The following is a 144,179-nucleotide window of genomic DNA, read 5'->3' on the forward strand; positions in this document are numbered from 1 at the left end:
GAAAATCTCCTGCGCTTTATTTGACTTTCTCGCTTACATTTCTCGGTTGTACTTTTATTTCTACATCCAATTGCCTCTGAACAGAGATACGAAACAAAAATTCTACTAATTAGAGAACCGTCCACAACAAAGTACTGTGCAAGTTTTAAAATATATTTATACCTAATCTATTACCCTCTCAGACTGAAGTTCCCATTATACTTATCAATATCGTCAATATAATATTCACTGGAAAAAAAAAAACACTTTGGATCTAGAGTCCAGACTCTTGAAAACATTGACAAGAAAAAGGACTCTTGATTAAATCAGATTTAAGCTTAAATCGAAAGGAAATCAGCTCAAATTAAGAGGCTTGGTTCTTGATTAAAGCTTAAATCTGATTGAATCAAGATTATTTTTTCTTGTCGATGTTTTTAAGAGTCTGGACTCTAGATCAAATGTGTTTTTTTTTCAGTGATTGAACAGTTTTTCTCAAAATTTTCATGCCCTTTGAAGTCATCCTATGATCCGTAGATAGCCATCAAAATTTAACTGCTCACCGCACTTTCTGAATATAAAGTCTTGTATTTTTCTTTGTACATTTCTTCCCCTCGTGCATACGTCATAACCGCGCGGACATGCTGCTTTGAAAGTACTGGGCTCCGTGAGTCAGGCTCAGCCAAGGAAATAAAAAAAGAGAGAAAGAGAAGAGAAAAAATCGACAAGGAGACACCGGCGGACGCGGATGGAGACGCGCGTTAAAATTATAATGAAAAACTCGGAGCGAGTAATCTTATTTGTTGACGGATCGTTTCCCGGGAAAATGTCTTTACGAATACTTCATTTATTTCGCAAGCGGGACTGCGGGATGGCCACCACCGCCGCGCCACTCGCTCACGTTGTTTGCTTTCGCTTCGCACAGATGAATGGAAACTGGGAAGAGAGAAACTTGGACCCGCCGAGGAACCCTTATATTTTGACGCGTTCATACAGAGGAAGTTGATCTATGATGGCGTATCGTCACATTCCGGCCACAAAGTATCACAAGCGTCATGCGGCGTTTCAAAATTTCCGCCGCCATTTTATTTTTTACAGAGTAATTTTTGGTTGAAACTGTTTGAAAATTTCACCGAATTTTACCGGCAGCACACAGATTATTCAGTGAAATTTTCAGAAGGTTTCGTTGAACAATATCTCTGTTAAAGAACAAAATGGCGGCGAAAATGTTGAAACGTCGTATGGCCCTTGTGATACTAAGGTCTGAGTGTGACTATATTTCAGTATGAGCTTATCTGCTCGAACTGCCTTATGTAACTCGTGTTGAACGCATTTTTTGGGAAATCCCTATCAAAACTACTAGCAAAAGTTCACGAAACTTTGCGCGAAAGTTAAGTTTCGTAAACCTATCTCCGCGTGGACAAGGCCTTCCATTCACAAGAAATGAACGAAAAAATTATGAAAGAACAAACATAAATGTGGTTCAATTATTTTAACTTCCGCTACCGCGCCGCGCAGACCGCACCGTGTTGGATGCAATGCGTGAAGTATTCACGCAGTCTTGTAGGCGCTATGCGTTTCACGCTGACCGCACTGGGTTTGGCGCAATGCGTGAAGTATTCATGCATTCTTGTAGGCGCTATCCGTTTCACGCTGACCGCAATGACCGCACTGTGTTTGATTCAATGCGTGAAGTATCCGTGCAGTCTTGTAGGCGCTAATATGTGTTACATGCCGATCGCCGCGCCGAGGGGGCTTCTCCTTTTCATCTCATGTCCTCGTTATCATTTCTCTCTAAGTCGCGCCGTTCTAGGCCAAATTGCGTGTTTGGTTTCTCTCGTAACTCGACTTATTGAGGGTGCTGTCTCTTGTATCACTAATAGACGACAAAATTAGAAATTACTATCCTCTCAGGAAATGAGAGATTTTGTGGCCTTTTCTTGTTTGTAATTTTGTTTTTATAAATCCGATTTTTTTTATACCTACACTTTAAGAAATTGCAAATTTTTGCCGCTCCTTAGATTTGCCGCCATGGGCCGCGGCCCATGTGGCCACCCCTTTAATCCGGCCCTGCAACATTCTAAGTGGCAACAATCTAAGTGGTGACTCACGGCCAAACACTGGAAAAAAACACACACTGGATCTAGAGTCCAGACTCTTGAAAACATTGACAAGAAAAAATACTCTTGATTCGATCGGATTTTTGTTTGAATCAAAACGAAATCCGCTTAAATTAAGAGGCTTTGTTCTTGATTTAAGCTAGATTCTGATTGAATCAAGAGTACTTTTCCTTGTCGATGTTTTTATAAGTCTGGACTCTAGATCCAATGTGTGTTTTTTTTTTTTTTTTTTTTTTTTTTTTTTTTTTTTTTTTTTTTCCAGTGAAGACTTGAGAAATTGGTCCAGCAATCCTAACCTCATTAATTTACAATTACTCGCCCTCATTAGGCAAACTTTATTTGATTTTTTGCTCAACATTCTAAGTGGCAAAATTTCTCCACAAGGCAAAAATTTAGGAATTAAATGAGGAGCTGAAGAGCCTGGTTGAAAATTTAGAGTAAGGATATGCAGAGCAACATCGGAATAATGCACTCGCTGAGCCTCAGCCTCTGGAGCGCACCCTTATCTTGTGACGTTTCCGTAAATACGTTCCTGATTCGTCCTCTAATCTCCCAAGCATAATCTCTCGTCCTTAGATTTATTCCTATTCTGAGCTCCCAATCCCCATACACGCTATTCCTCCCTCGCATTGATATAAAATATTCGATTGGTATCCATACTTTTATTTTCTGTATCACTGACTGAGTTTTGTCTACTTACAAAGCTTTCATTTTAATAATAATTTTCAGTGATTGATTTAAGGGACATGCAATTCAACAAAGTTCAACGAGAAGGGATCACTTTCGGAATGAGAGGATACGTGAAATTATGGGCATCGAAAACGACATAGTGCATGACATTTTCACAAAACAGCTTGTCTTGTATGGTCATATGCAACAGATGCCAGATGATAGGTTGCCTAAGAAGGTTCTGGATTGGGTCTCCCCGGCCGAAAGCGTAGAGGATGCCGTGCCAAATCGTGGATTGCGAGAATAAGGCAGGAAATGAGCAGATGCGATCTGCCGGAGGAGCTCTGGCAGGATCGCTATCAGAGGCGGCTGGGTGTCGCAGAGCGCACAGAAGCGCTGTAAGAGCGACTTGTACGCAGTAGTAGTCAAACAAATTCAATGCGACGTTCCTCGAATCTTTTGCACAGAGACAACACCATCTTTTCAACTTCATGATCCCCAAATAACATTACAAGGTATAGGAATCTAAGAGATAGCATTCCACAATGACTTAAACTCGAACTGAGCCTCGAGAGTCTGTCCATTGCCTAAAATACTCCTAGCGTTAATTCACTTTCAGAGGACATAAGAGTACTTAAGCCCCTCGAATTCGCTCGTCCAAATACGAAGCGGGGGTGAGATTCTGAAACAAAATTTTCCTCTCCACACGTACGGCGAGGCCATTTGACAGGCGTGATTTCAAGAGACGGCCTGAGACGAGAGGGACATCCAGAAAGAGGACGAATGAAAAAATAACGAGGGCATACAAAAATGCCCGTTTCTCGCGGAGCTTTTGTCGGAGTCCTTTGAACTGTCAATGAATGTCCCCTGGGCACCGGTACAAAGGGATTTTTGTAGGCATCTCGCGTAACAGAGTGAACTTTCCTCCAAGACGCGGCTCAGTTTACATGAGACTTTGAAGAAATGACTCAGTTTTTCACAAAAGGTTTCGCGTCCGCATCAAATTGCCGATTAATCATGGCGGGCGATAATTTCTAGTGAAGCTACCGGGCTCATTAAAGTTTGACGTGAGAGAATCTTTCGGTTCACATTATATTTAAAAAAAAAAAAAAAAAATTCATACATATAAATATGTGAAAGGATATATTCGGAGACAGTATATTTTAGATATCCCCCAAATAAGCTATGTAATCGGGTGAAGTCAAAGTTAAATTCACTAAATTTCGATGAATATTTATGAATGAGCTAATTGTTGAGCAAAAATACGCATTGATGAATGATGGGGTCCTTTGAACTAGGCCGTTATTAAGCTGATCTTTGCGAATTTGGTAAGGATTACTGAACAAATTGCACTGAACAATTTTTATTTTTTTTTTTTTTTTTTTTTTTTTTTTTTTTTTGTGTGTAAAAGTTTAAGAGCTAAATTCCGAAAGTGAAAAAGTTGCTGTCTTTTAGTCTTCACGTCGCCCGAGTTACTCTTTGTTTCTTTTATCTTCTGTTGTGAAATGATTTAGGCAAATTCTCGGAAAATTTTGTGAGAAACCGTTGTTTGGCTTTAAAGATAAAATAAATAAACTAAAGCGGAACATAAGCGACGGTGTGCAATGTTGCAATCGGAGGGTTCGAGGGGAAATGTGGGTTTGTGGCGCGTATTTCATCAATATTTGACTCCGATCATGGAAGGCGCTCTTGATACAACTAATTCACCACGGGGGCTGTCCATATTGCCGCTATAGCTAAATTGAAGGTGTTCTGTACTGCGATGATGACTCGATCGCACTGACTTTGTAGACGTATCGCTGATAGCGGCACAAAACTAGGACATAGCTTCGACTAACTCCACCTGCTTCCTGTTTCTATTATAGTTTAATGAGACATATGAGTCATAATTGCAAAATTTTGGACCATTCGTGATGTTTTTTTCTTTATTTTTTTCTTTTCTTTCTTTATTTATTCCGAAAATTAAATCTAATAAGGGAACCGACGGTTAAATGTTAAATCCCGTAGTTTTCGCGACATTAAGATTAAATTCTCCCAAATTCTCCACTTTTAACAAGCAGTAATGAAGCGAGCAACTGAACTCTGAGCGAGCAACTGAGTAGGTATGTGGTATCACGCGAAATTGAAGGAAAATCATACGTTTTCGCCAAACTCACGTAACTGATATGCAAGAGTTTTATGCGCGCATCTATGCAGAAGTCGCTTATTTTCCGCGATATTTATGTGGAAATTTCGTGATCTTTTATTTTCTTAACTAGGCAAGAATTTCCAAGTGCGTGCTAAAAGCATGGAAAAGGAAATGTTTCGGTATGTGTGTCCCCTTGGTAATTTTGAAACTCTGTTCACTCTGTGCCTTGCTGATGACCAGGTGGTGGTTGCTCGAGATCAAGATGACGCTGAAGGCATGATGCTTAAGTTAGTGACGGAGTATCGAAAGTGGGATTTGGATGAGATGAAGGAGTGCCAACTCTCTGGTGACTTGTAGGAGGACCGAGTTTTGTGGCGGTTAGGCGTCACAGAGCGCCAGAGAGCGCTGTGAAAGCGACTCTTATAAATATGTAGGCAGGAAATTCGCGTGTATAACGCGACATTGAGGTGAATAACCCGCAGGTATAATGATCTTAGGAATTCGCTGGTAAAATGGCGTATTTGCCGCGATATTGCGATAATTATCGCGTAATTTCTAATTTTTCTTACAAAATCCATGGAAAAATTGCGAGTTTACCGTGACGCAGAGTTGGAAAGCCCGCCATTGCTGATGATTGAACCAAAACCGCTGTTTAAAACCTCTATTTTTCGTGATATTGAGATAAAATTCGCGCAATTTCTTGCTTTCAACACGCAGAAATGAAGCGAGCAACTATTCGAACCCCGCAGTAGGTATGTGGTATCACGCGAAATTGAAGGAAATTCATACGTTTTCGCCCATCTCAAGTATCAGATGTTAATGAGTGTTGTACACGCATCAGTAGTAGTCGCCTATTTTCCGCGATACTTACATAAAAAAATTGTGATCTTTTATTTTCTTAAGTAAACAGGAAATTTGCATGCACAATATTGAGGTGAACAGCGAGCAATTATAATGATCTTAGGAATACGCTAGAAACATGACGTATTTGCCGCGATATCGTGGTCATTATCGAGTAATTTCTAATTTTTTCCACAAGACCCCTGGAAAAATGAGATTCCTTTGCTTTTTCAGCATAACCAAGGGTGGCATACTCATTGAAAACCTCGATGATAAAACCACTCGACTCATGTTTTGTGTGGCAGTTGACGCGCTATAGGCATTGATTAGGATTTTCACTAAGCACCAGCACAGCTTGCATGAGGTTGCAACCGAACTCAACTCAACCACCTCACTCATCCACATGAACAAGGGTTCAACTCAGTTGCCAAAAGCATGGATCACGCCTCGCCTCCGTGGAAGAACTAATTTATAAATGCCTAATTTGGAGGCTGATCGGCAACACACGTGATGGGATTAGAGTGTGTTTGTCGGACGTGTAACATTGTAACGCACACGGACGATTACACTCACACTTACTCACCGGGTCACCGTCGTTTTCACGTTTCGCCCTAAATGTTGTTGTCAAATTTCCAAGAATCTTTCGATTTCCATATTATTTATCTTTTCGGGTGATTGGATCTTGTGGATGGGTAAAAATCTATGGAATCCTGAAAACGCTAATACTCTGCGCCTCGTTTCGTTGTTTCTCAGACGATTGCAAAATTGACTGAATAAATTCAAAAAAATTAATTAAAAATAATATCAGGAGTATGATTGTGCAATTTGCGTCCAAATTTTCTCTGATTTGTGTGTGTAGTCGAGTAAAAATCAACCCAGGTGAAATTTACTATCAGGAACTTAAAAATATCCAACAATTTTCTAGTAAATATACAATAGGCTTGTTCCGTTGTAATATTGCATTTTTCAAAAGTAGAGAATGCACTTAGCTCAAAGGAATTTCCCTGGACTTCATTGAGCAATATTAAAAGCCACGAAAAAAGAGTTCAAAGTTGCATATTTCGGGCTCTTATAAATACGTGCATCACCGAGGGAGCCAAAATGCCACCCGAAATTTTCCCTCTGTTTGTGTGAGTACTTTTCAGACCGCGTGACCTCTCCCCCAAGTAGCAGTGATCGAGAAAAATAGCTATTTTATCGGTTGATTATCGCGATTATATCGGTGGAAATTTATCGCGATGTTATCGAATAATAAATTGCGATTTATGGCGATTAAATCGCTGTGCATCGCAATTTTTTGTTCGATAAAATCGCGATCAATTTTCGTCGATAAATCTACATTAAATCGCCATATATCGCGATTTTTGTTTCGATAATATCGCGATAAATTGCCGGGCGATAAAATCGCGATTTTATTGCAACAAAATCGAGGATAATCGCAATCCTAGCAATTTCATCGCCGATAAAATCGCAATATATCGCGATTTTTCTGTTGAAAAATGCTACTTGGGTCCGTCACGATTCAAAATTTCAGAAGCTGAAAGAAATGAATGGCTGCATGGACCGTGGATCGTGGCAGAGCGAATGATCGCTCGAAAATGTGTGTGCGACCGGAGGGATTTTTTCGGATGTCATCTTTGCCTCCTCGACGACGCGCTTTTACAGATGTGATCAAAATATGGAAATTCGAACCTTTTTATCCGTGGTGTAATATCCTTCAAAGAAGCTGGAGACGTTTAATGTGAACTGAGTATACTTTATCTACTTTTTCAACGTGGAAGAAAAAAAATCCTTCATGAAGTTCATTGGTGAGTGGAAGTTTTGTAAGGTTGAGATGTATATGATTACGTTCTCTCGTCCAAAAAGCAACGATTTTACCGCAGATATATATAATTTGTCAAAGGACACGGGAGAGACGTTACACTGTCCAAGGGAAAACGCAACCAAAGGAACCGAAAATTCGATGATTGATATCAACCAAACTCCTGGTTCCTTTTGTGTAACCGAACCTCAAGAACTAGCCGAATTGACAGAGAAGTCCCACGGCAGAAAACGAAAGCTTGGTGTAAAAACCTAATATTTTTTATTGATTTTGATTGCCAACGGTTCGCTTAACGAGACTGACATATTTGTTTATTTGGTTGTTTACACTGAAAAAAAAAATTCAGTGTATTTACTAAGAAAAGGGTAAAATATGATTCAGGGTTCTATTTGATCCCAGTTTTTTCTTGGTAAAATTACCATTCATGGAACACGTAATTTTACCGAGAAATCTCGGTAAAATAATTGATCTTTCTCGGTAATTTTACTGGACCTTGGTGAGAACGCCAATATTTTTTATTGACTGGTAGAATCACCGAAATAAAATGTCAAAGTTACCGAGAATTGATTACCAATAAAAGTGGTATTCTTACCTGAAAAAAAAAACAGTAAAAATACCGGTTTTTAGGTAACTTACCAGTCTGTCTTGGTAAAGTTACCAATAATTGGTAAAAAAAATTGAGATGGTAAAGGTACCAACGGACCTTGGTAAAAACGCCGAGAATTTTTTTTTTCAGTGGCAGAAAACGAAAGCTTGGTGTAAAAACCGAATATTTTTTATTGATTTTGATTGCCAACGGTTCGCTTCACGAGACAAATATATTTGTTTATTCGGTTGTTTATTGCCCCAAAGCAGCCTCCTTTGAGCGCAAAGCGCCGCCGAAGGTTGCGCCGTATAGTAACAAGGGGGGCCCTGTAATATTCTTTATCTTCTTAAACGGTAGACCACGGCAACATGGAGTCTACGTGATGTATTGCGTGGCTTAACGAAGTACAGAGTTCCGCTTTGTGTTAAAGCCATCCGACAAAACAAGAAGAGAAAATAAAAAAAAAAAAAAAATCAACCCGAAAAAAGCGGAGAAAAATAAAAATGCGCGCGCAGTAGTCCTGACGGCGGAGACAAAAAAGTGGATGAAAGGCTTATTTTGTCATGTTACCCTGCGGTCTCCACGTCCTGTTTACCGACCCCCGAAATGATGTCCGCCTCAAATCCTCCGCTGTTACGTTTGTCTCTCACGGCGATGAGACTGTGAATAAAAATCTTGGCTGTAAAGTCGCAGTCGTCTCAATCCTTTTGATTTTGCCACGAGCAGTGAAGATCCGTACAAACTGGCAACGCTGCTTTTCAGGGCCGGATTAAGGGGGTGGCCACATGGGTCGCGGCCAATGGCGGCAAATTTTACAATTTTTTTAAATGTAGGTATAAAAAAATATCAGATTTAGAAAAAAAAGTACAAACGAGAAAAGGCGACCAAAACTCTCATTTCCTGAGAGTGTAGTAATTTTTAATTTTGTCGTCTTTCAGTGATACAAAAGACAGCACCTTTAATTAGGTAGTCGAGTTAAGAGAGAAACCAAGCACGCAATTTGGCCTGGAACGGCGCGGCGCAGAGAGCAATGATGACGTGGACTTGAGATGAAAAGGAGAACCCATCGGCGCGGCGATCAGCATGTAACACATATCAGCGCCTACAAAACTGCACGAATACTTCACGCATTGCATCAAACACAGTGCGGTCATTGCGGTCAGCGTGAAACGGATAGCGCCTACAAGAATGCATGAATACTTCACACATTGCGCCAAGTTGCGCACATCATTAAACCACATTTATGTTTGTTCTTTCACAATTTTGTTGTTCATTTCTTATGAAAGAAAGGCCTTGTCCACACAGAGATAGGTTTACGAAACTTAACTTTTGCTAGTAGTGTTGACAGGGCATTCCCGAAACAGGTGTTCAACACGAGTAGACGCGTCTTATGCACCCCTCCCCCGCTAGCACGTTCACTTGATAGTTTTTATTGATGTTTCATTACGAATGAGAAGGAGGCGGCAAAATACAGGCGGCCCATTGGCGGCAAGTAGGTATAAATCCGGCCCTGCTGCTTTTCCTCCCTTTTTATCATAATATCGATTCTCTGTAAGACAGGCCTCACCGGGAATCGATTGTTTTATACAGGGTGTCCCAAGGTTATTGCGCCACACTTCGGAGATCAATTTTTTGAGTCAAGATTGAGATTGCCATATGCCATATTTTCGGATCGCAGAAAATGCCAAGGTAACGTTTAGTGTGCGATTTAATTCACGTAGACCATTGTGTTTTCATGAGCGGGGGATTGAAATCATGTGACAAGAAACATTGGATATCTTGTTCAGGAGTTAGTTCCAGTAATTTCCGTTGCGCAAATCGTGTTCTACATGAAATTTTGGTTACGAAACATGTATCAGAATGCTTAACTTCGTTCTTTGTCTAGTCGTCTATTGATCTCGCACCAGATAAAAAAAAAAATCATTAATCCGGCACCAAAAAAGAGACACATATCGATTCGCAGGCTACAAAAACAACGTATGGAAAATATCTGAGGGTGCTCTACAGAATACGCTCATCAAAGTAGGACTGAAGAGTTATAATCGGATCATTGACGATAAGTTTAATTGATTCAGAGAAAGACAAAGCCTGGGTCCCTCTTGTTCCGACTTTGTCCCTCCAAATGGATGTATGTCTGCCAAATGGAACTATGCGCATCAAGAAATGAACCATGAGACCCATAAGGATGCATGCATAACAGGGCTCACGTCATAATGTGCATAGTTCCGTTTGGCAGAAATACGTCCGAATGAATTGGAGCTGATCCTTTGAACTGCTGTAAGAATTAGCATTCCGCACAATGACACACACACTGATACATGTAGGATAAAAAATAACGTAAAATCCTTTCACCTCGTAGAGCGCATCTTTGACATTCTGTACAGCAGCATCCCTCTCTTCTAGCGGATAATTAAAGCTTCTGGATCCACTCCAGGTTTTATGCTTGTCCTGCATAATTAATTCAGTCACTTTTAAAGGATGTCGATTTTCTTCTCTCGTCGAAACTTTCCGACCTTTAATCGTGACGTAAATTGATGCTGCGCGGATTTTAATAAACTTTTGTCAAACTTCTCGGTGAGGATTCAGGAATCAATTCCTTCGGAAGAAAGTCCTACAAAACCGCAGAAGAGTATAACTTCAAAACTTATGGTTTCTACGTCTCTTTCATTGTTCAGCGATCCATGAGGAAACAATGAAGGATGAGGAAAGTTAGGTGAAGAAGAGGAAAAGTCAAGAAATGATCCAGGCTCTTTGTGAGGGGCTATCAGCTTGCGACCTACTTACAGAAAATTTTGATCATCTCCGCGGTAAAAGACGACACTGAGATACTGATAATTTCCTTTGGGAATCTCTGGATGGACCCTTCCCATCAACGTAAAATTTTCGAATTCTAAAATTTTTGATTAAATAGATATTTTCAATCAGATATTTTTCTCGGAAAAACGAAAATTTGATTATATATGTTTTATATATTTCGCAGGCAATTAGCAATCGCCGGTAATTTACAAGCCAGTCGTGAATAAATATAGAGAATCTTATAATTTAAAAATAAAAGAGCGAGATTAGAGTGCTGATTATGTTGCCTCTAATGCGAATAAAACTTTTCCATCCTTAAAAACATGACAGAAATATACACACTCAGAGATGCGTGTAGGGAACTCCGTGACATTAGTTGGGTGGAGAAGATCGAACAGGCAACTAAACTAACATCGTGACGAGGCGTAGAGTATCACAAAAAATGAAGGCGCTTCAAGCCGAGCTCATACTTTTGAAGACCATAACCCTTAAAAATTGCATTATGTCTATGCGCATTATTGCGATTTATTGAAACAACGTGTGAACCACTTGCAAATTGCTGGCGATTGCTAATTGCCTACAACATACATATCAATGGTGTAAGTCGGCAATCACATAACTCGTTTGCGGTGTCTGAAAATCTCTGCCTCTATGTTGTGTCTATGTTTCTTCGCATAAGTACTCTGTAAATCGGGTTATACTAAACGACACCTAACGTCCATTTATGAGGGAATGAGAAAAGCGAAAATGCCCTCAATTTTGAACGTGCAACACGCACAACCGTGGAATACCGATAGTTTCATCAAGGCGCTTCTACCAACTCGGTTTAGTATCTCCAGGTCAAGATATAATCATCGATTACAATCTGCCATTCTAAAAAATACTTTAGCGTCAGAAAGTTATTGTAAGAGAAAAGCAGTAAAAAAGTTTAACGACCAGTTCTAGACAGATCTCTAAAATATTGAAGCGATGAATTTATTCTTCTCATTATTGTGTGGTCTATGATTTTAAAAGGGTCGATTATTGTACATTCTGCTGGCTTTCTCGTGATTTCATTTCTGACGCTTAAGTCTTTATAATAATGATGACCGATTCAATAATTGACCTTAGACATTTTGTCCTCCTGTATCTAACTGGTAATGCTCTCCTTATATGTATTGGTCCTCCGTTATGAGAGTGCTACGATTGACGAGCCCCGTACATATCGGAAGAGGTGAGAAAAGCGAAAACGCCTTCAACTTTAAACAAGCAACACGCACATCCGTGGAATACGAGTAGTTGCGTCAAGGCGCTACAGTCAACTCAGTCTAGTTTTTATAAAGCGGCGGCGCCTCAAATTTTTTAGCATGGAACAAACACGTCGAAGATACTGAAAATATAAGCAAAATTTAAAGATTCTAGACGTGTATTAAAGGCTTTTGAGAAAAACTTATATATAAATAGGTTGTAACATTAACTTGCACAGAAAACTGGGGTATTAGACAGTTCGACGATATTTGTTACTTGATTTTTATTCAGGCGTATAATAAATAAGTAATTTGGAACAGCATACGGGCGGAACTAGAAATTTCTGGGGGGAGGGGGGGGGGGGGTCATCAGGAAGACATCTCATCGCAAGTGGCTCGGAGAGAACATACAGAAACACCGCACAATGGATCGAGTCAATTAGAGAGGTCGGACATGAAATTTTTGACAAAAACTGCAAATTTTTGTGTTTATTTCGTCACATTTAACATTTCAATGGGTTCTAAGAGAAGAAAATTTCACAAGGAATTCAATGAAACCACTTTTAGAACCACAAACTTTTGTATAAACGGAGTTACAAGCGTTTAAAGTTTCCAAATCTTGTCCGACCTCTTATATTGACTCGATCCACTGTGTGCGCCTGAATAAAAGCCTGGAGGACTCGCATAACTCCAAAGGATTCAGGATCGGGGACCTCCCTAGCAATATGATGGAATTAAACGTCTCAATAGCATTGAAAATTGATTGAAATACAATTACAAAGATGGCAGACTCGAGCCATTTAAAGAAGACATTCTTATTCCGCGAAATCCGCAGAGACAGGAGACCCTCCACTGCGGTATCTTATCAATAATGGTGGAAGTTTTTACTTTTAGGACTTCAGCATTCAACTGCTGACCTACCTACTTGGTCGATGGTTAACAACGTTTTGAGAGGTTTTTTTTCTTTCTGTTGTTTAATGGCTTTGTGACTAAGCACCTGCAGCCAACTTTAGACTAGTGAGAGTTTTGTTTTGCAGAGGAACCGAATTTTGGGGAAACTTGTCGCTCATGCATGACGTCACCCGAAGCTTATCATTCACATTCTAGGTGGGTCAAGAGCCGAAAAAGGGTGATGACTGTTGCCTCCTTATAATGGAGATGTTGCATGTGTGAGGAATTTGCGATTTGACTATTGATTCTTACGTAAAAGTTCGCGAGAAACACGATGGTCTCACTGAATTCCCTGAAATTAACTCCCAAGCTCAAAAAACGCTCTCAAAGTTGAGGCTATAATGGAGGAGATATCCCACGCTATCCTGAGAGTCCACCTCTACATCAAGACAAACTCTCCATGCAAAGATAGGGAGCAAATACATTGGCAGGGTTGCCGCGTTTTCAGTTTTGGAGCCCCCAAATAAAGTGGCAGCCCTGTCAATGTATTTGCTCCCTATCTTTGCATGGAGAGTTTGTCTTGATGTAGAGGTACGGACTCTCAGGATAGCGTGAGATATCCCCTCCATTACGCCCTCAACTTTGAGAGCTTTTTTTGAGCTTGGGAGTTAAGTTCAGGGAGAACCAGTGGCACTATCATGTTTCTCGCGAACTTTTACATAAGAATCAATAGCCAAATCGCAAATTCCTCACACATGCAACATCTCCATTGTTCATGAGGAAGTGTTGAATGCCAAAACTAAACGTTTCCACCTGTCGTCAAGAGGCCAGTGGCGGGTCTATGTCTCTGGAAATCCGTAACGTTTCCATGGAGGTTATGTAGATATCTAGGAGGGAGGGGCGTTTCTCGAGGAGCTTAGAGCAATCCTCCGAGCTTTGAAATTTATGGATCCTCGGGCCACCCCTAGCAGCGGCAACATCGTCCGGAGAATCGCAATCAAACTGAAAACGATTCCATCGGAATTAGTTCTTAATGAAAACGGAGCCTTCGCCGGAGGAGTTGCAGCGGCCCCGCCGACAAATCACCCCCTGGTTCCGGGATCCGCCGTTGCCCGCGCGGCAGCGCCAGCGTCGCGCTCGCAACGCCGCGGGCCCGGCACGAGCTGGATAAATCTCCCGTAGCACATGCTATAAACACGTAGCACATTTTTCAGATATTTTATTGCGCCCGTTTATGGGAGTTTTATAACGTTTAAAACAATTTTATTGCGCTCACTCGTCATTTTGGGAGCGGAGCCCAATTGGAAGTGGATCCCTCCGAGAGGGCCGCCAGGAAGAGGGGCATTAGACGTAACAATTTTTAAGTAATTACTCCGATCTCTCATCTTTTAAGCCCTGGATGAGCGCCGATCGTAAAGGTTCCGGGAACCACTAGTGGACTCAGGACGGCTGAAGGAACCCCCGCTTCAAGGACGTCCAGGGATCCAGCCTTTATTATTGATTCATTCGAAATGACGTCATTCTCCCGAGACATAACTGGACTACATTCTGCAATGAGGAACTACTATTTCTGCCTCGGTTTAGAAATAACATTTATGCCTCTAGTTTCCCATTTGCAGATAGGTGCTTTTATGGATTAGCCAGAGATAATTGTCCTTATTGCAACGTAAACGGAGAAAAAAACCTCGTGTTTGGGACCCGAAGTTTAGGTCATATGGATCTCTGAAGTTTTCAGATTGAGCATCTGAACACTTTAATAGATCTAGCTGTCGAGGTTCGGATCACACATCTGAAACTTCAATTCTTACATCTGAAGTACTTCAGATGTGAGAACCGAAGTTTTTCGGATGTGAGAACCGAAGTTTTTCGGATGTGAAAACCGAATTACTTCAGATATAAGAACTGAAGTTTCAGATGTATGGTCCAAACCTCAGCAGCTGGACTTAAAGTGTTCGGATGTTCAATCCGAAAACTTCAGAGATCCATATGACCTAAACCTCGGGTCCCACTAGGGTGGCCCAATTATACACAGCAAAATTTATTTTGCGAATTTTTTTGATCTTACCCCTTAGAACTGTTCCATTTGATCAAAAAACACTCTCTGCCAAGTTTCAGCCAAATCGGATAATATTAACCCGTGCCGACAGAGCCATCTTTTTTATATGGGATTTTACATTAAAAAAACACTTTTTTCCAGAAAAATCAATTTTTCGAAAAATGTGTAATTTCTAGAAAAAATCTGAGGTCATATTCGGCTTCAGCAGGAAAAATTGAGTGGGAAAACATGTATTGGACACTTCAAAAAAAAAATTTTACCCCTCGTTATATCGGCGAAACAACTGAAACATCTAGAAAACGCTAAAACAGGATAAAATGACGGTGATAATATCCCAAATAATTACGTACGTCTGCATCCGAAAACGAAACTCAACATATGGTGGGTGTTTCATGTGTACTTTTTTACGCTGAGTCCAAAGATGCTATCCATTTTTCAGTATTCCGTCAGGATTTTCCGGAAAATTGATTTTCTTGTATAAAAGGAGGGTTTTTCCGGGGAAAAATCAATTTTCAGGAAATAAACCTCAACATGTGACGGGTGTTTTATATGTGTTTTTCAATGCTGAGCTCGAAAATGACGTCAAAGTTGCTCCATCACATCGGGATTTTCCGGAAAATCGATTTTCTTGTATAAAAAGAGGGTTCACCGGGGAAAACTCAATTTTCAGGAAATGCACGATCGACTTGTGACGGATGTTTTTAACGTGTTTTTCAATGCTGAGCTCGAAAATGGCGTCAAAGTTGCTCCATCACATCGGGATTTTCCGGAAAACTCAATTTTCAGGAAATGAACGATCGACTTGTGATACATGTTGTTGATGTGTTTTTTAACACCCTGTTTCTACGAGAAAATCGATTTTCCGGATAATCCTGATGTAATGGAGCAACTTTGACGTCATTTTCTGCTGAAGCCGAATATGACCTCAGATTTTTTCTAGAAATTACACATTTTTCGAAAAATTGATTTTTCTGGAAAAAAGTGTTTTTAATGTAAAATCCCATATAAAAAAGATGGCTCTGTCGGCACGGGTTAATATTATCCGATTTGGCTGAAACTTGGCAGAGAGTGTTTTTTGATCAAATGGAACAGTTCTAAGGGGTAAGATCAAAAAAATTCGCAAAATAAATTTTGCTGTGTATAATTGGGCCACCTAGTGGGACCGAGGTTTAGGTCATATGGATCTCTGAAGTTTTCGGATTGAACATCCGAACACTTTAAGTCCAGCTGCTGAGGTTTGGACCATACATCTGAAACTTCAGTTCTTATATCTGAAGTAATTCGGTTTTCGACCGAAAGACCGAAAAAATTCCGACATTGTCAAATTTGGGCCACCCTAGGGTCCCACGCACGAAGTTTAATCTCTGTGTGGACTTCACCTCAGTTACCTATTTTACCGTGCTAAAAAGAACACTGTATGAGCCTTCAGACGTTGCTCAATTTCCTTCGATAAAAACCAAATTTATGCTGGAAAAATTGTAATTATTTTTTTCCAAAATTTTTAGACAACTTTGTACGCAATTTAATCTAAAACATCTGAAAATTTCAAGGGGAAATATGCTTAAATTGCGTCAAAAATGCATGTTTTACCAAGAGAAATTTAGCAACTCTCGAACGTTCAGACGGCGTTCTTCCGGAGCACGGCAGTATTAAGGTGGCTCTGCAGATTTTAGTCGACCGTTTTGGCAATGCTTCAACGTTTGGACTAAACTAAATCAAAGGGGACCAAATCATCTAAGTCGCAGTTTGTCTCGGGATTAAAATAAATTAATTAATTTTAGTAAGTTCATAGCTGAAAGATTTAGTTAAAATACTGTAGTCAAATTAAAGTTAGAACATATCATTAATATAAACTTCGAAGGATTCAGACTTTCAGCGATTCTACCTTTTTCTATTTCACTCGAGAGGTTGCCAGATTGTGCGATAAATGTGAATATTTTACACGGATTTGAATTGAGAAAAGTGCTAAAAAAGCAACTTATCTGGCAACAATAGAGTCCGGGAGGGACGAGAGACTGCCTTCCTGGGAAAACCCATGATTTAGCCGGAAATGTCATTAAAACAACTGATTCCGTTTGAAGCATCAATTGTATACTAGGGGAAACCTATTGTAAAATAATAATTGTAAATGGATACAGGTGCTACAGAAGGGAAAAAGGAAAGGGAAAGGAAATGAAATGAGTATATGATTATACTAATATGTAATCAGAGAGAATAAAACAAAAACATCTGAGAAATGTATATGCGATGAAAGTATGAAAAAACACGAGTGGGCTAATTGCGATTCGGAACTTAAACTTTACTATCGTTGAGCAGTTTTTAGACCCTTACGCCACCGATAATCTTCTTAAGCGGTAAGATGAACTTTTGCTACTTTAGCAAGTCAAATCGCGGAAGGAGATCCATGGATTGGCCTTTTTCCGCCACCCGATGGGATGACGTCCCAGCATTGCGTTTTTGGAAGAAATGATCGATCCCCATCTCGCTTCATCTCCACACATAATTCTGTGCAAATGATGGCACGCACGGCAACAAGGTTCTGTGGCAAAATCATGTTTGTCTCCAGACATCTCCAAAATGTATACATCTTAGTGATTAAATGTACAATCACTGAGAAAAATGGCTCGCGGAGGAGCCGACTGCCGAATGTCACTCGCGTAGCGAGTGATCGGGGGTCCAGGGGGCGCAGCCGGCCCTTGGCTGGCCGTGACGGACGCGCAAAGCGCGGTCCAGAGCGGGCTAGCTACAAATCTAATCTCTGAAGCTGTTAAAGAGGTAATGGTATGGATATATAAGCATTATGTCAGTGCGGAGGAATAAACTATGTGATTCAATTTATTCTCATTTGGTTTGGAGTATTAGGATAAGTTGCGTTTCATTATTCACTGTTCCATCCATTAAGATATGACAGCAAATGTCTACGGCGACACCACCACTTAAAGAGACGCAGATTTATATGTATTTTACGTGTTTTTCAAGGAGGAGGGTTCGGAGGTGAGGCTTAGCAACCTGCTTCCGGTGAAACACTCAATCTGCTCAAAGGAAATGTAAAATTCCTCGGTAACAGACTTTACTTACATATATTTTGGCGAAGGAAAATGTGGGCTAAGTACAGATCGTAGCGGTTTGATATATATGAAGCTTAAAAAACTTAATTTTAAAAAGAAAGACCCTCAAGTTATTTCTTTAAATCTGTCATGTTTAGAACTCACTATGGTCGGATATGAACACAGCTTTACGTACTTCTTCGATTCTAAAGAGAACCTTAACTACTTGATACTCATTTTTTAAAGTTCAGTTCATTACATCACTCGAAACTCTATTTCATAGAACATTATCATTTCTTAATCAAATGAGTCAAGAATATTTTTTGCAGTCAAGTAACTCACGGACGTTCCATTCTCGAATAGATAGGTAACTATTGTAGCACGCAGGATGTTTCGTTGCCTGCGTGGTGAAATTAAGGCGCAGGAGGAAAATATGTGCACGCGTAGCCGAGTCTCCATAGGTAAAATCTTAAGTCGAGTCTGCTAAAGAAACGTTACCAGGAAACGTTAGGTTTTTATTTAGATGGGTGTTTAAAAACATCCCAAACAAAATACTAAAACTTTCAGATTAAAATTGTTAAAGGATTTAAAATGATCCTCTGAGTTCACCACAAGCAATTCGTGTACAATTACCTTTTTATTGTTAAATTCATTCAATCACAAAACTATAATATTTTAACAATGAATCACAGCAAACTGTAAAAACTTCATCGGCTGTTCAAATCCTTTGTATGAATCACAGTTACGCTTATACCGTTGTTTGAGAAACTTATATCAGTAATCATGAATATCTGGTAGAGACTTCATAGAGGTTTTTGACAAAATCCAAACTTCAGTCCCTCTAGACCTATGAAACAACTTCCGAGCATGACTGAAATTCAATCCTCTTTATTCTCAAAAGCAAAAAACTGCTCATGATCCATGCTGCCATTGAGACATCTGATGGAAGAAGATTTTCCATACATTTTTTGGAATTCAAAAATTGAGGTACTGTGACTTTAACAAAATTCGTTTCAAAGCAACCTTTACAAAAGCAGTTGACAGAAAAACTAAATCTCCAGCCGCACGCCAAATGTTAATGAGCCAGAAGACTCAATACAGTTTTTTACACTTAAACTCGTTCTTTTCAAAATCAGTGAAATGCTGTTCACCTCTTCCATTCCCTAGGGGCAGCATCACAACGATAACGCTCAGTTTTAAAATATAACGATAAATATTACAGCTACGCAACACATAAAAACCGTTAACATTTCCGTTCTTATTGATGCTCCACTTCTCCAGTCATTGCGCAGTAAACTCAAAAGCCCCCATAACCACCTAGACGCCCGAGACCACCGAAAGGAGACCTGTTACCACCGGGACCTCCCAACCCACCAAAGCCTCTCAAACCACCGAGACCTCCCAATCCACCTCCTGGCGACCCGAAGATCGACTTGGTATTACCGCCCGATCCACCTCCATAGGGCGAGCCACCACCCGAAAGAAGACTAGCTCTGAGAGGCCCTAACGCTTCCGTCGGATCACCTTCTTTAATATCACTAGCAGCATGCTCTTTGCCCATATTCTTGAGGACCGACATCAGGAGAGGGTGCGAGTTGGAGGCGACCGTAGCTTTACCGCCCGGGATGTCGAAGGTCGTGTATTTGAGCGGGCCCCCGAGACCAAGGCCACCCCCGGGCATCGGGGAGGAGGGAGGTGTCTTGGAGCAAGCCCCGCCGTAAGGTGACTTCCAGGACGGTTTTGCCGGTGCGGATCCACCGCCAAAGTTCAAAGGGGGGAGTTTCTCGTTGCCGCCGAAGACCATGGATGGAGAGGGTTTGTTCCAGGCGTAGGGTTTTGGTTTCTCGATGGTGACGTCAGCCTGGCCGGGTTGGCTCACGGTGGCCGACCCGGTTCCCACGTTGCCGGCAGTGAGGGTGTTGAAAGGTTGGGCTTTCTCGGAGTCCTGCGAGGAGCCGGGTCCCCGGAACGTGCCGAAGGAGAGCTGGGGTTGATCTGCAGGTGCCTGCATCGAGTTGGAGTCGGTGAGCAGGTTCCGCAGGCTTGGAGACAAGTATGGTAGACCGCACGACGCTGTGCAAGCCTAAGAAAAAATTGATAATGGTCCTGCAAGCTGATTGTTTAAATTGATAGACAAAGAAGACATAGGGAGTATGGAGCGAGCCTATTGGTTGAAACGGGTAGTTCTTATAGACTAAGGGGGAAAATGATGGACTAACCGCAAGGTCTCTTGTGGTTTGCCGTTAGTTATAGTCTATTACTTACCTCCTTTGTCCATTGCAACCGCCCGCTTCCACCAATAATGCGGTATTGAGGGAAAACGCCGTATGAACATTCGAGAAATGCCAAATTTCCCCGGATAAAACACGTATTTCTGAGGAAAGTTATGTATACTTTGCTTTGAAATTTTCGGAGATTTTAGATTAAATTGCGAATAAAAAAATCTGAAAAATTTGAAGGAAAACAGTTACGGTTTTTTCCAGTAAATTCGTTTTTTGTTAAAGGAAATATGGTAACTTCTGAAGGTTCATACGGCGTTCTTCATTAGCACGGCAGAAAAGGATCCCTCCATATCAGTTTTGTCTTCTTTACCCACTGCTTTGTCTATCAATTCCAACAATCGGTCCGCAGGTTATTAGCTAAACTATGGTTTTTTCACTTCGTCGGATGTCATTATTACTCGTTGACTTAATTTTTTGTTATAGTCCGATCCTTTGTTCATATTATTTTATCCTGTGATTACACGATAGCCATTTCGAGTGTTCAATCTTCGTGTGTAAAATTTCGCAGTATGGTCAAACTATCAACGTGTGTCAATATCTGAGCCTCACGCAGGACATGAACTGAAATGGAGTTCTTGCATATATGGTAGGGACTTGCAATTCAAGTACTTTTTCTTTGGTAAAATGTCGCGAGAAACACAATGAAGCCACTGGTTTTCTCTGACATCGACTCCCCGATCAAAATAAGCTCTCAAAAAGCAGGCGGTAAGAGACCCACGCTACGGCGCTAAGTTGAAAGTCCGTCTCTATATCTAGTCGAACTCCACGTCCACTAAAAGAGAGCAAATACATTAGCGCGGTTGCCGTGGTGCCAACTTTGGATTCATCAACAAAGTGAATGTATGTAACAAGTTCGTGTATTTTCTCCCTATTATATGTGGAATGTGCGTGGAGAGTTTGACTAGATGTAGAGGTAGACTCTCAACATAGCGTGAGATACCCCCTTTATTACAGCTTGAACTTCAGAGTTTTTTCAATGCTTGGGAGTTGTTTTCAGAGAAAAACAGTGGCACCATCGTATTCTTGAAAAAATTGTACATATGAGGAAGTACTCAAAACGCAAATCCTGACACATGCGAGAACTTTTGCCGCTACAAGAAACGTAATATTTGCAAATAAATAATGTGTGTTAAGTAAGCAAGTCAATGAAGAGACAGAGCAAAATGTAGGAGGAAAAACCAATGCCATAAGGTTAACCTCGCACTAAGGAAAAATACTTCAGCTCAATGAAATATCAAAGATTTTGGTACAAGTAAGTGAAGCTATGAGCCATTGAAACCGAACTTGGTTTGGATACTCTAAGTGTTGCGTTATGAAAGATCAGGGGCGGATTAACGGGGTGGGCCGCGGCCCATGGCGGCAAATTTAGGGGGCGGCAAATTTTGCAATTTTTTTAAATGTAGCTATAAAGAAAAATCGGATTCAGAAAAAAAATTACAAACGAGAAAAGGTGACAAAATCTCTCATTTCCTGAGAGTAAATCTCTAATTTTGTCGTCTTTCTGTGATACAATAGACAGCACCTTTAATTAGTCGAGTTAAGACTAAGAGAGAAACCGAACACGGAATTTGGCCTGGAACGGCGCGGCGCAGAGAGCAATGATGAGAGAACTTGAAATGAAAAGGAGAAACCCTCGGCGCGGCGCGGCGGCGGTCGGCATGTAACACATATTAGCGCCTACAAGACTGCATGAATACTTCACGCATTGCGTCAAAGACAGTGCGGTCGCTGCGGTCAGCAGCGGGCGGCGTGAAACGCATAGCGCCTACAAGACTGCATGAATACTTCACGCATTGCGTCAAAGACAGTGCGTGCAGCAGCGGTCGCGTGAAACGCATAGCGCATACAAGACTGTAGGAATACTTCACGCATTGCGCCAAACACAGTGCGGTCAGCGCGGCGCGGCGGCGGAAGTTAAAATTATTAAACCACATTTATGTTTGTTCTTTCATAATATTTTCGTTCATTTCATATAAATGGAACGCCTTGTCCACACAGAGATAGGTTTACGGAACTTAACTTTTGCGCCAAGTTCCGTGAAATTTTGCTAGTAATGTTGACAGGGCTTTCGCAAAAAATGTGTCCAACACGAGTAAAGGCGTCTTATGCACCCCTCGCCCTCCGGCACGTTCACTTGATGGTTTTTATTGATGTTTCAAAACGAATGAGAAGGGGGCGGCAAAATACAGGCGGCCCATGGGCGGCAAGTAAGTAAATCCGGCCCTGTGAAAGATACGTGCTTTGGTACGGTGTTTGGTGTTTTGGCTAACAAAAACTTTAGTTACCTGAACCGAAGTTCGATTTTTATGACCAATTTTCAGTCACTCGGCTGACTAATAGATGTAATTACGCTATGAAATGACCCCGGAAAAACATATAAGTATATAGACGACAGGGTTCGTCACGAAGTTTAGTTAGGTTCTGAAGTCGGGGGGGGGGGGGGGGGGGAGGGGGCAACGCTATGAATCATGGCTGTAAGTACTTCGACTGAAAACTTCGATGTTCCGGATGAGCCGAAGTTTTTCTCTCTATCTGAAGTTACCCTTACTGATAACTTACCAGGAAAACCTGGACCACAGCAAGTTCAAGCACACTGAATTTCATTTTAGGAAAACTGACTGCCACGAACACCGATGATCAAAATATCGTTGCCTTATTACGTGTATGGGTAGACAAACTTCTTTATATACCCGGAGATTTCCTGATGACTGATTTCCTATGATTGAACGAGGGTACTCTATTTTCTTGTAATTTGCCAGTTGCGTGAGAGGGTTTTTCAACGCAAGAATGACCTTAAAACCATTCAAGGTGGCCAGATTTTCCTCAAAAAAATCTCTAGAGTTTCTCTGTGATTCATGCGGGGTGCTTCAAGGGATACAGGGTGATTCGAGGATTAAGATTTTAGGATTCGCTCTTTAAGTTGAGAGAAAAAAAAATTCTACGAACTTCGAAACCAAGCTCAGCCTTGAAGATACAATGCCGTTTAGTATTGTGGTAACGTTGGTAGATGAATGTAAATATAAAATCGATAACCAGGATTTTTTTTAAAAAAAAAATGTATAGTACCAATTTTTATTCAAAAAATAAAAAATCTCATTTTTGACGGATTTTGGGAGACATTCATACCACAGAAATTAATCCTGGCCCCTTGCCGTTCGCTAGTTCTCTAGAACCCCTTAGATTGATGGGAGATTATGTCTACTAACAATCGAGAAAAATATTAAACCTTTGAATGCGGAAAACATGTGATAAGATCACCACAGTTACCATTCTCACTACGTTTTTACTTGACTTCCATTGAGTTTCTATTTTTTTACTTAGAAACAACACTTATTCTCCCATTTATGTTTCGTATAGAATTAATTAATATCATAAATAAATTCATTCTAACTGGTTAGTTGGTTAATTAATTACGATGATCAGCAAGTGGGCTACTCTTTATATAATAATATGTATAATGATGGTTAGTATCAAAACGTTAAGGTGCAGTGGGCTCTCGATAATTCGAACTGATAATTCGAAAACCTCGTTAATTCGAAGGAAAGTCTGTTTCCCTTGAAAATCTCTCGATAATTCGAAGAAAATCAATGTATTTTTCTCCCCTCGTTATTTCGAAATTTTTAAGCTGGCGCGGACCTCTATAATTCGAAATTACGACGAAAATTCACTCTGTAATTGGAAGTTCAGCCTATGAAACCTCTTCTCTCCACCGGTTAACACCCTGTACCTGGCTTAACCGCGAGGCCCGGGTGACATGAGTTATCCGGAGAATGGAGTATGACGTCATGCATCGTGAAAGGCTGCACGGTAGAATGGCGGATGACAGTGACTGCGACGTGAGTGCAGGTGACTCGGAGCCGTGAATAAAGCTCGGCAGCCGCGTCGACGCGATTTCAGCTCTGAAAAAAATGCAACAAGCAGCTATTCACCGCCCGCCATCGTTTACTCTCGTAAGTGGAACGCGCCCAGATGCAACGTTTAAGTCTCTCATCGTACATCACGGAGAGATATGCCGGAATCACACGCTGAATTTGGCGGCTGAATATGGAAGTCAACAGTCATCGCTCAACAGCTAAAATCTCGCAAATTCGAGTTATTTTCATCCAGATGTGTAGCAAATCTATTCGAATAGTTCAAGTGGCCTGATTACACGATCAAATTCCGTCAAATTCCGATCAAAATGATGACCAAGATGGCGGTCGAGAGTTATCTAGATTGATGAGTAAAATTAATTAAAACAGCGTGTTGATTGAAATAAGCATGAAATAAGCACGGTTGTGTGGAAATCAGATGAAGGATGAGCCCCACAGCTCCATCATCTACCATCAAATGTTTGCAGGCCGCAGAAATTTGATGGCAGATGGTGCGCACCAGCCACATTTGATCGGAAATTGATGGGAATTTGAGCGTGTAACCAGCACAAAACGAATCCGACATTTTCCGATGGTCGCTGAGAATCGTTGCTGAATTTTGTGCGACAGCGCAAAATTCAGGTATCGGGCCGATGACTTCCACATTCAAGCCACATTCAGCGAGTGATTGCGGCAATAGAGAAAAACGCATAAGAGGAAGAGAGGGAGGAGAGAGAGAGAGAGATAAAAACGTATTAATTGTTGAGCCTCGCGTGTGACTGAGCGTCGCGTCGGTAATGAAGCGTGCATGATCGATTATCGATATTTCCCTATTTGAAGCTATGGAAAAGAATCGATTATTGAGGTGTTCGTCGCAAACACCCTGTTCATCGATCCTTATCCGTAGGTTTAAATGACAGATAAATCGATTTATCACAAAGCACGCCACGCCACTGCTGAGCGTCTTTTTCCGACTCTGAAAATGCAGCGCGCATATTATTGGATGAGTCGTCTCCTTCCGGCCAAAGTATCACAAGCGCCGTGCGAAGTTTTAAAATTTCCGCCGCCATTTCATCTTTTTACAGAGAAATCGTTCAACGAAGCTGTCTGAAAATTTCACTACATTTTCTTAGTGCTGCAGATAAAATTCAGTGAAATTTTCAAACAGATTCAACCAACGACACCTCTGGAAAAAATGAAATGGCAGCGGAAATTTTGAAACGTCGCGTCGCAAGGCGCTTGTGATACTTTGGCCGGAAGGTGACGATTTGACCGTCCAAGGTAGAGGAGACCTCTGTGCACTACGGAGTATTTGTCAGGTGAGCAGTGGTTAAAGTATCTCGAAATGGTCCAGTTACACGATCAAATTGAGCCATCAAATTGAAGCTCTGATTGGTGGAAAAAGACCTGAGGTGAGGATGCGACCAATGAGAGGCCCAATTTGATGGCTCAATTTGATCGTGTAACTGGACCATAAACCACTCAGGAGGAGAGGGGGGGTCGGAGCTTGGTTTTGGGGGTGTTACAAGGAGATAGGGGTGTTACTACCAGTCTTACTAAAGCCTCTCACTTTAAACAAATTAATATTATTTTTGTAAATGTACAATTAAATGTTATGTACGAGAACACAGTAATTATCGGTATATAAAATGGATCAGAGTTTGTTTAGAACTCATTTCAGAGGTTGGAATTTAAAATTTCCTATCAAGTCTGGAACTCTATAGCCATCTTCTCTGTTTACATTGGGCTTGGAGGGCTCCGTAAAAGCTTAGAACTTTGCGGTCACATTTGTTGACGTAAGGCGCACGGCACACGAAACTTACTCCTCTTGAAAGTCATGTGACTTCCTGAGGCCTGAAATCGGTCTGAATACGACAAGTATCCTTCCCGGTCAATTGCTAGCTTATCGAGTAAGGCGTTCAGTAAGCTTTCCAAAAAAAGGAAGTTGAAACTAGAAAGGTGTATGATCGAGCAGTCACGAAATTCCGATAACTTGAGACTTGGTTGTCAAGCATGAATGACCTGAGCTCGAAGTTTAGTGCGAGACAATAAAAGCAGCAAGTTATTATCGAAGTGTTTTCCGGTTTTTTCCTCAATAATTTTCATGAATCAATGAAGACCGGAGGGGAAAAAAGTCTCAGCGGTTTACTTTTCTTTTGAAGTTTCTAGTTTCTTAACTGCAATACTTTCATTCTGCTGCAGTGAATGGCATCACCAATCTCTTCGGTAAAATAGGTGACTTTTTCTTTAAATGTTACGTTATTTGAGTTGGCGGCGTCTGCATTGGCGCTGCGTCATTTTAAAGGGCAACTTCATGGACCCGACTTGCTCAATGCAACGAAAAAGTTGAAATTAAGTTCAATTTGACTGAAAATGTTTAATTTTTTCAGAACGTGACGTCAAATGGACCGCGTCCAGCAGATAAGAACCAAGCCACATCAACTATTGCCAACTTTACTTGGGTAATTTAAATGTTTACATGACAAGGGTTGTGCGAATTTGTGTGCAGATTTTCATGAATTTTCTGCGTAGTGCGAAACAAATTCCTCAAAATGTTTTAAGGAATCCGCACCAAAGTTCTCTTGTAAAAAATTAAATTGCCCAGTTTCTGGCAATAGCAGATGTGGTTTGGTTCCTTCTTGCTAATAGCAGTCCATTTGAATAGCGTTGCCGAGACCAGGGGATAAGCTGTCGTGCTAAGGAAGAACGCCATACGAACATTCGAAAGTTGCCAAATTTCCATTGTTAAAATGTTTATTTATGAGGAAAGTTATGAATATATTACCTTGAAATTTTCAGGAACTTTAGGTGAAATGCATGGGTGTAAGTGTTGCATTTTATGTCTTTAGCCCGCCATCGTCCTTTTCAATCGGAGGGACTACATTTGCATTACATTTTGCAATAAGAAACCACTATCTCTGGCTCTTTCATAAATACACATATCTTCATAAGGAAACCAATGGAATGTATTTTGTTTCTAAACTGGGTCAGAAATAGTGGTTCTTTATTGCAAAGTTAGTAAACTATTCACCTAGAGTTTTCGTGCAATTTAATTATTAGCGTGAAAACGTGCAATTGTGACCGGATCTGTAAAAAAGGACCTCATCCTCAGGGAGAAAATTTCCAAAACTTTGAACACTGCCCGAAGAACAATCTCGGGAAGCGCCTGCAAAACTGCAGGAATACTTCAAGCATTACGCTGTCCCCCCGTGCTCCCGGCGGAACCTTTTATCTGGTCTCGTTCTCGGCTCTTGGCTCGCGCAATTCTCTATTAGAGAATTTGCAGGTGTCTGAAATTTGATGAATTTTATGTTTAAGTGGAAACCACTGAGTGAACTGAACACGAAGATATACCCTTGGTTCATGAGTTGAATAATTATCGGAGAAGATATGATAAAATGATCTAAATAGGCGGTGCATTTTCTCACTTTTAAATCTATTTTTACACTATTTCCCAAATCATAAAAAAATCATAAAAAATACCTTGAAATCAGCTCTTTAAGCACTTTCAGATGAGTCAATGACAAATTTGCATGCAAATTCTCCATTGCGAACACAATTATCTGAAAAATTGAAAGAGAAATATTCATTAGTTTACCGGGCAATTCGCACTGGAAAAGAAAACACATTGGATCTAGAGTCCAGACTGTTGAAAACATTGACAAGAAAAAATACTCTTGATTCATACGGATTTTTGCTTGAATCAAAACGAAATCCGCTTAAATTAAGAGGCTTGGTTCTTGATTTAAGCTAGATTCTGATTGAATCAAGAGTACTTTTTCTTGTCGATGTTTTTAAGAGTCTGGACTCTAGGTCCAATGTGTTTTTTTCCCGATGCGTGTGTTTTCAAAAAAAGTTTGGCAACACCTGAAGGTTCATACGGCGTTCTTCCTTAGCACGGCAGTAAGGGTGTCAATAATGCGCAAATTCTACGTTACATAACTGAGAGACGGCACCCAACCCCAAGCCACCTCACTGTGCGACGTGACCTGCTTCGGGTGAAACCCGCGCTTACAAATCCCAAATCGAAGAACGGCGGCATACGCATAGGCCGGCTACTTTCTGACTGTCATTAGCATGATCGTGTTCGGTGTTAATTAGTGGTATCGGGAACGCTACTGCCTCGAAATCGTCAACCACAGTGCCCGACCGACGACCGACTGCCATCCCCGTGCCGACGTGTGTTTGTGTGCGCCAACTGCGAACCCGGACCTAGGGCATGAGCCACCCTCAAACGGATGTAGCCTAACCCGCCTCTTTTCCTTCGCGGGATAGCTGGACCCTCGTCCCCCATGCTTCCGCCAATTTTGTGGATTTCCAAGGGATTTCTTCACAGGAAATGTAGTGTGCCGTGTCGATGGGAATTTCGGATGTGTTACATTTCGCGCCACGTGGAGGAAAGTGCGTTCTGGCGTCGGAGTAAGAAAGAGGGTACCGGTTGCCCGTCGAGTCGCAGGTGTGTCTAGGAGATGTCACAAAAGCTCGGCTTTTTTTCGAGATAGCAAAAGGATAAACGGTGCCGCTCCAATGCGAATATTTTCAGGTATGCCTTTCATTTCCTATGTTTTACTGTTCCCGTCGAGATGAGGACTATTTGCACGAGGATTTTCGCACGATGTTAAAAATTCTGGAGTGAAATTCTGTGCCGGAGTCTGTATACTGCCAAGGTAAGGAAAAACGCCGTATGAACCTTCAGGCGTTGCCATTCCTTTCATACGACGCGAATTTTCTGGTAAACTTATAAATATTTTCTTCCTAATTTTTCAGATAATTTTTCTTACAATTTCACCTAAAGATTCTGAAAATTTAAAGGAAAAATATTGATAACTTTTCTCAAAAATAAACATTTTATCGAAGTAAATTTGGCAACTCTTGAACATACATACGGCGTTCTTCCTTAGCATGGCAGTATAGCGCACAAAAACACCGAGTGATAAGAATGCGGAGCGAAACCTTTTCTCCTTACGGAATGACTTACAAAATGTCGCCGGAGAGGAATCTACTCCTTTTACGCAGTTATGGTGCTATTTCACTTCACATTCATATCCCTTGGGGTTTTGGAGTTCTACATAGACTCTAGCGCTGAATTTCACTCCTCGAATTTGAAACTGAACGGTGTAGGCATTATATTGTCATCCGAAATTAATGTTATACTGCGAATAATTAAAAAGCAAAACTGCAATAGTTTGTGAACTGTGGAAGTTAGACTTGTGTCGAATTATAGATGAGTCGATGGAGGGAAAGAAGCACGGTAGGCGTATCATGATTGCCTCTCAAAAATACAGGTGATTCCGAGGAAAACGTATATGGATTGTTGCATATTAAATTGTTCAGGAAAATTCCACCTGATAACCTGTATGATATGTAGTTAAAAGTATTTGAACGATGGAAAATCAAAAAAGTGTGTTCGATAACGACGTGACGGCTGCTTTGATATATGCCAGAGTTTCTAACTTCCTCGGTTTGTCTCCTGTATCAGCAGAGTATTCTGTAGAAATTTCAAAAATACAATTGACTTGTTTCCGTTCGAAAAAGTAAGGTAGAAGCAGAGTTTTTGGAAGAACGGGGTGGAGATAAGTGGTCTCGCACTTTCGCCATCGATACGATGGTCGTTGAAACTAATGGAAAATTCTAATTTCGAAGCTCTGTGACTTCACTCACGAAAGTATACTACGAAGTACGAAGTACTCTTATTTGCTGTGAGCGATTTTTTGCGAATTCAATCGGAAAAAAAGACAATGTTGGATGAACTTGTTAAGCTCACTGTTCAACACGTAGCTCAACAGTCAACAGGAGGTAAGAGGGTGCTATGGGGTGAGAGAAAGTTTAATCCCCGAAAGCAATTGCCGCGAGTCACTACAGAGTCTCTATTTGTTCCTGACTTCCTAGCTCCAAAAGCACCAGGAAAACTATGAGTATGAGAGTCAGGTTGCAGCTTGATTGATCTTTCTCGCGATTATCATTCATTATAATTTTTTTTCTTAAAATTAGTTTCTAAAAGAAGTTAGCCCCAATTCATGCTTGCCCTGATATTAAAAAATGGCCCCGCGGTCAAAGAACTCTCCCCTCTCATTTTCAATTCAAACCGCGTTCTGTCCTTCCAGGTCCTGTGCCTCCCCAACCCCCGTCGTTTCATTAATTTATTTTTTAATTAAAACAATTCATAATTTTGGGCGACTTGATCCGCTTGATCTACATCGGAAAAAAATGTTGCCAATTATTCCGGAAAACGAGAATCGTTTTAATCGGGTTCGTCGAGAAATCCAAATATTTGCTGTAAATTGGCAAATGTTATTGGACATCTGTTGGTCTTAATTCCAACCTAGGCTGATCCTGCAATATGAAATTTGATTGTATCACACTCAGCGCAGAGAAAAATATGCCTCAGTAAGCGTGGAAACCAGCATTGCCGCTCGCAGAGGAAAATTGTGAGACTTTAGGAGATTTCCAATTTTCCAATACGATCTTCGTGAGAGACTAATAGCTCTCGTAAAATTATAAAATTACGCTCATATTTTCTGTTTTGAAGAGGAGGTTGCTCGAATGGATAAAACAGTAAAAAAAAAAATTAAATTTTTTGTTTTTACTGTTTTATCCAACTGAGGAAGGCTGAGTTTTCAGCCGAAACGTTTTGGTTATATTCGTGAAAATTAGCCTTGTCACCCGTTGTGTAAATTGTTTTTTTATTGTCTACTTTATTACTGTGTGGGCTGTCTTTCTCGCTAATTATTTCTGTGAAAAAAAGCAAAAATAACAAAAGAACAAAAAAATACCTAACCATAAGGGATGTAGTTTTATCGAACACGAATGTTTCAACCAAGTGTGATTGAACCCTGTCAGTCCGCATCTTTCCCGACGGGACCTCTTAACAAAACCAAGCCAGGGTGAACATGCTTTTCCGCCCTGCGCATTTCAAACATTTATAGTTTTCCCTCGTTAAACTGCTCGTTGCTCCTCCACTCAGCCGCGAGTCCCGAGGTTGCCAGATCTCAGCGCCGGAGAAATTCTACAACTCTAAGCTAAACCACCGCATAAACATCCGGAAGTTATCAAATTTTCCGTGATAAATCCCAAATTTCCTGAAGAACTTACGCATTTTTTTCTTTGAATTTAGAAGAGGGTTTTACTCTAAATTAAAGGGAATATTCCTAAAGACGTCAAGATAAAATGCCTGTGATTGAGCTGGATAAAGATTACTTTCATTAGACAAATTTGGCAACGTTTGGATGCTCATAAGGCGTTTTTCCTTAGCGAGACGGAATTCCGGCTGGAAATATCCGGGAATCGGTCGAGCGTTGCGGACTCGTGACAACGCCGATAGGCCCTAAAACCGGGAGAAAAGTTGACAAAACGGACCTGGAGGCGAACATGAGCTTCTGTTTGTTTTAATGAGATGCTCAAGAGGCGAGTGGTTGACGTAGGGCCCTCGAAAGGACAGAGAGAGACCGCGAAGAAGGAGTGGAAGATTCTGCCGGGAAGTTGCCGCTATGGCGTTGTCAAGTTTTTTCTATACACTGGAAAAAAAATCTCGGTGTATTTACTAAGAAAACGGTAAAATTACCAAGAATTCAGGGTTCTATTTGATCCCCGTTTTTTCTTGGTAAAATTACCATTTATGGAATTGGTAATTTTATCGAGAAATCTCGGTGAAATTATTGAACTTTCTCGGTAATTTTACTGGACCTTGGTAAAAACGCCAATATTTTTTATCGACTGTGGTAGAATTACCGAGATAAAATGGCAAAGTTACCGGGAATTGATAATCAATAAAAGTGGTATTTTTACCTGAAAACAACAGTAAAAATACCGGTTTTTAGGTAAGCTTACCAGTCTGTCCTGGTAAAATTACCAATAATTGGTAAAAAATAGTGGGATGGTAAAGGTACCGACGGTTCTTGGTAAAAACGCCAAGAATTTTTTTTCAGTGACGAGATCTGAAACTGGACCTCCGTAGAGTATCCTACAAGAAATCGTCACCTTCCAGCCAAAGTATCACAAGCGCCATGCGACGAATCAAAATTTCCGTTGTTATTTTATTATTTCACAGAGAAATTGTTCAACGAAGCTGACCGAAAATTTTACTGATTTTTTTTTTGAGCTGCCGATAAAATCCAGTAAAATTTTCTAATAGATTCAACCAACAAAACCTCTGAAAAAAATGAAATGGTGGCGGAAATTTTGAGACGTCGCATGGCGCTTGTGATACTTTGGCCAGAAGGTGACGATTTGACCGTCCAAGGTAGAGGAGACCTCTGTGCGCTTCGGAGTATTCGTCAGGTGAGGGCTGGTTCAAGTACCTCGTAAACCACTCAGAAGGAGAGGAGGGGCCAAAGCTTGGTTTTGAGGGTATTACAAAGAGGTAGGGGTGTTACTACCGGTCTCTGAAGCCTCTCACTTTCAAAAATGTAATATTACTTTTACATAAGAATAATTTTTTTAAATTTTCGGACAGCTTCGTTGCACAATTTCTGTGAAAAATTAAAATGGCGGCGGAAATTTTTAAACGTCGCATGGCGCTTGTGATACTTTGGCCGGAAGGTGACGAAATGTGGGTGCTCGCGTCCCCAAAAATGGACCATGTGCACGTCCAGATCCTTCAAAATCGAAGTGTATTTACATCGGCAATGCTGTCATTGTCATACTGCTTTTCCTTGAAATTTTGTTGCATTTTTAAGGTTGCATTGATTCTCTTATCATTTTGGTGCTCTCACATTCGAATTACCAAAATTTCAAGGATGTTGTATACAGGGTGATCAAGAAATCTTGTACCTCCCTGATAATATTCTTACCCCTTTTCAAAATTTTCTCTTTACATTCTTGGGGGCTCCTAGGGGTATTTTCCTCTGCCTCGGGGGACCTCTCAAAATTCCCCTATCTTAATTTGTTCAAAAGTTACTGACGAGATGCCATGGTGCTGGTGGAGTAGGATGTTTAGATCACCTTATATTGGTAGGTTTTCGACAGGTCTCTTATACGGCGACCCCAGAAGGCCCAAAATGGATAGTCAATTTTTGATTGGTTGATCGCCTCTCCGCGTACGACGGAATGCGAATACCCGCTTCAATTCTATGTCATTTTAGAATTTAGTGGCAAGGGACAAGCTTCGATGAGTCAAATTTTAGAGATAACCATCTAATTATGCGTCACAAAGATTAGAGATTTCAAGAAAATTACCTATAGCTCAGAAATTATCGGATGGCGAATCGACAATCAAAGAAAATACACTTTAGGACCACCTCAAATGTGAAAAAGACACTGTTGCCGCTGAGGATATTGTTAAGCTTAACAATAAAGAGACCGAGTCACATTAAGATCAAACCGAAGAAAAAATTTGTTGAAGTTCTATCCCTGGAAGAAACTCAACGCTGGAGATAACGGCTGTTTTGACGTCCACATTTTTTCCCCTCAATTTTCAATTGAACGTATTTAAGTCAGAAGGACAGTGTTCTGCCTTACCCCTGCAATTTTAGGAGCCACCTTGATCGGAAAGCCCAATTTTTAGGAGGCATCTACTATTTTTTAGGAGCCAAATTATCGCTCTCGGGTTGCGCTGCGAAGGGTGCGTTTAGAGAGCGCTCCTTCGCTACCGCTACTTCCCGATTGCGAGTTCAATCTGTCAAATTTTTTAGGCGCCAAGATGACCCAGCCCCCCAATTTTTAGGCGCATGGCGCCGGGGGAAGGCAGAACATTGCATAGGAAACTATCTCTATGGAGATAAAGCGTACATGCATGACAAGGCCCATGTCACAGTGCAGAAGCAGATGGTTCCTCAATACGTCAAATTTTGGCGAAAGCCAGTGCACGGCTAGTCAAGCTCAAAACTAGTCCTAACTCATGTTTTTTCCAGAGCGTGGCTTGGTTCATTTTCAAAAAATTCAGTTCATTTGGACCGCGTCAAACAGAAAGAAACCAAATCACATCAGCTATTGCCGAATTTAACTGGGCAATTCAATTTTTTACATGAAAAAGGTTTTGGGTTTTTTTTTTGAAAATTTCAATGAATTTGTTGCATATTACGAAGCAAGTTCCTCAAAAGGTTCACGTTCTTTCGTAAAGAGTTGAATTGCCCAGTTAAATTTGGAAATGGCAAATGAGGCTTGAATCCTTTCTGGTAAACGCGGTCCATTTTTTCAAAACTTAATTTCTCCATTTGCCAGATACTTTAGTTGCTCGGCAGTGGTTGAAGTCTCATAGCTCATCGACAAGTTTCACATCGGCAACGGCGTAGAGTAGAGAAAGGGGTAGAGAGAGACAAAGTGCAAACCTAGAACAAGGAAACAGTTGCAGTGAATACAACACGAAGATATTGCGGATGCTCCAGACCGTAAAAATCCTCCACTCCAAATCCATTTCTTTTACAGCTCACGGTCCATGTGCGTTTGTCTCATTTATCTCCCCAGCCTTGCGGAGGCGGCGGTTTCATACAGCTGTGAAAATATCATTGCGCGTCTTGCGGGAGCTGAGGGGAGGGGGGGGAAGGGAAGGCGGCAGTCGGGTGGTTTTTATCAGAGTCACCGTCAAGTATCACTCAAATTCTCCACCCGTTAAGCTTCTCGAAATATCCGGTGGAAAAAAGACAGCCATTGAGCAAGAGCCAAGCAGAAAAGTCTTACTAAATCTCTGATAAGCAGCGATAATTTCCTACAGCACACCCTTGCTGAGTGCCGCATGAAATCCATGGATCGCCAAGGAAAAGGAAGGTGGGAAAACTTCGAACTTCGGATTTAGTGGAGGTGTGCATCAAAAATAGAGTGGACACCATTCGGTGAAGAGGTGCCGCTACATTTAGAGAAATTCAATTCAAGATTAAAATTTCAAAATATTTAGAGGTCATTGCCGTGGACTTTAGCCTCCGTTTTGAAAAATACGCAACTTGCGTTCCTCCGAGTAAAATAGTTATATCACTGGAAAAGGGATCAGTTCAAGCAGGTAAAATTTGCAGTGTAGCTATTTTTGTTAAGCTACGTTGAAAAATAGGATGCGGAGATTCAGCCGTGCCTTTGTATTTGTAACAGGATCTTGAAAAATAAGTTTTGAGCTGTCTAATTTAATTTGTGCTAACAGAGGGTGTATTCTTTTGAGGCAAATTTGTACTGTTTACGTGACGGATTATAATTGCTAAGAACTACGATTTTAAGCTAAAAACTTTAAATTGCCATAACTTTTGTTCGGTGCATTTTTAAGAGGTTTTCTTCAAATGATAGGAGAGTAATCGTATATACTGTATAGCTTATATTGTAGCTCAAACATATGTTTGACAGGGTGTCCACTTAAACTGGCTGGCAAAAAATCAGTTCCTTCTGTACCTGGACAATCAGCAAGTCGATTCAGGTAAAGCGCCTTCAATTTAGAGAGTATGCAATCCGCAAATGCGCCGGCTCTTTGTGCTCGCCACCAGCACCCCGAGCCCTGAGCCTGAGGGCTAATCCAGCCCTGTACGAAACCATAGGAACCGGATTTATTTACCTTAACTCAAATATTGCTCATGGTGCACAGTGGTCTTGAAACAAGAAAAATGCGAAAAAAAATGTACCCAAAAATGGTTTGTAGGGGGATAGTATATGGTGCGTGTGGACTTAAAATCGCGGAAAATCAAAATCTTGGCTGATCCTAATTTCGAGATACTGCAATTTGAAATGTTCATAGTCAATGCAACTTTTCTACTGATTTTGATCAGATTTTACTTATTTGTCCCTGGAATCTGTGTTGATAGGTTCACGTTTTCACTCTTCGTTCGGTTCATTTCGATCGAATACATAACCTTTCGTTACATGCAGACTTCCCATCATACTTTCGCCTTCTATTATGTCTGCAGCAATTGTTGTTACGAATATGTTGTGCGTGCTGATTATAGCACATTACATACTCTACTCTCTGAAGGCGATTTTTGTGCATAAGTAGCGCGATCTATCAGAGAACGAACGAAGTAGGAATTAATCGATTAATTCCTACTTCGTTCCTTCTCCGACAGACTGCGCTACTTGTGCACAAAAAACGCCTTCAGAGAGTCAAGTATGTAATGAGCTGAGATCAGCACGCACAACATATTCGTAACAACAATTGCTGCGGACGCAGCTGAAGGCGAATTGAAAACAACCTCGAAACGACAAATTTGTAGGAGAACTTTTTAGGACTAACAATTTGTAACGCGGAATATCTTATTTTGCATTTAAACTAAGCTCATGTTTTAGTTTACACAATAATAAAACAAACTTGAGGAGCCATATGCGTGGCAAGCTTAACACGAAGCTTAGCACGTTTTCAACGAAAGTCACTCATCCTTCGGACATGAGGCTAAACTAAAGTGAATGAATAAACTATTTTAACCTCAGAGCCCCTTAAATTGCATCCATCCAGTTGAAGGCGAACTTGCTTCCTCACTCTCGTTTTCCGATATTCAGACGCTAGCGCGAGGGTGCACCGAAAAAAAAGGATGCTGACTTGACATTCTGGATGTCAAAAAGTGTGTGACAGCTCACAAGACGCTGAGTTACCCGCCACAGCAGTTACCATAGCAATGTCAAGATGTAAAGTTAACTGCTGTGGCGGTTGACTCAGCGTATTGTGAGTTGTCGCACACTTGTTAACATCCACAGGCCCGGACTTAAGGCGTGTGCAGGGCGTGCGGCGCACACGGGCGGCAGCCTTTGGGGGGCGCCACGAAAGAAGAAGAGAGGGAAAAAAGGGGGGAAGAAAAAGGAAAAAAGGGAAGAAAGGACAAGGGGAAAAAAGGAAAAGGTAAATTTTCAGGACAAAAACTGCACCTGGTCCATAGACGGTCAGGCGCCCCTTGACCCTTTTGCGGCTGTACAGAAATACAAGAGTAGGCATGTAGTAAGCGGGCGCCATAAATCCATCGAACAGGAGCCGACATAGCATTTTAGGCCACGTCCGCCATCTTGGATTTGAGAATTTTTAAACATAGTAAAAATTCGAGTTTCCGGTCGAAAAATACCCTCAGACACCGAGTTTCAAAAAAATCTATCGAACAGGAGCCGACATAGCATTTTAGGCCACGTCCGCCATCTTGGATTTGATAATTTTCAAAAATCGACTAAAAATTCGAGTTTCCCGTCGAAAAATTCCTAATGACACCAAATTTCAGAAAAATCCATCGAACAGGGGCCGAGATAGCATTTTAAGCCATTTCGGATTTTCGAATTTTGAATTTTTTGAATTTTGACAAATTTTGATTTAAAACGCGGGATCCCCAAAATCGAAGCTCAGATTCGGATTCCTCGTAAAAAATCGATGCGATTTCATGTATCATACCCTGACACCGAATTTCAAGAGAATCCATCAAACAGGAGCCGAGATGGCATTTTAAGCCACTTCAGTCATTTCGGATTTTTGAAGTTGAAAATTTTTACTTAAAACGCGTGATACCCAAAATCGATGTTCGGATTCGGATTCCTCGTAAAAAATCAATGCGATTTCATGTATCATACCCTGACACCGAGTTTCAGGAAAATCCATCGAACAGGAGCCGAGATGGCATTTTAAGCCACGTCAGTCATTTCAGATTTTCGAATTCGGAAAATTTGACTTAAAACGCGTGATACCCAAAATCGAAGTTCAGATTCGGATTCCTCGTTAAAAATTGATACAATTTCATGTATCATACCCGAGCATAGCGTGAAGGAAAGAGACGTAACGTAGACATACTGATTCGAGCATATGAATCCAACGTGGCAACATGGGTAGTGCTCAGTGGGTCAGCGGAGGAGGAAGAATAAGAATTTATCGTGAGAAATTCCTCGGGACGAAACCGCCGACTAAGCGCCGGCGCCTCCCCGTTCGGTTCACTCGGGCGACCCGCGTGGCGCGGCGGCGTAGTTCAAACGAATAGTACGACAGAATCTATACACGTCGTTAAACCTTTTTCCTTCACGCTACTCTTACATATGATACATGAAATCTCATCAATTTTTCACGAGGAATCCGAATCTGAGCTGAGATTTTGGATATTACGCGTTTTAATCTATTTAAAATCGTAGGAGAAATTACAGAATTGTCCTTGTAAATTGATCACAAATTAGTGTTTTTTTACGTCATTAAACCTCTTTCCTTCACGCTATTCTAAAATTTGATGCATAGGATCTCATCAATTTTTCACGAGGAATCCGAATCTGAGCTTAGATTTTCGATATTACGCGTTATAATCTATTTAAAATCGTAGGAGAAATTACAGAATTGTCCTTGAAAATTAATCACACATTAGTGATTTTTTACCCCGTTTTTCTTCTACGTTCACGTAATGAAATTAGATCAACAGTTAACTCATCGACTAGTCTAGCCTAACCCCCCAGAATCGGTCTAAAGGGCGAACGATTTTATCAGATAAGATGTGTGGTCCTAGTTTCCGGGCAATTGCGGTTTGATGGAAGCTGCGATGAGGAGAAACGGAAGATATGCGAAACTCGGGCGGATATTAAGTGAGAAACCAGGTAGGGGAAAGGCTTTCTTCCCGAAAAGTTAATGCTCGGGCCAACTTACATGGTCACTGGAGCATTGTATAGCAGGTTGTGGGAAACTATTTTTTTGCAGCAACAACCAATTGGATCGCATTTTGCAAAAAGGAACTAAGAGCATTTCAATGTTGCTGGGATTGTGCAACTTAGGTACATTCTTTGCAAAAAGTAAACATTCCGACGGTAATTTTCGTCTTGAATTCATAGTTTATTGGGAGTAGAGGTGAAACTAGTTTAGGTGATCGTTTATGTTTGCAAGGTTAGCGACATTGGAATGCTCTTAACATCCAATATGTTAATTCAGCATCCTTTTTTTTCGGTGTGGTGCTAAATTCTAACTTTTTCACCTCATCTCAATGTCAGTATCAAAATGTCTTTCTGTGGGGAGAATCGAATCCTGAACCGAAAATCAATTCATCGGAAAAATGTCAATTATTTTGACCGACTGTAAGGTATATGAGTTGAGTACCTACAATAAAATTTACAAAGCTCGCCAGATATTTTCTTCCGTATTATGAACTTTTCGCTATGGTAAATCATCCACGATATCCATCACGAAAGTCATACTCCAAGGTTGGCAAAAATTAGACGTATTTCTGCCGAATGAAACCATATGCATTAGGACATGAGCCCTCCCATAATAATATACAGGGTGTGTCACGAAAAACGAGCCACCTTGAATATCCGCCGAACGCGTCGGAATTTCGAAAAACGGTGAAAGACGTGTTCGTTTATATCGAGGGGGACACCTTTTGGCGTATTCGACATTTTCCCAAACCGCGGGAGGGGCGCGGGGCGGGGGGTGCCCCACCCGTAAGTCGAACTTTTCAAACGGCACCTCTACTTTTTTATTTCAGAAATCAATTCTACGCAAAAAAACAAGCCACCCTGTCCAAACCGAATGTAAATCGGACAATTTTTCAGTGATTGACAGAGTTTGAAACATTTTTTTCATGCTCTTTTCAAAAATTTCCCACGCCCAATGGAATTGCTGTATCAAACCAAACTCTCCGCCAAAAGAATTCTTAAACATTGCACTTTCGATAAAAAAATAAAAAAAATCTGCTGCACTCGAAATCTGGAGCACGCGGAGCCCTTCTTTGCGACATTAAAATTCGTTATACCGAACATTTCCGAGGGGCGCTCATCGGGAGGGAGTAGTAAGTTTTAGACAAGAATTATTAATCTTTTTTCTGAAGCAAAAGAAACCGTGTCCATGAAGAAGCAGATAAGTAGAAAAACAAACTGGAATTAGCTTTCTTTGTAGTGGGGGGGGTGCGGGGTCAATGACTTGAGCCGGACCTTGATACTTCAGAGAACGCTAATTTTCCGCGGTGCGTTGATTTTCTACTTAACTGCTTCTTCATGGACATGGTTTCTTATGCTTCAGAAAAAAGATTAATAATTCTTGTCTAAAACTTACTACTCCCTCCCGATGAGCGCCCCTCGGAAATGTTCGGTATAACGAATTTTAATGTCGCAAAGAAGGGCTCCACGTGCTCCAGATTTCGAGTGCAGCAGATTTTTTTTATTTTTTTATCGAAAGTGCAATGTTTAAGAATTCTTTTGGCGGAGAGTTTGGTTTGATACAGCAATTCCATTGGGCGTGGGAAATTTTTGAAAAGAGCATGAAAAAAATGTTTCAAACTCTGTCAATCACTGAAAAATTGTCCGATTTACATTCGGTTTGGACAGGGTGGCTTGTTTTTTTGCGTAGAATTGATTTCTGAAATAAAAAAGTAGAGGTGCCATTTGAAAAGTTCGACTTACGGGTGGGGCACCCCCCGCCCCGCGCCCCTCCCGCGGTTTGGGAAAGTGTCGCATACGCCAAAAGGTGTCCCCCTCGATATAAACGAACACGTATTTCACCGTTTTTCGAAATTCCGACGCGTTCGGCAGATATTCAAGGTGGCTCGTTTTTCGTGAGACACCCTGTATGCAAAGCAGGGCTCACATCATAATGCGCATAGTTCCGTTTGGTAGAAATACATTGAATTGTCCTATTTATGATGCCATGTTAAGGATCTCCTTGAACCTCCCATAATGACAATGTGAACCTCCTAAAGGAAGAAGCTGTTTAAGGTGAGTTGTCAAGCTCTCTGACGTGGTCAAACTATCATGCAATCTATCGTATCGATTCCGTCAAAAATCCCGGCAGATTTTGCATTTTTAGCCCCAAAAAGACGATAACCCCTACGCATGAGCCTATAGAATCGTTTTAAGCCAAAAAAATTTCAAAAATCAGAGAAATGTAAGTAGAATCCTGTTTGGAAAAAAATCACGCGTTCTATGTACAGTTTTCGATTTAGATATCGAATGCGAGGTTTTTTTTTTCAAACATGATTCTGCTTTCTTGCTCTAAATTTTTCCAATTTTTTGGTTTAAAACAATTCTTTAGGCTTATGCCTAGGGGCTATCGTCATTTTTTTGGCTCAAAATTCAAGATCTGCCAAGATTTTTGACCTAATCGATGCGATATTTCGCATGCCAGTTCGATCACGTCAGAAAACTTGACGAATCATCTTGAGGAACGGCTATGAATACTGCCGTGCTATGGAAGAACGCCGAATGAACATTTGAGAGTTGCCGAATTTCCATCAATAAAATGGTCATCCTTAGGAATGTTAAAAATATTTTCCCTTGAATTTTTAGGACTTTTCGGTGGAATTGCGAGTAAAATTATCTGCAAAATTGGAAGAAAAATATTCACAAGTTTACTGGGAAATTCGTGTTTTATCAAAGGAAATTTGGCAACGCCTGGAGGTTCATACGGCGTTCTTCCTTAGCACGGCAGAATACGATCCTCGCCACGGCCATCCCGTTGAGCAGCTGAGTTTGCGCACTGGGATGACGTCACACTAATGGAGTCGATGGATCAATGCTAAGACGACCGGTTAAGAAAAATATGCCCATCGTCTACGGCGGCGCTCTCCCCGGGCTGAGCCGTCAGGATGCCCCAGAGAATTAGTTTGCGAGGAGCAAATTGTCACCGGCTGTAGCCGACGACGCTGAATCCCGACGGTGCTTAAGGAGCCTCCATGAGGTCATAATTCATTGTCGGGAATCAATTCGGGCGTCTTCGGTCGTCTCCGGCGTCTAATGAGCTTGTGCCACTCCGGCCCGGGCGCCCGGGCGGGGTGGAGGAGGCTAAGGCCGTTGATAAATTCCCGCTCTCATTGCCGAGTTTCCGCTCAAATCCATGAAAATTTGAATGCTTTCGTAAGAAAATAAGCCGCCGTCTTACCGAGGGCAGCACTGTCGTGCCAAGGAAAAACGTCATATGAACCTTCAGGCGTTGCCAAATTTCCTTTGATAAAACACGAATTTCCCAGCAAACTTGTGAATATTTTTCTTCCAATTTTTCAGATAATTTTATTCGCAATCCCACCGAAAAGTCCTTTAAATTTTTAGGGAAAATATTCATAACTTTCCTAAAGAATGACCATTTTATTGATGGAAATTTGGCAACTCTCGATTGTTCATACGGCGTTCTTCCGTAGCACGGCAGAGCAGTGCAATAAACGTGTTTTAGAGATCTCTAGGGGGTGCGCCTGATCGCTACGCTGTCCAACCCTCAATGGACACTTCGCGCCCTTTAATAAGGGGTCGTTCAAGTAGTACGTAACGCTTTTTTCCGATTTTCTTGCACCCCCCTCCCCCGTGTAACGCAGCCCTGCACTTCCCTTCCTTGATTACGTAACGCTGGTCTGACCATCCTCCCCCCTTGTAAACCTCCCCTTCCCCTAAGTGCGCTACATAATACTTAAACTACCCCTAAGGTCCGTTTCACAGGCTCCCGTGAGTGAACCTGCATAGAGCGGGACCATCCAGGGACTAAGGACTATTCTTTGTCAGTAGCCGCAAAAATCATGAAAATTGGCCCAGTAAGATGGTAGAATAATCTGAGACAAAAATGAAAATTTAGGGCTTCAGAGAGCCTGAGGTAATGATGAACAAACGTTCGTAAATTATTAATTATTCGTTAATTATTGACACGGATTTTGACCTTTAGGGAACATGTTCTCATTGCATTCATCTAAAAAATTTGGTAAATGTGGCAATTTAAAGCCTTTTTGAGAAAAGGAAGAAGAAACAGAGGATAAGGAAATGTTGCCTTTACTCAAATGTCTCGTCAAAACTGGCAGGTTTTATCCAGTGATAAAGTCATCATTGGGAAGTGGATTACAGTGTTACGTTTAGAGGGGGGAAAGTTTGAAAATGGAAGTTGAGTTTTCGGAGAGGTGCTTGGTAAGTTATTTTGATTAACTAATAACGATATGACTCCAGAAAAGTTAAAGTCATTTCCATGTGAAATACTTCGAATTATGTCTAAAATTCTATTACATTTAGTCGTTGGATTAAAACGCGGGAGGAATAATTTGTTTAAGGTCGTCAACTTTCCAACAATTAGGTAACGATAAAGTTTTCAATGATTGGCTTTGGATTAACGAACCAAATCTTCAGAACTTTTAAGCGACACGATCAAGCCCCTCAATTTTTATTTATTTCTTTTTTTATAAATACATCAAAGTTTAAGGAGTTCATGCCCTTTAATTTTGTACTCTTTCATCGCCCACCTGAATCTAGAAAGTAGGTAAGTATTATCATAATACGAATAAATAAGTAAATATCAAAAATTTTCATTCTCGGACATTCTCCTCTCCTGCTAGTGCCGATATTCAGCGAATAAAATTTAAACTAAGGAAAATTTACAAACTAATGCTCTCCAGAAATGACTTTCGTTTAAATCAAGAATAAATCTTCTTTTTAATATGGGCAAGGGATTATATTTGAAACAACCGGAATTTTATTGCTGTAAGGAATGATCCTTGTTTTCGTAGTTTTACCGTTGACGTAAAATTTGGAGGTTTTTTAAACCGTATTTACTCTGTAATTGCCGATTGTAAACGATCAATAGGTAAGAAGAACTCCATGTATTAGAAAGAAAACCAATTTGCAATGGAAAGAAAAAATGTAACTAATTTCACTCTCATACAACATCACGGAAAAAATTAAATTGCTGATTTAACAATTAAATTGCTAAAAAAAAGTGATTGCAATGTTTCAATGTAGATTTTACAACAAAAATATGCTACTTTAACCACCCCCGTGGTTAAATTAGCTTACAATAGTAGTTAAAGTAGCATTTTTTGTTGTGAAATCTACGTTGAAATATTGCAGTCACTTTTTTTAGCAACTTAATTGTTAAATCAGAAATTTAATTTTTTCCGTCCACAATACGTTGATGAAGGAGAAATATTCTTACCAAGGAATCGCCGTTTATTGCAATCTGAGCTCTTCGGAAGAGTTGATTGTAAAACAAACCGTGGAATATCCGATCGATACGGGAAAATTCGGCAGCCTTGTATTGAGGAATAAATTACTTGGCGTCATCTACACCCAAGGGATCTACTCCGCGCGAAATGAGCTAACATTTACTCGTTATCTAACCCCCAAATTGGAACTTTTCTCAAGGAATGGAGTGACGCGGCGGACCAATCCTTGCCCACATCTTCCGATCTGTTTTCCTCGATTTTGTGTGCTTTGTCCTCTGTATCGTGCTTCTTGTCCTAACTTTGTCCCATCGAGACATTAATGCGCTAGCATGTGCTTTTAGTCGGATAAACTTATGGAAGTAGCCATTGACACTAGTTTTTATGGACAAATATTTAGATCAAGTTTAGCGGAGAGTACCCAAGTTTTTTTTTAAAAAAAGAAATAAAAAGAAAGAAAAAAAGCAGACTCTCCTCTTAAATTACTTTGGAAAACTCCATGAGCATCACCATGAAGTTGGTCCATTATGCCGTGCCAAGGAAGAACGCCGCAGGGCCAGGTTTACTTACTTGCCACCCATGGGCCGCCTGTATTTTGCCGCCCCCTTCTCAGTCGTTTTGAAACATCAATAAAACCCATCAAGTGAACGTGCCGGAGGGGGAGGGATGCATAAGACGCGTTTACTCGTGTTAGTGTTAGACACATTTTTTTGCGAAAGCCCTGTCAACACTACGAGCGAAAGTTCACGAAACTTGGCGCGAGAGTTAAGTTCCTTAAACCCATCTCTGTGTGGACAAGGCCTTCCATTCATATGAAATGGACGAAAAAATTATGAAAGAACAAACATAAATGTAGTTTAATAATTTTAACTTCCGCCGCCGCGCCGCGCTGACCGCACTATTTGACGCAATGCGTGAAGTATTCATGCAGTCTTGTAGGCGCTATGCGTTTCACGCCGCCCGCTGCTGACCGTAGCGACCGCACTGTCTTCGACGCAATGCGTGAAGTATCCATGCAGTCTTGTAGGCGCTAATACATATAGACAAGCACACCCTATTTTTCTCAAAAAGTAAGGTTCACCCTTTTAGACTCAATTTACTTTGGGTGGATTCGCCGAGTACTTAGTGGTTCACATACTTGTAAACGATTCCTTTCCCTCATGGAGAAACTTTTAAAAAAAGAAAAGAAATGAATGACGAGACAATCGGCCAATTCAAAGAACACTGCAAAATTCTCACGAGGAAAAAGTGACGAGAGGCTCAGAAAAAATGGGATGAAAAATTCCAACGCACGAGTTCGTATCTGCGTTACAGATGCGTTATTGTGTTAGAGCTGAAACAATTATAGACCGGAATTTGATTTGTCCGGTGGATAAGATTCGAAGGATGATTGAAACGCATCAAGTCTAGGCTGCAGCCGGATTATTAAATTGAGTCCGTTGATCGAACTGAAGTTGTCGGATTGATGTGCAAAGCGTCCAGATACTATCGCAGGTTTGATTCTTGAAACTTTTATCGCACCCTCGTCATTGGACTGTGATCGATGGAGATACTTTCATCTGATTTATCTATTGATCATGATTAATCTATGAACTTTTGAATAAGGCTCAAGAATAAAAAGAGGCAACTGAGATGGGCACACTACAGCAAAACTCTTCTAGATCTGAAAAGATAACCGTACCTAAATTTTGGACGAATAAAAATTAAAATAAATCTTTACTTAAAGATGCCAAGAGGAAGCTTTCCAGTGAAATAATTTTTAGGAGCTGGCACATTACAAAACTTCATCAAAATATGACTAAACACTTTATACAAGGCCGTCTACTTATCAAAATATCGTTAATGAATCTCAATTCAATTTTCATTCAGGATTTCGAGAAAATATACCGACAACTGATAATTTTTGACGAAAACTTGTTTGATCAAATTTTGTTGAAGTTCACAAAATCTTTCCTGAGAAAATTACGTTACATCCATCTCATTTCCATCTGACACTCGAAGTCTCTGTCAAATTTTACCACGGATTCTTAAAATTAAAAATCTTCACCTATTTCCGCAAAAATTGTGTAATTAGGGATTTTTCAAGGGAACGGGTTTTTTACGAGCAAACATTTGTCGAAAAGAGTCTAGAGATCGAGACTTTCAGGGTAATTTAAGATATTTATAGTTTTGCCATTCTCTATCTATGAATTCGCTAAATTCGTGGTATCCTAGACGAGGTTACGTACCTCCATTCCAATATTGCAAAATTGACACATAAAATGCAATTTTTTACAAAAATATTATAGTGCAGCTTCTGTTTAAACTTTTGCTCATTTTTGTGTGATCAGAGGAAAAATCGGTGCAACTTCCAGTTAAAGATTTTCAATAGTATCCTAGTAAAAATACAATTAGCGGAAGATAATTCTGAGATGTGGAAAAATGGTAACGGTCTCTCGTCTAAGAAATTACGATAATTAACCAGAAATCGTAGGCAGATGCAGGCACTTCGAACGAAGGGGGGGGGGGGTCTAAAGCAGGATGCGGGGGGCTTCCGCTAAAGAAATTTCGAAATTTTAAAGCATTAAATTTGGAGTTTGAGTCAATTTCGACATGAAAAATTACCAACATAACCGCCCTCCCTTCTTCTTTCCTTCATTCCTTCCATCTTACTTTCTTCCCTTTTTCTTTTTCCTTTTTTCGAATAAACGTGGGGGGCGTGCCCTTCATGCCCCCCTGGATCCGCCTATGCCAGAACTAATGGTTCCTCATTGATAAATTAAGTCCAAATGTCATATTCATGAGAGTGTGTTACCCTTTAGAAAGTAAAATAAATGGATTTTTTAACGTGCCGCGGCTGTTCTGCGCCGAAAAAGTCATTACTTGGCCCGTTACCCGTGCGTCCGATTGCCCCATTGAAGCGACAATTTGTTCCGCGAGCAAAAAAACGCACAAGAAATAAATTACCCCTAAAAATGGACCTAAAAAAGGGCCGTATGGCAACTGGCCGCCGGGATCCGGAATACGTGTGAGTGGCTACTCGTCAAGTTCCCAACATATTTACGCCGAGGGTTTTTTCCTCTCTTTCTTTTTTTTCCCCCGCTCGCGAAATTTGAGTCGCAGTGCAGCTTTCTCGCTTTTTTGTCGCGAGCGCGAGGATTTATGTCCTAACCTGCGCTCTGTGAAATATTATTTATCTTTCCAGCGAGGGAGAGCCGTACACTCTTTTTCAATTTCCCCGTTTTCTGCGCCGCGGCGATACCTGTTTCAATACGCACCGCTGCCGTCTCGCGGGATTCCCACGGAAATCCGCTATTCAAATCCATGCAAATTATGTTCGAACCGGCAACAGCAGGGCGAAAATCCTGGAGATTGCACGTCCCAGGGACGAAGGGATTTTCCGTACATATTCCAGCCAGAAGGTTTTTCTTCACTGCCAACCTGCGAGCGACTAAGCTGTGGTCCACGCGATGATTTCATTGCGGAATGATTGAGAAGGAGTGCGGGCGTTTCCGCGGACGAAAAGTTAAAAAAGTTGTGTCGTCTGCGGCAGGGGAGGGTTGTGTAAATAAGATGCGGAAATTAGTTTTCACTCCTGGCAGTCCAGATGGAAAACAGTGTGTTTTATGAAAGCCCGGGTGGTATTCAGCCGTGTTAACGAAAAACGCCGTATGAGACTTCAGGCGTTGCCAAATTTCTTTGATAACACGAGAATATCCTGGTAAACTTATGAAAATTTTCCTCCCAATTTTTCAGGTAATTTTGTTCGCAATTTCACCTAAGACATCTGAAGATTATGAAGAAAAATACACATAAATTTCGTCAAAAATCGAAGGAAAAAAGGAAGGATTTAATCGAAGGAAATTTGGCAACTCTCGAATGTTCATATGGCGTTCTTCCTTAGCACGGCAGTATTGGAGCCCGATTCGTGATTTCAGAGGAAAAATAACACAAAAGTTTGGTTAATATCAGGAGTAGAACACAAAGTACCTCCAAGTTTTAGGTTGCTACACGAGTTCCTACTGTTTTCCATTGGTTTGTGTGGTAAGTTCAACGCGAACTGTATCGTAGTCAACAAAAAAATTGGCTTCATTTCTGATGTACGCCAGAAGTAACGCAGTATCACAAATATTTTCCTCTGAGTGTGAATGCAAGTCTATACTGGAATGAGAAACAACTTAATCAGCCAAAATACACATAATAAAAGAACAACTTAATTTGGGGAAAAGGCTGCAAATAAAGAAAAAGGAATAAACAAAACCCGGAACGTTTCAAAATAATAACAATTTCATTATCAACCGGAAAATAAATTAAAAACAAGAACGAGCCGTCGCTCCGCTGTAATGGGCCTGTTGCAAACTTTTGCTAGAGCAAAAATAAGAGTTGTTTCTTGTAGATAATGCCTCAAAAATCACGATGAGCGCATCGGCAAAGTCTGAAATGCACTCATAACTTCACAATCTGCGTAAGAAATTTGCGTTTTTTTAAGCTTCCCGCTTCAAAAACGATACTACGGCGTAGGTGAACATTTTGTTAGAGGAGTCGCTCCATCGTCGGCGATATTCATCATGGCCGACGCTTGCACGCAGTTCCGCGCGTAATTCAAGGAGAGTTCAAGGTCAATCCATTCGGGCGTGGAAAATATGAACGTTAACACACCGATTGTTATCTGGTCTAATCCAGTTCAGGTGTTATCTCGTCCCATCAAACGTGTTTTGGCGGATTGGCGTCGGCTATGATGATTATTGCCGACGATGGAACGACTCCTCTTACAAAATGTTCACCTGTGCCGTAGTATCGTTTTTGAAGCGGGAAGCTCAAAAAACCGCAAATTTCTTACGCAGATTGTGAAGTTATGAGTGCATTTCAGAGTTTGCCGATGCGCTCATCGTGATTTTTGAGGCATTATCTATAAGAAACAACTCTTAGTTTTGCTCTAGCAAAAGTTTGCAACAGGCCCATTGCGAGACCGAGACTGATTACCAGGTAAACAGACTCGGCACAGTGCAGCAAAATCAAAGCACACAAGACAAAGATTACAAAAAAGGATGGAAATTTAATCACCAGCTCCCTCTGGGAGGAAAAACTGGTGATAAGATATATAGATAGATAGATAGATGGTGATAGACTGGTAATTTTGCAATTCTAGAAATCCTGCCATTCAATTTTCTCTGGAAGAGGAAATTGATGGCAAAATTAATTTTCTGGATCTGTCGGTCCATCGTGAGGGTAATTTAGCTGTTTGCCAATGGTACCAGAAGCCAACTTCATCAGGGCGTTATTTAAATTACCTTTCTGTGCAGCCTGAAATTTACAAGAAAAATGTTGTCACCAATTTAGCGCAGCGAATTGTGCGTCTTACCGACCATCAGTTTCTCTCAGAAACTATAAAGATAGGGAGATCCCCCCCCCCATTGTAGGGGGGGGGGGGGGAACTATAAGATTGTTGCTCGAAAATTGTTTACAGACTCGGCACAGTGCAGCAAAATCAAAGCACACAAGACAAAGATTACAAAAAAGGATGGAAATTTAATCACCAGTCTTGTTGATCGGGAATTCTCAAAAGTGTTGAGGGAAAAAGGAAGTGGAAAACACCAAAATTATGGTTGTAAAAAGGGTCAAATAAAATTTGACAAACTGATTTCTTTGCCATATGTGCCCCTTTTGTCGGAAAGCTTAGCAAATGTTTTAAAAAAGTATGGATTTTCTGTTGTGCATACCAAATATAACGATCTCGGTTTTTTAATGTCCAATTTGAAATCAAAAATAACTAATGACTTGGTGGCTGGCGTCGTTTACTACGTACAGTGTCAGGATTGTGAAGTCGGGTACGTAGGACAGACATCCCAGGTACTAAAAAAGAGGCTTTCTCAACATCGATATGGGAAAGGGGAGAAGACTGCCTTGCAGCACCACCAAGATGCAGAGGTGCATCGCTTTGACTTCGGGGGGGCTAAAATTTTAGCCTCCGAAAAGCGTTATTTTCCGCGTCTTCTCCTCGAAATGATGAATATCTTGAAGCGCAGGAACAAACTTTGTAATTACCGCGCTGATGTTGATGGTCTCTGTGCCTCTTATCACCAGTTTTTCCTCCCAGAGGGAGCTGGTGATTAAATTTCCATCCTTTTTTGTAATCTTTGTCTTGTGTGCTTTGATTTTGCTGCACTGTGCCGAGTCTGTTTACCTGGTAATCAGTCTCGGTCTCGCAATTACAGCTGAGCGACGGCTCGTTTTTGTTTTTAATTTATTTTCTGGTTGATAATGAAATTGTTATTATTTTGAAACGTTCCGGGTTTTGTTTATTCCTTTTTCTTTATTTGCAGCCTTTTCCCCAAATTAAGTTGTTCTTCTATACTGGGAATCATTCAGGTGATACCTCAGCACTCCTAATGTGTAATCGATAATTTCTGGATTTTAAAACATGCTTTCAAAAATGCATACTACAGTTGGGCCGCGTTAAGCAGAAAAGGACCAAGCGCGCGAAATTTGAACAATCAGGCTTCTGTTATCGTGAAACCACCCATAAACAAAGTTATTAGCGTTTAAAGTTTCTTCTTGTCCGACCTCTCCTATTGACTCGGTCCACTGTGTCTCGTTTAGCCACGAACTACGTAATCCGACTTATCATTAGACAAATGGACGTATTTCTGCCAAACGGAACTACGTGCATTAAGACATGAGCCCTGAAATCCATTAGAATATATGCATAACAGGGCTCACGTCACAATGCACATAGTTCCATTTGGCAGAAATACGTCCAAATGAAGGTATGCTAGTGATTCTCCGAAAGCGCCAGACGTGTCTTTATCCTGAGCAGACTCCGGCGCGGCGCCCGATGCAGGGGATGCCGGGTAATTTTAAATTACCGAAAGTTCGGTGCTCTCCGGAAGTTGCATATCAGAGATCTGCTACGCGGAATTCTCCCCGCGAGCTCCTTCGCTGAGATGCCATTGACGTCATTATCGGAACATTAGAAACATCTCGCAATGAGGATGACTCCCATCGAAGGAGATTATAGCTTCCATCCAAACTCTGTTATTCCGTCTAATTTGATTGCTTAGACTTCAACAGGTATTCGAGCTTCGACTCGGAGTGCAATTTACACCCCGGGGAAAGGATCACCGGGAGTGAGAGGTGACTCCTGCGGTGCTCAGGAAAAACACCGTATGAGCCTTCAGATATTGCCATATTACCTCCAATATAAATCAAATTCACCGGGAAAATTGTGAATATTTTTTTTTGTCACAATTTTCAGACAATTTGTTCGCAATTTAATCCAACATATCTGAAAATTTAAAGGAAAAATATTCACAACTTCCTCAAAACTGAGCGTTTTATCGAAGGAAGTTTGGCAACTCTCGAATGTTCATACGGCGTTCTTCCTTAGCACGGCAGACTTCCTGACTGCTTTTACGGTCGACTGATATCAAGGAGTACGCTACGCTGCTTTCAGCAGAGGTTAACTCAAGTCTGACAGACGCTGATCGTAGGATTTCTAGCATAGAGTACCCATACATACGTATACTGCCGTGCTGAGGAAGAACGCCGTATGAACATTCGAGAGCTGCCAGAATTTCCTTCGCGATAAAACGTTTATTTTTGAGGAAAGTTATGAATATTTTTCCTTGAAATTTTCAGGAACTTTAAATAGTCTCACCTCCGCATGAGATGGAAACGACCATCGGGTAGTCATACGCAACGTGGTCGCTGAGAACCTTTACTTTCGCATTACTGATGCGGATGCAAGGTAATACTATATGAATGAATTTCCGATGCTTAAACAGGTGATTACTACCGTGGATTTAACAACTAATCTTCCGACACAATCACCGCTCATTAAGAGGTTGATGTAAAGATTGGTTGCAAAACCTCTGGCGTGGCGCCACATTTCATATGGAGATCACGTACATTGCCATTATCTACCGTTCGATAGATTGGTACCTTTTTTGACTAAGGTCGCAAAGTGAATCGAGTCAATTCGAGAGATCGGACATGAAATTTCTGACTACAACTGCAAATTTTGATGTTTATTTCGTCACATTTTAAATTTCAAGGGGTGCGTTGTAGGAAAAGTTCACTAGGAAACCAATGGAACCACTTTTAGAACCTTAAAATTGTGTATACACGGAGTTTTAAGCGTTTTAAGTTCCCAAATTTTGTCCGACCTCTCGTATTGACTCAATCTACTGTGCGTCGTCTAGAAAATAGTCAATTTTATCCATCCTGAGCGGAATATCCAGACAAATATGACGTCTGCTTTTCTTTTCTTTTTTTCCGCTCCTTCTTATTTGAATTGTTCAAGCAAAGATTATAACTACAGGGTAATCCAGGGTTAAACGGCCAGGCTGTAGGAGCCGAAACACCCCACAAACCCCCTCTTCAATTTTTATTTTTTTTTTTCATATCATTTAGGAATCTAGGGCAAAAAAGTACAGGGGAGTACAAATTTTCATGAAATTTGGTTCACAACCTTTGCTAAAATTTAGGGAAAACGATTTACTTTCCAAAATGGGGGGGGGGGGCGGACCGTAACTCCGACTGGGGGCACTTTTGGAAAAAAAAAAAACTTTATACACCAAAAAAGGCTTATTCTAACCTATAGAACATGCTTCTGGCCGTTTAACCCTGGATCACCCTGTATAGTTTGAGGACTTCAGTTTCTACTCCCCCTCTGGCCTAGATCGTCTCGCATGTCATTTCCGATAATTTTAACGTTTCCCGGCAATCTCACGGACTTTTCCCGCAAACACTCGGTGAAAAGTCAATGATTCGAATCTTCGATCAAAAATAAATTCAATCAAAAATCCTCGGTCATCAGCATCAACTGTTTCTCCATGGTTTGATCTATGTCCGGTAACTTTTTCCATATTATGGTATATTTGTAAACTCTTATTCAAGTTTTTTCACGACTACATTGGTTGAGTGACCGATGTATGATTACTGTATACGTCCTGGTGCAAACCAGCTGTAAATCTTTCGGGTAGACTTCTCGGCACAGCTCAAATCAAAAATTCAACTAACACGACCGTTCCTACTTCGCACCAATACGCTAACCATTGCCTGCACTAGAAAATGACGTTCCATATTCGTCTGCATATGAACGAATTAGCGAATCTCCCTACACACAGTAGTCTCGGGTGCTTTTATCATAGTTTTTTACCGGGAGATGTCAAATTTCCTTTGATAAAACACGACTTCCCTGTAGACTTACTTATATTTTTCATCCAATTTTTCAGATAATTTTGTTCACAATTTCACCCAAAGTTTCTAAAAATTTCAGGGAAGAATATTCACAAATTTCCTCAAAAAATGAACATTTCAGTAAAGGAAATTTTGCAACTACCGAATGTTCATACAGCGTTTTTCCTCAGCACGGCAGTGTAATACTCAAATGCCCCTTTGTGATTTTGGTGCCTCCTCGATAGGTGGTCCTAAAAAAGGTTCGATCCATTGAACACCAAACGGGTTTGATAAGTCGAATCTGTAGGCAAAAGTGTCCATTGGTGTTGATGATTGATGAGACAGAACCGGGCAGAGCTTCCCGGGGAGCTTCGGAACTTTGAATAAAATTCGCTCATAGTCCCGCGCGCACGCGGCAACATGGCAACTCGGTTTCGCACGCGCATAATCGCCACGAACTCATGAGCCGTGGATTGCGACACCCGCGGGATTTCCGCGGCTCACCAATTTTTCGCGCTCGCCCGGATCGAGAACCGAGCGGCTCCAGAAAGCTCCCCGCGAAACGGGATTAGATCGGGAGCCACGGAAAGTTTGCCTCGAGATTCCCAACTTCCGCCATTTCTCAGACGACTGATCTGATTTCGATCCGTCCGCTCGCAGCCCTCAGTCTCTATGAAACGACCATTGTAATCAAATTTGATCCGTCTCGTCTTACATTTCACCCCAAACCGCACCCCTTCCCCGCCCCCATCCCCCACCCCCGACAACCGATGATACTTTATGAGGACCCTGTCAGGGACGTGCGGTGCGGTTCGTCGATGATCTGGATTCAGTCTCGCAGCAGTGGCGTGGCGATATATCAATGGATCTGCCATTTAAACCTATGGAAAAGAATCGATACCCAGGGCGTTTGCAACAAACACCTTGATAATCGATTCTTTACCATAGCTTCAAATGGGGAAATATCGATAATCGACCATTCACTCCTCGCCACTGTCTCGCAAGAAGTAAACGATTAATGAAAAGTCACATGATTGTCAAACATTGGCGGATCCAGCGAATTGGCAACATTGTCTCTTTTCCATTTCAACCTACGGAAATGTATCGATTCTTGGAGGAACCAGGTGCTCCTGCAAGAATCGATTATTTAGCATAGGTTTAAATGGGGGAAATCCGGTGTTGCCAAATTGCTAAATCCGCCTCTGCTGTCAAAAGCAGTGGCGCACAGGATCGAATCGATCAGAAGGGTTCGACATGAATTTTTTTACGAAAACTGCTAATTTTGATGACAATTCCGTCTTTTGGTAAATTTTAAGGGATGGTTGTAGTAGAAAACTTCACGAGGAAACCGATAGAACCACTTTTAAAATCTCAAAGTTTTGTATAGATAGGTTTATAAGCTTTTAAAGTTTCCAAATTTTGTCTCTCCCATCGACTCGATCCACTGTGTGGCGTGGCGAGCTTTGCGATATATGGATTGACCTGTCATTAAAACCTATGGAAAAGGATCGATAAACAGGGTGTTCGTAACGAACACCTTAATAATCGATTCTTTACGACAGCTTCAAATGGGGAATATCGATACTCGATCTTCACGCCTCACCACTGGTGATAAGCTGACGATTAGCAAAATTTTGCGCAAGAATGGGGTGAACTGAATGGAAAATTGTGTATTTTCTTGTGTGCAAATTGAGCTTTGGGTGTTCGACTTCAATCGAACTATTCCGTTTGTTGGACCAAACTTTCGGTTCGTGTCATGGCACGTTCGGAACGTGTAATCAAACATTCAGTTTTGCCAAACTTACGGTATTAAACATCAGAGGTTTGATTCCTTCATTCCTTTCAGAACCCAACTTTATTTTGCACATCTGCTCTAACAGTACGTTAGCAGCTGAATGTTTCGCCCCTGAGGGTAACCGCAATTCGATCGTGCTGTAGGTTGCCTCAATAACGATTAAATTCACACGCCATTTAATTTGTTTCAGGATATTGCTACGCAGCAATAGTCATCGCAAGTTTTCTAATCGGCGAAGTTCTTGGCGATAAAGAAGCAGTTCAGCTCAAGTAAGTAACCCACCTAAACGTGTTCAACGTCTTGTGACTTTAAATAGGACCTCGTGCAAAAGCTCTCGAGATTGGAAAACGGGTTGGATTAGAAATAGTAAGTAAATTCCTATGGCACCTATAATTGAACCGATTATTTTCCAGATCGCGTAAGCGCCAAAATTACGAATGCGAGAAATGCGACATGCGATAAATCGGATCGATTGGTTTCGTTTATCTCAGATACTTACCATTTTTCTTGTATTTTGAGATCGCAATTCTGTTGTCAGGAGACTGAACAATTCACTTACCAGTTTTGACTAGGAAATTCAACGTAATGTAAGCGTGGTTTTTTTAGAGAGAAAATATCGTATTCGTGTGCAGTTTCGATATCAGTATCGAATGCTATATTTTTCCTCTAAAAAAACTACGCCTTTAATACGTTGAATTTCTTTGTCAAAATTGGTAAGTGAATATTTCAGTTTCCTGGCAACAGAATTGCGCGATCTCAAAATTTTAGAAAAATGGCAAGTAGCTGAAAAAATGGAACTAATAAATACAATATAACATGTCGTTCTGACACAAAATTTGGCGTCCATCGAATGACCTTAAACATACTGAGAGCACTGAAAAAAAATAATATGTTGTTTTATCACCTGGGATGTCAAAAATGTGTCTGGTGATCCCAATATGCTGCCTTTACTGCCCCCACAATTAATTTTACATCCTGTGAATGCAATTTCAACTGCATGGGCAATCAAGGCAGCATCTTAGGATTACCAGACACATTTTTGACATCCTAGGTGCTAAAACAGCATACCATTTTTTTCAGTGAGCGAGTCCGCAGCGTCGCAAAGCGTGATACATACGCGTTTCTGCGCTTTCGCCGTATAAATAGACGATCCGAGGAAAGCTCTCGGGGATTCTCATCGTCATCGGAAAGTCATCGCGATGGATCTGAATTCAATTATAAAATCCGATGCAACAAAAGGAAAGAACGTGCCACAGACTCACTGTCTGAATATCGGCGCGAACGAGCAGAAAGGAAATCGATAAAGGGTCATCACTACAATAACTTTCTCCCATTGCGTAAGGCATTCCTACCCCACGGACCGGCACCGAGGGGTAATTAAGGATTGCGCATCCATCACAGCGTTGTTGTCTCGGCGGTCAAGTTCTAGCCACGCGCGATGAGATGCAAAATCGATAATTCGGCCGCAGGTCGCAACGTTGTCGATGAAACTGCAAGCGAGCTACGAGAAGCATTATGCGGATGCACCAAGTTGCCATTTCTCCCAACTCAGGTTGTCAGATCTTCTTGTAAATTTCGTTTTTTTTGGTCGATTCTCGCAAAAATTGACATGAGAAAATGCAATTTCAGGAGTGAAGTGTCATGAGGGATTTGAGTATTTGGATAACCTTTGAAAACATGCGTATCTTGAACGAACGATTTGGTTTAGGAAAAAGGTAAAATCAAATAACTTTTAAATGATTTGGTTTAGGAAAAGTGCAACATCAAATAACTTGTAACCCCTGTAATAAAACGTTTACTGTTTTTTTTTTTTTTTTTTTTTTTTTTTTTTTTTTTTTTTTTTTTTTTTTTAATTCGATCGTTATATATTAAAATTTTAACCATTGTGCCCCTGCCTGTTTCTGAATTTCTCTAAACCGAGCGTAGAGACCTTACACTGGAAAAAAAATCACATTGGATCTAGAGTCCGGACTCTTAAAAACATCGACAAGAAAAAATACTCTTGATTCAATCGGATTTTTGCTTAAATCAAAAACCAAGCCTCTTAATTTGAGCGGATTTCCTTTTAATTTAAGCAAAAATCTGATTGAATCAAGAGAATTTTTCCTTGTCAAAGCTTTCAAGAGTCTGGACTCCAGATCCAATGTGTTTTTTTTTCCAGGGTGTGAGAAAAGGCAACACTCTCTGGACTCCCCGGACTTTTTGTCGCTCCTCTGACGTAAGGGTGAGTCTCAATTTTCTTATGAGCCCCAGAGAGCATGGCGTTATACGGAGCACAGGGGTCACGTAGAAATCGAGATAGGCCCTTACGTCACAGGAGCGACGTTTTGTCTTGCGTGAGCGTGTAGTGAAAACAGTGTCCTTAGGAGCTGTAGGATAGGCAACTAAACCAACTCCGTGATAAAACGTAATGTACCAAAAAAAAATGAAGGCACTCCGATTCGAGATCAAGGTTTTAAGGTCATTTCCAACCAAACCTTTTCCATGCCGTTGCGAAACATTGCAATTTGTTGAAACAATACGAAAGCCACCTGCTAACTTAAAACAATTGCTAAGTGCTTGCGAAATTCATACATCTCTATCACCTTCTCTCCACTACCTCTATTAAGGGAAGAAAGGAGAGGGATGTTAGCGGGACCACGCTCGAGGGTTTTAGAATTAATCGTAAAAGCCTAAATATTGGTACTTTTATTAATGAATTACTTAATTAAATCATTGAGTCATGTCAACAAATCATAATACTGAATTAACATTACAATATAAGTCCTTTTGTTACATATAAAAATTGAGCTACAAAAAAGAGGGGAAACCCGGATTATTTCGAATCGGCTCTTTACAAACTCTCCTACTTGCTCAAAAATTCTAAAAATGGAATCGTGCTGAATGGAGCGTCCTCGTTTTGTCAAATAGGCCAACAATCTTCTTACACCTCCAAATAGTTACATGATTATAAGCTCGTTTAAACTAAATGGATCACAGCACGTTTTTTCACGCATTATTTTGTTGGTGAAAAAATTCGTTTGTATGCCGTAATTGCTACTGAAGCTGCAACCAGCCAGCAACTCTTGAGCAGGGTGGCATGAAACGTAAGGAAGAAATGAAGGATTGGAATTTTCAGTAGGTAAAACATTTCATGAAATTTTACGAGGCTGTGAAATATTGCATATTTTTCAGGAGCTAAAGGATGCAACCTGCACTCAAACATACAAAAATCGAAAGGAACCAGTATATTTCAATATCTTTCATAAATTTCCGGAATTTTATGAAATATTCCACGTGAAATTTCAAGATTTTATTTTTCATGAAATTATGTCATCCTGCTCTTGAGTTCAACTCTTTGCAAAAATAAAATCTTGTTCCCTTCCATCACGTCAACCTCGCACGAACTTGCAAACGAAAATTCCAAATGAAAAAAAAAAATAATACTATACGTATTCTTTCCTAAATTCAACACAAATAAGCGGCTACCTATGTTTTCCTCGAGCCTCATTGGCTCGGGTTTTTATTCAATTTTCCATTTGCGCAATTCGCTCCTCAATGTTCTCCGGTAACAATGTTTGCGCAATGTAAACGATTTAGCGTTTGAATTGCTCAAAGCCCGAAGGGTGACTAGGGTTAATGATTTTACTTTCCTCTCGCAAATGAAATCTAATCTCGACTTGATACCTTGTCGAATATCATAGCGGTACTTGCATACTTGCCAGATTCAACTAGAATATCCTTACATTCATCGCAGGATGGAGAACTGTCGCGGTGCCAAAATACTAAATATAAACGCCCTTTTTTTCTAATTTCACAAAAATCGTTGTACTGAGGGAAGTCATTTTTTAAGCCATTGCTTGTACCCTAAAAAAGGTATTAAGTCGAAAAATGTGTACCTTTGATTTGCAACATTACGAATACCTCACTTTTCTGAGAAAATATACTGACCAACGAACAGTTTCCCTCGAATTTTTTGTGAAGATTCTTCACTTTTTTTTAAAAAAAAATTCACGAAAAATCAAGGAGATACTTTGATTATTGTTCTGATGGTAGTAATAAAGGAAATGACTGGAGATCATAAAAATGGAGATAAATATGCATTTCTCACTTTCGCCATCAATATTCTCAGAATTGTTACAGTTGTCATAGAATTACCTCGATTTATGCTTGTCGGCTGATACTTGACATTTTTGTTTCAAATGTTGACCATTTTCTGTGAGGATTCTTCACTTTTAAAAAAATTAATAAGAAATCAAGGCGATACGATTTTGAATTTTCCTTTTAATAAGTGAAGAATAATTGGGGATTATAGAATAAAGATAGGTACGCATTTTTTTTATTCAGCATCAATATTTTTCGACATCTTGAAAGAATTTCCTGACAGTATGATTTTTTGTTGTATCTGCCACTTTTGTTTCAAAAAACATTCAAGCGAGTCAGAATCGTTGCCTATAATATTGCAAAACAATGTCATGGCAACGGTGTTAGATAATATTGGAGCCATGGGACGGTGTTTCTGGAGTAATTTTATGGCACCCTCCCTCAACGAGAACCTTCCTCAAATGAGAAGGAGGGGGACGGAACAAGTTAAGGTGAAGGAAGGAAGGTACACATTTAAATTATCGAGGAGGTTCGACAAATGATTAGAATAGAAGATTCAACAGTTTTTCATTAGCCGGGAGAGGAATACCGGAGATGGCGTTTAAATGAAAGAATTTTAAGAGGACGCTCTGGATTGAATGCCTATTATTCCATGGTGCCGAAGAAAGCAGCAACGTCCATATTTTCAAAATCTAGTAGTTTTCTTTTTGTGTTTTTTTTTAACATCAGATTCCGATTCTGCAAAAAGAAAAAGATCTCACTCTACGTAAAATACATGAGCTATTGAAGGACAATGAATATGCGTCATTGATTGACGTCATTTCGACACATCAATAGTAAATCAATATCACCCCGCAAGAGTTGCACTCACTGCTGGCTCTTGCAAAACGGGCTAATCTTATAATTGTTTTCTTTTCTCGGCAATCTTAACTTAACAATTACGCAGAAGATTGCACATGCGGATATCTTGGATTACGTAAAATGAATCAGTCCCTTTTAAATTCGGACGTGAAATTATTCGGTTTTTTTACCATTTGATTGAATTAATCACAATATTTTGATGATTGTTGACAATTTTACGCAAAACGGAGCATAGTATACGATAAGATTTATTGTTTGGGCAGCAGCGAGTTTTTTCTCCAAAAACTTGCATTTGAACTTACTGCTCCTTTTCGTAACTCGACACAGTTAGGTTTTAACGTATCTATGGTTACTGTGGGTTTCGGTAAGGACAGCCAAATGGATTTCGTTTTTCATAAAAAATCAACCGAAACCTTGGGTTAAGCCCAGACTAACTGCGAGCTAATTGTTAAAACTGATAGACAAAGCTGTAGACAAAGAGGACAAAAGGGATTTGGAGGAATCTAATTGTGGAGGGAGCGGGTGGTTGCAATGGACATAGGGAGTAGGTAGTAAACTAACTAACGGCAACCTAAGGGAGACCCTATAAATAGTTAGTCCATCATTAACCCCCATTTTAACCAATAGGATCGCTGCATACTCCCTATGTCTTCTTTGTCTAGAGCTTTGTTTATCAATTTTAACAACCAGCGCGCATGGGATAAAGAGAGTGTCCTGCTGAACTAACATACTTTCGTATCTCACGATTTTTTACGACGTCGCAGTTTTCAACCCGAAGATTAAGTCAATGTGTCCCAAATAAAATCTAATCAAAAACTACGTGCCGTTTAGGATAGGGACTTTGTGCATTCAATGTCTTTGCTTTGTGCTCTATTTCCCATATTAAAACAACACATAAGTCCCTTTACCTTACTGTGCAGTGCTGCTCACTGTCAATTTTAAAAAAGACGGACGGACACACATTTTTTCAAGTATGGTTATTTTGACTCCTGGGACCTTAAAACGTCTAGAAATAATGAGGTTTCAACTTTTTTCCCCCCTTGGAAGATGGCAATACATTCTCTACCCTAGGGTAGCGAGAAAGTAAAAATGAGTTGAAATCAAGTTTTTTTTTAAAAGAGCATTTGACTACAATGTTAATGGCGATCGTCAAAAGGCTGAAATTTGCACCGGAGGAGTCCTTTTGAATTCCACTTTGATCTTTATCGGAGTCAGATGGTCCGCAAATCCCATCACGATATCATTCGGTGCGTCCATTACCCAAAGGATTTCCAATTATACCTCCGTTTTAGCTGTATCAAATTTATCGGTTTCATACACGTCTCTCATCAACTGCCGGACTCCCTGTGGCGACTTAGTCACAATTTTCATAAAAATCATGACCGGATCCGTTAAAAGAGATGATAACTTGCAAAAACAAATTGAAATTTTAGGCATTGGTAACACTGCACGGGCAAAAGCACGATCATTTTTTCACGACAGAGGTATAATGTTTTGATTTTCGAGTGCGTTTGAATTCTTCCTATGAGAAAAATGTGATTAAAGTCCACGTGGAGCCCATTTCCGCACGGTTTCCCGTTTGCAATGAAATATCAGTACTTTTCCCGTAAAATATATTTCCAAGTGCGCAAAAGGCTTTCAATCTGGCAGCTATTCATTTCCGAACACTGGCGTGCTCTCAGAGAATATAAAGCTTCAAACGCTCCCCCGATTTTCATCGCACAACCGCCGGACGCGACGCAACCTTCATGGTGACCCCTTCATCCGTCTATGATGCAACTATTCGTGCTTGAAAGGTATCTGTGTGGCATGCAAAAGATTGAAGGCGCTCCGACTATCTCATGTCAGAATACGAACGATACGAACGATAGAACGATACATTCGATGCGTTTTAGATAACGATTTGTTCTCCTTCATAAAAATTAATAGAAGCAGATAGTCGAATTAGGACGCAATCAAGATACGAGGATCGAGGATTTCACCACCAAAAAGCTGCTCTAAAACTTTAGAGCAATAGAACTATATTCTGCAAAAAGGAACTATTCCTTACGGGCACATTTTCGAAACAACATACGTGCTATTTGTTTACCAATGAACATAGGTACTTTAATGTTTGGACCAGAAATATTGTTCCTCGTTGTAGAATGTAGTCCGATTTAGCTCGTCAATTTTTTTTTTTTTTTTTTTTTTTTTTTTTTTTTTTTTTTTTTTTTTTTTTTAAAGCACGTTATCAACAAGTTTTAGAAGAAGCTTCAGGATTATTTTCAAAAATTCAACAGGAACCTCACAATAATCATGAAATATCAGTAAATTAATATTTCAAAGACGTAAAGTTCCGGGTACTGGAGTCGTAGCCTCGATTGTTCCGGGTGCTACGCCCGGAATTTGCAGCCTCTGAGCCCGGAACCCGGACGGTATGTCTATATAATAACGCGTAAGTACGGTTTCCGAGACCGGAGTTTTTTTTTTTTCAGTGTGGAGTTGTTGGCTAGAACTCCTTTCAAAATGAATCCTTGGATATTTCTCTCTTTCTCATTTGTTTGTTTGTTCGTCTGTTGCAGCGTGTGCACGAACTGCGCGCCCAAATGTCTGACGGACATCCGGCCTGGCTCCGAGACGATCCCTTTCCCCGGCAACGGAACAGACCCAGGGAACGCAACGATCGACTCGAGCCGAACGGTCGCGACGAACACGACGAACTGGTTCAACGGGACCGACAGCGGCTCCTTCAGCTCGCGCCGCTTCATGCGCCTGAGCAGCTACATGGACATGACCAACATTCGGCGGACCTTCAAACGGATGCGGAGCATCTACCTTATCTACCAGCCGGAGCTCCGCATGTTCTGGTGCCTCTTCACGTTCTTCCCCTTGGTGACGGCCTTCTCCGGTCGGACCGCCGACGCCGGGCCCAACACCGACCGCAGCGACATGACCGACATGACCGGCATGCCTGAGACGACCTACCCGCCCGAAGTGACGTACGACCTGCTCGACCCGGACTGGCAGCCGGCGCCCACCTTCGGCCAGTTCGTCAGCGCGCCCACCAATCCAGGCCCGGACTTCAACGGATCCAACTGGTTCCTCGCCCAAGACGCCAACTTGTCCGGCCTCCAGACCGGTCTCTTTCGTCGCCAGCAGCGTGGGCTCCGCCGAAGTCGCCGGTCCCCTGGGCCCGGCAGGCCTCATCGCCGGTCCTCTGTGCCCGGCAGGCCTCATCGCCGCCAGAAGCGGACTGTGGACCAGATCCAGAAGCTCTTCCAGAGGGTCATGCGGCGACACCTCTTCCGGCTGGTCAGCGCGTACCTGTCCCTGCTCGGTTTCGAGATCCCGGCGGATAAGCTGGAGACACGGACCCTGGTGGCGCTATCTATGTTCATGGGTCTCTTCCAGGGCTTCGTGTCCGGTTTCCGGAAGCTCCTTTTCGCCACGCCGCTGACGTGTTTCGCGTCGTATGGCGTTGTCAAGTTTATCACCTGGGTTGATAATTTCAGTTTCTAGGTAGCGTTATCTCGGTGAACCACTTGGAGGAAACTGTGCAATACGGAGAAGTCTTCACTCTGATTGAATTAAAATTTTGAGAGAAAACGCCGTATGAGTATTTTAATGTTGCCAAATTTACCTGGATAAAATATTGTTGTTGTTGTTGTTTTTTTTTTAAAAAAAAAAAGTTAGAGGTGTTTTTCATGAATATTTTCAGAAGTACAACTTGAAAATGCTAACAAAATTTTGTGAAAATTTTGAAAAAAAAAATACTTGAATTTTCAAGATTTTTAATTTAGGGGAGAAAATTTGTCGAGGTCCGGATGTTCATACCGGGTTGTTTCTTGGAGGCCTTTTCCACACGAGCCCAGTTTGGACGAATTAGTTCCGCGAATTGTGGGTTCCAGGAACAAGTTATAGGTGAATTACATGTTCTTCGAACAATTTTGCCTGAAAGTACTTGAACCGTGCTCGCGTGGACAAGGCCGTAATGGTGGGCCGTAATGGAATAAGAGTGTCGAATCCCAGTGTTGGACTTTTAGCCCTGAATTCCTATTCAGTACGAGTGGAATAGGTGTTACAACAAACGGCATTGAAGGGAATTTTGAATTAAAGAATGAAGTGACAGATTTTCAAAAACGTGGACTTCGGTACTTTTGAATGAGTTAAAATATATTTTAACTCTTTCAGCCATAAGACCTTTCCATTCCTTGAAGACAACGAGGATTTTCGTTGCCTCGATAAGAATTTTGCTGAAAATTTGCATTGAAAGCTCTAAAACGGACAACAAAAGGACACAAAAAAAGGAAAAGTTTATACATGCAAAAGATATTATAGTCCCATCAAGTAGGTACACGACTACTTAGTCTACTGTACTGACTGTACTTGACAGACTGCTCAAAAATATCTTGCATGCTGATATTAAAATATCTCCAGACCTTTAACTCTCTAGAAAGGAATCACTAAAGGGGAGAATGGTTTCAAATACTTCTAATGAGTACGAAGGTGGAATTGTTCCTAACTTTGCCCTGCCGATGAGTAATCCTATCCCGCAGAAAATTGTTTTTGTCTGGAAACTTCCCTTAGCAAAATAGTGTAAATGTGAATAATGTACATCCGTATTTCTTCCTGCTCTTTCTCAATCTGAGCCTTGGGGAAAATCAAAGTAATTATAATAAAAAAATTTAGCATTTTTGGAATATAATATCTCATTTGCAATTTGAGGATGCCTGTATTTAGGATCCGAATTTGTAGTCCATTTTAGCTACCCTTCTATAGAAGACATGTGTATTTATTTAAATCGATTTTACCAGAAGCTAGTCTGTAAATAATTGTAGGTCTATGCCGTGGTTTTGAACTTGTATAGTCTGTTTCAGCTCCCCATTTTCAAAATGTACATTTATTTAAATTGATTTTACCGAGACTTTGTGTGTGAATAATTTTAGGAATTTTAATTGAGTGTACCGATATTTTTGATAATACAACTGTATATACCTACGTAGTTTGTGTATTATATTTTGTAACTTAGTAAACTTTAGTAAAAATTCAATTCGTCGTTCTGTTCTCATCATAATCACAATATCAGCCCTGCATGAAATGTGAGGTAAAACAACCTGTGCTTAGTCGTTAAAAGTGAGAATGTCCTTCTGGATGAACTGTAAAATGCATTTAAGAATACAGGAACTTCGCGGCTCGTCTGAAAAAGGGCTTTTTGACGATTGTGGGTTCGAAAAGAAACTGACGCTATGACGATAGGATATGAAAGGAATAACCGTGTCATACTTCAATGAACATGGAAATGGATAAATAATGATTTGAGATTTTTTCAGAATTATAAAGGTCCGGATCTAGTTATTAGGTCATTCAGAATTGGAAATTTGAGTTGCTTTATTTGACTCAAAATTCTAATAAGGTTTAAATGTGTCCCAAGTTCCCATTTACATAACTGATTGTTGCAAGTAGTAATGGAAATTAATTTTAATCGTAACTACTTCAAGATTGAGTTATTGCTATTTTTCCATCACTATAAAAGGGACGATTTTTTTTTAAAGATAAACCCAATGGATTACTAGACAGGACAAATTAAGGACCACAACACACGTTCCTCCATCAAAATTGCACGTAGAGGACGGTGAAAATATTAAAAATTTCCTTAATATGAGTAAAACAAGAAGAGTTTTTTGCATACTCATACTTCATTATAAAATCTGTGCATTTGAAAAACCATTGTCTAAGCTTTCACTTGTGAGCGAATTTTAAAGGTTTTCATGGGTTCAAAATGTTCATCGTGAAATTTTTATGAGGAAACGTGGGTTGAGGTCATTTAGTTCTTATACCCCGTTTAGTGACTCATTCTGTGAAATGTAGCACCAAAGATTCCTATAAAAATTTACTTCGGGAGTTCAGAATAGATCAATTTCGTGTCAAAAACGGATTTTTGATTTTGCAACTTCTGTCTTCCATTTTTGCTAGACCGGCCATGAAAATCATCTTCCCGACATAAAAAATAAACTTTTGAGTTGAGATACACCGTGATTTTAGCCGTCCTTTGCTAAGCAGGGGAAAAAACGCCCAACACCTCACCAGTGCATTTTGCTTAATGATCAGAACATGCCAGAAAAAATGCAAAAATCCGAAGCTCCTTCATTTTTTGGACACGCAACATGGACAGTCTTTAGGTAGGTTCAGTTGCAATCAACAGGGATTATTATCAACATAGCGTCGCAAATCGATGGTGGAAGTGCAGAGGTGCGTTTATCTGAAAACACGATTTTCCAGGAGAGTGTAAAAAAACTGTCTACATTCCTCTTTGCTGTTAACAGTTAGCAACCTTGACATACCTGATGTGGTAGAGGAATTCACTCGAAAAAGGTTTCAACCTACGAATACAACTATATCAACTTTGGTGTGTTGCACAGTATCACACGCAGTTGAAGGCGTTTTATATTGGTTCAGCCGCGCCCTACGGAATGTGAAGTCTTGATGTGTTGACTTTGAGTGATATTCGCTCTGCACGCGTTGATCGCATGACAAGTAATTAATTTCTACGCACGGTTATACATCTCCCGCTTTTACTTCACTCGAGAAGAAATCACGAAAACTGAGAGTTTCAGCACTCTAGGATGTCAAAAATGTGTCTGGTTGATCTCAAGACAGCTAGCAACTGTACTGCCCCCGCAGTTGAATTTGCATTCACAGGATGTAAAATTAACTGCGGCGGCTACGGAAAGGCAGATCTTGAGGATGACCAGAGCGACATTCTTTGACATCCGTAGATCGCATGACAAGCAATATTATACGCCGTTTTATCTTCGCTTGTATTCGTTCCTCGAGGACGAAATTCACGAAAACTGAGAATTTCACACCGCTCGGCGTCAAAATTGCTGCTGAGTTAGGTTTGAACCTAAGAATACAACTATATCAACTTTGGTGTGTTGCACAGTATCACACGCAGTTGAAGGCGTTTTATATTGGTTCCACCGCGCCCTCCACATTCCTCTTTATTGTTAGTAGAAGGGTAATAATTCTTGAGGATAGCAAGAATAAGATGTTTTTTCAGACTCTATCAGCATTTTGAATGATTCCTCGGACTGTTAGAAAGTACCTACGGCAGAAATGCCGAGATTCACGTTTTCGGCACGTAAGAATTGACACTTAATCACAAGATACGCTTTTTACAATTAGTATGTTAAATCTGTTGTTGGCGGATTTGGATCATTTAAAGACTGAAAAAAGAGTTTCACGCTTACAATTCCTCGTCAGATAAAATTTAGTTTGATCTCATATGGCCAGATCAAGCATGGAAGGATCAGAAAATGACATTTGAATACGAGATACGCATTTCTGCAATTATTAGTTTTTTGAACCTGCTCTTGATCATTAAGATTAAAAATAGAGTTTTTTCATACTTAAAACTTGTTTTGAAACTATAGTTGATCCAATACCGTGAGTCATCAATAAGTGAACCAGAGAATTGGCTTCCTTCGGTAACTTTTACACCATAGGTAGGCAAGAAGACAGTGCGGCGTCCCTAGCATATATCGTCTCTGCTTGGACTCTCAAAAAATTGTAAAGGTATAATACTTCCTTTCCTATTTTTCCTCCAACACTTTGGCATAATATACCGTTAGAAACCTACAGACATCTATAAGTGTACGTTATACGTATATAGTGCCCGTATAAAAACCCGGAGGACATTCATGCTCCATCCATCCTCGCTCTAAGCCTTTCAAATGGACCAGAGGACAAAGTGTCATTTCTTCAGTGCTGATTATTCACAGTTCATCGACAAAAGCTCATTTTATCCATGCGAAACTTATTGAATTCACAACCGCTTTTGAGAAAGTTAAGATCTTGCGACTCTTTCAGTTTTACATAAGAATAGGATGACCAGAGCAAGAAGACTTAAAATCCACAATCTGAACCGAGCGTTTGGGCTCTCTTTTTTAAAATAAGACTTAGAAAAGATAAAAAAAAAAAAAAACATCTATACTATAAGCTCCGAGACCTCCTAATTTTACGAAACTGGTGACGCTTAGTTCCAGCGTTCTACCGGGCCGATTTTCATGATTTTTGCGGCAATCGACGGGCAATTGTCTCTAGATTAGCCAACTCTTTTCAGATTTTCAAAATATGGCCCAGGTTTTTTTATATTACGTGGTAAAGTTGCGAATTCTCTCATAAGAACAATGTAAATTTATACTTTTTGTCATAGTTCGTTTGAGCGTTCTACCGGGCCGATTTCCATGATTTTTGCGTAGATCGTCAGGTAATTGGCCCTAGATGTGCCCGCTCTAATTAGATTTTGGAAATAGGACCCAGGTTTTTTCAAAATCACGTTATAAAAGTGAGTAACTTTACAGAATGCTCCGGGACTGCTGCCGCTATGCGCGGGAGGATGCGCAGTGGTCGAGGAGGTTGCGCAGTAGCTGGGTAGCCTGCGCATCAGCTCTACACTTATCTACACAAGATTCGCACCTGCGACTTCATGGCGAGCGGTGGCCGAGTCGTCTAAGACGTCGAATGCGTAATCTATATCCGCAGCGTGGGTTCGATCCCCGACACATGTAATCTGAATTATTACCTGACTATCATTGTTCATTGTTTTATTGCAATATTTCATCAAGCAGTCATTCCAAAACGCGTCCTTTTAATTTTAAAGTAATTTAAAGTAAAGTTTAAAATTAAAGTATACCTCATATCGTATTTTTTTAGGAGAAAAATAAAACTAACACTGATAGGAGGGTAAAAATGGGGCCGCGAAGCGGCCCATTGATGGCGCGGAGCGCCTTCAGGGGGTTGGGCCGCGTAGCGGCCAGGGGGCGTAGCCCCCTAGTCTATACTATAAGCTCCGAGACCTCCTAATTTTGCGTAACTGGTAACGCTTAGTTCCAGCCTTCTACCGGGCCGATTTTCATGATTTTTGCGGCAATCGACGGGCAATTGTCTCTAGATTAGCCAACTCTTTTCAGATTTTCAAAATATGGACCAGGTTTTTTTATATTACGTGGTAAAGTTGCGAATTCTCCCATTTAAACAATGTAAATTTATACTTTTTGTCATAGTTCGTTTGAGCGTTCTAGCGGGCCGATTTCCATGATTTTTGCGTAGATCGTCAGGTAATTGGCCCTAGATGAGCCCGCTCTAATTCGATTTTGGAAATAGGACCCAGGTTTTTTTAAAATCACGTTATAAAAGTGAGTGAGTTTACAGAATGCTCCGGTACTGCTACCGCTATGCGCGGGAGGATGCGCAGTGGTCGAGGAGGTTGCGCAGTAGCTGTGTAGCCTGCGCATCAGATCTACACTTATCTACACAAGATTTGCACTGACGACTTCATATTGAGCGGTGGCCGAGTCGTCAAAGACGTCAAATGCGCTCACTATGAACTCGGTGTGGGTTCGATCCCCGACTCCTGAATTATAATTATTACCTGACTATCATTGTTCATTGTTTTACTGCAATATTTCATCAAGCAGTCATTCCGAAACGCGTCCTCTTAATTTTAAAGTAATTTTAAGTAAAGTTTAAAATTAAAGTATACCTCATATCGTAATTGTTTAGGGGAAAAATAAAACTAACACTGATAAAAGGGTAAAAATAGGGCCGCGAAGCGGCCCATTGATGGCGCGGAGCGCCTTCAGGGGGTTGGGCCGCGTAGCGGCCAGGGGGCGTAGCCCCCTAGTTATTATCTAATAATCAAAAGATTATTCTTCATGCATTTTTCGAAATTACGGCTCAATTGAAAAATCCAAAATTATGAACATTTTTAGTCATCACCATTGTACAGGGCCACTCTTACAAAAAAACAGAAGAGCGCCTTCAACCCACTCCGTAATCTAAATGCTATATTCTGATACCACTTATCGTACGTCAGGGTAGTCATTTTGCATAGCCGGCTAATTGAAGGCAAATCATGGACCCAGGCAGTCAAGGCTCCTGGGTACGACTTTCAGCAATGTGCGATACGTAATTTTTAGGGAGCAAAACCCCCAGGGATGCCCCACCTGACATCCAAGCAGGAGCCCAAACCCCGGGGGCTGCCCCACCTGACATCCATCGGATTCAACCCTCGGGGATGCCCCCCCCCCCCTGACATCCATGAAGTCCAACCCACCGGGGGCTGTCCCACCTAACATCCAAGCAACCCAACCCTCGAGGCTGCTCCCCCTAACATCCAAGAAGTCCGACCCCTGGGGGCTGCCCCCCTTGGCATCCAAGGAACCCAACCCCCGGTGCTGGCCCTCCTGACATCCAAGCAATCCAACCCTTGGGGCTGCTCCCCCTGACATCTAAGAAGCGCAACCCCCAGGGGCCACCCCCCTTGGCATCCAAAGAGCCGAACCCCCCGGGGGCTGCCCTACCTGACATCCAAGGAATCCAACCCTTGGGGCATCTCCCACCCCCCTAACATCTATGAAGCCCAACCCCCAGGGACCGCCCCCCTTGGCATCCAAGGTACCCAATCCAACGGGGGCTAACCCACCTGACATCCAAGGAGCCCAAACCAAGGGATGCCCGCCTGGCAAAAATCGGTCAAAATGCCCCCCTTGGTCAAAATCATCAAGGTGAAAGAAATTACTTAAACAATTTTTCGAAATGACTGAATTAACTTCTATCTGAAAAATCCTGATATCATTCCTCACGCAGATCTCCGCCCTCCCCCTTTGAACATCATTTTTGAATTTTCGCGCTTCACGAATTGCATCAAAGAGTTTGCGTCTCTCAACAACGAACGTAAACATTGCGGGGAATAATTGAGGTTAGGTTGCGCAGAGAATCAATCGGAAAATCAACACCCAAATCATTTTCTCCCTGATTTGACTATTTCAGAGCTTCGTTACGTCCTCTCTCTCTGCAACTAACGCAAGATATTTTATCTGAAAGAGCCATCTTGGATCTTAACTTCAATTGCGACACAATAATCAGTAAGTAAGTACCATCATCTTATCACCATCACTTGGCATTTCATCAGCAACAGTCTCTGATATTTCTTGCAATAATTTCACTCTTAAACTTTGTATTTCAATGAAAAAAACAAGTCTCATGCCTGCATCGTGAATGAAACCAAGATACAGAAACTGCCACAAGAAATAACAATGCCTACTTCTGCCCATCTTATTAACGGACTGTGCAATAGGCGTTGTTTTCGAATCTTATATTCTAGGACATCGAATCTACTTTATTGTATGTGTAGTGTAGCCGAAGGTTAACAAATGGTACGTAAAGTTGTGTACAATGCAACTTCCGCATCTCAGCCATGCTGTTCAAAACAATTTGATGGGTTCGCTTCGAGTATCAGCCCTTGAAATACAACCTGTAGGAACTTCTTGCATGTGTCTCAGCCTTGTTAAAATTTAAAAAAATACACAACTCTCAACATTGCTCGTTCCTCACATTTGAAAGTCTGTAACTTTTGATGGATGTTGTCATGCAGGTTATCATAAATTTCCTCCTCTGAATTTGACTCCTCTGTGTTCTATTTGCAAAATATTGCCCGGCGAAAATCCAATAAACCCATCGACTGGACTTATTTATAACAATTTATTCCTTGTGACAAAGGCAGCAATACCTGTCAATAGCTGCTCAATTTGAAAACCTCACATTCAACCTCTCCCGGCCATCATAAATAAAAAATTTCTAAATTGACACTGACCTGAATTTTTGTTGTTGTCATGCTACCGAATTCCTTGTCTATGAACTTGAAACCACGTTTTCTAAGGTCAGTCTGTGGAAAAGAGCATCATGAGTTGTAAGGGAAAATTTTTTCATTGGTTGCTGAAATGTTTCAATTCATAATATTAAGACGGAAACCCCAAAGGGGTCTCATTCCGTACTCTCTTGATATCTCATGGCATTGATTGCATTGCAATTACACTTAAATTGCACGGCAAAGCCTGTAACCTCTGCAGGGCTCTAGTCTCTAAAACTGCGGTTTAAATAAAAAAGCAACTACCATTTATTATTTGTCCTAGCCTAACATAAGAAATTTTAAATGTAGAACATATTGACAGCGTAAGTCGACAATCACATATCTCGTTTGCAGTGTCTGAAAATCTCCGCCTCTATATTATTTTTTTAGAGGAGAATAAATTGACATCATTTCTTGAAGTTTTTGCAGAATTTTTTTGCATAAATAAGAAAAATCACGGAAGTTTTAAAGAATTGCTGTTGAGTGGTTTTCCGTTTAAAAAATGAAGTATGACAGGAAGTCTGCGATATAGCAAACGGAGTTATGCGATTGCCGACCTACACCGTCGATATGCAAAATTGATCATTTACTAAGTATTTTTTTACTGATCTATGGAATTGAAAAATTGCCATTGATCAATCTGAAATTCACTCTCTGTTATTTAGAACAGAATGGTAAGCAGGTTTGAAGACTCATCAAGTAGACCATGTTGCACTCTAATATGCACCATACATTGGTAGAAGAAGTTAAGATTTTACCAAGATATCCTACATTCTTTGAGTGCTTACGTCGATTCTGCAGTTTCTGGTGCACTATCCAGTCTTCTGTTTTATTACAGATTTTATCAAATGTTTTATCTTTGCAGGTATGCTTGGAACCCAACTTGCACGTTTATTTCACTCAACCAACTGTAATTTATCAGCATCCAAGTCAGCGCTTGCCGAACTGAGAAAAAAGACTGGGTACACTTTTGCTAACTGTAAGAAGGCTCTCGAAACTAACAACAACGACTTAGCTCAGGTAATTGAAATTGATTCTCATTCCTGTTTTAGAGTCCATATTTTGAATATAACTTCTAAAGACAAAAGCAGAAATGTTCGGCTTTGGTTTAGAATAAAATCAGTTCAATAACTTAGCCCTAGATGGTCTTAAACATAATTCATGCATACTTGAGTGTCTTGGTATCCACACGTTTCTCCAATTTTGGTTAGATGACGACTTCTTTTGTAAACAAGCGTATTAGGTTACCAATGCTGCTAAGATTGTATGATGTAGTTCTTTAATTACAAGTAACCCATCTGAAATATCTGTCATTAATTTTTCCTTGAATCTGCTCCAAATTTTTCATCACTATTGTGTGGAGGTAAGTCGAATGTGAATGAATTTTTTTTTGCTGCAGACTCTATGAAAAATTGCACAATCTTAGCAGTATCGCAAGCCTCATGTGCCTTTTTACCAAAGAAGTCCTCCCTTACTACTCTGTTCGGATACTAATAGTAGTTGTGGGTCATTCTCTAAACTATGAATAAAATCTCTTGCTCTGCACGTTTTAAGACTTCATCTAAACTGTTGACCAAAGTCAAAGCCATCTGTTCTCTTCCTTGCTCTTTGCACAACACAGAAGCTCTTAAATTAACATCATAAAAAATTGTCAGTTTTTCTAGTCCAACAATGTGAACTGTAAATTAAAATTGGGATGTTAGTGTCTTAATAAAAAACCAGTTTTTTAAATTGTTCGTCTTTTTCCGCATCCAACGAGTGGTCGTATAAGCTGGGGAACCGAACGGTTCCGGAGTTATGATCGATTGAAGTTTCCGCTCAACGCGCGCCGACCGATTTTTGCGCGCAAAAAAGTCGGATTTGACTGTTATCAAATCAGATTTAATGTTCAAACTGAGCAAAATGCATTATTAGGGACTCTTGAGGGTCGCTGAGTCCAGAAATTACAGATACTTCCAAAAAATTCACGTTTTTAAAATTACAGCTTCGTACAGGACCACTGAGCGGCCGGTCGGCGCTCAGTGGGCCTCTAAAATAGCGCTACGGAGCTGTAATTTTAAAAACGTGAATTTTTTGGAAGTATCTGTAATTTCTGGACTCAGCGACCCTCAAGAGTCCCTAATAATGCATTTTGCTCAGTTTGAACATTAAATCTGATTTGATAACAGTCAAATCCGACTTTTTTGCGCGCAAAAATCGGTCGGCGCGCGTTGAGCGTTTGTTGTTTTAACATACCTAGATGCAAAATAAACAGGCAGCATCCTCTAAGAAAAATCTTTTTGCAATTTATCATTAAAATGTCCGGTTTCAGATTAGCAGAAGTTGACACTTTAATTTGCGTTTCGTCCATTGATTCATTCAGCTACAGTATGACACTCAATCTCAAGTTTCTATGAACGTAATGCACAAGATTAGATTAGATGTATTTATTCTGAAAAAAACATAAGTAAGTACAGAAATTTCCTATCTCCATCCTGAGCCTAGCTCGTGCTGTGGAGGAACATCTTGAAGTACAACTTAGAAGAATTACTAACTTAATACTTTGGTTGGCCACACTCCACCTCCAAAGCTTTCTCTATTCTTCACATAATTTCTTGGTTATTTTATTCAGGCTGAGAAATGGTTGCAAGAGCAGGCTCAAGCGCTTGGCTGGGCAAAAGCGTCTAAACTTCAAGGGAGAGCTGCTTCACAAGGTTTACTTGGAGTCAGTGTCGATAACAATCATGCAAGTGTCGTGGAAGTCAATTGTGAAACAGATTTTGTAGCGAAAAATGGGACGTTCAAGTCTTTTGTGGAACTAGTCACAAGCTCATGCTTGCAACTTTCCAAGCAGCAGAAGAACTTTTCAAACAGCATTGCAAAGGTTAGTATGTGTACCTTCAGCAGCGAAATTTTTTTTCATGAATTACTTTTATCAAGTGTTATATACTAAAAATTGGTTTCAACTTCACAATATTCCGTCAGAGTAAGTATAGTTCAGGGTCTGTGCATACTGCACTTATGATATCTGATTGAGGTGCTAAAATGAGCTTAGTTATGTTTCATTTCATCAAAAAGTATACCCTGAGACTAATCGAATCGGGACGTGCGAAAACAGCTAATGTCCATTTTTCCAGTCATTGGTTTTTTTGAGTTGATAATACTTTACGGAGTTGGATGCAACCTACAGAAGTGGCGTTAATACTCGTCTCCAGGTTACATTAATCCCAAAATGAGTCCTTTCATCACTTTTATGGTTTTATCAACTCTTTGAAAGTATTATCAACTCCAAAAAACTGAAGACTGGAAAAATGGACATTAGCGGTTTTCTCTTGTCCCGATTCAATGTAACCTAAAATGACCATTTTCTAGATTTTTTTTTTAAAAAAAAGGCTTTGATCTCCTTCATCCACATACTCATCAACATTTTTGAGGTATAGAAATCAGGCTATCTGGCTCACATAATTGCAAGGAAAAAAGCTGAATTTGTCTCAGCGCGCCAGACTTGGGTCCCTAGTCTTGGAAAGTACTGGCTGTCCCAAAGATATTCAAAAGGACCTAGCATGCTACACATAAAAAAGCTAGGAGACAATCTTCAAAATTATATTGAACAAAGATCAATTTTTTAAAAGATTTAATAATAGCATCCAATAAAAATATTGCAGCAGAACCAAGAAAGTTAAAAGTTGTTTTGTCTCTTTGAGTCTTGTTACACTCTAGGACTCAAGTTTATTCCTTAAAATTTAAAAATCACTTACATCCTTAATCTGTTACATCTAAACTTCTTCAATTTTAGAATACACCTTTATGTTGACAGATGCCTAATATTTTTCAAGATTGCTTTTTCATTTTTGGATGTTAAGCCCAACTCATGAGTTTTTCATGTGATCAGAGCACATTTCATGTATATACATGTTTATTTTTCTATTTTTCTGCATTTAATCATATTGTAACTTTTCAGACTATTTTAGGGAACGAACAGCTGAAAAACTCACCATGTTCTGATGGAAAATCCCTCGGAGACCACACCGCTCTGGCCATTGGATCTGTTGGTGAAAATGTAATCCTTTCTCGGGCATTATGTTTGAGTGTTGATGGTGACCTGAAATTGGCGGGCCATGTACATCCTCCATCGGAGAAGACCTCCTACCCACTTCTAGGGAGATTTGCTGCTGTGGTTGTGTACAAGGCAAATCCACACACTGAAATCACGGAAAAAGTTGGAAAACAGCTGTGTCAGCACATCATAGGTTTGTATTTTTTTCCATCAAAATAATGCCTCTGCTTTCTAAATAAATGAACAAGTTGTGCTACTTCCTTGGCAATATTTGATGGAGTTGTGAAAGTTTTATCTCTTTAACCTCTCATAACCAAGCTAGAATTCAAAGCACAACCTGCCCCACATCAGAAATTGGTTGTCATTCAAAAACATTTAAGCACACTCTGTCGAGAATCAGCTTAAATTGTAGTTAAGATTCTCCTTAACCGATAATTGCAATTGTGAATACTTCTGAGAGGAGGTTATCATGTAATATTCGAAATGCTGCATGAAAATTTGCTGGACTAGGATGCTGCACTCATGGTAATGATAGAGTTAAATGCAATAAGTTGGAAACAACATAACTAGGATTTTTATGGGAAACGGTGGTAAGAAACAGACATCCACAGTAAAAATAAATGTACAGATACTAATAATCAATATTTTGGAGACTAACTGAGATTGTTCACAATAATTTCTACTCCGAATTTCCATTTTTTCAAGAAAGAACTTTTTTAAGAAAATTTCACCCTCAGTTCTATTAGGAAGTCATAAATTCTTATTTCCTATTTCATTATTTCTTTGATCAAATAAATATTTGGTCAGCAATACCAAAATTTCACTCATTTCACTTCTGTAACGCTGTCTGGTAGCTCATCACTAACTTTTAATCATTTTGTGAAGCCTTTAAGCACCAGAAATATGAAATCTCAAGATTTGAAAGTATGAAATCCTTTTTAGCCTTTTTTTAATCTGAAGTATACTTCATTTTATTTTCAGGGATGAATCCATCTGCAGTCGGAAACCCAGAAACTGATAAGCCTGCAGAAGATGCGGATAGTGAGAAAAATCTAATTTTCCAACAATTCCTTATCAACTCTGATGTTACAGTTCAGGAACTATTACAAGAGCATAATATGACTGTTGTAGATTTCTGCCGATTGGAATGTGCTGAAGAATTTGAAAATCAAGAAAAATCAGCCGCACAACAGGCTGGTTAGTGCTTGTTTTGCCTACACCAGAAGTTACATCAAACATTTGTTTTCATTGAAGACTTTTAGAAAATTCAGTCAAATGTAGGGCTGAGGAACTCCTTTTTAAACTTTATTCTGCAAAAACGTTTCAATATTCGTTCTCTTGATTTTTACTTTATTTGAGTAGGGTACTAGAATATTACTGACAGGCACTAAAAATTTGAATCGTATTTTGAAAATATCTCGGGCAACCGTGTCCAAACCTTTTAGTCGCAAAAAAGTTTATTGCCCTGATTATTTGTGTTTGCTTTTTTCAGTGTAGACTCAAGGCTTTCTAAAAGCTCAAGCATGTTTACAGTTACACTCTTGTTACCCTGCTCACCATGGAAACTCATTAATAGAACAATCAAAGTCCATGGTTTTCCTTCTTTTTTTTATCTCCACTTCAAGAATTTACAGTGGTGTTTAAGTGTTTAACTTTCTTTTCATGCTTAAAACACGGGATGGTTCAGTGTTAGAACTGTCAAGGTAATATTTTCTGTAAGTAAAAAGCAATTTGACACAAGACCAAGAAAGTCATGATAATTTGAAGAGCTCAATTGAAATATCAATTTCTTCTCCTAAATTTTCCATTTCAGCTCTTTCTATTCAGATATCTGCAGACCATCTGCTTCAATCATACATAGTGATTAGTGCTATTACATGAGATGTTACCCCTCAATGATGGATCTTTTTTTTTCCAAATTATTTTCAAAAGTGAGAACTTTTCTTAGCATCAAATAAAATGTTCCTCTCTCTCATGTAAAATGAACTGTTATGGCATCCTTTTTATTCTTACAGAGGAAGCAATCTATTATCAGTGAATTGTCTATGAATTTGTATTGTTTTTACCTTGTTTATTTTTTTAGTTACTAAGTATTTCTAATAAATCTTTCTTTTAATCTAAAATTCTACTTTTTTCTCTTTTTTTTCATTACCTACTATTTTTTAAGGCAAAAAATATCTTCCTTAAATTAATTGAAACCAACACAATATTAGCAACAAAAAATTAAGAGGAGCTCATGAATAAATCAGCTGACTTTTTTAAGTACAACCGAAGATTGCCATCTTCACATGATATCCAGGAAATTCAATACAAAAATAAAGATAGTTGTCTGGACATTATTTGGTCGGTCAAGAACGTTGATCAATCGTCTCAATTGGACGAATAATTGACGATTTATCTACCTCATCAGGTAGAGAATCCTAGGACCTTTCATCTAGTCAGTGTTGCCGCACCAATTTCAGTAATAGCCAAACTATGTGTACTCAACTCAGATGAGAACTCGGTAACAACTTCAAGCATTATTAAGTGGTGAATCGCAAAATATATGTGCTATAAGAAATTCTATGAAGTATTTACTATCGGTATGAAAGATGGATCTTCTCCTCATGGACAAAACTATGAACTTTTTATGGAGCATCTCATCGAGCCGAGTCTGGGGTACACTAAAAGATATCTCACCAAGGAGGATCCTTGGACTTCCCCAGTCCCTGAAGAGGGTTTGTTAGGTACTGTTGAGTTGAACTGATTACAAAGCTGTCAGCAACTCAAGAGATTTCAGTTATAGTTGTCAAAACGGCCTGATTTACGCAAGGACCTTAGAACAAGAGGACATGACAATAAGCAGACCAATCAAAAAACTCTAGTCCGCCCATATCTTGAATTTTTTTAAAAAATTAAAATTATCAGTCTTCTGCAAAAACTTGCAGCAAAATTGGCTCATTGCTCATTTGTATATCGAGTTGAGGAGGTCCCATTCCATCCCCTCCCACCCATCCGGCCCTGCTGGTTGAGGAAGGAACTGAGGGTGTATTTGATTGATTATTCTTACCTATTATTTAGCGTTATGATTTAAGAAGTATGATAGCTTCAAACTTCTAATTTATCACGATCAACTGCACTCGCAATTTACACAACTTTTGAGAGATTATCGAGACATTAAATAAATACCTATCTAAAAAATTTGATTTCGCGCATCGCGCCAAGGAGAAGGTTATCTATCGTAGCGCTCTCTACAGGGCGTGGCGTCAATCATATTTTCCAAACAAACAAATTCAAATGTTTTGATACGAGATTTTTCTAATGTTAGGAATTTAATTACGTTTGAGGATGGAAGTTATCGTAGCAAATGTGGAGAACATTGTCTTTGACATTGAAGTGGCCTTAGAAGAACAACATGGAGCGTTACCTTTGCCTTTTCCAGGGATGGACAGTGAGTAAAAGCATCTTTTAAACAACCTAACCTATACGACAACTTGTGCTGTCGCCGGCCAGCGATTTTTACGCTACTTAATTTTTCGTTAAGAGCATGCAACTGCTACCGACTACGAGTGGAAGCATAAGAATTATATTTTCCATAGTATTCCAAGGGATTAGAGCCAATGTTGCTGGTTTTACAAGCACATCAGTCATGGAACTGCAGTCTCGTCCAAGTAGAGCTGCGGCAGCAGTCAAGTGCCTGGACCATTAGTTTTAACGTTTCTATTTTAAAAGGTGTAAATGGTTGGTTGAATATGGACTGGTAGATGCTGTCAGTGACTAGTAAATTATAGAACCGTCTAAGTTCTCAACTTCTAGTACCTAATCACCGAAACCACTGCTCCTATGCTAAGGCCTGTTGCTCATGTGGTAAAAAAGCAGTGCCTTATCTGTAATTTTCATTGAAGCCATTCTTTGTTTTCAATAGGATCTTAAGGTGATTCGACGGACGCCATTTTTTGTGTCAGAGCAGCGTGCGATATATCGCATCGATTCGTTCCATAATTTCAGGTACTTGTCGTTTCTTTCGAATTTTGAGATCGCACTTCTGTTTTCATGAGTCTAAAGAATTAATGTACCAAATTTGACAAAGAAATTCAACGAAATGAAGGCAGAGTTTTTTGGAGGAAAAATATTGCATTCGATACTGATATCAAAATTGCACTCGAATGCGATATTTTTTCTCTAAAAAAAACCCTGCCTTGTTGAATTTCTTCGTCGAATTTGGTACATAAATTCTTCAGACTTATGACAACAGAAGTACAATATTAAAATTCGAAAAAAATGACAAGTAGCTGTAATTATAGAATTAATGGATGCAATATATTGCACGCTACTCTGACACAAAACATGGTGTCCGTTGAATCACCTTATTAACTAATAGTTAAATGTTTGAACACAAAATTAATTATTCAGATTATAATCAAAAGCTGATTTAGAGGTCTGTATCTAGGTTCATAAAAGTGGCATCAACATACTTACTTAAGTCTCATCTTGTCAAAGGAAAATAATTTTTTAAAGCACAATAGTCACTGTGCCTGAATTCTTATTCAAAGTCTGTTTATCATTCGATGATGGTTTATCGTTTTTCACATCACAATTCAGCAGTTCAGAGCAAAAGGGTTGCAACTGAAATTTTCGGATAACTCAAGTCATTCACTTTTTCTAAATGTATGTGTGAAAATTGCGGAGCACTATGTTATGCCATACTCAAGAAGCAAAAGTTAAATAATTACAAACTTCATTGGAAGGAATGAGGCTGCTTGGCAGTTTTCTTGTGTTATCTCAAAATGGAAGAAATTTAGTTATGACCTTTTTAGTCAAGGCTACTGAATTACCCAGCAAAAAATGAGGATTCAGAAAAAATTTTGTTACAAGCCATTAGTCATAGAAAAATGCATTTTGGTCCTTTGGCGATAAGTGAATCTTTTTTATTGATTGGTCGAGCATAATTGCCCCAGTCGGGAGAGATTCATTGGATCGAAAAACACTCATTGGAATCCAACCAATCAGAGAAGAGCCCCGTGGAGGTTCCAACTCCTTTTTTTTCAGAATTTATTTTTGGCTCTTAAGTTTGCAAGAATTTCACAGTCTACTTATCTATCTGTTGAGTTCCAAAAAATTATGATCGCATCAAAGAAATTTACAAAATCTTTGTTTGACTGATCAACAACAATTATGTGTTCGAGCTGTTCAGGGTTACATTTCATGCAGATACATTTAATGGAATTTATAAGAGGCACCTATGAGCTGCTTTGAGTCAGGCGATGTGCATGTGTTTGAAAACTCAGATGTCAAGAATGTGAATATTGTAAGTCTCGTGATAAACTCATTTTTATATTTTTCAGAATCCATTGCAGCTGTATGCAAATTTTTCCCCAAAGGTACTTGTATCAAAGGTTCTGCGTGTCCACTACGACATGTCCGTGATGACAGAACTGTTGTCTGCAAACATTGGCTGCGTGGTTTGTGCAAAAAAGGAGACCAGTGTGAATTTTTGCATGAATATGACATGACAAAAATGCCAGAGTGTTACTTCTATTCCCGGTTTAGTAAGTATTTACTGCGTTGTTTAAAACTGAATTTTCTAAAGAAAAGTATGATGATTTTTTGCCAGGAATATGGAATATTTCATGGAATCTATCACTAATCACCTTACACTAATGAACTTTTTACATTTACTGTAGGCGTTCTTATTTTACCAGGCATTTTCTCACTTCTCAAATATAATAAAGTCTATTCTATTTTCAAGTAATGAGCTGAAAAAAGCTGAAGCGACTCCTTTTTCAAAATTTCATTCAAGTTTGATGTTACTTTAAGCAAGTTGTTTTAAAATTGATTTTTCTTGAAAAATTATTTGTGCAGTTGCAATTTCAAGCAAAATACGTTTACCTTCTCAGTTCTTTCAAGCAAAAAAAATCACTCTCAGTCATAGTAAAAGCTTACACATCTTTGTTCAAAGTGTAAGTATATCTCTGTCTTATGAACGGATCAGTCTTACTTCTCAGAAGCTGAAGGAAGGTACAGGTCTTGAAAATCAGAAATTGTGAGGGAATTTCATCAAGTCAGAGAAATTAGGGAAAAGTTACGAAAAGAATTTCATGAGAAAGACTTGAAATTTTAAAATTGTTGAAACTCAGAATCTGACCAAACATCAGTGCTATCCACACGATCCAACGGAGTCTTCATCTAGTTTGGGGCTCAATAATGCTGTAAGGTAACTCAGATTATGATCAGAAGAATGAGTTTCAATAAGAAATGGAAATGGTAGTTAATCACCGGAACTACATAAAAATAGCCAGACTGAAAAACAAAAACCAAACTCAATAAAATGTACTTACATGTAACGGGAGGGGGGTGGAGGTAATTTTTTCCAGTTACGGTGACCAATTTTTTTGTACCTGTTTTCCGTTAATTACCTCCTGAAGAAAAATGGTCCACATATTTCTGTCATAAGCATTGACATTGTTGCAAAAAATGTTTCATTTTCAGTTCTGAAGTTGTAAATTATTGACGTGAAAATTCAGGGAATTTTGATAATTTTGGTCAGGAAAAACCTGGAAAAGAAGTTAAAGGATTGTTTCTCGGGAGTCTGTAGTCACCCTGGAGTCATCTGATCCTTCTCTATCACATTGGCTGATTCTGAGTAATTTTCCGATCCCACTAGATGAAAAAGCTGTTGAAGGATGTGCAGCAGTAAGCGAACAGAATCTATGCCAAACAAGTGTAAATGCGCACTTCTAGAGTAGGACAGAGGACATGCTGTCCTCATTTGAGTATCAAATATGCCATCATCAGTAAATGCATTGATGATGGTTCCTCTGTTTGCTCTATGAGTCTGTAATCTTATTTGGCATGACCTCTATCTAATACTTTTGAGGAATCATTTTTTGCTATTTAATCGCTGCCTTTGTTACTCATGGAAAACAGGTTCAAGATTCACCAATTCTCAACACACGCTGAAATTTCTATTATTTTTTCCAGATGCATGCCACAACAAGGAATGCCCATTCCTGCACATAGATCCTGAAAGTAAAATTAAGGACTGTCCTTGGTATGATAGAGGTTTTTGCAGGCATGGTCCCGTCTGTAGGCATCGGCATGTCAGACGAGTTCTATGTAACAACTATCTAGCCGGATTCTGTCCTGATGGTCCTGAATGTAAATATATGCAGTAAGTATCTGTTTTAGTTGCATTGCATGCTGTTCTCTGCATAAATGTGAATAAAATTTCACATGGTGAAAATGTCTCAAATTTTTTGGAGCAGAAATAGCGCCAAAGAAGAGTGTAAATCAAGTTAGTTTCAGTCTCAAATTTTCCCCCATTACATTCAGTGTGCACGCACACACATGTTTGTGAAACTATCAATGGTGGCTAATCAGAAATACCTCAGAAGTTCATGTCTTGTGCTAAGATGTGTCCTATTAGGCCGCACTGGCCGATGCATCGCGCTCAGCTGCTATTGTAAATGAGCCAAAATGATGCCTTCTTTAGCAATTTTTTTCTGAATAGTGGAAAACAGTCACCCTGGTTGCGTCAGGAAACCTCAAGTCATGACTCAGTCAAACCAAAAACATGATTTAACTTTTAAGAACGACTGTGTACCTACAATTCCAGTTGACCTCATTTTTTAGCTGCCGCTTGCCTGCCTTATCAGTAGAATTAGTTTTCTCATCGTCTGATACATTCTATGTATCTATTTTTATTTTTCTTACCCTTAATTGTATGAATTCTCTTTCAATGTCTTGACGTATTTATTTTTTTAAAATTTTCAGTCCGCGGTTTGAGTTACCTGCATCTGATGCCTCGTCAAAGGATCAGAAGAAACTAGTCATTATCTGTCATTTTTGTGGAGATACAGGCCACAAAGCAATGTATTGTCACAAAATGGGTCCAGATCCAAACGATCCTAATAATGTAAGTAACCTCCAAAAAATGAATGACTGTTTGTAATGACCTTTTAAAAATTAATCTCTAAAATTTATTGCCTACTGCATAAAGGAATGTACGAATGTGATACTTTAGTATATATTTCTTACTTACATTTTCACTTACATTCATTCAGACGCAGTGCCCTTTTAGAAATACCAACTGATCACATCAGAAGTTCATCTCTATTGCCTCCTAGCTCAAAAAGGTCCTGCTACCATTGTTCAAATCAAATCTTCAATGGAGGATAGACTTGTATTCTCAAGCATGCAGAACTGCTGCTCTGAGCTACAGTGAAAAATCCTAAAAATCTTCATGGAAAATCACAAAACCCTTCAAATAGCAAATTTTCTATCTAATACCAGAGTCACAAAAAAACCAAAATGTGGTATTTGTACTACACGAAGAATCGTGAAAACTTATCATCATTTATATTACTTTTCAACTTTATATTTATCTCAATTAAATATCATCAGTGAACCATAATTTTTCTCAAGAAACGTATCCTTGCTATTTATTAAATTTTTATTTTTCTCTCCTTTGTTGCCCAGACTCACAATGAAGATAGGAGAGCCAACATGAAACCTCTAGAGGAAGTCACTTGTTATAAGGTAAGGTCTTCCCTTAATCTTGCTTTTTTTTTAATATAATCTTGGAACGTAAAAATTAATTTTTCTTAAAGGGGCGGCAACCTTTAAAACAAGTTTGGCTAAATCAACAAAGAAGAAAGTGCAATGGACGATGTCGAAATCCGTTTGTGAATATCTGCATTCGTTGAGCTGCTATCGCAAAAAAACAGCTGAGAGCGTGACATCATGAGCTCCGTCTTGCATTTTGCAGTCTGTTCTCTGCATTCTACCTTTGGTGTCAAGTGGCTGACCCGTGTTTGAGACAAGTTATTAGTACGCCCTGATCTCGCTTGTACCTTGCCGACTCTTTTTTCTTTGCTTAGGTGTGACTATTAAGGTGACTTCGCGGCGCTAGACAGCAAATGCGCCAGACTTAAAGTTGTGTGCGTGTAAACCACAGTCGCACCATGAGCACATGATGTCACCAGTCAGACTTAGAACCTTTCATATCTCTGCGGATTTGGGAATTTTTCATTCGGGACAGAGCCATTTTGCCTCTTATGCCTTCCTGCTTCAATATTTAATACTATCTCATTTTCGATTTTAGGGTTGCGTCCCCTTTAAAAAACATGTTTGTCTCATCTAGTTTTTATGGCAAGATCTTGAATCAATGAGCTAACTTTGTCAATCCATAGGTTTTTATTAGTTAAAATTTTTCACAAGTGAAAAATGGTTAGCACTCTTTGATTTCTTACAGTTAAGTTTTTGCAGAAAAGAAGAGGAAAAAAAAATTTTTAAATTACAGCACGTAAATCTTCAAGAAAGTTGGCCACCAATTTGACCTTAAGCCAGAATTGAAAATGAAAGAAAAATTTAAAATTCTGAAGTCTGCCAAAATTTCAAGGTTGCTCATTGAAACCCTCAAACGCCCAGTTCTATCTCCTCTTGTTGTGCTTCACCTCTATTCACAATTTGACAGACACTTAGGGCATCCATCTAATTTTAGTGGAATCACGGATCTTTTATTCCAAAATGCCCCATCATAGTTGAAAATGTCATTTGAGGTGTAAGTGACATGAAATTCCTACATACTATATCATATGAAGTTGTGCTTTGTCGGGGTGTCAGTCGTCTAAATCTTCAAGAAGTGTTAGGACTGGGCCTTCTTGAGAGCCCCTCTAACAATGGACCAAGTTTGCCAGAAACACACCAATTTTCAGTTTGGAAAAAACTCAACTTTTTGTAAATTTTTCTTCATCAGAAATTTAAAGTTGAGAAAAGATATTTACAGTGTGAAAATAATCGTCAAACTTCACTGACGACAGTAAGTCGGAGGAATAAAGCTTCTAATCTCTTTTTCTCAGTCCCAGCTTGATGCAACTTTGTTTCTGTCAAACTCGACCTTGATAACTTCAAGTTCATGGGTTTCAATCAGGCACTCAAATAAAACTCAGAGTGTAGTCCTGAAGTCAAAAATATGTCCAAGAGGATCTAAAATTCTGGTGTTTGTTTAGCAAATTCCCTTAAAAAATGGAATAATTTTTCCTCTCCTTTCTCCTTTTCTTGAGGTTAACATTTTGGAGAAAGCAGCAATTTATTCCTTCGCACCAATGATTGAGTACATAGCTCTTTCATGCACCCAAATATAGCTTTTACACTGCTTTTGAAATAGCAAAAATTTTTGCGGGTGATGGTTTAATTTAATCATCTAAAATTTAGAGTATAATAATGGTAAAAATCCCAGTAGAACCCTAGTCATCCCCAGTCGAATCATTGGCGGTTATGTAGAGCACTGCCATTTGGTTTTTTTGGATGAAACAATGGTGAAAGAGGTGACCTAGCAAAAAATGACAGTCCGAACGATCAAAAGTCATTTTTGATCTCTTTCCGTTAGCCGCTGATTTTTCCAATTAGCCAGGCAGTTGAAAGTCAGGTCCTGTGCTGTTTGAAAAAAACGACTCGTACGGTGCTTTTACGATCCGCTGTTTGTAAGTTCCGTCCATCCGCAGCAGCTTTAGTCCCAATTAACGCTGATAACTGGGGTTCTACTGCACTGTCATGACTTGGGATTTGTTCACTAGAAAGTACACATCAGTACACAATTTTAGCAGTATTGCTCAGGCTTAACATGGCTGCTAAAAAGAGCTATTCAGTATCTATTTTACGGTGATTAATTTTTTCTCCCTCTCTCATCCTTTGTTTGTCATCTGTCTGTCTTTTGTTATGTTGATACTTGAATGTAAAGGTTTCAATCCTCTGACGATCTGTGGGTCAGCTAAAAAAACTTCGGGTCAAATGATAGATTCTCTTTGTATGTTTACTGTTTTGAAATCAAAATCAGAAACCCGCTCTAGCATGCTCTCAAATGTTTGATTATGAATTCTAAAACCAATTTTTTTCTCTTTTTTTATCCTTCTCTTTCAGTGCGGGACGAAAGGACATTACGCTAATAAATGTCCAAAAGGTCATCTAGCATTCTTAGCTCTAAGTCAGAGTATGCAAGAAAACATAAAAAAGTAACTTAAGATTTTTGTAAAGTGTAAATATTCCATATTTTAAACCAGTTGTAAATTTCACCAAAAAACCTCAGGAGGAAAATGGTCAGAACATAATTTTAACTTTTTAAGCTATCATGCGCAGGAGTTTATGGATATTTTAGTATGTATGATTACGGACGGTCAGTGATTTTATGAATATCTTGCATTTTTAACTGTTGCCTTTTTTAAGTTTCATTTTTTTTTTTTTTCGTAAAAATAATGGACATATATTTTTAAGTCACATTGATTTTTATTGGTGTGGAATGCCTAAGAACATCTGAAGAATATAATTGGGAAAATCATGATTTGTTTGATATATTCAAAGCTAATAAACAAGCGGAATGTTGACCTTAAGTACTGATTTATTTTTACCTCTGATTAAAAAAACTCCGAAAAGACTATATCATTTTAGTTACGTTTTTCGGATTTTAGCCAGTTCTCTGCAGCAATTAAAACTTTGAAATGACAAAACATACATCTCATCAAAGTTTTTTCATAGAAAGATGATCTCTGCCTCTTGCAGAAATTTAGAGACTGAAACTATCAATTTTCAGTTGTTATTACAAAGATTTGCCCATTTTGAAAACGTAGCCTGTTGTTACCCTATAGTCTTAGCTCAAATTTTTAATCTTGTAGAATTTGAGTAGTGAAATGTTCAGAAAGTATCTAGCCCGTTTACGCTACAAAATAAGCCTAAGTTTACGGAATGAGCTCCTAGGGAAACGATCTGGAATGGACTTAAACTATTTTCAAACTTGACTTGGCACGACGAATCTAGTATGTTTCGACCAATGTACACAGGTCAGTCCTTGTGCATCTTTTTGAGATCCACTCCCCCGCCCGGCCGTAACTAGGCCGCAGCCAATCTGACGTCACACTGGCTGCTCCCATAAGAAATACATATCAGACAGCCAATTATACGTCATTGCGCTGTAGAGTTCCTAAACTCGTCGTTGGGAATGATTGACCTGTGTAGATTGGTCTTGGTACCGACCGACCGTGGTCAGCGATTTTTTTAGGGGCGGAATAAAGAAAATTAGGGGTTAACACCACCCCCCCCTTGTTAAAGTTGGCCTTTTTGGGGGTCAAATCAACATAGAGGGCATTTTTGGAAATTGGTTAAAGTTTTTCTCCCCTATTTTTCGTATGCAAATCTTATCTCCTTCAAACAACTTTTGCGCTCTCTACAATCTATAGCTGAAATTAAACCCCAAAATGCGTTTTAATCATTGACATATAATACAATTTAGACCGCGCACTAGACCCGACTCTAGGCGGGGGAGGTAAGACAGCTAGGGGGATAAATCAGGGTAAAGACGCGCCTTCAGCTTAGTTGATACAGCCAGGGCCGGATTAAGGGGGTGGCCACATGGGTCGCGGCCCATGGCGGCAAAATTAGGGGGCGGCAAATTTTGCAATTTTTTTAAATGCAGGTACAAAAAAAATCGGATTCAGAAAAAAATTACATACAAGAAAAGGTGACAAAATCTCTCATTTCCTGAGAGTTCATTAATTTCTAATTTTAATTCGGTGTTCGGTGATACAAAAGACTGCGCACCTTTAATTAGTTGAGTTAAGAGAGAAATCAAACACGTAATTTGGCCTGGAGCGGCGCTGCGCAAATAGAAATGATGACAACAACGAACTACACCTCTAGAATGGCCGCGAGATAGCAAACCTGCGTAACGCGCATGGGCCGGTTTTTAAAGGCAGGAGGGGGGTGGGAGCCCAAGTATAGCTAACCTCAATCTCCATTTCTGCTGCGTCTTGCCCATAAGGATTACATGTGAAAATTTCAACCTATGTAAACTTTCATTTTTTTTGAGGTTTGCTTTCAAAGTTCCTATTTTTTGAGTTAAGAAAACCTTTGGAGGTGTGATTATTATGCAATCTTTTCATTGCTATCACTTTATCCAACAATATTCGGCAAAATGTGGGCAGCGTCTGACATGGGTTTAGATGGCAGCCTGCTGTGTGAGCCCAAGTAAACCTAACCTATATCAACTTCAAAACGTTCCGGGTCTCTAACACTGGTCGGCCATTCTAGAGGTGTAGTTCGTTGGATGACAAGGACTTGAGATGAAAAGGAGAAGCCCTCGACGCGGCGGCGGTCGGCATGTAACACATATTAGCGCCTACGAGACTGCATGAATACTTCACGCATTGCGTCAAACACAGTACGGTCAACAGCGGTCGGCGCGGCGTGAAACGCACAGTGCCTACAAGACTACATGAATACTTCTCGCATTGCGCCAAACACAGTGTGGTCAGCGCGGCACGGCGGCGGAAGTTAAAATTATTAAACCACATTTATGTTTGTTCTTTCATAATTTGTTAGTTCATTTCTGACAAATGAAAGGCCTTGTCCCCACAGAGATAGGTTTACGGAACTGAACTTTCGCGCGAAGTTCCGTGAACTTTTGCAGTTGTGTCGACGCAGGGCTTACGCAAAAAATGTGTCCAACACGAGTGAACGCATCTTATGCAATATGCACACTTCTCCCTCCGGCACGTTCACTTAATGGTTTTTACTGATGTGTCAACATGAATGAGAAGAGGGCGGCAAAATACAGGCGGCCCATGGGCGGCAAGTAGGTAAATCCAGCCATGGATACAGCCGGTTTTACGAAGCATGCCAGGCAACAGCATGGCATTTCTATTGTCTCGGCAAATATCGTCACCTTCCAGGCAAAGTATCACAAGCGCCATGCGACGTTTAAAAATTTCCGCCGCCATTATATTTTTTTACAGAGAAATTGTTCAACAAAGCTGTCCGAAAATTACACCGAATTTTCTTTGTGCTGCCGATAAAATTTAGTGAAATTTTCGAACAAATTCAACCAAAAATTTCTCAGTAAAAAAATAAAATGGCGGCGGAAATTTGTAAACGTCGCATGGCGCTTGTGATACTTTGCCTGGAAGGTGACGATATTGCAATCCAGGTTGCTTATCGTCTCGCCGAAATTTCCTAATGCGCGGTCTTGATTGTATTATACGTCAATGGTACCTGGTCAATGGTATTATACCCAATGGTACCATTTCATACCTACCTCTGTTAATCCCAGTAATCGATAGGATTGGCTTGAAATAAATTATTGAGACCTATCCAACAGAGAGGGGAGGCGTATAATCTCAAACTCATATTCGAGGCTGGTCAGGTTGCATTTTTGCCGAGTCTCTTTTAGACCCTAGCGTAGGCCTGAATATTAGCCATATTCGATATTGGAGTTGAAAAACCACGACAGAATTTTTATCAAAACTCGTCGAGAAAGTGAAAATTCGTTCACCTCATTGATCTCTCGGGGAGTATAGTGCCCGCATGATAAAACGCTATCAAGGCTACTGGTTTGTGGAATAAAGCAAAAAAAACTCGAAGAGTCATTGAGCGGAGAAATTTATGAGGGTATTGCCGGTTTTCTTCGAGTCTAACTTCCCGTGGGTAGGTAACGTTGCCGCGGGTTCTATTGCGCAGTCGCGATTTTTCAAATTGTATCGCAATTCGTCCGCCCGCAGCATGATAAGTGTTGTGCTTATTGGTTCCACCTACAAAAGGCTGCATGTAGGGACCACTACTGGTTATTTAAAAAATTAAATTGCTCATTTGACAATTCAATTGCTAAAAAAAGTGACCGCAATGTTTCAACGTAGATTTTACAACAAAAAAATGCTACTTTAACCACTATTGTAAGCTACTTTTACAACGGGGGGGGGGGGGGGTGTTGAAGTAGTATTTATGTGCTGTAAAATCTACGTTGAAATATTGCAGTCACAATTTTTTCCGTGTACTCACAGAAGTTTGGAGACATAATCCTATTTCGTTCACACCCGATAAAATTTGCGCGGAGGAGAGGGAAGTTCGGAAAGTAGGTTAGGGAACGGAAGTCACATTAAAATTTTCGGTCAAGTAACCTCAAAATAAATGTGAAATGGTCAAATCTACCGGAAAATGACGAAGCAGCCGTCGTCAGTTAGTCCGCAGTTGGGTTCGAGCTGGCCATGCAACTAAACTAACTCCGATGCTATGTGTAGAGTATCACGTGGAAATGTGGGCGTTTCAAGCGGAAATCGTGTTTCTCCAAAGGGGTTATAAATGGGTCCTGTTCCTGGACAGGAAAAATCTGAACTTTTACGTGGAGCTTTATCGCTTCTAACATAAACTTTTCCGACGATTTCTTTGGCGCTACCTCTGATGAAAGTTGCCTTGAGTTCCAAAAAATGTGTCTCAATTTCCGGATTGCAAAATTGGGCATTTTTTCCCCTGGATGTCTTCCGTCGAGTTGAAACAACGCACATTCCAAAACTTTAATAGCCTCGTATACGTATGGATATTCACTGGATTTACCTGAGGAAATCATGAATGAATGATAAGCACTTCGGCACCGTGTCCGTACGTAAAGATTAAAGTTTGTGCGCGTAGCTTTTCTCACAGGTCTGGCGGTCAACAGATCTACATTTATGATCGTAATTTTCGGTTCAGCTCAGTTTTATCGTTTTGATTGGCCTGATTCTTTCGTGCAAGCAGTTGGTTTCTAAATAGGGATCACATCTTTCGGGAAAAATCACATCTTCGGAGATAGTATGTCAGGGAGAAAGGATTTACAGTTCAACTTTTTCGATACCTAATTCATAAATTTAAGTTACCTAATTATCGTAAGTAAGCATGACGTGCGGTAACTAATCTCAGGTATTTCGGCGTTTTAATCATTATGTGTATGTGCGGAAGAATTTTTTATCGGAACCATCACTCATCAGGTATTTTTAAAAACAATTTAATCTCGTCCATTTCTGCCTACATACAGAAAATAGCAGTTTTGTTGCCTCATCAAGTTGATTTTGGCAGGACCATCTAGAGTTAGAGTATAAGCCAGCGTTTAAAATGTCAAAAAATACCTATCGAACATTTTTCCTTGAAGGCAAACGAAAGCACCTGTTAAAAATCAGTTACATAGAGTACCTTAGGCTGAATTTTAGTAATCACCTATAAAACGAAACCGATTTGACTTCTTGTCACAGAGTTTTGGCAAAACTCTATATTGTGCTCATCCCTCCAGTATTTTTCGCTTTCATTCTCAATAAGGGAAAAAGAGATTTTGCGAATTGCAAGTTTCCGAGAAGACAGGAGCCTCAAGGGGGTAAAAAGATATCCCATGAATCGTAATTTCCGAGGAAGAAAGGATATTGATAAATTTGAAGTTTAATTTAGAGTCCTGTTATTACCGCAAAAGCGGTATCGCATTACCAAGAAGCGGCCAGACATGAAAGAGACATTTATTTTCCATACAGACATCGCCCATACCCAGACCGTGCTTTACAATCAGGAGTTCGTGGAAATTGGACTTAATTTTGCAATTAGGAATTATAAATTCTGGCTCATCCGAAAAAACACGTATGTGCATGGGGGAACTAATGGTTCATACGTTGTTTTTATATTGAGTCAGAATTTATAGTTCCTAATTGCAAAATGTAGTCCAATTATGGGATTGTCTGTCTCCCGCACCTTGTTAATGTCCTGGATCTCAACCCCTGCGACTTCAGGGTTCTTTCCAGAACTTTGATAAAGCTTTATAGGCAGGCATTTCAATTTGTTCGAGGATATCAAGAGAATTGTTGAACACTTCTTAGAAACCTTAACTAAGGAATAATTTGAAAAAAGCATTACTGCTGGTTTTTGGGGAAATCCGAGTACCGAGAAAGCTGCGTGCAAACCAAAGAAAGTTATTCCGGAAAGGAAATGCATGTCCCGCCGCGCCGCCGCATCCTATGAAAAAATTAACTCCTGTCATTTGAGCTAGAGGGACTTACTTGCATTGGAACCTTTCGAAATTTCACCTAAAAACTTTATATTTTTATTTATTAGCGGGTGAAAACGTCACGTCAAAAATCTGAAAATGTTCGTAAAATCACGGAAAATGTTCACATGAGTTGCAATAGGTAGATAATTTTAAACCGTTCTTGAGTGCTCAAATCAATAACTTGTCGACTGAAACTTCGCAATGCATTCAAGCTCCTCTCGCTTTTCTCCCTTCAATTTGTATAAATAAACATTCGGAAGGCCCTGTAAAGTGCGATAAAGCCTTCAATTCATAAATTTCCTTTTTTTCCTCGCAAGTAAAATCAAAAAAATCCTGAAGGGGTAACGCGACTTGACTTGTTCAAAATTCTGCAACTCGGTTAAATTTTAACTCAGGTAAGTCAAAGTCTCGCGCAATAGATAATTAATTACTAAGACTAAAGTTTCAGACTATATCTTGATAAATGCCTAAGTTTTCCTCCTAGAAAAATTTTTTCATCAGTTTTAAGACATCCCTTGTATGTAAGTGTTTTTTATTCATTCCCTACCAATCTGCATTTTGTGTGATGAAAAAATCAACGTTGCATGAGCTAGGTGTTCTAGGCACCAAGGATTCTACAACATTTGAAACTTCAATTAATTCAAAGCTCTGTTGACAAGCGATTACCTAGCGCGCCCCCCCCCCCCCCCCCAACTTCAGAGTTTTAATGTAGGAATCCTAGGAGCCGTGTAAAGAGATCTATGATTAGAAAAAAAAATATTTAACTTCAGCCACTTACTCTGCCTGAGAAAGCACTCTTTTCTATCAGTCAGCAATGCATTTTACGCATTGCTCTCACGGTTTTTCTCAACTAATCAGCAGTAATGAATTGTTTAAACTTGCCTAAAAGAATGCTCAAATTGATATTAAGACACGAGCAGCTTTTTTAGTTTGCTTTAGAAGAAACAAGAAAAGAAAAAACAGATTGCTTTATTGATTCCAAAAATACGAAGAACTATTTAAGTAGCTACAAGAATCTCAGTGCGATCGCTTATTTTGACGTATTTCTATCAAACGGAACTATGTGCATTAAGACGTGAGCCCTGAGACCCATAAGAATATGTGCATAACAGGGCTCACGTCATAATGCACATAGTTCCCTTTGACAGAAATACGTCCATTTAATCTGCATCTCTATTTGAAACTTGGTCGTTAAAAGGCTCTAAGAGTGTCGTTTTCCTGGTGACATGCGGTTGGTCAGCACACGCGAGTCCCCGTTTTTTTTGCTTCGATTTTGATCGACCTTGAACCAAAGCTGATGACGTCGCATGTGCTCGTCTTATGGTATCAATCAGCGATGTAAACACAGATTCCAGTGTTGACCTCTCCGAATTAAAATCACTTTTTAAATCGTACTGGGACTGCACGTAACGCTCCCATATTACAATGATGAACGACATTATTTTTTTTTAAATCATGCAATACTGCTGTAGGTTATCACTTTCGGACCTTTTGTCAGAGCTTTTTCTTCGCAGTTGTCATTTAGCACGAGCAGATTCACTTTTATACCTACCTCTTTTCTCACGATGTCGTAAAATTTGTTATTTTTACTTATTTGTGCCAAAAAAATGACGACCTTCCATTTTTTCGCTGATATCTCGTCCTCCTGCAGTTCCTTAGATTACTATTATCTGCGATTTCTACATTTCAACCTCATTGATGATTAAAATCAAAAAGTACACTAGAACGTTGCTAGATTTCTGCTCTTACAGGGTTTTTCCTCTGTTTGTATTATTTTAGCTTCACTTACTTCTATTTCTTATTTTCATCTTAAAATAATTGTATTTACTTATTCCGATTGGTTTTAATTTGATTATTTTTTTTTCAAATCAGTTCTTACTGTTTTCTATTTTAATTTTGTTTAGTATCAATTTTAGTAACTTTTTTTATTATTTTTTTTTCTTTGTACGGGAAGGCACTTTGATATTTTTTCTCACTGTATGTTTAGTCAGAAAATTAAACATTTTTAAATCCAGCTGTTCCGGCTAAAAAAAGTGTAGGCCTCTTAGTGACGGCCTAGAAAGTTTCGAATATGGCCGCCCAAAGTATAATTATTGAAACAGGGTGTCTAGCATCAGGATTTGCCCGATTTTCCCGATTCCATCAGGATTTGAGGTCAATCAGGATTTAATCCCGATTTCATCAGGATTTGAGGAAAAATCGGTCGTAAAATCAGGATTTGAAAGAAGCCGGTCATCCGATCGGATTTTTTTATCGAGCTATTTTGTGGAGCTAAAGTTTCTCCGCCAAAAATCAGGATTTGATCAAGATTTGGAAAAATTATGAAATCAGGATTTAGCAGTCAAAAATCAGGATTTAGCAGTCAAAAATCAGGATTTCATCAGGACTTTCCCACATGGAAAACACTAGACACCCTGCGAAATCTCAAACCCTGAAAGATCGATCGGGAAAATGACAATAAACTTGTTGCATTCAGTGACGCATCTGTCTGCCTGCACGTGAGTGCAACGCGATCCAAGCGAGGCACTCGGTAACTACTCATCATTACGTCAATCAACCATCAGTCGACTTTAATTGCTACCATAGGTCGCGTCATCGCGTGCATTGATTCTCTATAATATTTTGCAGTGGCCCCAAAACGGAACGCATGCTCAGTCGCCAATTTTTCTCTTTCTGGGGTGATCATTCGCACCTGAGTAGTGTAGTGAGTATTACCCCTACCGCGCAATTAACAACTAAGAAAGCGTGGATTAACTCTGAGTTGCCATATTTTCTCTCAAAATTCTCAATTTCCCGTGATAATGTTTTATTCAGTGTCAAGAATGACATTTGATACAAACCTGGGTTTAAAATTTTACGCACTTACATATTGGCTGAAAGAAACATCGCGAATTTGTTTGACTGTTCAGTGGGGACCGAAAGAAAGTTCTTATCGCCTAACCAATGTTCAAAATTAAATTATTTTCAGTTATCAGACCGCAAAACTCCTCCCTCCTTCCGAAAGGAGATAAAATTTGATTTTTTAAAAAAAAAATTTTAATGTTGATTTAACTCAATTCTCTAAGTAATGTTTCATAAAAATCTGGGATTTGAATGATTAACCTGATTTTTTTTTTTTTTTTTTTTTTTTTTTTTTTTTTTTTTTATTGGTATTTTTGAGAAGATATCACTTGATCCAACCCTGCTGAGGTAAGATGTTGGTGGCAAGTTCAGTGTTTTTTTCATAAAATTTTTAGGTTGACAGTTAAACTAACTGAAAATAAGGGGTAACCGCTCGTGAGCCACATTTTCCGCTCCAACTTTGGTCGAAAAATGGGCAAAAAAACCTCTTGGCATTTTATTCAGCTAAGTGTAATTTTAGATCAATAGTTGCAAGGTGGCTACAGTCAGAGAAAACCTGGAAAATTCAGGGAAAGAGGGCAGAATGCAACGAAAGTCAGGGAGACGTGGCGAATTTTGTATTCTCAGTTCGTGTCCTCGCCGGATTGACAAATCCTAAAATCATGTCTAATCATTCCATGTTATGTATGAAGTCAAAAAAATTGCTTAAAATTTGTGAAAGAAAACCTGAAAAATTCAGGGAATTCCAACTCTAAATTTTTGCAGCCTCCTTGCAGTTTGAAACAAACGCAGAGTTATCAGGAATGGCCCTGATTGTTAAAAAAAGCGTGGGTCTGCCAATTAATCATGTTTTCCCAGCCAAGTCCATTTTTGTCTAATTACCCTAGAATGATGAGCTGAAAGTTCATGTTGTATCTAAAGACAGAGAAATAGCTTAAAAGTTGTTAGAGAAAATCTGAAAAGTCAGGGAATTCCAACTCTAAATTTTTGCGGCCTCCCTGCAGTTTGAAACAAACGCAGCGGTATCAGGAACTGCCCCGATTCTTAAAAAAGCGAGGGTCTGCCAGTTAGTCATTTTTTCCCAACCAAGTCCATTTTTGTCCATTACCTTGGAATGATGAGCTGAAATTCCATGTTGTGTCTGAAGACAGCGAAATTGCTTAAAATTTGTCAGGGAATTCCAACTCTTTATTTCTGCGGCCTCCCTAACTGCAGCTCGAAACAAACAAAATCCTACAATTATTATTAATCATTCCATGTTGTGTATGAAGTCAGAAAATTGTTTAAAATTTGTCAGAGAAAACCTGAAAAATTCAGGGAATTCCAACTCTACATTTTTGCGACCTCCCTGCAGTTCGAAACATACGCAAGAATTTCCCTGATTGTCAAAAAAAGGCGAGGGATAGACAGTTAATCATTTTTTCCCAACCAAGCTCATTTTTGACTAATTACTCCGGAATGATGAGCTGAAATCTCATATTGGGCGGGAATCCCCTCGGACCTCCCGCATCTGACAAGAGGATCGACGGTCGAGATCTGCGACTCTGGCAACAGCGCTTGGAGGTGGGAGGAACCTGCCGTTAGCGAAGTGGAGGAATTCGCAATCAGAATCAGGAGCTGATCAGAATACCTGAAGCCGGGCCGAGAGGCGGCGGAGGTGGCCGAAGACGGAAGCTCACCTTGACGCACGGCTCAAAGCCATCCGCCTGCCAGCCATGCCGCGAGTGTCCGCGCTTCTTCTACTCCTCGTCGCCACCGTCGCGGCCCAGTACACCGAGCCCAAGGAAGAAGGTGATCAACAGTTTACTCTCTTCTTTACTTTTTTTTTTGTCTAAATACCTCATCAAGTGCCTAATTTAGTGTTAATTCTTGATCCTAGCTTGCGCTTCCCGTGAACCCCATACTGAAGTGACAAGGTGCCCAATCCCAGATTTGAAGTGTTATTGTTTTGTTTCGCACTTTCCTAGTGAAAGTGAGTTAGTCAATCGCCTCTGATGAGTCGCGAATCAATCTGATATCAGTTCGACAACCTTCGGTCTAGTGTCGGGCCGATATCAGTATGCCCACTCTAGTGACATAGGAAGCACTTTTTAACAATTCTGACGGAATATGATGAAATTTACGTAAAGGGAAACCTTTTATCAGTATTTTTTAAGAAAACATCTTTGGTTTTCTCTTCACTTCTCTTTTTTCTCATTTTCGTTTCAAAGTCCTCCTAAAGTGCTTTAGCGTGAATCGTTGGTTACTGATCGTAAGCTTAATCTTCTCCATAAGTACATTTCTGAAGTGCCTCGTATACATCAAGCACTATTGTAAACTTTCGGGGTTTTTTTTTTTTTTTTTTTGTCTCTCTTCTACAGTTCCATAGTGAAAGTAAAAGTAAAGCGACATCAGATCGCCTGCGTTCTAAATCAAATCAGTTTGACATCATTTTGATATCATGTCTAGTTATAATTTATGTCAGTATGCTGACCCCAGTATGGCAGTGATTGTTGAATAGCCTCTTTCAGAAATGTTCACGGGAACCTCTCATTGAAATGTACTTACAGAAAGACCCTTTTCAATATTTTTTACAGCAAAATTACATTAAAAAGTCTGTAAGTAGGAAGTAGTATTATGGCGGATTTTTAAAATAGTTTTTTTTATCACTTCTTCTAAACATTTTTTTGGTGTTGTAAAACTAGTCGATCACGTAACAGTTATCAAAACTTTTTCACTTTTATTTTACCTACCTCTGTGAGTCTTATTTGAAAATGCCGAGGAAGGTAAAAATAAAACAAAAAACCGAATACACGGACAGTAGGTAATACGGCATTAAGAGCGGTCTAATAGACGTGAAGTTAGGCCTGTCCCCGAACCGATCGATCGATCGATCGATTATTTCGATGATCGTTCGAAGACCTGTTTCGATCGAAACTGCTCGATCGAACTGCTCGATCGAACTGCTCGATCGAAATGCTCGATCGGAATGCCCGATCGAAACGTTTGTTTTGAAAGCCGTTTCGATCGAAATGTTATTTTTTAATGTTGAAAAAAGATTTTTACCATGTTTAGCAAATAATTGCAGAATTTTCATATTGTTGTCAAGAATTCCTCTTCCTCTAATTTTTTTCTTCGTTTCGAATTCGATTGAAATAACAGCATCAGCGTTAAGTACCGTAGCAGTTCTGTCCGCAAATTATATTATTACCATGTGTTCTGTATACATAGAATTACCGAAAAGCATTCCATGTGCTTAATCTTCTCCTCTCCCCCTCCCCCTCCCACAACAAAACAAATTAATTTAACCACACAAACCATGAAAATACCAGGTCTCTATTCTCGTCTATTTACTAACGTTACTTTATCAGATCAATTTTTATTCAAAATATATGCGCTTATCGCATTCACTTCATTTTTTACTAACCATTTATTTGTAAAGTATCAGAGGTCCGCTACGCTACCCTACCTCCCGATCTCAATGCTCCTTTAGCTCCTAGCCCAAATGCCCATTACCAATAACAATAATGATCCAATGGACCTTGGTAGTATGGCTCGGCGCTCGCCAGCGCTGCGCGTGCCGCGACAATGATAATGATACTAGCTGCATTTAGACAGTTTTGACCATTTCGTTCGAATTTTGCATCCGCTCAGTATACATGTGTCGGCCCGTACTGCACGCACACACACACACACACGCCCTCATCATCCTACATCGAATCGTCCTTATCTCGTCCCCGTTCGTTTTCCTCATATCACACAATTACACTCTTCTTCGGTTCGGTATTTGGTTTGACCCCTGGCGCCTGACCTGCTCCAGTAGTGCTCCTCACACCTCGCATAGCTTTTGTTTCATGCACCTCTCCTTTCGGTGACGGCACCGCTGACTAGGTATCTCTGTTTCCCCTTGCCGCCCATGACTGTGACTGTGACTCCTTCCTCTTTCAAGATCTCGATCCTAGCTCCCGTTTGACTGAAGCTCTTATCGGTGCCGCTACTGCCCACTCTCTTCCCTTCCTCACTTTTGTCGTCCGCGTGATCCGCGTCTCCTTCCTCTTTCACTATCTTTATACACATACGCCACCGTTCAACTGAAGCTCTTCATCAACTTCTCTTTATAAAATCGAATGAATCGAACTTTTAGGAAGTAACTAGTAACCTAATGCGACTCTCTGTCCTGTCTGCTATCCTTCAGCCCTCGCCTCTTGCCTGGGACGACTTACAATTTATTCGGACTTTTGCTCACCTACTCCATCATTTAGCTGCAGTGATGTCAGTAGCCATGTTTACAGACACGCAACTCATCAAGTTTGAAATGGGTGGAGGAGGGTGTGAAGTTTTTTTTTCTTTTTTTATGGGCAGTTTCCATAAATCCGCCAATGTGTCATCTGTTTTCGCTCGGCTATAATCTCCTCCACCCCCGTTTTTCTATTCTCCCCCCTTTTTCTTTTCTCTCCAATCCTTCATTCTCCCCCCTCCCACATATTTCTTCTCCCCCCTCCGTTTTTCTGTAAAAAAGTTTCGTTTAATTTAAAAAAAAAAAAAAAAAAAAAAAAAAAAAAAAAAAAAAAAAATGATATATTTACCCATAAAACCTGAGCAAGTTTCTGCAGTGGCAAAGGAGACAAAACTGCTGATTATAGCCTTGCGTACTCGTAAAATTTACCAATTTTCATTTTATAATTTTTTTTTTTTTAATAAATTAGGTAGGACGTTTCTTAAGTACAAGAAAGTGCTCAAAATCAGCGCTTCAGACGATGGCTGAACTACGCACGTGTCACGTGTCGAAATAGGTTAGGTGTTAAAAAAGGGAGCATAGGCTGAAATAGATGCCGCATTTCAGCTGGGTTAGAAATTGTGCCTCAAATGTGCTTCTCAGCGTAATTTCATGGTGCCAGGGGGCCACTTTTAAAGCCCCACCCCGCGGCCGCATGGACTCAAATTTGTCTGTAAAAGTAAAACATGGCATAAGTATGTCTATACTCAAGGATAATGTACGAAGAGATTGTTAGATAACGGATTAAACACTTTTGCAAGACTTTAAAGTGACCCTTTCATCCGCTTTCAAATTATTTTTTTCATCCCTCCTTCGAGGGCGTAGGGGCCAGAGAAACAGGTTGCGTGACCAAATATCACCCAATTTGGTACTAAATGGGTCAGAGCTGTTGGAAAAATACAATTTCAGTTGTTAGTATCTACATAATTTTTCCCATTCATGTTTGTGAAAATCGCTCAAAAGTCCATCTTTAAGGTCAAAAATTTCAATTTCCTCAGTTTTCCTCAGTCTGTCACCCTTGAATCCTGAAAATACCCACTTTGGACTATAACATTCCGCCTTAAGCCGCTTGAGCGCAGTTGAGCGCAAAAAGAAATCGGACTCTGAATTTCGAAAAAAACGTTTACTTTTACATCACTTTTCAACCTCCTGTGAAAATCACTAAAAAAGGAAATTTCGAAAATACTGTGGTTAGTTGTGTAGAATATGCCCCTAAGAATGTGTTGCATATCGCCGAAGTTCCCTTTTATGGCCGCACAGTTGAAGTAAACTGATCGACGAGTAGCGCGCCAAAACATTTCAAAATAATCGCTGAGAATTAGGTAACTTCGTGGTCTCTTCGCGGGAAATTGAGCCACTCGAGAAATGGTACATACATGTCTACCAGGGTAAAAAATAGTGTAGATTTCGAATATCACATTGGTTCACCAATAAAAAAAAAATTAAAATTGAGGTTTTGGCCAAATATCACAGTGTGCGTCGCCGCGCTGCGCTGCGCGGTGCGCGTCCTCTGTCCATTGCGCCAGACGGAGTCCCATATGAGAATCCCATCATCCCTCCCCCTCCTTCATCGACTTATAGCTCCAGCCACGATGTAGATGTAAGTGCCAGACCGCCAGATTGAGTAAAATAAAACATATTTTCACGAAATCAAACACGTGATCAAATTACGTGTTTCGGGGAAAAGGCCGGTACACACTGTTAAAAATTGAGGAGTGAAATTCGGTGTTGGCGTCTACATAGCGCCCAAAAACCCCGAAAGGAATGAATGCGAAGTGACAGTTGCACCATGAAAGCGTATGACACTCCGCAAAAAAATGTAAATTCCGCTCCGCGTTCAAATTATTCGGGAGTTCTCGGCGCCATCTATCTTCTATACTATAAGCTCCGAGACCTCCTAATTTTGCGTAACTGGTGACGCTTAGTTCCAGCCTTCTACCGGGCCGATTTTCATGATTTTTGGTCGATTTTCAAGGGGTTGGGCCGCGTAGCGGCCAGGGGGCGTAGCCCCCTAGTATATATAGACTCAGGCATAGAATTTCGCTCCAGAATTTTCAACAGTGTAAGTAGAAAAGTCAGGTGGTCAGCAAATTGCGTATCTTCTGCAAGGGATTCCTTCCTTCTTTTTGCAGAAGATACAACTCTTGGGGGTGGGGCGACAAAGAGCAGATTTTATGCTACTTGGGATCGAAAAGCATGAGTTCTCAAGAGTGAATCCGTAGCTGGTCAATTTACATGACGGGACGATGACTGCAAGAGACGCATAGGTATGTTATTTAACGGACAAAGTCAAAAAATACAATTTTGGATTTTTTATATTTACTTACTTACTAATTTCTTCCTTTCCTTTGATTAATCCCCTCAATTAGTTAATTATTTTTATTTGTTTATACCATTACTTTGATTTCACGTTAGTTCCCATTTATGGGAGAGCTGAACCTTATCAGCCTTCATATGTACAACCTAGAGTGCAAGTCGAACCCCTATGCGTGCTCCCTTGGATCCAGGACAACAGCAAATGTAGGCGTTTGCGTTTCCTAATTCAGTATGTTGGCTCACTGTTGAAAACCTTTTTCATTTTAAATGCTGATATGCAGAAAAAGTTCCAATGTTGAAACTTTAAAATCCTTTAAAATTTAGAAATGAAAATATATAAATATCTGAAAACTCTTGTACGTGATTTCGCATGAATTCTTGGCAGACGCATTTAATGCACGTAGATTCATAATTTTTTTCGGGGGGAGGGGGGCTAATCTCTAAAACAATAAGTTTAGAGCGGAGAGGTGTAGTCGCGGCAGAACGAAATGAGGTTTTTCGTTTGTTTGTTTGTTTTTTGAACTCAATATTTATAGATTTTTCGTTCTCTAGCATTATTCTGTCTCAATTCTGATATAAATGAATTTTTTGAGTCCATATTTCTTTACCAAAAATACATTTTAGTCTCTAGAAGAAAGTGCATTGCTGCGTGTATTGAAAACCCGTCCATAAGGTGAGTTGGAGATTGATCTGATTGTTGGAGTCCTTTCTGCAAGACGACTTTTCAATGATACCATTTTCAATGATACCATACGGAGGGGGGAGGGGGCTACGGGGTTCCAGACATGATACGCCAATGAAGGATACCCCTCTTGCTGTAGAGATTGTAATATTAAAAAAATGAAAACTAAAGTGCTGAAAAATATTATTAGCAAAGCTTCGGCATCATTGGACGAGATAGCAAAAGCGGGTAAGGTAATCAAAACATGCTGGAGCAGCCAACGCGACGAGTTCATTTGTATGAGAGAGACGGAAGGAATGGAAAAAAGTGATAGTGAATAAAAATCTGAGTGGAGACCGGTGAGTAGTGTGGCGATGGCAAATTGGCGATCGGCGGACAAAGACAAAGGCGACAGTGAAGACCTAGATAGACAATCGACAACAAGGAAAACTAGGTAAATGAAGAGAGACCGATGAGCGGGGGAGGGGGGCTGAGCGCGCCGTAGAATTCCTTGCCCGAAAAAGATGTGTGATGTTTGCCAATTAGGTTTTGGTTGACGCGATAACCAGTTTCAAGCAAATAATAGTCAAAATGTACGCTGGACCGAATGTGAGGTGAACCCCGAGGAGGGAAGTCAGAGAGAGATAAGAGAGAAGAAACTCGGCCGACGGGCGGCGACCGGTGGCGCAGCGCCACGCCAAGCGAAGCAGAGAGGCACGTTGCACGTAACGCAGTGGTGGCGATCGACACGCAAAGGCGACGGCTAAGAAACAGGTGACATTCGATCGAAAAGGTATCCGAGATCGAGGAAAAACAAGAGCAATATGAGGGGGAAAAGTGAGTAAAGAGATGCCGGCGAACGTGGATGCGTGGACCGGGAGCAGAGCGGAGGATCAGGTGCGAGGGAACGAGCGAGAACGGAGAATGGGTCACAAAATGCCTTGCCCGAAAGATAAGATGTGAATGAGGCGTTCAGTTGACGCGAGGAGGCTGCTGTTACTCATAGTCATAACACGACCGATTGAAAGCAAACGGTCAAAAAGGTCTAAAATGTGCGCGGGCTGAATGTGAGGCAGCCTCCGGGAAGGGAAGCCAGAGGGAGATAAAAAACGCGGTCGACGGCCGGCGCGAAGCAGCGCAGCGCAGCGATACGCAACGGAGTATGGCATTGATATGCAATCAAAAGCATCTTACATCCATCGAAAGTACTTTCAACCGATAAGGGATCAAAGATTCCCGAGAAAGTTACAAAACGGGTAGAAGGGTTCCTGTTTTTTTTCGAGCATTACCCGTTTTGGCTTTTTTAATATACAAGTAGGTAATCACCGCGTAAAAATATGTGGAACCTGGTCTTGTTCCTTCCAAAAAATTTTTACTGGGAAGACTTTAGCCAGGGATCCCTTATCCCGTGAACTTTCTTCGGAAGACGTTTTAGAGCTTTCATCAGCGGTGCATGAAACTCCCACGGGAATCCTAATGAGATTGCTCGAATCGAAAAAATGTAATTGGTTCAAAATAAAAAAAAAAAAAATTAAAAACAAAATTTTATAACATTAGTTTTTAAGATAAGCTTTATTCGAACATTAACTCCCCGTAATTAATGCCCCGTAAGGGCCAGTAGTACATTTTTACTTAATAAAAAAAAAAAAAAAAAAAAAAAAAAAAAAAAAAAAAAAAAATTCAAAACGGATTTCGATCGAGCAGATTTCGATCGAGCAGGCTCGATCGAAACAGATTCCGATCGAAACAGGCTTTCGAAACGATTTTTTCGAAGTGAACGATTACGAAATGATCGCTCGATCGTTTCGTACGAACCAACGAGCGATTTCATCGGTTCGGGGACAGCCCTACGTGAAGTCAGTCATCCACCACTTAAAAACCCCTTCAGTTGTCAATATAGGCAATCTATGCACACATTAATTTGGCCAGTATCAAGAGCAATTGAAGGAGTTTTTTACGTGTGACAGAGGACAAAATAATCCGGAGTCAAATGATACGGAATTATCACAATGCCGCCGCAGTGTGGTCTTTTACCATCATATTCTTATTTTTTTATTCCATTTTATCTGTAAATCAACAAGAGTGAGAGCTCTTTTGGTGGGATAAAAATAATTCAGAGAATTTCACATTTTTTAGCTTCTTCACCAGAAAAATCATGGGTTCAATAAAAGCTTAAGTTTAACTTTAAACAAGCACTAAAAACTTACTGATCAAGGCATATTTTTCGTTTCATGTTTTTAATGTTGAATTTTAATGATTTTAGGTCAGCAGTGTTTAGCACCAACAACTGAGAATCCAGCATGGTTCTGCAAAGTTTTAAACAATTGTCCTGCGGCGCTGACGTTGGTCAAGCAGAGAAAAACCCCTCCTGTCCACCGCAGATGTGGCTTCAAGGGGTCTGCTCCGGTGGTTTGCTGTCCACCATACGAAATAGCAGACTGGAACAGTGTCACACCCCTCAACGCTCAGGCCACCTCTACAAGACGACCGGCCGTTACACCTGTGCCAACTGTTGGAGAATATTCCACAGCTGTTGCTAGTAAGCACATCTCTCTGCCTTGCTCTCTCTTTTAAATGGACTGCGTTTAGCAGAAAAGAACCAAGCCGCATCAGCTAATGCCAAATTTAATTGGACAATTTAATTTTTTATCTGAAAACGGTTGTGCGGATTTTCGGACAAATTTCAGTGAATTTTCTGCATAGTAAATTCAATTAATCATAGTCAAATTTTGTGAGGAATCTGCACAAACGTTCTCTTGTAAAAAATAATATTGCCTAGTTAAATTTGGCAATAGATGATGTGGCTTGGTTCCTCTCTGCTTAACGCGGTCCCAATATATTTTTAAGGAAACAGCATTCATACATGCTTACTCTCTGGATCAACCATAGGAATGCTGAAAGCATAATTAAAAATATGGTCATTAATAGGAATAGGGATCTTGATGTCAAAAAACTGAAAATGATATTGTGACAGTACCATTACCTTGTAAAGTGCCGTACTAAAAGGAAGTGGGCGCTGCGAGCGCCTCAGTTGTCATCTGCTGAAGATGGGAACAGTCAGGCTCCCAAAACAAATTGGTCCCATTTTGTAAATCTCAAGGTAATTTGAAAGTTTGAGTTTATTATGGGACTCATTTCTCCTTCAACTTCATGGTTTGAAAATACAGTACTTATATTCTTTTAACAGAGAAGGAAACTTCTAGTGAAGTTTTCAAGAAATTACATTAATTAGTTTTTCCAAGGAAAGAATGCTATACAAATGGAAGTCTACAACGTTGCAAATGGAGATACATACCTAGTCTGGCTTTTTAGCCATCGATTTTATGTTTGCAGGGAAAAAACTAAATTTTTAGAAAAAACTATTCAAGCTGCCATGTTCAAGGCTCAAAATTGATGATTTTGAGTATTGATGTAATTAAAGATACACATAATGCTGTCTGCTGGACATTTACAGGTTATCGTGAACTCATCTGCCTGTAACTCATTTCATAGGACATCTTTCAGCATTTTCTGTTGAAAGCTCAACTACCATATTTTTCATGAAACTTTGCAGAGATTACACTACTAGTAAAGAATAAACTGTACAGTAAAACAAAGGATTTGGAGCTGGCTGAATTTCATTATTATTTGATAAAATCTTCTTTATTACCCTCCAAGCACAAAAAGCTTATTATTCAATCTTTCATGTGATATATGTAATTTCAAGAAAGCGGAGTCTGAAAAGTGAATTTTACAGCATTCTTACATCTGTTTTTGTAAGATGTGACATTGCTGCTGTTTTTCATAGGTATGCAGAGCCTGTGGCTCTGAAACAAATGATGCCGTGTAGCTTGTATTTTCCTGGCCCGTGCGTGGCAAGGAAGGAGAAGCTCTCCTTAATCGCTCACATTTCTCTAAGATAGCGGGTGTAAAAATGCTGATCAATTTCCTTTTCATCCTTGCTTTTCTTGAACTTGGCATTAAGATATTCAAATTCTAAAAGCTCCTCGTGCTCAGGAGGTCATGAAGAATGAGGAAACATAGGATCGTAAGAAATTGAAACTTTCTCCTGCTTGGTCGTAACTTAAATAGGTATTCATAACCAATTTACATGTTCAAAAGAAATAAATCATGAGAGGATTTTAGTTGATACTTAATGCAGTTAGAATGATTCTGGTTGAAGCTGTAATTGTGGTTATAATTCTGGCTCCAAGAGGTAAGGCTTAGAGAGCTCTTTATACCTCAAATTGTGATTTTTCCATTTTCATGAAGGGAATGTAAATTTGAGATCAATGAACGAAAATTTTTAATTACGGTTAATTGGTTTCAGAATGCGAGGAATACAAAAAGCTGATCTGGAAAGAGGACTCCATCATCACTTTACAAAGTGGTCCTTCAGCGACTGCCAACAAGACAAAGCATTGTGACAATGTTGAGCAGTTAATAACCGGTGGCAGCGATGCCTCACCTCGAGAGTTCCCCCACATGGTATATATCTCATATCTACCCACTTTTACACGTATTTCATTTCTCTTAAGTTTATGATTACTACTTCGTCAGAGGGAATGATTGACTTGAAACATTATAGAAATAAAATATTGTTTTACTGAGGTTTGTTCTGCAAGGAGGCATGTAGCCAAAATAATGTAACAGGTACTCAATCTTCGATGGAACGCTACAGTTAGACGTAATAAGTCTTTAGAAAATTTCCTCAGAGAAGCTTGAAGAACACTATTTTTCAGAACTATCATCATCACAACAGATCTGTATGGACACTAAATGAATCTTATTCTTACGTCCACAATACTGTAGAATCTCATTAACTGAAGTTCCTCACAGCCATGGATTCCTAAATTGAGGTGATGCTCTAAAAGAGAAAGAAAGGCATGATTTGAGTCTGTTGATTAAACAAACGATTTACCAATTTTCCAGAATTTGTTTCTAAATATGTTTTAAAAGTTTTCCTTTTCACTAAAAATTTTAAAAAGTTGGACAACACTATGGATCCAAGAATGAAGAGGAGAGAAGTATCACCAGTATTTCTCCTTCAATTACCTTTGAAAACCTAAGTCTTGCTGTGTTGGAAAACCAAGAATTGACTCTATCAATCATAAAGATTTTGTGATTTAACTAGCATCCTCTCTGGATTCGATTTCCCTGATCAATCTAAAAGATTTCCTCTGGAAAAATTGCAGTCCCTAATAGAGGCTCATTAGAAGCATTGCTTTTCTTTTAAATTGTTACTACACTAGTTAAAAATAATCTTTTTTCTCCAGCTTCAGTATGTGCCTGTTGGTTTCAGGCATTGATTGGCTTTGGGTCTCCGCCTAAATACCAGTGTGGAGGTTCACTCATCAGCGATAGATTTGTCCTCTCAGCTGCACATTGTGAGAGGCATCCAAGATTGTGAGTATTTGTTTGACCTCGTTTATTTCTGATCCAGCAACCAAAACCTCTCAATGATGACTCTTCATCAGTACAAACAGTGGCGTGGCGTGATTTTCAATGAATTGATTGTTTTGCCATTTACTTAAACCTATGGTAAAGGATCAATTTTTAAGCTAACTGCGACCACCCTGTTTATCGATCCTTTTCCACAGGTTTAAATGGCATAAAAATCTATTTATTGCAAAGCATGCCACACCACTGAGTACAAAATAATGAATTTCAATTACTTAATGTATATGTTATGGCCAATGTGAGGAACAGGCCAATGACATTAGTGACTGGCCAAGGTATGCATTAGTCAAAGCACCCTGTCATTGATTTAATTGGTCGGCCAGTGACGTCATTGCCCGGACATCCAACATTGGCTTTAACGTATACATGTAAGATGATTGGTTAAAAAAAATTCCAAAATTGTGATTGATGTGTGCAAATTGCAAGAAGCACTTCAAGCAATTAGAGAATTACCCATATGAATGCTTACTCTCCAGAATTGGATCTTGAGTGGGCTCAAAGAAGTGGGAAAATAGATTTTGGACTTCAAATGCCATAATCTAATGTCCCCATCAGAAAAACTGGACAATGACGTTAAGGTCTTTTCATGTTGATGTCCTTTCCCAAAAAATTATAATAAAGTTTGAATCTCACTCGCACCAACACTCCAAATAAACACACATTAAAAAAGCTCTACGGATCAAAAATTAATTTAAAAAGAATTGTAATTACTGGCACTACACACAAATTTTAATGGCTCAAATATGTTTAACCAGATTGATAGTTCTGCACAGTTTTTATTGTCTTGCGTTCTGTCTTATGTTCTGCTTTCTGCTTTTCAATTTCAGTGGAGGAATCCAAAGTATCCTGCTGGGAGAGCTAGATTTCAGTACAGAATCAGATGACGCTACGCCACAGACGTATGGGGTCTCTCGCGTAATTGTTCATCCTCAGTATAGGTCTGAATCTACTTACAATGACATTATGCTAGTGGAACTAGACAGAAAAGTAGAGTTTTCATTGTACATACGTCCCTTGTGCCTCCAAACTAAGAAGACCATACCTGGGACCAAAGGCATTGCGTCTGGCTGGGGTCGACTTGAGGCTGGTAAGACAACTTCACCCACCTGTTTACAGCATAAATGCGTCTGCTAAAGATTTCTCCAAGCTTTCACATTTTGTTGTCGGAATTCATTTCAGAAAAATTTACGAACAAAGCAAGCCCTGAAGCGCCTTCTCCCCCGGGGTGAAAATTTTTCCCACTAACTCATCAGATGCACTGCGCAGTTGAATTCAGACTTTAAAGTGGATAAAAAATGTAAAAAATGAAATTTTGTGCAAGCTGCATACACTTTTGTGAGTCCAGCTAGGGATCAACTCAAGATAAGCTGCAAAGTTCATAATGAAATCCTTTGTTGTCGAGCATACTGACTGTTTGGCTAACTTTTGCTGGCTCTGGTGCTAATACAAATTTGTTGCCTGTTTAGAGCCTAAAAACTCAGTGGCAATGCAACTTTGAAATCCTTGATGCAGTTTATGTAAGAACTGTTGAAGGAATGGTGGACAAAATTGGAAAACAAGTCTTTAGAATTAAAACAATTGATAGTTTTTCTAATTTCCAACTTTCTCACGCAACAGTATTTTTCGTGAAAAGTATTTTTCTATTGGACTGTCAACTATTTGATTCTTTTCACTTTTAACAAAATTAAAAGTTGGTACTATTAATTTACTCTCCTCTTATTCTAGCTCTGCTCTTGAAGACTAGAAAGAACTTAAAAGTTCATTACATTTCAAAAAAACCAACCCACGCATAAATAACTTGGCTATTCAGAACAATTTTTTTCAAAAAAAGGGAAAGATCCCAGTTGATGAATCTTTGAAATGTGTGTATTTTTGGCTATTGAACCTGAAAAAACCTGAAAATACCATCAACTCTTTCCTCATACACATCTGAAAATCCTGTCCTTTTTTGGGTGGTTAAAATTCAATTTTGCTGAAAATCTTTTCGTGATAGAGAAAAATGAATGGCATTTTTGGATTTAGCACCAAAACCAATCTGTATATATCAGTCATTCCGACGGACGAGTTTTGAGACCCCACTTTGAGAATTGCAGAAGGAAGTTGAAATGCAATGCATTTCTTCTAAGAGCAGCTAATGGTACATCACATTGGTTGCGGTCTACTTAGTGAGGGCCATTCGGAGGAGTGGATTCCAAGAAGATGCGAAATGACTGATCTGTGTGGGTTGGTCTCATTCAGCTCTAAAAATTCGAGAAGTATTTCAATCTTGGATCTTTGTCTCATTATAACTGTAGACCTTTGTAATTGTGGAAAATTTTATGTTTTTTTTTGTATTTCATGTTCTGGTATCTTTTTGGTGGAATCAGTGGGCCCATCGAGTCCGATGCTGCAGAAAATTCAACTTCCATTTGTTAGTCACAAGAAGTGTAATGACTCATTTAAGGGCAACGCTGGAACAGCTCAGCTGATGAATGGTATAGATGACAGGATACAGTTGTGTGCTGGTGCAGAAAAGGGCAAGGACTCGTGCCAAGTGAGTTTCATTTCTTTCTTTGACAAACTGTAAATAAACTTTAAGGGATAACAGAATTCAGTTATCACAAATACTTTTATTTATCATGCCAATGTTTTGATTTATTACACTATCAATAAACTAAACCTTGAGAAGGAAGAAGGATACCAAGAATACCGAGGTAACAAATTGTGCGTATCAAAATTGAGGCAAAAACAATGTTAAATGTGCAGAATCAAAATATCAAACTCAAACTCACAAAATCAACAAAATAAAATCAGCGGACGCGCTCCAGGGCGCCAGTCTACTTCTTCAGGGTAGATTCTGATTGGATTCTGCCCTGAAGGACCTGACAGACGCCCTGGAACGCGTCGGCCTTTTTAATTTTGTTTATTTTGTGAGTTTTGATTACATATTTTGTCTGAGGGTGAATCTTATATGTTTTGTGTTTGCAATGAACTTGTCACTTGATTTTCAGAAGAAAATTTCTTTGTAATATAAATCTTCAAGTATCCTTTCAAAACTTGCAAAAATTCCAAAAGAGTCATTTCATATTTACAAGTAGGAATCTCTGAAAAACTTCACAGAAGTATAGAGATAATGGGGGAAGGAATAGGAAGTAGGGGAAGTGTAGGAATATATAACATTTTTGGACCTGTGTTACATGTCAATTGGGGCCAAAATTGAACACCATTTTAATATTTTAACCACTACTCCACTAATGGCTCATGAAGGATTGCTCCAGTATTGAGACATCATAAGTATGCAACACACAGTTGTCCCCGTCAAAGATACTGGACTTTTCGGGGGGACTTATGGGGAATATCTATGAATGGGCCTGTTGCAAACTTTTGCTAGAGCAAAAATAAGAGTTGTTTCTTATAGATAATGCCTCAAAAATCATGATGAGCGCATCGTCAAAGTCTGAAATGCACTCATAACTTCACAATCTGCGTTAGAAATTTGCGATTTTTTGAGCTTCCCGCTTCAAAAACGATACTACGGCACAGGTGAACATTTTATTAGAGGAGTCGTTCCATCGTCGGCAATACTCATCATGGCCGACGACAATCCGCCAAAACACCTGTGATGGGACGAGATAACACCTGAACAGGATTAGACCAGATAACAATCGGCATGTTTACGTTCATATTTTCCTCATCCGCCTTGATTGACCTTGAACTCTCCTCGAAATACGCGCGGAACTGCGCAAGCGTCGGCCATGATGAATATTGCCGACGATGGAGCGACTCTTCTAACAAAATGTTCACCTGTGCCGTAGTATCGTTTTTGAAGCGGGAAGCTCAAAAAAACGCAAATTTCTTATGCAGATTGTGAAGTTATGAGTGCATTTCAGACTTTGCCGATGCGCTCATCGTGATTTTTGAGGCATTATCTATAGGAAACAACTCTTATTTTTGCTCTAGCAAAAGTTTGCAACAGGCCCATTCAGCAGTAAAAATGCTGAAAGAACAAAACAATATAAATTTTAGTCTTATTGTATGAGCCTTTCAATCAGGTTCAAGTTCCTTAAAATCAGGGATGGAGCTATTGTGATCTTTCCTTACAGTTGAAATCCTGTCTGTTTTTTAAAATATTTCAAAATAGCTTGAATGTAAGATGAATTCTCAATTGAGTATTTGCAATCTTTCTTGCAGGGTGATTCAGGAGGTCCTCTCCAGATCTCGTTAGGCGACTGTATGTACAGCCAGGTTGGAATAGTCTCTTTTGGACGAATATGTGGAACTGCTGGATCTCCAGGCGTCTACACTCGTGTCTCAGCTTATATTCCATGGATTGAAAAAATTGTCTGGCAATCGTAATTGGATATTTTAACTGTCTTCGTTGTGGTAAATTTTATGGAGAATTTTTTGTTTGTTTTTAAATCCTCCTTTTCCTCTCTCTCTCTAAGTTGATATTTTGATCCAACAGATTCAATTACTTTTATGAGTCTGTGTGAATAAGTAGCTAGCAATCAAGTCATACAGAAGGTCAGAATCATGAAAAGGTTGATATGTTTTAAGGCTGAAAAATAATTGTCTCGATGGACAAACATTAAATACTGATGATACTTACGAAAGGATCAAGAACACATAGGTACTAAATTGGTAATCAAGGCATAAAAATTCAGAAGCTGAAAAGGCCAGGTGAATCGAAGTCCCAACAATCCCATTTTCAACCTAAGAAAATCAAAATAAATATATAAATGAACAAAAGCCAAAGCCTATGGATCACAATTCGAGGTTTACCTGGGTACCCATCTTTATCATGTGTGTTTGTTTTTTTTTTTATTTATCATTTTTTTTTTTCATCCTGTCTCATCTCTAGCTATTGCATTGTTTTCACTGTCTCCGTATGGAAAAGTATCACGTTCATGCTCAAGGAATAGCGCTTAACTTGTCATCAGCTATCACTGCTCAAATTTTTTTCAAGCTTTCTCAGAGCACGAAGAATGTACAATCTTAATGTTGTTGCATAATTGCTGTTTGTTTTTAGCAAACAAAGTGTAAGACCATGAATCAGGAGCCTTTAGAGCTTAGTGTCCAAATTTTGTATTATTTTTACATCACTGATTCCTTCAGAAAAATTCAAGCCTCAGAAGGTTCATCAGCCTCAAAAGCTTGTATGCAGTATGTTGAGATTCCTCAGTCAAAAATCCTTTAACTTGCAGTAAAACCATTGTTAAAAATACTCTCTGTGCCAGAGTTTTGAAGTCAAGGCACTTCAAACCAGAATAAACCTAACAAAAACCGTTTTCCAACGACCATTCGATTTTCTCATTTCTTTTAATATGCAAGAAAACTTTAAAGCAACCTCTTAGAGTGTATAATAGCCTGAGCGCAATTAGTTTATGCTTTAGAAAAGTTCATTATCTACAATCAGACTTTCTCAAAGTTTCTTTCTGATCTCTCCCAGACTCAAATGCAGTGCATTAAAAATTAGGAAATATTTTTTCAAAGAATGTCACGTAGAAAACTTTTTTGTCTTATTCTCTCTCCCCTAAATTTCATTGCGTGGGACCATTAGCTATTTATGTTTCCATCTATGGAGTAATTTGGTCCTGTAAAATAACGAAAAAGACCTTCATTTTAACTTAAGTGTCAGTATTGTTTTGAATTTGGGAGAATGACCAAAATAGATAGGCCCATCGGTTTGTTGTGTAAAGTTGATCGAACAAGTTGCTACAGTGTTTACAAAGTGTTTGTAACAAACATTGCATATGAGCATCAACTTAGCAGAAGTTGAAACTTGAAAGGACAGTTTTTCAAAAATTTTGAATCATTCCTCCTCTCAGTTGCCTTTAATTTTAGATGAATTATTTGCATATAATATCTTGAAAGTCTCAGAAACAAAAAATGTAGGTAAGCTTGAACGAAAATTTGTCATTATTGTCACATTGAGTTTTTGGCAAAATGTTATTTTCCTCCTCGGAAACAGCTGTTTAGAACGGAGACTAGAACCTTAGTTTTACTCAGATTTTTCCCGGCATTAAGAAATATGTAGTTTTCAAGTAAAATAAATTAGTGTGCCAACTCTGTAGATGACCCGCATAATTACTGCAATATCTGTAGCAGGAAGTGGCAAATTTGCTAAGCTGAAAAATTCCAAAGTTCATAATTTCCTGCTTTCATGATGCTTGGTGAAAACTCAAAGACTTGCATGAAATTCTACGCTACCTGCCTTGTTGATATTGTTACCAAATTGTTCATACACAGCAGATGCAAGTGTCTGCATTTTGTGATGATTTTTTCTTTAAATAAACTGTTTTATTTGGTTTCTTACGTTGGATTTTCTTTATTTTTGTCATCTACCAAAATATTTGGACCTTGTATGATATTAAAATAAATGTATAAAATGCAATAATAACTTAAAAAAATAAAAAATATTAAAAAAGTGAAATGGAGTATGTCATTACAAGTAGATTGAATCAAGTAGAAAATAATTAGCCATCATTAGATGAAGAATGAGCCAAGAATACTTTGACGGTCAGCTGTTGATAGATTTTCCCCTTTAACCCTTAGATGCCTTACGGAGTCAAATTGGGCATATTTCTGCCAAATGGAGGTAAGGGCATTATGACGTGAGCCCTGTTATGCATATGAGGACTTATAAGTAACATTAGCAGCTGTAAAGTTTTCACATTGTGAGAAAATCGCATTTGAAGTTTTCGAAGCTTTTCACTTAGCCAGCCGTAGAACCGAGAGGATTCTTATAAAGATTTTCATGAAGAGCAACTCTTCCTGTAAAAAACATACGTTTTACGATCTATGTAAGTGAAAAATTGAAGGAGTAACAGCGATTTGAAAAAAATGTGACAACCGCTATTTTTACTGAAAACATTTTTTTATGCATGAAACATAGTCTTAAGGGAGGGTAAGGCTGGTGAAACGATTGAAATGAACCAAAAGTATATCAATGCTAATTCTTTAATAAAATTGAACAAAAAACTAAACCGTCTGTAACTTCTACAACAAAAATAAGGGACAAATTATTAAATCAGTTAAAAACTCATCAATTCTGGTCATACGGTCTCGATACAAATCATTTGAGTGTCAGCTGCAGCCCATGGCCGGTGCGCGGGCAGTTATCGCAAGTTCGTTCGAATCTCCACGGTGTCCTGCCGCGTCTTCCGGGGAGAACAGTGGATTCTCAATGCTGCTGTTTTTACAAATAAAATGGTTTTCGGTTCATATCTCGCCAAAAAATTGCGCTGGAAGCAGGGCCGGATTTACCAGCTTGCCGCCCATGGGCCGCTAGTATTTTGCCGCACCCTTCTCATTCGTTTTGAAACATCAATGAAAACCATTAACGAGCCAGTGCAACAGTTTTGAGCACATCTCCTTATTTTAATTTTTTGTTTATGGATTTTGCACCAGTTGATTATGCTTGTGTAATATTCTCAGGTGTTTTCCCGTTCTATTTAAGCTTTTTATGCACATTTTCTACTGTACTTTCTTGCACTTAATTGATGATTTGAGTTCCTTTTATTCAGTTGTATTTTTTAACGCTTTTTTTTTATTTTGATTCTTCTATAAAAAATATGTATTGGTTCAATCCAATCCTAACTCGATCACTCTTAAACTCTGCGATCAAAACTGCAAAAACGGCAAATTGAGACCAAGAAGGCTAGCGTGGCCGTGGAGGCAGATTCAATATCAATCTTCAATCGCATCGCTAAGGCGCAGTGATACAACTATACGTACTCTCCGGAATGCGTGAGGTATCACACCACAATTGAAGGCGTTTTCAAAACTGCCAAATTTCCATACCTGGATTCTTGTGTCGTATGAAACTCGGATCGTGAGATAAAAAATGGGATTAGTGATTTAAATGAACGTGCCAGCAGGAAAGGGGTGCAATAGACGCGTTTACTGGTGTTGAACAATTTTTTTGGGAAAGCCCTGTCAGCACTACTGGCAAAAGTTCACGGAACTTTGCGCGAAAGTTAAGTTTCGTAAATCTATCTCTGTGTGGACAAGGCCTTCCATTCATAAGAAATGAACGAAAAAATTATGAAAGAACAAACATAAATTTGGATTAATGATTTTAACTTCCGCCGCTGGGCCTCGCAGACCGCACTGTGTTTGACGCAATGCGTGAGGTATTCATGCATTCTTGTAGGCGCTATCCGTTTCACGCTGTCCGCAATGACCGCACTGTGTTTGATGCAATGTGTGAAGTATTCGTGCAGTTTTGTAGGCGCTATATATGTGTTACATGCCGATCGCCGCGCAGAGGCTTTCTCCTTTTCATCTGAAGTCCTCGTCATCATTTCTCTCTAGGTAAGTCGCGCCGTTCCAGGCCAAACTGCGTGTTTGATTTCTCTCTTAACTCGACTAATTAAAGGTGCTGCCTCTTATATCACTGAAAGACGACAAAAGTAGAAATTACCATACTCTCAGAAAAGTAAAGATTTTGTCGCCTTTTCTCGTTTCTAATTTTTTTTTTCTAAATCCGAATTTTTTTCTATACCTACATTTAAAAAAATTGCAAAATTTGCCGCCCTTTATAGATTTGCCGCCATGGGCCGCGGCCCATGTGGCCACCCCCTTAATCCGACCCTGGTTGGAAGCCTGAAACTTTGCACAGGCATTCTTGAGGGCTCCAGAATTCGAAAAAAGCGTTTTCCCTAAAAATGGCAGATGTAAGTGACCGCTATTGTTACACATAAGTCCTCATATATTCTTATGGGTCTCAGGGCTCATATCTTAGCGCAAATAGTTCAGATCGACAGAAATACGTCCAATTGACCGGAAGCTTGCAAAAAAAACACGTGGTCCGCGGATTGTGGCGGTCGCAGCGCGGTGAACTGCAGAAGACTCTCTGCATTATCAAATTGATCCAAAAAAGTATTTTTGAAAAATTTAATTGGCAAGTCAATACATACTCTCCCTTAGGTCCAAAAAGGTTTAGTTAGGCTTGTGCGGCCTTCTCTTTTACCTCTGCAAATGTCGGCCTCAGCAGAAACATCAAAAATAGATGAAGTCATTTTTGTTAGCTACTCTTTTCTTCTGTTAAAAACCTTAATCCATTCATCAACTTTGTTTTAGAAAAATGTATAAAGAAGCACAACACAATTTTAATTTCTTAAAATCGAGCTGTATCTTTTAACTGACGGAGAAACATTATTCCAAAAACCTCGAGATGAAGAATTGAAGAGTGCGGCTAGGTGCGTGCTCTCGTCTCGTCCATTAAAACGCCTTCAAAAGGGTATCGAGCAACTCTTCGAACACGCTCCGCGTGAATAGGAGTTGGTTTCGCCTGCATGGCAGATTGAAGGCGTTTTGTGCTCGAACGACTCAAGTTTCAAAATACAGTGTAAAACAGTGGTATACGGGATTATTGGAGTTAAAGATGAACTAATGGGTTCTTTATTTAATTAAAAAATATCCGTGTGTCATTAAAATATTTTCATGGACATTCAATCATCACCAAACGAAAAATGGTTGAAGCAATACTTCTCTGCTTATGGAAAATTTCATATGAGCATCCGAATGTCACCATGTTTTCTCGATTGGAACATTCAGATTTGAGGGAAGTCATGAATAATTTGTCTTGAAATTTTCAGATACATTGAGTTTAATTGGATATAAATTTATTTGAAAATTTTGACGAAAAAACTGTAAGTTTTCTAGAAAGATTTTTGTGGAAAATCGGCAACCTCCGGCGGCGTTTTTCCTTCGCACGGCAGAATTCTCCTAGGTGCCAGTAATAAAAGTGATACTTTCAAATGGAGGAATAGGTACCGTATATGAGGATAAAAATGCTGGCAAATTGTCTTCGATAATTAATTAGGTACTTTTAACCTCGAGTGATCGAGTTAACCTGAAATCTGACCCATCCCAAAATTCCAATTCACTGGAACCGTAATCCCTCCATATTTGCCATGACCGGAAATTAACCCAACGGGAAACTGTTTCCAACCGGTAACGTGTCCCTGTCGAAAATCTGCCCCGACTGAAAATTTGATTCGATCGGAAATCTGACCGACCGGAAACCACAATCAACGGGATTCGTTATCCACCCGAATTTTCACTTGACCGGTAATCGAAAATTTTAATTTCTACTCGACCGGAAATGTGCCCCACTCGAAAACTTGACTCAACTGGAAATCAACCCGACCGGAAATGTGTTCCAACCCAAAATTTGGTCGTTCTCGGATGGAGAATAACCAATTTCAATACCAATATATCATTGATTTTCCTAAAAAAATCGCAAAAATTCGATATAAGCGATTGATATATCGACTCGTTAACGTTAAATATCGATTCTACAAGAAAAAATACGTAAGTGTCGGTTTACTACAGTCATATTAGGTGCATTTAGTCATCCGTGAATCAAAAATGAACAATTTCAATCTCAAAAAATCGTCGATTTTCCGTAAAGAATCTTAAAAAATCTATAGGACCGATCGATATATCGACTCGTCAACATTAAAACTCGATTTTTCGTGTAAAAATACGTAGGAACCGGTATGTATAACATGTGTAAACCACGATAACAACCCCGTAGACACATCAATTCAACAAGAAAATAGCGAAAAATAAGGCCGAAGTTTGACCCCTTTGCCCCCCCCCCCCCCACAACTCGAAAACGGTTCCTATACTCATCTTGAAGTTTTTCCTGAGTTTTTTGTTATTATAAGCTTCCACTTTAACCTTGGTTCGATGGTCGAATCAAATACCGAAAAAGGGATGAAATTTTGGGAGGCTCTTTGGCAACTCTCGAATGTTCTTGTTCATGCGGCGTTTTTCCTTAGCACGGCAGTATGTTTCTCATGAAGACAGAGACAAAAGACTCCAGACCAATGCTGATCGTAAAACCATCGGTTACACTCATTGGAAGATGGTCCTCACAGGAATTTGTTATTCATAGATTGGAGCCCTGCCAAATTCACAGACATTCTATTTCTCCCGAGACGAAATAAAATTTGCTTCTTTACTCCTGCCATGTTACGAAGTTTACAGAGCACCAAGACTCATATCGCATTTTGCTTGTTTTGTGTCAAAAACATAACGACGGTGTCGGTTCTCGCGACAGTCGTCATTTGTTAGTCTATTATTTTCTTCCTTTGTTCATTGCAACGGTAGCTAGACACTACCCTATTTTCTTTTACCAGCTACCTAGTTTGGCCGACAAAAATCCAAGTCATACTTCGGCTATGTTGCTCACGTAACCTTTTAAGCACCGCCGCTAAAAATAAGACACATAGAGCTATCACAACATGAAAATAGGGTAAGAGAAAGGACTCGCTTTGATGACGGCGCAGAGATACAACTATTCGTGCTTGATGGATGTCCGTGTTGTATCTGCAAAATTGAAGGCGCGATGCGTGAACTCGCAATGCTCCGCTCTATATGCGGTCAATGAGGTGTCGCTTAGATTTGGGAGAAAGGTAAAAAACAAAGCCCGATTACATATCTTCTATCTTCGGCTGTTTTGCTAACGTAACACTTGAAACGCAACTACAAATGAGACACACAGAACCAACACAATATGGAAATGGAGCAAGGGAAAGGGCACGCGCCGATGACGGCGCAGGGATACCACTATTCGTGCTTGATGGATGTCCGTGTTGCATCTACAAAATTGAAGGCGGTATGGCGCGTGAGCTCGCGACGCTTTGCTCTATGCTAGCAGTGATTTGTCGCTCTGATTCTGGAGAAAAGTTTTAAAAATCAGACCCAAAAAAGTCTCTCCTATCTTCGGCTGTGTTGACATTTGGTCTCTTCATTTTTTTCAATTTGATGTCTTATTCTTTTTCTAAGATGTAATTGTAGACCTACATCTAAAATTCGAATGTACCAGCTCCGTAGAACCCGCGGGGTACGAGTTTTCAGCTATCCTTGGGTCAGTTTGACCCGGCTTGGGCATCTAAGGGTTCGATTCCATTATTGGGCGAAATCTCAGCACTTATATCATTGCTTATAACCGGACTAAGTAAACTATTGGTTTATAAAGCATTGTACACAAAAAGAACTATTGGACAAACTTCATAAATAGACAGTAAAAATTTGGATCAAAGAAAATTGGGTAAAAATTCTAACCACCATTGCAACATCCCGCGTCTTACAATGGGATTACTCTATTTTCTCTTTCGTCTAACGCTTTTTTCTTTCTTTTTTTTTACATCAAATCCAATAATCAGCCCTCACGCGTTACACAGGATCCTCACAGGACAATTTTACACAAACCAAAGGCAAAGCTCAAAAGTTTTCGTTCTGACACATTTTAGCCCTGTGTCCATTCGTCAAAATGGGAGCTCAAGTGAATCGATACTCGTAAATACGATCTGTTCGCGATTATTGATTGAATTGCAACACTCATCAATAGAGAATTGCTGGTGTCTGAAATTTGATGAATTTCGTGTTCAAGTGGAAAGTACTGAGTGAGCTGGACACGAGGATACCTTGGTTCATGAATTGAACAATTATTGGAGAAGATATGACAAAATTATCTAATCCGCTAAAATACATGTGTTTAAACGGGAAATGCCGCCTGATGACGTCACTAGGCGGTGTATTTTCTCACTTTTAAATCTATTTTTATATTATTTTTCATATCAGAAACAATTGTTAAAAATACTGTGCAATCAGCTCTTTAAGCATCTTCAGATGAAGCAATAAAAAATGTGCATGCAAATTCTCCATTGCATCAATTTCCGACTTTGAGCCACTTATCGTCGAAATTAATTCACTTTCAGCTTCCATTTTGACGCCATTTTGACGAGTGGAGACAGCGCTTTTGGTCCATTTTTTCATGCTTCATTTTTGGTGACTCCATTATTTTCTAGAGTATCTGTATAGCGAGAGAACAGACAGATGTGAAATTCCGAAAATCTATCAGGCCTTCACCGATGCCTCCGCGAATAAAGTTAGGGCCCAGAAATGCAGCCAACCTATGAATTTCAATCACCTAGAGCGATTTATTTATACAATTGTTACGAACCATCGTTTATAAAGCACGTATTTAGACTTAGTTTTTGCATAAATTTACTCATTTTTGTGGAAGAACGCTCATTTAAGTACTTTCTTAGCCATCTTCGTTAGAATTGGAATCTACAGACTGGCAGTGAAATTTTGTGCGTTAGAAGTTGGTTAGAGGGTTGGCTGCACTTTTGGGCCCTAAGCTCTCCATGAAGCGATCTGTCCATACTCTCGCTATACAAGTACTATTCCTCTCCTCAGTTCAGGCGAATAGTGTGATATCTGTAAAATCTATCGTCTCTGGTCTGGTGAAACAGCCTCAACGCGAAGCTCATAGGGCTATCGTGCGGGGCCGTGCCCGGGGCGCGGTAGGCGGCACTTCCGCGACGGGAAGTCCGTGAAATGGGAATCGTTGGGTAATCGGGAATCGGGCGGTCGCGAGAACTGCAGTGCGCTACGCAGGGCCGCGAGTTCGGGTCGAGGCGATGCGATGCCCGCACCGAAACCCAACTCGCGCAACGAAATGAGCTAACCACTCGCCGCAGCCGCCGCCGCGCCGGGCCCCTCGGAAGCCGCAGCGTCCGTTGAACTTTCGCTCCGATATCGGGAGAAAAGTTCGGCCGGGAAGTGATCTAGTCCCGAAGGCAGCCAAAGTTTGACTCCACGTGGCCCGGCCCCGTCGCTCAGGGGGCCCGCAGAGAAGGACTAGTCGACGACTTCCCGCTCATCGACGTCAACGCATCTGCTGCGTTACCCAGCGTTGCCACATCAGGCAAGGAATACAGGAAAATGTCAGGGAATCTTAAGAAGTCAGTAAAAATGCGGAAATGTCAGGAAAAAATTGTTGTACCGCCCTTAATTAGACTGCATTTTGCAATTTGGAACTATAAATTCCAGCCTGGTTTAAAAACAACGTATGTGCCATTAGTTTCCCTATGCACATAAGTGTTTTTTCAGAAGAGCCAGAATTTATAGTTCCAAATTGCAAAATGCAGTCCAATTGCTGTCTAGAACGAGTTTGACGTTTCGAACAGCAAATTTTGTCTGAAAACTATTCTTAATTACCCACGTCTTATCAAACATCTGTCATGTCTTCAATTGTCAGGGAACTTCACTAAAATATGACAGAATAATCAGGGGAATTTCAGAGAATTTCTTTCTGTATATTCTATGAAAACCCTCCTGGTTACCGCAGAGAACAGTGACGGTTGTGCTCTCAAGGCCTGGATACACGCTCAAATTTCCGTCAATTTCCGCTTAAAATGATGACAAAAATGGCGTTCAAATTTTTGCGGCCTGCAAAAATTTGATGGTGGATGGTGCGCACCAGTCACCATTTGATCGGAAATTGTTGGAAATTTGAGCGTGTATCCAGGCCCACAGTATTCCCTCAAATAGCTCCTTTCCTCAGGAACTTCCATTTGGTTTCCATAAGGTCTGATATAAAAGTCCTCAAAACATCATCATTAATTTGGGAAAACATTTTTCCAACCTCAAATAAAAGTCGTCGTTTTACGAGAGAGACTTAACTATAAAAAAAAGTAAAAAAAATAAAAGTAAATTTCAACGTTGCCAAAATTTCCTCTCGCAAATTTCATACTAACCAGGAGAATCTTTGGCATTTTCTAACTAGGAATGCCACTGACATTTCCTCAGATTTTAAGCAGAATCAGAAAACTTTTGGTTGAAAATTGCAATGGTACATTTTTTTAAGGTAAATTGATTGTTTGAGTCAATTTGGCCACCTTGGAATGGAGTTACATTCCTTCGTCTGGGAGACGGCGAACTCAGCAGTTTAGGTGAACTTGCTGCTGCTTTGTCGGACACTCAGTTCTGCTTACTTATACTGCCCTTGGACAACCCTCGTATTTTTGCGTCTGTAGGCGAAGTCATAATTTCTAGATAAGCACCGTCCGCAAATTCGAAGTATGAGCACTGTAGGCAAATTCTGGCGAAGGGATTTGGTTCAATTTTTTAACCTACTGCCGACCTCTATCTCAACAAAACGAAATTTCTACCGATACGGTGCGCCAGGAGCGGATTTACCTACTTGCCGCCCCCTTCTCATTCGTTCTGAAACTTCAATGGAGACCATCAAGTGAACGTGCCGGAGGGAGAGGGATGCGTAAGACACATTTACTCGTGTTGTGCACATTTTTTGCAAAAGCCTTGTCAAGCCCAAAGTTCACGGAACTTTGCGCGAAAGTTAAGTTCCGTAAACCTATCGTTGTGTGAACAAAGCCTTCCATTTCTAAGTATTGAGCGAAAAAATTATGAAAGAACCAACATAAATGGGGTTTAATAATTATAATTTCCGCCGCCGCGCCACGCTGACCGCACTGTATTCGACGCAATGCGTGTACAATCTTGTAGGCGCAATGCGGCGTTTCACAGCGACCGCTGTTGATCGCACTGTGTTTGGCGCAATGCGAGAAGTATCCGTGCAGTCTTGTAGGCGCTATGCGTTTCCCGCCGACCGCTGCTGAACGCACTGTGTTTGACGTAATGCGTGAAGTATTCATACAGTCTTGTAGGCGCTAATATGTGTTACACGCCGACCACCGCGCCGAGGGCTTCTCCTTTTCATCTCAAGTCCCCGTCATCATTGCTCTCTGCGCCGCGCCGTTCCAGACCAAATTGGGTGTTTGGTCTCTCTTAACTCGACTAATCAAAGGTGCTGCCTCTTGTAACATCGAAAGACGACAAAATTAGAAATTACTACACGCTCAGGAAATGAGAGATTTTGTCGCCTTTTTCTCTTTTGTAATTTTTTTTTCTGAATCCGATTTTTTTTTACACCTTCATTAAAACAAATTTCAAAATTTGCCGCCATGGACCGCGGCCTATGTGGCCACCCCCTAAAGCCGGCCCTGCGCAGCTATATATAAGCGTCTACAACATTCAGTTTTCATGCTGGCAGCATTGACGTACGACTACATCCAAAATTCTCGACTCACCTCGGTAGATGGGTCGAAAAGTGGATTGGATGCGAACGTTGGTCATAATTCATAGAGCAACTGAGTTTAGTTCTTGAGTTCAGCAGAGCGTTTTTCTCCGTTGGTTTGCAACCCTGCAATATGGTTGAAAAAGTCGACCTGTAATGGAGCAGCCTCTCGAACTCTTCAAGGGCTGGGCTATAACATGTTCAAGGGGCCAACTACCTAGTTCAAACAGACATCGATTATCTCTCCGTTTTGATCTATTGCTTGCGATATGAAGCGGCAAGAGATTGAGAGAGATCATGGCTTGATTGCAGGAACTATTCGAACTCTGGTGCTGTTTTGTAGTATCGCGATTGATTGAAGGCGAACCAAGCGACGGAATGAAAGTTACTACTGTTGCCAGTTAGAGTCCCTTTATACTGAGAGTCAAGACAACGTGAATCCATTTCTGATTGGTTCCCGTATTTTAGGCCTCCACAGTGTCACAAACGGGAATAAAGATTACATTTTCACCAATTGCAAAGATTATAATCTGGAATGGACCAGGGAATTACGGGTTCGGCAAGGAACAAACGGAATGAGACGAGGAACGGAGAAAGGCATTTGAGAATGGGCCGATCAAAGATTACGAAAAACGTTCAATTTCTGTAATCTTTATTCCCGTTTGTGACATCCATGAGCGGAATTGTCTTGACTCTCAGTATAAAGGGACTCTATTGCCAGTCACCTGCTCAGGGCTCAGCTCATTGCCAATACAGATTATGTGTGGCGTCCTAATTTAAGTGTCACTTTGAACAATATTTCAACTGCCCTTGTTTAAAATTATGGCGGCAACCGGGGGGAGGGGGGAGGGGGGGGAGTGGGAAGTCGAAGCCGTAAATGATCCCTACGTTTTTTTCGGGAAATGTGGACTGCCTTCAACTTTGAGAGTTTGCAATCCGCAAATGTACGGGCCCTTCGCACCCGCCAGCATCCCGCGCCCCTGAGTTCCTGCTAATCCGGGCCTGCATCCATCAAATCTTGACGACTGGATTCAAGTGTTCAAGTTCTGCTTTAATGAGGAGTTGCCGTAATCAAGTTTTGATCTCCCTGAATCTCTTGCCGCTTCATATCGCAAGCAATAGATCAAAACGGAGAGATAATCGATGTCTGTTTGAACTAGGCAGTTGGCCCCTTGAACGTGTTACAGCCCAGCCCATGAAGATCTGCGGGATCTGCAGAATACCTCCGTTACGACCTCAACGCCAAGAGCTTTTTTAGGGATTCGTAGTTGGTTTTAGAGAAAACCAGTGACACCATTCTGTTTCTTGCAAAGTTCTTCGTAGGGACAATAGAAATGTTGCATGTGTGAGGAATTTGCGATTTGACTGTTGATTCTCATGTAAAAGTTCGCGAGAAACACGATAGTGCCACTGGTTTTCCCTGAAATCAACTCCCAAGCTCAAAAAAAAGCTCTCAAAGCTGAGGGCGTGATAAGGGGGTTATCTCACGCTATCCTGTGAGTCTACCTCTACATCAAGACCAACTCTCCATGCAAAGATAGGGAGCAAATACATTGACAGGGCTGCCACTTCATTTGGGGACTCCAAAACTAAAAACACGGCAACCCTGCTAATGTATTTGCTCCCTATCTTTGCATGGAGAGTTTGTCTTGATGGAGACGTGGACTATCAGGATAACGTTGGATATCCCCTCCATTTTGGCCTCAACTTTGAGAGCGTTTTTTGAGCTTGGGAGTTGATTTCGGAGAAAATCAGTGGTACCATCGTTTTTCTCCCGAACTTTTACTAAGAACCAATAGTCAAATCGCAAATTCCTCACACATGCAACATCTCCATTGTAACTCGGAAATCCGCATTGCATGCTCCATTTCCGGTAACGGGTAAGTTGGAACTGAGATCCTCTTTCCGGCTCTTTTCCGGTTTGCCTCTTGGGGATTTCCCTCTGTGCGGGAGGCCACGTGGAGGAAGCCCAAGTGCAAGAGGACGCTTTTATGCAGTTCACAGTGGGTCGGTGACCCTGGGTGCTGCGGCGCGGTGCGTCGGCGCGGTGGCGGCGAGCCTGACGCAAGGTCGAATTTCGAGCCTCCGCACGGCCCGGCCCGGCGCGGCGCGGCGCGCATCGGTCTACCCGCTTCCACGTGGAGGAGGTCGCTCCGCGCCCGCGGTTCGACGAACCCCGACCCGACACGTGCCCCAAAAGCTCCGGCCCCGACCCCATCAAAAGCTCTTCCGCCTTCCGCATTCCCCTCCGCCGCGCAAAAGCTTCCGCCTTTGACCCAGCCCGGCCGATCGTTCCCGACTCAGCGCCATTGGCGGAGTGACGAGACGGACCGACTTGTCGCTTCGTCCTCACCTAACCGACTGCGTCTTAAACTCCGCTAAAAATTGTTGCGACTTCACCGTAGTAACAATAAAAACGTGGCTTTTCACCACAGAGGAAACACAGAATGTGGTGGCAAGCGGAGGAGTGTACTTTTCTACGCCACAGCTAAAAATGAAGCCGCCCTGATTGGTTAATAGGATCGCGGGAAAACCGAGACCTCTTTGAACTTTAAAAAGGAGCGGGAAAAACTGTCCTGTCCCCACTTATTTTGGCTCTAAAAACTCGTAACTATTGACTGTTTATGGTTCCATATGTTTCTCTATCGATGTTCGATCGTAACTGAATATAATTTGGACTGCATTTTGCAATTTGGACCTATAAATTCCGGCCCGGTTTAAAAACAACGTATGTGCCATTAGTTTCCCTATGCACATAAGTGTTTTTTCAGATGAGCCGGAATTTATACGTCCAAATTGCAAAATGCAGTCCATTTCTAACAAGGGGAGCTTCCCAAGTGTAACCGGAATTTTGAGTTGAAATTTCGCATGAAGATACTAGAGATGATTTTAGGGATGCCGTATTTTTTCGTTTTTTCGAATGGGGTCGGGAAAGTCCTCAAAAAAAAGGCTAAAGATGCGGAAAAAACGCGTGCGCTAGCGGCACAAGGTAAACGTAGGTGATAGAGGCTCTAAATCCTTATCAGTACCGCGTGGCCAAACGGTAGCGCGCTCGCCTCGCAGGCGGGAGGTCCTAGGATCGGATCCTGATTACAGCTCGTAATTTTATTTTACTTTATGCTTGTTTCTTTTTCACTTACTTTATTTTGCACCATTCGCTCCGCAAACCGACTTACGAAGTAGAACACGTAGTGACTGAAGATTTTTTACATATGCTGATAAAAACTCGAAGTTTCTCTTGGATTGAAACGTTATATATAACTGAATAAACAAAACACTCTAAAACCCACCAAATTTCGTTGCCAAGCAGAATTTCCGGAGTATCAGTCAGATACAGATACAGATTCGACTGATACTCCGGAAATTCTGCTTGGCAACGAAATTTGGTAGGTTTTAGAGTGTTTTGTTTATTCAATTATATATAACGTTTCAATTCAAGAGAAACTTCGAGTTTTTATCAGCATATGTAAAAAATCTTCAGTCACTACGTGTTCTACTTCGTAAGTCGGTTTGCGGAGCGAATGGTGCAAAATAAAGTAAGTGAAAAAGAAACAAGCATAAAGTAAAATAAAATTACGAGCTGTAATCAGGATCCGATCCTAGGACCTCCCGCCTGCGAGGCGAGCGCGCTACCGTTTGGCCACGCGGTACTGATAAGGATTTAGAGCCTCTATCACCTACGTTTATCTTGTGCCGCTAGCGCACGCGTTTTTTCCGCATCTTTAGCCCTTTTTTTGAGGGCTTTCCCGACCCTATTCGAAAAAACGAAAAAATACGGCATCCCTAAAATCATCTCTAGTATCTTCATGCGAAATTTCAACTCAAAATTCCGGTTACACTTGGGAAGCTCCCCTTGTAAGTGCGAAAATGCTATCCATTTTTCTCTATCCATCAAGATTTTCCGAAAAATCGATTTTCTTGTAAAAAGAAGGTTTTCCGGGGAAAACTCAGTTTTAAGGAAGTAAACCTCAACATGTGACGGATGTTATTTCTGTGTTTTTTAAAGCTGGGTCCGAAAATGATGACAAACTTGCTTCATTTTATCGGAATTTTCCGGAAAATCGATTTTCTCGTAAAAACAAGGTTTTCCGGGGAAAACTCAATTTTTAGGAAATAAACGATCGACTTGTAATAGATGCGCTATTTGTCCTCGAATTATTTAGAGAATTTTGTTCGCCTTCAGATCTAAAGTATCGGAAAATTTCTGAAAAAAATCTTAAGCATAACTTCCTCAAAAGTAAATATTCATTCGTGGGAAATTTGGTAACATTTGAACCGTTACTCTTAACACGGCAGCAGCGGAAAGCTTCGGTAAAACTCATAAACCAAATATCTCGGTTTTCGACGTTGCAGACTTCCTGTCAGGCAAGCACTTGATTAAGGGTGAGGGATTTAAGGATCAGCAACTATTCGAGCTCTGGTGCTGCTTTTTGGTATCATGAATTTTCGAAGGAGAAATAAGTGGCACGCGGAAAATCGTCTCTGCCATTTACCAGCTCGGTCAGGGCTTGTTGTTGTTAACACGAACTATTGAAAACCCAGTGTGACTCAGATGCTTCGCCATAAATTATAGTTTTAATAATTAATCGTATCATTGATTGGGTGATTTTCTGGAATTTCCCAAGGAAATAGACCGGGATTGTTTCGATCGATATGATTCGAGCAAAAAATAAAAACTAACCTGTTTTTTACGTAATTATCTCTTTATCAAATCAATGTCGATCGGGTCTCATTTGTCTGTTCCAATCGATGCTTATCGATCACCTATTCTTTTGATTACTCTTTTCATTTTCCTCCTGTTCATTCTCTTTTCTTCTTTTTCTTTCTCTCATTTTTTTCTTCCTTATACCTATTCAACTACGTGGGAGCTTGTGCCTACACGAGAAATTGAAGGAAAACTGACATGACGTTAGAGCACCTCTTCCGCGTGCCATTCACGATGATACCACTATTCGACCACGTGGGAGCTTGTGTTGCCTACACTGAAAATTGAAGGCAAACTTGCATGACGTTACAGTAATTTCTTCTTTTTTGGTAAAAACAATATTTTTTCATTTTATCTTTTAGTAGACGAGTACGACCATCATACGACCAATAGGTAAGTCATAAAAAAATTTGAATCCGTTGACGCGATCCCGACAAAATGTCTCGTGTCTACAGCAAATTCGCCTACAGAGCCTGGGTGAATATTTCTATACATATGCAAATTTATAATCTTGATGAAAACTAGTATTGAAATGATTACTGTAATAGAGATATATCCAATAATGATTAGTCTATTAATGATATGTATTTTGGCCAAGACAGCCTGTATTATGTATTAACGCCAACATTTCGTTCTTTAGAGGATTTAGTGTTCACTTGTCGGCGTTCGATACATCTTTTATGTCGCGACACAGAGCGACGAACCCAGCTTGCAACATCGTTTTCCATCTATTTAGACCTGTGTTGAACAATCGATTCTTATCGGAGCATCTTGCCCTTCTGAGAATCGATTAATTTCTATAGGTTTAAATGGAGAGAAAACAATGCTGCCAACTTGCTGGATCCACCAATGTCGTAATCGACACCTGAAACATCCCAACTTAATTATAAGCTAATTAACAGCTAATGGACATTTACGTAGATATAGTGAGAAATTAACCACCACAGCACATCTATTTTCTCATATAAGTTCCACGTAGAACACGTGGACGTATCAGAAATTTCTAAATTTAACTCAAAATGAAGAAATCGTAGTTTTTTACGAGTGCGGTCGAATTCGAACCCCTCGCTTACCAACTCGACTTAAGTCTCTTAAGTCTACTCGTATCAAATTTGCAATTACTCAAACTAATTTCACTGTTCTTTATACGATGAAGTGATTATCTAAATGTGCTGAATTTTTCTTGGCAAGTTTAAAAGTTAGCATGTTGCAGAAGTATCAAAGTAGGAAAGCACTTCAAGTACAGTCCAAAATGTATTAATGAATGGTAAGTCTCATTTTCCTGGCCGATTTAACGTGCTATGTAAATTTTGGTTTTGTCGTGGACGGGGAATGTGAATTTACTGATTCTAATGCACTTGAAAAGAAACACTAATTTCTCATTAATTGGTCGAGTATGGACAAATCAAACATGTTTAACGCATCTTGCGTAAAATTTTTATGTAAGAACCTTACGGCTCACAGTGGATCGAGTCAATAGGAAAGGTCGGACAAAATTTGGAAACTTTGAACGCTTATAAATCCATTCATACAAAACTTTGAGGTTCTAATAGTGGTTCCATTGATTTCCTCATGAAATTTTCACCTAGCAACACCCCTTTAAATACAATGTGACGGAATTAACATCAAAATTTGCAGTTTCAGTAAAAAATGTCATGCCCTACCTGTCAAATTGACTCGATCCACTGTGCGGCGCTTAATTCTTACCCGGAGACCCTGACTCGATGGTTCACTACATAATGTTCGTAGGATGAAATCCGGTGATATCCTAGCGCAACGGCAACCCTGATGATGACTCCCTGTTCGGACGCGGTTTGCTCTTGGTGTTCCCGTCCAGGATCAAGGACTCAGGACGCTCCGCGTCAAGTGAAGAAGAAAGTGTGAAGAAATCTCAAGGTTGACACGGTGTTTTCCCATGCAGCACTGCACTGCGCACGTGGTCCCGCTGGAGCGGCGACATGAACGCAGGCGCAAGATAGAACGACAGCAGCACTCGGTACTCATAAAGGTAGGTACCTCGATTTCTACCACGGTGCGGCAGGGAGCTAGGTAAAGGGGTATGTATGCTCCACATGTCTCCTCTTCAAAAACCCACGGATAACAACTCACACGCTTAATTCTGTAGTTTGATGACTTAGTGCCATTGTTTGCATCCATTCGCCTCAGATTAGAAAATGCGTCGTGCATTAGTTCGAATATTTGTCATAGAGTACATACAGTCGTAATGTAAATGGGATAGCTGGCGCCATGTTCTGGTCGACGTCGACGAATTCCGAGCCCGGTGTGCACCAAGCATTTCGGTCACTTTTTCTATACATATTCGATCCAAAATGGCGATGTGGAATACGTAATGATTTTTGTCCTCTTCGTTACATCGGATGGCCAGGTCCCCATGTATCGCAAACAATCGATTATGTATCGAAAAAGTGGCCCGACATGACACAGGAGTCTCGAAATTTGGGATCTGGAAAAAGCTCAAAAGTGGCGATAGCTCCTTGGCGCCACTTAGTTTCTAAATTGAACAGTTGTTGGAAAAAATAAGACATAATAACCGAATCTGCTTGAATAAATGAGTTTAAGTGCGGCAGATGCCGCCAGATGACGTCATAAGGCGGCACATGTTCTCACTTTTTAATGTATTTTTCTGCAATTGCCCATGTTAGAAAAACATTATGAAAAATACCGCGAGCTCAGCTCATTAGGCACTCTCAGATGAAGCAATAAAATTTGTGTGTGCAAATTCTCCATTGGAGGTTTGAGAGTGCCCTAGCCTGCTGATACAGCGCACCAAGTATATATATACACGGAGTTTGTGCTTAGTACCTATTCCTAGGGCGCTTTGTCCCTGAGCCCGGGGACAAAGGATGGGTTCGAGGACCCCGGGATGCTCCGGAGTCGGGCGGGGGCCGGGGCGGATCCGACGACTGTTTTCGGTGAATGGTGCACAACTTTCTCTTTCCTTGGCCACGCTTCGTCGCGTCGCGGCTGGTGGCTATGGCGCAATGCAGTGGAGTGGCCTCGAGGTAGCCTTGAACTTAGGCCGGGCCTAAGGAATCGAAGACCCTCCTCTTTTCTCCCCGGGCCCGCTCCTGGCTCTTGCATCACTGCAGTTGCGTTCTTGTTGCGTTGGTTGGTGAGCCCCGAATCCTGACCGGAGGATTTTCCACTCCCAAACCAAGAACGAGGCGGATTAATGGTGGGAGAGTGGGGATTATGTGGGCAGCATTGAGACGCCCTTCGTCTCTATCTATAACTACTCTCTATTAAAGTGGTTCCTCCGCTCAGCTTTGCACAATGCATCCTGAGCACGATCAAATATTATTTCACATTTTCACGAAATTAGTTGGGAGGAGTATTGCTAGCGATGGATTCAAGATTTTTATGACCATGGGCGCAGTCCATGGTGCGGGCTCCCCTAAAGTGCATCTCCCCCACACTGAAAAAAATGGTTATGTAGTGAGAGACTGTACCAGTGGCGTGGCGTGCTTTGCGATTTATCGATTGTTATGCCATTTAAACCTACGGAAAAGGATAGATAAGCAGGGTGTTCGCAGCGCGAACACCTTAACAATCGATTATTTATCATAGGTTTAAATGACAGAACAATCGATACAACGCAATTCACGCCACGCCACTGGTCTAAAATGCTTGGAAAATCTAAGGTATGAACTGCTCATACATACGGTCTGGCTTTCACGACTAGAGCAGAGATGTGCCGTAAAGATGTCGTGAATGGAGAAACATGTGTATGAACGGTAAGTTCATACGGTGTGGACGCTGGGTCCACATGGCATAGACGCTGGGTCCACATGGCATAGACGCTGGGTCCACATGGCATAGACGCTGGGTCCATACGGTATAGACGCTGGGTCCATACGGTATGGAATAGAGTACATACTCTTCGTATGTAATATTTGTTCATACTGAAATGGACTCCATCTCTATTCATAGGTCGGCATCAAATTTTTCACAGTCTGTGTGTAGACCGGACCCATAATTTATGAAGCGTGAGTCCATATTCATTTTTTTCAGTGCAGGCGGGCAAAATTTCATGAAAAATGAAATCTTAAAATTGTACGTGAAATATTTCATAAAATTCCAGAAAATGAAAGATATTGAAAAATACCGGTTCCTTTACATGTTTCGCAAAATGTAAAAATTGTGACTTTCTTGTAGGTATGTTTGTGTGTTTGAGTGCGGGTTGCATACTCTAGCCCCTGAAAATATGAAATATTTCACAGCCTCGTGAAATTTCGAGAAATATTTCACTGAAATTTTCAATCTTTCATTTCTCTTTTACGTTTCATGCCACCCTGCACCTCCCTGGAGAAGTGGGTTTAATAGTGAGTCGAACTTACCCATAAAGGCATAGTTTTAGGAGGTCTTTCCTTCGATAAAATTTGACATTTCAACTCCTCTCAAACACAATATGAGACATTTTTTGCATTTTAAGTGAAAAGAAGAGGAGATGTTTCGCTATAATCTTAGCTGTAAAATTGATTAAAGACAAAGGGGAAAAACTGGTCGAAAAAAATTGTATACGCTCATGACGAGAAGGCAAAAAATGTGTTGCGGGACCCTAAGTGCTCCTAGTGCGCCTAAAAGGTAAATCGGTCGTAAATATTACTTTTGAAAAACCAAAATTTTCAATCCCTAGATCAATATCTAAGATTGTACCAGCGCCAAGTGTGCCAAAGTGTGAAGTTCAAGTGCCAATGAACAACATTTTGGGAAGAGGAACCATTATTCCTGGTTCATCCACAAAAGTACATATCTGCGCAGGAAAGCTGTTGTTTCTAAAATGAGCGAAAGGTATTGGTTTCTCATTGCAAAATGTAGATTAATGCGCACCAAGGATATCTACCGAAATTTATTGTACCAAAATTATCTTAAAACTCCTATAAACCACCTGCATCATCAATTATGCAGTTTTCAGTCTCTTCTCTCGTGGACGGACACATAATATATTGCCGTGCTTACCAAAAAGGGCTTATGCGCATAGAAATTCCACTTTAGATACGCCCTTTTTGCTGAGCATGGCTGCATGCCGAAAAGGTGATGTTCATTTCGGGATCGGGGGTCTATTTTCGTTTTTCTTTCCATTTTGAGCGATTGCGTCACGCCTAACAACTCGGCCGTTGATGTGCTTTCAGCCGGGGATTTCGTAATGCCGATGTGACTGACCGATGCAACTGGCGAAGGAGAGGGGGGCAAGGGGGGCAGAGGGGGGCGCGGATGAAGGTGCTTCGTAGGCCTTGAGACGCCCGAAATTCAAGGCAATGTCGGGTCACGAGTAGTTCCCAGCTAGATTGCCGAGCCTCACAGACGGAAGAATGGCTCGGATCGTGGAGGAAGAGTACGTCGGGAAGATACTGCGGGCTCTGTGGAGCTTATCTGATGCTAAACTGTAACGAGGATCGGATGCCGAGCGAAATCGATGCGGTGGTTATGAAGTAGAAAAGGAGCTTGAAATTTTGAAATTGCAATTTTTCGATACGAAATTTTGCATACTTTGGTTTGAATGCTTCTACATGATGACTTCCCGACATCACTTGCCATGGACCTGAGACTTATCGATCTCCTCCAATATTTACTTGTTGTGCCAAGAAAAAAAAAAAAAAAAAAAAAAAAAAAAAAAAAAAAAAAAGTGATGCTGATTCAACATTCTGGATGTAAAAAAGTGTGCGAGAATTCACAAAACGCTGAAATAACCGCCCTAGCAGTTAGTTTTACATCTTGACATTGCTAAAGTGACTGCTGCAGCGGTTAATTCAGCTTATTGTGAGTTCTTGTACACTTTTATACATCCAGAATGCTAAATAAGCATCACTTTTTTTCTGTGTGACATTTTCCTCTTTCACCTCAAATTTCTCGGTTTTCTTAAGGATGTCCCCGTTATTCCTAAAAATTTCCTCCCTCCACTGAGGTACTTTTCTTTCACCTAATCTTTTTTTTTTTTTTTTTTTGGTTTTTGTTTTACATTTCCCGGATTTACCTACTTACCGCCCATGGGCCGCCTGTATTTTGCCGCCCCTTTCTCATTCGTTTTGAAACGTCAATAAAAACCATCAAGTGAACGTGCCGAAGGAGAAGGGGTGCATAAGACGCGTTTACCTACTCGTGTTGGATACATATTTTTTGCGAAAGCCCTGTCAACACGACTAGCAAAATTTCACGGAACTTGACGCGAAAGTTAAGTTCCGTAAACCTATCTGTGTGGACAAGCTCCTTCATATATAAGAAATGAACCAAAAAATTATGAAAAAACAAACACAAATTTGGTTTAATAATTTTAACTTCCGCAACTGCGCCGCGCTGATCGCACTGTGTTTAGCGCAATGCGTGAAGTATTCCTGCAGTCTTGTAGGCGCTATGCGTTTCACGCCAACCGCTCCTGACCGCACTGTGTTTGGCGCAATAGGTGAAGTATTCATGCAGTCTTGTAAGCGATATGCTTCTTACGCTGATCGCACTGTGTTTGCCGCAATGCGTGAGGTATTCATGCATTCTTGTAGGCGCTATCCGTTTCACACTGTCCGCAATGACCGCACTGTGTTTGATGCAATGCGTCAAGTATTCGTGCAGTCTCGTAGGCGCTAATATGTGTTACATGCTGACCGCCGCGCCGAGGGCTCGTCCTTTTCATCTCAAGTCCTCGTCATCATTCCTCTCTGCGCTGAGCTCCAGGCCAAATTGCGTGTTTAGTTCCTCTCTTAACTCGACTAATTAAAAATGCTGTCTCTTGTATCACCGAAAAACGACAAAGTTAGAAATTACTATACTTTCAGGAAAGAGAGAGTTTTTCCACTTTTCTCATTGATAATTTTTTTTCTGAATCCGATTTTTTTTACCACCCACATTTAAAAAAACTGCAAAATTTGCCGCCATGGGCCGCGGCCATGTGGCCACCCCCTTAATCCGGCCCTGATTGTCACAGTCTCATTATAATGTACCACGGAGAGAGCCCATTTATCTTCAACGAGTGTCTACTGATAATAATGAGCGGCTACATGCAATTACAATTTTTTTACGGGTCTTTGGGGGGAGGGAGGGGGGCAGAATCCCCATGGCACAGCCATATTTCTCGCTGAAATATCCTTGATTTCCACCAAAATTCTATGGTGAATATGGCATATGCTAGGCCAGTTGCTATGCTCGCATTTGTTTCGAATGTCATGAATGATAAGATCTCGCACAGTGGCAGTTTTCGCAGGTATTGTAAAAATCAAATTTCCTCTCAAATGTATACAATAATCAATTCCAGGGGAGGCAGGATGTATTATATGGAATAAATGTTTACCTGTCATAGATGAAACTGGGGAAAAATAGTGGAAGCATATACTACGGGGATTATATTGACCTCTCAGAGCTAAAGCTAAATTCAATATTTGCAGATTCTTCGCTAAAAAAAAAAGGAGAAAAAAACGGTGCAACTCATCATTTTTTATGGTTCACGACGCTTGCTCATGCTTTATTCCATGCATTAGTTTCCCGTCAAATGGGGATTCTCCGTAAAATGTAATGAAATGTGCGCAGACGGACTTCATTCTGTTCGACGAAAGATAGCTGAGAAGATATTATCAATATTATGAAAGAAAGGAACGCTGAGTCTGGTTCGTTACTTATGTAATAAGAAAATATTATTATGCATTCGCGGAAATTTACACTGGAGAACACGCTAGCTACGTTTCTACAAAGGAAGTGAGGAGTAACTACGCGATTTTTTTTTCATCAAGGTACTACCTTTATGTGTCATCCTGAAATTAAAACACTCCGATGTTCCTCGCTCCCATAAAAAATCACTCTTTGGTAGACTCTTGAAAGTGTGGAAATACACGGAATTGTCATTTATTCATACAGGAAAAATCTATTTATATTGAGATTTTGTAACACATCGCATCCCCATACTGTAGTGCTTTAGCACTTTTCTGATCAGTTGTCCCGCCTTCAATTTTCTTAATACTTCATATTCGTAAATGATAGCAAAAAATTTGCAGTCTTCTGCTTTTAAGTAGGTAAAATTTTATTTGAGCTACATTTTACAATGAAGATCCACTATATCTGGCTCATTCAGGAAACGCCTCATAAATCATTAGTTTCCCTTGGATGACAGGTGCTTTTATGGATGAGCCAAAAACCGTGATTCCTTCTCGTAAAATGTAATCCATTTGTCAGTCTGTCTTAGTCTTACCAGTACTTTACGACTGTCTTCAGCTGGAGCTCACATCTCAAGGACTCCAGCTTTAATATGAATGTATATAAAAATTCCTTCATGGCGTACATTTTCGATCATTTGACTTTAATCTTTCAAATTTCAAAAGAAAACATAACTGAGAGGGCGAAGTACTTTTATTCAGGGCCGGATTTACCTATAGGTATACTTGCCCATGGGCCGCTAGTATTTTGCCGCCTCCTTCTCATTCGTTTTGAAACATCAATGAAAACCATCAAATAAACGTGCCAGCGGGGGGGGGGGGGGGTGCATAAGACCCGTTTACTGGTGTTGAACACATTTTTTGGGAAAGCCCTGTCAACACTACTAGCAAAAGTTCACGGAACTTTGCGCGAAAGTTAAGTTTCGTAAACCTATCTATGTGTGGACAAGGCCTTCCATTCATAAGAAATGAACGAAAAAATCATGAAAGAACAAACATAAATGTGGATTAATGATTTTAACTTCCACCGCAGCGCCTCGCAGACCGCACTGTGTTTGACGCAATGCGTGAAGTATTCACGTAGTCTAATAGGCGCTATGCGTCTCACGCTGATCTCCCTGTGTTTGCCGCAATGCGTGAGGTATTCATGCATTCTTGTAGGCGCTATCCGTTTCACGCTGTCCGCAATGACTGCCCTGTGTTTGATGCAATGCGTGAAGTATTCCTGCAGTCTTGTAGGCGCTAATATGTGTTACTGTATGCCGATCGCCGCGCCGAGGGCTTCTCCTTTTCATCTCAAGTCCTCGTCATCATTTCTCTCAAGGTAAGTCACGCCATTCCACGCCAAATTGCGTGTTTGGTTTCTCTCTTAACTCTACTGATTAAAGGTGCTGTCTCTTGTATCACTGAAAGACGACAAAAGTAGAAATTACTGTACTCTCAGAAAATTAGAGATTCTGTCGTCTTTTCTCGTTTGTATTTTTTTTTTTCTAAATCCGATTTTTTTTTATACCTACATTAGAAAAAAATGCAAAATTTGCCGCCCCCTATTTATTTGCCGCCATGGGCCGCGGCACATGTGGCCACCCCCTTGATCCGGCCCTGCTTTTATTACAAAAAAATGTGCTCTTTATACGCAACTAGATTTCAAGCTTTTCTTTTGTTTCTATTCAGGACGGGAAAATATAAAAATGTCGCAATCACATTTTGAAGACGATGTATCGAAGGTTAAATCTATGATTAAGATTGGCATAACCAAGCAACCTGCTCCATGTTGTGACCTCTGGAAACAATCAATTCCCTTAGCTACTTACCCAGGTAAAAAGGTTATTTTGCGAAATTGACTGTGGTCAACCCGGGCTGGAATCGAAGCAAATAATCAGTGTCTCAGGAGGATGAAGAAAGATTAAATGTAAACACAGACAGAACTCCTTTGAAATCAATTTTTACGTGGAATTCAGTCGTCTTAGAGGTCATGAGTAAGGGAAATGAATTAAAAAAATAAGAGCCCTAAGACATTTGTGCTGGTCAGTTGGCGCTTGGCGTAGGAAACTCCCGTTTGAAGCCTCATATTTTTCGACGCCAAACCATGGAACCTCGTATGAATACTGACGTATTGAGGAAAAACAACGTATGAACATTCGAAAGTTGTCAAATTTCCCTTGATAAGACTTGTATTTTTGACGATACTTATGCACATTTTTCTTTTAAATTTTCATATATTTTGGATTAAATTGCGTACAAAATTGTCCGAAAATTTTGGGGGAAAATATTCACAATTTTTCCAGTAAATTCGGTTTTTATCGGAGGAAACTTGGCAACGTCTGAAGGCTCAAACGGCGTTCTTCCTTAGCTTGGCAGGATATTAATTGCGTCTCGAGGACTAAACATCACATGGGAATTCGGATTCGGAGACCAAGAAAATTCTTAGAATCTTGTTAATTTTTAATGCTCCTGAAACATTTACGCAATGGACCGCGAGTCATCGAGCACCAATGAACATTTCTGCTACCATCCCATCCCTCCACCCTCTCATTTGGCACCCTCGTCACCTTCTCCCAGGAGGAAACTTCTTCGGCAATGTCTCTCCTGCCATGCTTTAAACATGACCACACCGTATAAGTCTTTCCGTCATCATGTCATGCACGATGGTCTGTTGGCTTCTATGACATTGACATTGGGGACATCGGCAGTTTGGTGTCGTAAGGCGCCAGGGGAGGCTTTAGAGCAACATGTACATGTATATCGATGGCTAAAGTGCAAAACGACGTATCTCCATTGTGGTGTTTCAAAATTTCCGGTCCTATTTGAGTTTTTGAAGAAAAACAGGCCAGCTGTATTGCTTGAAATGTACACATCATTTTCCGCAACAGAGGAGAGAAATCAAGAGAATTTTCATGGAAGTACGTTGACTAGTCTTCCAAAGGAAAAATATTTAATGACAGTACCGTAAGTCTGCAACGTTGCGAACGGAGATACGTGGTTTCGCACTTTGTCCATTGATATCTATAAAAGCACCTGCTTGCATAGAAAAACTATGAAGACTCAAATATTGTTCCTAAAATAACCAGAAATGGACTATTTCTGCCAAACGGAACCAGGGACAGGTGGGAAAGAAGGGGTGTGCTTGTAAGTCGAGGGCCGTAAGATTGAACGGGAATTATAAATCGCCAGTGACGTCAGATGCAAAGAAGCCGTATCTATTATCGCACTTGGTCGGCATTAACTCATGAGCCCTGTCCACAGGGCTTTGTTCCCATTCCCACGGCTCATTAGTGCCGCATTCAGTTGGCACAAAGTTCCGTTTGACAGACTGTAAAATCACGCTTTTCCATCTCACCAAAGGGATTCGCGCCCACTTTAACATTGTTTCTTTTGCAGCTTTCTAGAGCAAATCTCATCTTTTCCAATCGTCAATAGTTCCGTTTGGCAGAAATACGTCCAGTTGAAAAACGATGACTTCGAAAGTTCGAATATTAGAGCCAAACACAGTGCTGCCAGCGCGAAACGCGGACTGGTGCCTACAAGACTGCGTAGATACTTCACGCATTGCGCATACGCACCGTGATGCACGTGCAACGCGTGAAGTATCCCCCGCGATGTACGCGCAATGCATGAGGTATCCTTGCAGTATTATAGGCGCTAACGATTCCACAGTAAATATTACACAAATTAATAAAGATTACACAAATTGATAGTTTTTGGTAGTCTTTGATCGGCTCATTCTCAAATTCCTTTCTCCGTTCCTTTTCTCATTCCACTTGTTCTTGCCAAACTCGTAAGTCCCCAGTCCATTCCAGATTATAATCTTTGCATTTGGTGAAAATGTAATCTGTATTCCCGTTTGTGACACTGTGGAGGTACGCACTGAAAAAAAATTCTCGGCGTTTTTACGAAGGTCCGTTGGTCCCTTTACCATCTCACTTTTTTTTACCAATTATTCGTAATTTTACCGAGACAGACTGGTAAGCTTACCTAAAAACCGGTATTTTTACTGTTTATTTCAGGTAAGAATACCACTTTTATTGGTAATCAATTCCCGGTAACTTTGCCATTTTATCTCGGTAATTCTACCACGGTCGTTAAAAAATATTGGCGTTTTTGCCGGGGTCCAGTAAAATTACCGAGAAAGTCAATAATTTTACCGAGATTTCTCGGTAAAATTACCAATTCCATAAATGGTAATTTTACCAAGAAAAAACTGGGATCAAATAGAATCCTGAATTCTTGGTAATTTTACCCTTTTCTTGATAAATACCTACACCGAGATTTTTTTTTTCAGTGCGGGAATCAATCAGAAATGGATTCACATTGTCTTAACTCTCAGTATAAAGGGACTCCAGTTCCTACGAGACGGGAAGAGTATCGCAAGTTCTTCGGGCGAGCATGTGGAACGCAAGCTCCCGGGGGGAGGGTCATGCACGGTGGTGCGGTGGCCGGGTGGCGGTCTCACGGTGGCGGCCGCGCGGCTCGGAGCCGCCTCTTGTGCGTGGGCGGAGTGCGACTGCGTTTCCGAGTGCGGACGGGCAGGGCGGAGGGAGGGGGGGGGGCGAGCCCCTTGCGTTCACGCATCGCGCTCCCAGTCGACTTTTGGCCCAAAGTTTACACGTGGAGCTAAGCGCCGCTGCCGAATCGCGGGCTCTTCCCGAAAACCGTGGTCACCCGGGAAAATATTGCGGTCGAGAAACCGGAAACACCATCGGAATTGACCTCTATTCCCTTAATTTTGTGAATGGTTTCAATGGTATTTTCTGTTCCCTCTCTCTCGCTTCCTATTAAGATAGGGTGGAGAAACTTTATAGAGAGAGTGTAGCCATCGGGCCCCATGGAGGGGTTCAGGACCCGAAAGGCTGCGTTCTATTTTGTTTTTTGAGGATTGGACTGGAGAGGGGGGCATTGCCATTTTTTTACGGTTATCACACCTAATTATCATCAACCGCTCTAGCTGCAAACCTTACTATATCTAAGATTATTTTTCTCAAAAATAGCATACGATGAGCCGTGAAACTGTGCACATTATTCCTCGATGCGGGATGCTAATAAAACTACATTTTGAGTCATTTTTCTTCTGCATAACAGCGTCCGCAATTTTTGGGCCCTAGGAGGCTCCAGGCTCATTCAGGCCAAGATTGCTAAGCCAATCAGAGGTGGTAACCGCAGTGGCCACACTCTCCTTATAAATGCACTCTAGGATGGGGAGGGACAGTTCTCCCTAAACATTAAAGAATCATTAAAATTATTTTTTTCAGAGTTTTAAATTGACTTTTGAGGCTATATCTATATGTGAAGCAATCGATATCTATTCAATCCCACCTGCTTGATGTATGGAATACGATCCATTTATTTTGTAAAATTGGCTGCGCTACCTCCCGCATGGGGAAGAGGCGCATTTCCTTTGCGTCGGCAACAGGGCACAAGTATCCACGTGGACTGGGTCAAAGCCCTTCGTATTTGTCCCAGCGTGACCCACTAACGCTTCCCCTAATCTCTCGACTGGGAGTAGGATTGGTTGCCGAAGTTGCGGCGCTTGCCATTCCCCATTGGCTCGGGAGACGTCACCCTTTGCCCGATGCGCCATGTTGTAATCGCTTATCGGTGACATGATGCTTCGCTGAAACGTAAGGCTCAAAGCCTTGCGTCGCGACCCCACCAAATTCCGCCTGAAATTCGGAAGAAGCGCCTCCAACGAAATGCTGCTCATTTCAGCTGCTGTGATAATGACACAGTCGCACCGCGTTAAGCAGAAAGGAACCAAGCCACAACAGCTATCGCCAAATGGTCAATTTAATTTTTTACATGAATACAGGAAGAACGTCGTATGAACATTCGAGAGTTGCGAAGTTCCCCTTAATAAAACATGCGTTTTGACGACATTCTTGGATATTTTTCCTTGAAATTTTCAGATATTTTAGATTGAATTGCGCAAAAGACTGTCTGAAAATTTTGGGGGAAAATATTCCCAATTTTCCCAATAATTTCGGTGTTCATCGAAGGAAACTTGGCAACGTCTGAAGGCTCATACGACGTTCTTCTTTAGCACGGCATAGTAGTTGTATGGATTTTATTGCAAATTTCAGTGAATTTTCTGCCCAGTGCGAGGCAAATTTAAAAAAATGTTCAAGAACATCCGCACAACTGTTTTCATGTGAAAAATTAAATTGCTCAGTTAAATTTTGCAATAACTGATGTGGCTTGATTCCTTTCTGCTAAATGCGATCCAGTTTTGAAGCCGGGGGAAGGGGCCAGGGGCATCCCCTCAGGTCCAGGAGGGAGGGGGATGAGAGAGGGAGGAGCAAGTGGGATGACGGAAAGAAGAACTGAAGAGGGAAAGATCCTCCATCAAGGAAACAAGTTCATAATTACATTAAGTCTAAGCTTAGACCAGTAAATTATCATAATTATAAATAATCTACTCTCCCTCGAAACGATGCGACGTCCCTCCGTTTAAAAGAGGGTTTTATTAATAAAATGACGTCCTTCAATTTTCACCATACGCTCAATTTCTAAATTCGATACCTACACCAGCAAAAAATGTCAAATATTAAGGATTAATTTTACAAAAATCCGGAAATAGCGGAAATCGAATGGAGGGTTCAAATATTACAAAATGGGTGCCGCATTTTTTTTTTTCTAGACTCTTTTCTCGTCAGTAACGTTTCACTTTGGTTAGTTGAACGGTTTAGTGTTAAGAAAGAGTTATGAAGTAAGGTCCGGCAGATTAATGGCAATTCACCCCTCATGCATTATCAGTGCGCAAGTGAAAAATCGCTCACATCTAAACTCCCTAAATATCAGAGGAAATCGCACGAAGTCTCAGTTCCAACTTTTCGATCCAAATTTGCCATAAGTTCCCCCGTGAAAGAATTGTCTCCTTGCGCTAATTAATATAAGCTGTTTTTCATGTGCACGTATGTCGATTTTCCTTCTCATCGATCCTTTCATTGACCAATCAGAATACGTCTGCGAAAATCCCCGGGAAATTTAAATGAAATCTTCGGTACATCGGCCTTTGACGTATTGGTGTGAAGTTTCGAGCTATCAATCTTCGTAAAGATTCTCATAATATTTTGATACAAAAAAAAAAAATTGCAAATCCGTCGCCTATTTCGTTTGTAATTGTTGAATGGTTTATTTTTCCGTGAAAAAAAAAGACGGTTTTTCATGCAATTTGGAGCGTGGGAAGAGGTTGATCGGGGACCTCGACCCTAGCGTGACACGGCGTCAAAGAAAATTCTTGCGGCCTCGCGTCGAATCATGACCCTTTTCTGCTGTGCCCTGATTTGGGTTCACGACCCCACCCCCAACCTCGGAGAAACCTCCTTACGCAGTGCGTATATCGATCGCCAGGAGTCCACTCTCCTCCTCCAAAGGTGGCCTTCCATTGGTCAGTCCTCATAAATAACCCCTTTGCGACAACGTCAGCGGAAAGAAATCTATTCATAACCACTCCAATCAAACAGAAATAGAAACCCTTAGTCTCAGTGCTTCTCAACACACAAAAAAAGACAGCAGTATTTTTAAAAATAAGTTCCTTATTTTCCTCGGGGTTTTTTCAATCACTGAATGCGTTTTCTCTCACTTTATTTTTCTCAGTCCGGAATTAGGCCCTCCTCTCCTTAAGGGCCGTTCAAGTATTACGTAACGCACTTAGGGAGGAGGGGGGGTTGAACCAGCATTACGATGTGTTAAAAAGGGGGGGGGGCAAGAACATCGTTTCGTAACAAATTCGAGCCGGGGGAGGGAGGGGCTTTGAAAAAAATGTGCAGAAAATTGAAAATCCAGCCCTTCCCGAATGAATCTTTTCGAATATTGCATATCACGCATGCACCTGCACGGATCCCTTCTCTCTTTAAAAAATGAAATTGTAAATTAAAGTTCTTCCGCAGGGGAGCAACTAACTTTTTTGAAGAGCTTTTTTTCACTGCAATTAATTAAAATACAAAAGTTATTTTATCCTTTCAGCAAAGGAACACATGTACC

General features: G+C 40.3%; 6 protein-coding genes across 11 annotated transcripts; 4 read left to right on the top strand and 2 right to left on the bottom strand.

Annotated features, from left to right (window-relative positions):
* Positions 1–18,775: 18,775 nt before the first annotated feature.
* On the bottom strand, positions 18,776–23,157 carry LOC109031332 (uncharacterized). Of its 2 annotated transcripts, none has more exons than XM_019042787.2 (2): positions 22,999–23,157; positions 18,776–20,240 (listed from the first exon to the last, which is right to left on the bottom strand). In XM_019042787.2, exons 1-2 carry the CDS (start codon positions 23,041–23,043, stop codon positions 19,455–19,457), a joined length of 831 nt encoding a protein of 276 aa, XP_018898332.2. In that variant the 5' UTR covers positions 23,044–23,157; the 3' UTR covers positions 18,776–19,454. The 2 variants fall into 2 exon arrangements, with proteins under 2 accessions (XP_018898332.2, XP_072155284.1); XM_072299183.1 differs by having other exon boundaries at positions 18,776–20,270; positions 22,999–23,123.
* A 397-nt stretch (positions 23,158–23,554) lies between these two features.
* Positions 23,555–74,209, bottom strand: LOC140224414 (uncharacterized). The gene is made up of 4 exons (XM_072299184.1): positions 73,840–74,209; positions 71,569–71,640; positions 27,774–27,853; positions 23,555–24,338 (listed from the first exon to the last, which is right to left on the bottom strand). Exons 2-4 carry the CDS (start codon positions 71,587–71,589, stop codon positions 24,128–24,130), a joined length of 312 nt encoding a protein of 103 aa, XP_072155285.1. The 5' UTR covers positions 71,590–71,640; positions 73,840–74,209; the 3' UTR covers positions 23,555–24,127.
* LOC109031182 (uncharacterized) lies at positions 28,311–66,169 on the top strand. Of its 2 annotated transcripts, XM_072299182.1 has the most exons (4): positions 28,311–28,833; positions 55,180–55,258; positions 62,495–63,112; positions 63,143–66,169. In XM_072299182.1, the coding sequence occupies exons 1-4, from the start codon at positions 28,818–28,820 to the stop codon at positions 63,429–63,431; spliced, it is 1,002 nt and encodes a 333-aa protein (XP_072155283.1). In that variant the 5' UTR covers positions 28,311–28,817; the 3' UTR covers positions 63,432–66,169. The 2 variants fall into 2 exon arrangements, with proteins under 2 accessions (XP_072155283.1, XP_018898094.2); XM_019042549.2 differs by having other exon boundaries at positions 28,312–28,833; positions 62,495–66,168.
* mEFTs (elongation factor Ts, mitochondrial) lies at positions 70,617–77,763 on the top strand. Of its 2 annotated transcripts, none has more exons than XM_019042770.2 (5): positions 70,617–70,840; positions 72,470–72,624; positions 74,216–74,467; positions 75,545–75,833; positions 76,622–77,763. In XM_019042770.2, the coding sequence occupies exons 2-5, from the start codon at positions 72,472–72,474 to the stop codon at positions 76,840–76,842; spliced, it is 915 nt and encodes a 304-aa protein (XP_018898315.2). In that variant the 5' UTR covers positions 70,617–70,840; positions 72,470–72,471; the 3' UTR covers positions 76,843–77,763. The 2 variants fall into 2 exon arrangements, with proteins under 2 accessions (XP_018898315.2, XP_018898314.2); XM_019042769.2 differs by having other exon boundaries at positions 70,619–70,844.
* A 1,121-nt stretch (positions 77,764–78,884) lies between these two features.
* On the top strand, positions 78,885–87,006 carry Clp (Cleavage and polyadenylation specificity factor subunit 4). The gene is made up of 6 exons (XM_019042794.2): positions 78,885–79,070; positions 80,965–81,168; positions 82,601–82,790; positions 83,393–83,534; positions 84,098–84,157; positions 86,540–87,006. Exons 1-6 carry the CDS (start codon positions 78,968–78,970, stop codon positions 86,633–86,635), a joined length of 795 nt encoding a protein of 264 aa, XP_018898339.1. The 5' UTR covers positions 78,885–78,967; the 3' UTR covers positions 86,636–87,006.
* A 4,108-nt stretch (positions 87,007–91,114) lies between these two features.
* Positions 91,115–114,250, top strand: LOC109031296 (venom protease). 3 transcript variants are annotated; one of them, XM_072299185.1, is made up of 8 exons: positions 91,115–91,404; positions 96,640–97,076; positions 104,781–105,056; positions 106,827–106,984; positions 107,799–107,902; positions 108,784–109,040; positions 110,299–110,489; positions 112,127–114,250. In XM_072299185.1, exons 2-8 carry the CDS (start codon positions 97,001–97,003, stop codon positions 112,289–112,291), a joined length of 1,227 nt encoding a protein of 408 aa, XP_072155286.1. In that variant the 5' UTR covers positions 91,115–91,404; positions 96,640–97,000; the 3' UTR covers positions 112,292–114,250. The 3 variants fall into 3 exon arrangements, with proteins under 3 accessions (XP_072155286.1, XP_072155287.1, XP_018898286.2); XM_072299186.1 differs by having other exon boundaries at positions 96,719–97,076; XM_019042741.2 differs by lacking the exon at positions 91,115–91,404 and having other exon boundaries at positions 96,601–97,076; positions 108,784–109,043; positions 110,323–110,489.
* The last annotated feature ends 29,929 nt before the right edge of the window (positions 114,251–144,179 follow it).

Source organism: Bemisia tabaci, chromosome 4 (genome assembly GCF_918797505.1).
Source record: "Bemisia tabaci chromosome 4, PGI_BMITA_v3".
Taxonomy (NCBI): Eukaryota; Metazoa; Arthropoda; class Insecta; order Hemiptera; family Aleyrodidae; genus Bemisia; species Bemisia tabaci.

What these genes read in the sequence shown, in the direction of transcription:
- LOC109031332 (XM_019042787.2), bottom strand. Translation starts at nt 23,043, where the DNA reads ATGAAATTCAGTGTGCTTGAACTTGCTGTGGTCCAGGTTTTCCTG. An exon ending in CTGTGGTCCAGGTTTTCCTG is followed by an intron (nt 20,241 to 22,998) that starts GTAAGTTATCAG and finishes ATTTTTTCTTAG; the next exon opens with GCTTGCACAGCGTCGTGCGG.
- LOC109031182 (XM_019042549.2), top strand. An exon ending in AAAGAAGCAGTTCAGCTCAA is followed by an intron (nt 55,259 to 62,494) that starts GTAAGTAACCCA and finishes CGTCTGTTGCAG; the next exon opens with CGTGTGCACGAACTGCGCGC.
- LOC140224414 (XM_072299184.1), bottom strand. Translation starts at nt 71,589, where the DNA reads ATGACAACAACAAAAATTCAG. An exon ending in TGACAACAACAAAAATTCAG is followed by an intron (nt 27,854 to 71,568) that starts GTCAGTGTCAAT and finishes TCAATTTTTCAG; the next exon opens with ATAATTGTGTTCGCAATGGA. An exon ending in CTTAAAGAGCTGATTTCAAG is followed by an intron (nt 24,339 to 27,773) that starts GTATTTTTTATG and finishes CATTTTTTTCAG; the next exon opens with AGCTGAAATCGCGTCGACGC.
- mEFTs (XM_019042770.2), top strand. Translation starts at nt 72,472, where the DNA reads ATGCTTGGAACCCAACTTGCACGTTTATTTCACTCAACCAACTGTAAT. An exon ending in ACAACAACGACTTAGCTCAG is followed by an intron (nt 72,625 to 74,215) that starts GTAATTGAAATT and finishes TATTTTATTCAG; the next exon opens with GCTGAGAAATGGTTGCAAGA. An exon ending in TTTCAAACAGCATTGCAAAG is followed by an intron (nt 74,468 to 75,544) that starts GTTAGTATGTGT and finishes GTAACTTTTCAG; the next exon opens with ACTATTTTAGGGAACGAACA.
- Clp (XM_019042794.2), top strand. Translation starts at nt 78,968, where the DNA reads ATGGAAGTTATCGTAGCAAATGTGGAGAACATTGTCTTTGACATTGAA. An exon ending in GCCTTTTCCAGGGATGGACA is followed by an intron (nt 79,071 to 80,964) that starts GTGAGTAAAAGC and finishes TATATTTTTCAG; the next exon opens with AATCCATTGCAGCTGTATGC. An exon ending in ATCCAAACGATCCTAATAAT is followed by an intron (nt 83,535 to 84,097) that starts GTAAGTAACCTC and finishes TTTGTTGCCCAG; the next exon opens with ACTCACAATGAAGATAGGAG.
- LOC109031296 (XM_072299185.1), top strand. Translation starts at nt 97,001, where the DNA reads ATGCCGCGAGTGTCCGCGCTTCTTCTACTCCTCGTCGCCACCGTCGCG. An exon ending in CTCGAGAGTTCCCCCACATG is followed by an intron (nt 106,985 to 107,798) that starts GTATATATCTCA and finishes TGTTGGTTTCAG; the next exon opens with GCATTGATTGGCTTTGGGTC. An exon ending in AGGGCAAGGACTCGTGCCAA is followed by an intron (nt 110,490 to 112,126) that starts GTGAGTTTCATT and finishes TCTTTCTTGCAG; the next exon opens with GGTGATTCAGGAGGTCCTCT.